Source organism: Mytilus trossulus, chromosome 4 (genome assembly GCF_036588685.1).
Source record: "Mytilus trossulus isolate FHL-02 chromosome 4, PNRI_Mtr1.1.1.hap1, whole genome shotgun sequence".
NCBI classification, from domain to species: Eukaryota; Metazoa; Mollusca; class Bivalvia; order Mytilida; family Mytilidae; genus Mytilus; species Mytilus trossulus.
Window position 1 is genome coordinate 94,380,299 of NC_086376.1, and position 134,455 is coordinate 94,514,753.

Consider the following 134,455-nt stretch of genomic DNA (forward strand, 5'->3'; position numbering starts at 1 on the left):
AATTGACCTTTCTACTAAACTGTTTTGCTTTTGAATGGAAAACTATTATTAGTAGTATTACTATACAGATAACACCAATGGCAGAACCAGAACTAACTTTTTATAAAGGAGGCCGAGGGTACTGACTGACCCAAGGAAGGCTCCCGCTCCAGTCATGTTTCAGTGATTCCCTTAATAATCAACCAATTTTTTCCCACAAAAGAGGGGGCGGTCCCCACAGGCCCCACCTCTGGATATGAACACGAAGCAATATACGTATAGTATAGGAGTGGATTAAAGAACTCGAAGGACAACAACAACATCAATTTTGAAGAAATAAAATCCTTCAATAAAATGTAATGATATGGTTTGTTTTTTTAGTTGATATCAAAGCAGCTCAATTTTTCATTTTACACGTCTTACTGTTTGAAGTCCCACTAGTCCTACAATATAAGACTCCGCAGGTTCATATCATTTACATTCAACGTTTTTTATCGGATATTTTTTTTTACTATCAATGTTGAACCGCAGTCTTATATTATAGGACTAGGGGTCCCACGTGACATCAGGAGATGATACATTAAAGACTGGCGTATACGTTTTTAGGTTTCATGTTGATTTATTTGCGGAGTTTTGGAGGAAGTAAAAAGTCAGAGCAACGAAAATATATACATTCAAACAAAGACAAATGGACGGACGAACAATCGACATTTTAGAAATAAACATTCAGATATACAATATACTATGTAGTTTTTTGCTCTGACTCTTACCAATGCTTATATACTAAATATATATTTATATGTGACTATTATTGTTGTTGTTACCAATTATGTAAATCAATTGTATCTGATTTTATGCCCTTTATGGGCCCTGTAATTTGGGAAATAAAAATATTCTATTCTGTTCTATACCTAACTTCGATAGTGAAATGGCCATTATCATAATTGCCAAATTTTCGAATATTGTAGGGTTTCAGTGCACTGTCATCCTCATCTGACCCTTTATATCGTCTGTATAGGTTTTGTTATTAGATTCGGTAAATATATACTGCTTATAATAACAATATTAACTAAATACAAATTAAACAAGGCTAAAAAAGGATGGCAATTAGTTGATTTTGTATGCCTTCAGACAAAAAAAATAATTATATTTGAAGATCATTTAAAAGATTTATACTTCTATTCAATGTTCGGATTGAAATTTATAAGTTATGTAATAAAAAAAATAAAAAATGCTCATGTGCATTTGTCACTTTATCCAAAATGACTTGATACAGTATTAAATTGACTGAAAAGCTATCTTACTGAAGGGATGCAAATGTGAAAAGATGATGAAAAAGGAATGAAACAAACCAACATAGTTTAAGTAGAATAAAAATATATTTAAAAAAGTAAGTCTATCTATAAACTCTTAAATGTGAAGAAAAATAAGTAAACAGGTCATATATTTCGCTTGAAAAGGTTGTTCGCGCAAAATCTCCCCCCTCAGCTGTCATAGCTGAGAGGGAGATATCCCTCTTTAAAGGTTTCAGAGGTTAGCAGATATGTGCTTTTTACTATGCCAATTTAGCATTGTTAGCTCGAGTGCCTAAATGTTGTTTTGTGTGTGTTTTTCTTATTTCATTTTGCATTTCAATTATTTGTTTTAATGTGTTCATTGATTTTTTTTCTTGTGTTGATTTCTTTTTACTTGGTTCGCTTTGATTTATATTTTTAATTGCATTTTCTTGTGAATGTGTATAATTTAAACTTCCAGATTGCTCAAGTTAACCAAATAATGTCATAGTAATTTCCTAACTCAAATCATCTGTTGTTCATTGGTTGTCGTATGTTGGTGTGGCTTATATATTTTTATATAGATTTATGTTTGAATTGTTAACACTAGTCATCTTATGGCCATTTATAGCTTTCTGTTCGATGTGAGCAAAGTCTTCGTGTTGAAGGCCATATTTTGACCTATAATTGTTAACTTTTGATACGTCATGACTTGGATGGAGATTTGTCTCATTAGCATTCATACCACAACCTTCTTATTCATATGTTCACACATATTTGAATTTGATGGATCTTTCAAGAGACGACCAATTTGGACATCTTTTAATGACCATGCTCACCAGGTATGGGGAGGTTGGGGCGCCCGCTAACATGTTTGACCCGTCACATTCTATATGTGCCTGTCCGAAGTCAGGAGCCTGCAATTAGGTGGTAGTTGTCTGTTACTGTCGATCATATACGTTGTTATTTTCGCCATGCAAAATGCAAATTAAAATATCTTTAATAAATTAAAAAGAATATAATTTTCTTCACATTAGGCGATCTGCGCTTAACCCCGCCACATTCTGTATGTACGTTCCTGACCTAGTAAGAAGCCTGAAATTCAGTGGTTGTCGTTTGTTGCTGTGTTACATATTTGTTTTTTTGTCATTATTTTGAATATAAATTAGGCCGCATGTTTTCTGGTTTTAACTGTTTTAAATTTGTCAATTCGAAGCCTTTTAAAGCTGATTATGTGGTATGGGCTTTGCTCATTAGGGAAGGCAGCACGGTGACCTATATAGTCGTTAATTTCTGTGTCATTTTGTCTCTTGTGAAGAGTTGTCATTGGCAATCATACCACGTATTCTTTTTATATTTCCATTTCTATGTGGCAACATTTCAACAGCGCATGCATACGGAGTATACGGGTATCTTTCAATCGATACGATATTCCCAGGCTTGTATTTACTGTCGTAATTTCTTTGATAGAGGGTTGCAGCTCACAAGGAAGTTAATAATTCAAGAGTTCTAATTGGTGAAGTTGAAATCGTCCCTTCATAAATTTTACGGACGCCATCACGAGTTGGTTGACCGTAATGGAATATCCGTTTCACAGATGTTAGCGGATGTGTTCCTAATGTTGTAACTACATTCCCGTCCCCTTATTCCACGAATGTGACATACCGAATTAAACTTATTACCGGGTGTGTACTAATATAAGCAACATGACGGGTATCACTTATGGAGCAGGATCTTCTTACCGTTCCGGATCACCTACAATCACCCCATTGTTTTTATGCCCCACCTACGATAGTAGAGAGGCATTATGTTTTCTGGTCTGTGGCTCCGTTCGTTCGTTCGTCCGTCTGTGCGTCCGTTCGTCCGTTCGTCCGTTCAGGTTAAAGTTTTTGGTCAAGGTAGTTTTTGATGAAGCTGATGTCCAATCAACTTGAAACTTAGTACACTTGTGGCTTATGATATGATCTTTTATTATTTTAAAACAAAATTAGACTTTTGACCCCAATTTCATGGTCCACTGAACATAGAAAATGAAAGTGGGAATTTCAGGTTAAAGTTTTTGGTCAAGGTAGTTTTTGATGAAGCTGAAGTCCAAACAACTTGAAACTTAATACACTTGTTGCTTATGATATGATCTTTCTAATTTCAAAGCCAAATTAGACTTTTGACCCCAATTTCACGGTCCACTGAACATAGAAAATGAAAGTGGAAATTTCAGGTTAAAGTTTTTGGTTAAGGTAGTTTTTGATAAAATTGAAGTCCAATCAACTTGAAATTTAGTACACATGTTCCCTATAATATAATCTTTCTTATTTTAATGCCAAATTAGATTATTACCCAATTTCACGGTCCACTGAACATAGAAAATGAAAGTGGAAATTTCAGGTTAAAGTTTTTGGTCAAGGTAGTTTTTGATAAAATTGAAGTACAATCAACTTGAAACTTAGTACACATGTTCCCTATAATATAATCTTTCTTATTTTAATGCCAAATTAGATTATTACCCAATTTCACGGTCCATGGAACATGGAAAAGGATAGTGCAAGTGGGGCATCCGTGTACTTTGGACACATTCTTGTTTCTTTCTTTTTTTATAGCAATGGCGTTGTCAGTTTATTTTCGACTGAATGAAATGATGTAGCATGTTTATCTATTGTAATAAAAATCATTCTATCTAATAAAATTTGTAGATTTAGCTAACAAAGTCCTTATATTTGAAAGTAACATTCGTTTATAGTGGATTTTTTTTAACGTTAATTATTATAATTAAAAAATTGTTTGCTAGCACCTCTCTATGAATAATGTTCGATAACTCTGGTTAATTTTCCCAATATTCTTTCATTATGGGGAGATGATATAATTCGGTTATCATTTATAGTTTGGTTTTTTTTAAAGTAAAAAATATTTTATGCAGATTCCAATTATAATTTTTCACTAAAGCATTTGGCATAAGCTTGAATAAAGTGGTGGCTATGATGTTCTGTTTTTGTGTTTGTACATATGTGTGTTTGTGTTAGGGGGTGTTACACTTCTTTCGTGTATATGTCTTTAGGGATCGAGTAATGCAGATAAATTAAGTTTTCAGAACTTCTGACAAAGTTGTATACACGTATTAAAGCAACCAATGCTTCAACAAGTAGCAGTATGAATGCTGGTGCAGGTTCAGGTTAGAGCATATATCATGTCATTTTTCATAACATCTACCCCTTATCAGTCCATGGTCAAAATCATTCCTCGAGCCTGATACAGTTACTGAATTAAAATTATATAAATATCTAAGAATAAAACTTATACATGATAATTGATACATTAAAAAGTTCTATTCGCTTTAAGATAGAAACGTGTAATTTTCGTTAGACAAACTAGCTTCATCAGGCGTGTGCATCTCTCAAGGTGAAATCGGATTCATGCCGCAAAAAAAATATTTTGTAGCTTGAACTACACAAAGTTGGAGTAAAAGTTTAACATATCTAAATATATATGTTAAACTTTTACATATATATTTTAGTAGCTTAAACTTCGCAAAGCCGGATTAAAAGCTTAACATATTTATTAATGTTCTATAAATTGTATGAATTTCAAGATTATTGTTTTGATTTGTTTTTAAATCTTTTCTCGTCTCTCTCGTTGTGTCCATCAGGTTAAAGACTTCGAAATCTCTCTCTCTCTCTTTTGTCTTCCATTTGTGTCCCAATTTTGATTTTTCTCAATGATTTGAAATCTGACGTGTTCAAAATCATGCATTCTCTTAATAGATATCTTGTGATTGGAAAGTTTCTTTCTGTTGTATAAAATAACCGATGGTTATTCAGTCGGGTGTTGAATGGTGTTTCTGTTTCACCAACCTATTGCAACGTGCAAGTTCAATACGTTAGAACATAAATACAATTTTGCGTTATGCAATTGGATGTTATAAATATATTGTATTTATTCTTTGTGACTTTGCAGACGAATTGGGTTTCAATGTTGGCGATTTTGCAGCACTTACAATTGCCCCTTCCGCATGGTTTATAACCTCATATTGTCGATATATCTTGTTTAGATACTTAAGATGAAACAAGAATATCTTTGAGGTTTTTGGGTCTGCAATAAGCTATAACCGTAACGGGAGTTGATGGAAAAATCTCTTTTAAAGAAAGTATTATTTTCAATAAGACGCAAGCAGTGTTTGTTGACAATAGATGAAAGATTTGTCGGGTCTGGATGAAAACTAACAACAGACGCCCTGATAAAACCTACACAGTCGGTCGATTTTACTTGCTCCCAAAACTCATGATGAAGGGATTCTGAGAAGACCGGTAATATCTGCCAATGGACATCCAACCGAGAAAAAAAAAATCTGAATTCGTTAATAACCATCTAGACTATACATGTTAGAACAATGCAATCCTACATTAAAGATACAACAGATTATTTAAAAAAATCCATTACCAAACAACACAATTTTGGTATCGATGAACGTGTGTTCTTTATACACCAATATTCGAGCGTTTCGAGTTAAAAGTACTTAGAATCATATTCAAAACAGTGTGGTTGTGGCCATTGATTGACGACATAAATTATCTTATTGACTGGGACAGATTATGTGAACGTTTGTCTGAACCGACCACTGCTCACTATGTACTTTTTAAAGACACTGAAACTGCAGGGTCACCAAAGGTTCTCAACACCTAAATAAAGTAATTCGAAAAACGAATCAGGAATAATACGATGTTTTGATTTATATCAATAATATAAATCAAAACATAAAGGTTATTCCTGATTATTTTTTCGAATTACTATTAAGTAAGTAGTGAGCAGTGGTTGTTACAGACAAACGTTCACCTAAGGCCACACCAATTTGATTCCTTGTTCGACGGACCCGCCCGCACCTATTTTTTCCAAAACAGATTTTTTTTATTTTTATTATATTCCCGCTTCCCGCATCCGGAAATGAAATCATGTCCATTTCCCGCACCGTTTTTTTGTAAATATTATATAAAGATCTCAACATTTGTTTTTTTAAATCACAGTCTAGCCTTTATATAACGATTTTAAACGTACCAGCACCCCACAACACTGTAAATATCTGCGAGAATATTTGTTTCAGCATGATATTCCAAGCTCCGATATAAATAGAAATACCAGTACAGAACAAAACGTTGGTTTCTTTCCCCTAACTTAATATATTCCCTATAAAAAAAAAATGTTCGTTGGTTATGTTGTTAAAATAAAGTACTAAGAACTTCCGAAGGATTTGCCTTGACAACTGCAATTATAATGTATGGTGACGGTCATACCCGCTGCGGGTTTGTGCACCTGTCCTGGTTGATTCAGAGACCTGTCGATCAGCAGTTATCGTTTGTTGATGTGGTTCATTGGTATTTTCCCGTTTGAAAATATAATTTAGATCGTTGGTTTTCCTGTTCGAATTGTGTACAATACTAAGGTGTGGTCCCTTATAGCTTGCTGGTTAGTCTTGATCAAAGCACTGTGTAAAAGGCCGGACTTTGACCTATGTTTGTTATTATCAGGTTGGGACCAACCCTCCCTCAGACAAGGGCCTTGAAGGGGTCATTTTACCATGTTTACTGTTCAGTCTGTTGTAGAAAAGAAAATAGAAATACTAAGGATTTGTACAGTGCTACTATACAAAACATTTGGCAACTTGGAATTTTTTACTCAAAAAGAGGAGAAATACATTATATTTTAAACAACTTTTCTAAAAGAGGGATGGGTTCACTTATTTTGAATAATATTAAACTGTTAAAGTAAATGTGTTAACATGGTTAAAGTCCAGGAATATTACAAATTCTTGGACATGTTTTGACCATTTTATACCAAATATTATAGATCTTTGGGAAAATATAAGCCCTTTTGTACTTAAAGTGTTTTTACAAAAAAAAATATAATATAACTTTAATATTTTGACCCCTCATAAATGGGATATTCATAACATTAAGGGGTTGTTCTGAACCTGATTATGACTTGGATGGAGAATTGTCTCATTGTCAGTCACACATACATAGACCAGATTTAATTATTCAATTATTTCTTGTTGAGCAGGGAAAAAATACTTCATAAATTTAAGAAATGTCAAGGTACAAGTGATAAATCAAGTTTTAATATGGTCAAAACCTACTTTTTTAGGTTTACAAAAAAAAATTATAATCGCTCGCCTTTACTTTTTAAGCTTCGCCTCAAAAATTTGCAAATTAATTATTTTTTTATTAAAATTTTCAAATCGCTCGCTCGCCCCAATTTTTGGAGTCCAAAAATCCGTAGAACAAGAAATTAAATTGGTGTGGCCTAATCTGTCCCAGTCAATGGTATAATTTAGGTCGTCAATCAATGGCCACAACCACACTGTTTTGAATATGATTCTATATATAAATGAAATGTGTTACTAGTGCAAATGAGACAACTTTTCATCCAAATCAGAATTTATGAAAAGTTAACATTATAGTTCAAAGTACGTCTTCAATACAAAACATTGGCTCACACCGAACAGTAAGTTATAAATGGTTCCAAATTGGCTAGTGTAAAAAAAAACCGGTCTAATCCATATGAAAAAAGCTAGAAACAATAAACACTTAAAAACAACATCAGCAAGCGACAATGACTGAACAATATGTTCCTGACTTGTGACAGGTGTATAAAAATGCAGCGGATTGAAACTTTTTAACAGCCGCCAACTTTCACTCTAACCCGAGACAGTAGTGTAATATTACAAAATAAATAGACACACTATAAAATATCAACTGGAATGGCTTAAATCGATCAACAAGACTTTCAAACAAAAACAAGTAAACATGAATTAGGCCGTTAGTTTTCTCACTTCAATTGTCTTACATTGTCATTTTGGGGCCTTTTATGGCTGACTATGCGGTATGGGCTTTGTTCATTGTTGAAGGCCGTACGGTGACCCATAGTTGTTAATTTCTGTGTCATTTTGGTCTCTTGTGGCGAGTTGTCTCATTGGCAATCATACCACATCTTCTTTTTTATAAGCACTGAACGAATAAGTTTGGTCACTGTCACAATGTAAATACAACATTAACACGAAGGTGCACATAGGGCAGGTATATTATAGCTACTTTTCTTCTAGTCTAACTTTTTCATTCATTCAATCTGTTGATATGTTGTGTGTTTTCCTATTTGTGGTACTGATTTGATGCAATCTTGCATTTTAGTACATTTTCTATGTTCTATTCTTTAAGAATAAAGTTGTGTTAACCAACTACTAAATAAAATAAAGAAACTTAAGAACGATAACCATTTGCAATCTGTTTAATATTATAATAAATAAAAGTAACGGGGGCTTTGGTAGTTGACGACCAGACGTATCACAGCATATTGACAAGTTCCTGTAAAATAAAGTATGTAAAATAAAAATCATGCGACGTTACAAAAAAATCAACAATTATTTAAAACAAGGCTTCCCGAATTTAATATCTCTCGTTTCTTGCCACGTGTTTTTTTTTTGTTATACAGGTTGCATATACTAACAACCAATCTATAGCTGACTATTAGTTATGGGCTTTGCTCATTGTTGAAGGCCGAACGGTGACCTATAGCTGTTAATTTCTGTATCATTTGGTCACTTGTGGAGAGTTGTCTCATTGGCAATCATATCACATCTTATTTTTATATTTTTAAAGATAGATAGTGTCGCCGACACTAGGAAGCACAAGAAATCGATTTCTTTATTCCTGAAATCCTTAAAAAAAGGGAATTTAAATCACTGTGACCCTCTGAAAAGTTATTTAGCCAACAATTGTACTAAGCAATGATATGGAGACGGGCGTTGTTCTTTAGAAAAATGGCCTTCAGTACTTATATACATAATTAAGTTCGCGGCATATTGACATTAGTCCCTCAATAATAAAAGAATCATCTCCAGTTGTTTGATATATGATAAAACTGATTTTTGCAAATATTTAAGAATATGCATATAATTGTTTTATAAATACCTATATACATTGAAGAAAGAACGGAAATTTTGATATTTCAATCGTTCCGGATAGCCAGAGCCAGACCAAGAACTCCTAAACCAACTGAAATAAAAATGGTAGAAAACTTATTGATAAATTATCTCGTGCAGTTTTTTTAGATTACATACAGAAATATAAAGCAGCTCCTAATTTTCTTTTGTAAAGTGTACAAAAGACAAATTCTTGAAGTAACTTGACAAATGATTGTTTCCTTGTCTGACCCGGTAGGTAGATAGGTGCTTGGATGGGTAGGTTAACGGATTTTAATAAATCGCTGAACGATAATGATTTAAAATGTGGTATAACTGAACTATTTGCTCGTTTCACACATACATTTAATTCGAATTCGCGAATCGCGTTCACACACTCTTCTTTTTTTCTTCTTTTTTTTTAAAGATTAGATTTTAATGGGCTTGTTCGCATTAGAAATGCGTTTCCGTTAATATGAATTAGTTAACTCGAATTATCCGTGGTGTGGACAATATTCAAAATGTTATGTTATAGTTATTGACCAAGCAAGTCGGTATATGGGATTTAATCTGCACAGCACGAGATGACACAATAACCCGAACGACGTAGGAGTTCGGGTTATTGGGTCATCTCGTGCTTAGTCCGAGATTACTCTGACGTCCGACGGCTGTTTTGCCAGACAAGCTGGGGCCGTGGGACGTCAGAGTAATCTCGGACTACTCGTGCTGTGCAAATTAAATTCCATATACCGATTTGATTGGCCAATAACTGTTTTAACACATGACGCAATCAATTTACGTGAACGTTTCAGAAATGTTGACGTCATTCCGCAATCCACGGATCCTAGGAAAGTTTCTTGTAGGGTAAAGCAAGGCGAAAATACGACTTTGGTAAGTTTAAAATAAATAATTTTTTTCATATTTCTAAAATTGCGATTTAATGGTATATTTTTTTTTATCGCTTCCTCAGGCTTGGGTAAATGATTAAAAAAAAATGTTTTGTTGATTAAAATATTTCCGTTAAATTTATTCCCCATTTTTATTTAATTGGTGACGATTAAGACTTTCACAAACTGTGTACTTTCAAATCGGTGTATGAATATAAAAAAAAATAACTGCAAGGGTTATTGAGTTTAAATCAGAATAATTGCTTTTGAATTTCTTTCCCTCAATGATATGCTTAGAGAGAAAAAGAAACGAGGAAGGTATTATATTATCTAAATCTAAAATGTTAAATAAACAGAAAATACGTTTCTCTTTCAAAACCTTTACCCCCCCTCCCCCCCCCCCCCCCCAATCTCTTTTTATCTTCTGTATTACTTTTTAAGACACGTCCATCTAAATGAAGTCTGATTGATCTCCAGCTAATCCCCCTGTTTTAAAACAAACTGAAATATGGTCCTCATTAAATTTGGTCCAAAAATAGTTCCTTTATATTCGGATATTCAAAAAGTCGTTATAAATTCCATTGAGTCTGAAACTAATCTAAATCAGATTGATTTCTTTATATTCGGATATTCTTAGATACAATTCTTTTTGGGCAGAAATTAACAAAAATTGTTTTAACTTTCTTTTTTACTTTAAAACACTGATATAGATTTACGTTGTACACAAAATATAATAAAATAGTTTATGTCTGTCCCAGCTTTAATAGATAAAAAAAAATGAAGGAATGAGAAACCTTTCTTTTTCCTATTTTGAAACTGCGATGTTTGTACGAAGTTTATCTTTGTCGTAATTTCAAGGCAGATGGCAGATTCGGGGGTGGGGGGCGAACAGGTCGTTAACCCTTGGATTTGACAAAGTATCGTGTTTTAGCTTCAATTGTCTTTAGTCTCGCTACACTCGTGGATTTTTTTTTAATTTGATAGAATAACGCCCCATTCAAAATCAAAGAACCGCCCCTAAAGGTAAAAATAGATTTGAACTGTGCAGTTATCTGAGGTAGTTAATGCACACCTTAGCTGTGCATTATCCAGATTATACCACAGTAAGAACAAAGAGATTTTACTCTTGCCATGACATTGTGTTAATTGAATTTAAATCATAATAAATTGTTATTAAGATAACATCTGATAGTACAGCCAATTTGCCGCGCATTGCAATTCGTAATAGAATTTGAGTTAACGTGTAAATGCAGCATATATGTCTTTCATGAAACACCCTGAACGCGGAAAACGTGACAGACTTTTTTTTATTATATAGAAGATATAGCAGTAACCGGAATGTCATAGGTTGAAAGACAAAAATTAACAGATTTAAATCAGAGACGCATTGAAGGTACTCCTCAAGTAATTCACCTCTAATAACGATTCTATCAAAACTTATGTGATCATCCATGATATATTTGACTTACCCCACAGCCAGTTATAATTCACAGAATTCGGTTGTTGGAAATTATACTGGATTGGAACTTCCACTGGGGTAGGGATATAAGTTGCTAGATTATTATATCCCATTCCCTTTCCATGACCGCCGTAACCACCATAGCTCTGACCACCATAACCACTATACCCTTGGCCACCGTAGCCGCCATAACTGTAACCGCCATAACCACCATACCCCTTACCACCATAACCACTATAGCCTTTACCGCCATAACCACCGTATCCAGCGTTTCCGCCCCCGTAACCATAGTTACCACCGCCGTAACCATAATTACCACCACCGTTGCTGTATACACCCCCATAGCCACCACTATATCCGCCATAACCTTTTCCATACCCTGCTGCTAATAAACTTCCCGCCATAGAGGCGAGAACCAGAACGACAAGGGCGACCCGCATTCTGTAAAATAAAGGAACGATTATCAAATGATAAATACTATATTTGAAAATATGAATGATAACAGGACGGTTAGGGCGACCCGCATCTTAACGATTATCAAATGATATATTTTATATTTTAAAAATATGAATGAAAACAGAACGGTTAGTGCTACTCGCATATTAAAACGATAACTTTTTTATTTGAAAATATAAAAGAAAACAGAACGGTTAGGGCGATCCGCATATTAACGATTATCAAATGATAAATTTTATATTTCAAAATATGTATGATAACAGAACGGTAAGGGCGACCCGCATATGAACCATTAAATGATAAATTTTATATTTTAAAAATATGAATGGAAATACAACAACAAAAAATGTAGTTTGAATTGATAACCATTATAAAATAAATATGATTTTCTGCAATATTTTGCTCAGAATTTTCATACATTTTTAAAATTTCAATATTATCCTACCTGTTCTTGTGTTGGTGGATGCCGCACTGATTTTCTTGTGGATCTACCTTATATAGGTTTCTCGTTATGTTTCATTGGTGTATTACGTAAAAAGGTATAATTGGAGTTTCCGAATGTCTAAGTTGATCTATCGGGTACAATGTATATTTCTGCGACTCTATACTAAATATAATACATATAGTGTAGTATTGTGGAAGGTCAAGTAGAGGTGAACGCTTCTTCGGTAAATCTAAGTTAGTTTAATATTTACCAATCTTTGGCTGACAGAAATTGAGCTCTGAGTATTGTTCCTTTTATCTAGAATTACTGTTGCTAAGATGTATTGCAAACGCTCGCTCCTGGAATAGCACACTCGAGAAAAATGTTTGGAAAATAAAAATAAAAACTTTCTGAAGTTTATAACGCAACATCTGTTTTCTATATGACGTTTTGTAAATTAAATTATGTTTTCAAAGAGTGTCAACAATATAATTTAAGTTCGATATATGATGGTAAGCGTATCAATAGTTTTTTTTCAACGGTGGCTTTTCCTTCAAATATATCAACCTTAAGATCATAAAAGTCAATATCTTAAATAAGACAAATGCACAAGCTAATTGTTTTTGTCATTTTATTTTACAAGTAAATACCTAATGCCTCTAAGCAGTCATATCGAATACCTTCAACCCCGAATTATTTCTTATACACAAAAATACAGTTGAAAGTTATTATTTTTACAATGAGCGTCGCTTACAGCAGACGAATATATCGACTATTGTTTTCCTTTAATTGCCTCTGTGAAACAATGAATATACAAATCCAGAGATGTGGTATGATTGTCACTGAGACAAATAAACGCCATGTGCAGGTAAGTAAATACAGGCCATCTTATCCACCAAAGTTCAAATGAAGTTGATAGAGGTAGTTATAGACCACCGTACAGCCTGTGTGAATAAAAAAAAACAATATACTATAGTCAGCTATGAAAGGCACCGATTTAAAAATGAGAGGCGAAACATTCGAACTCATAAGTCGAAATAAACGGACAATGCCATGCATGACCAAGAACAAAAAGAAGAAAACAAAGAAAACAAAAACAATAGACAAACAAAAGTATACAAAACACAACATAGAAAATTAAAGACTGAGCAGCACAATCCCCAACTTAAGCCTGGGTGGTCTCAATTGGTCAGGAAGGGTAAGCAGAACTTGTTATATGTTTACAACATTTTGAAGCTGCTACTCAGACTTTTTAAACGTCACCAGTGCTTGAACAGAAAGTTGATGAACCAGGGTTATACATGTGTGTGTTCAAATCAGTTATTTTTTGTTGTTACTATGTTTTTTTTTATGTCACAAGTATCCTTTTACTTATATGACGAATTATTGATATTGTTAACTTGTTGATAAATATTGAGAATCAACTTAACAAATAATACATGATATTTTTGAAGTATAGGTTGTAGGTATTTCATTGTTTATAACCTGGATTACATGATAGTCTTGAAGTATAGGTTGTAGGTATTTCATTGTTTATAATCTGGATTACATGATAGTCTTGAAGTATAGGTTGTAGGTACTAGTATTTCATTTTTTATAATCTTGATTACGTGTTGTAGTGTTCTTTTTATTTTTGTTTGTATATTTTCACCCCCCCCCCCCCCCATTTTGACGAACAAAGCATTTGAATGGGGACATGTAGATGGACACCCCTCTTTGTCCTGGGTTAAGACCCCCCCCCCCCCCCCATTTCAAAATGGCTGGATCCGCTCATGCCATTTTGAGTCGTTCATACTTGCTTATGTGTTTTGTCTATACAGTGTCTACATCTCATTTTGTTTTTTCTTTGCTGGCCTAGTTGTTTGTTTTTATGTTTTTTTCTAAATACGAGAAGAATAAAACCATATTTTATATACTGAATTTGAAGCGACATATCCTTACACGATTTGACCAAGAGATAATCCATCATATAGTCGACTGACCAAAACAGGAAATGCCAATAGAAACAAATCAACTGACCAAATCACGAAATGCCTATAGAAACAAATCAATCATGTCCACTTGTAAGTTAAAATTACATCTTCAACTAGGACATTTCTTAATGTAAATAATGATTCATAAAATGATATATACAGTGTATCTTGTACAAAATATTTCGTAATTTATTTTGTAGTAATGTTCGTGTTTTTGAAATAAAAATGTATTTCTCTTTCGCTAATAAACTTTGACCGTGTGTATGTTTATTTTTAATATGAATGTGCTTTCTATGAAAGAAAGAAAAGAGCAGTATAGAAGACCAAATAAATAGTGTTAACTCCATTTTTTATTACATTCGCTTTAACATATAGCAAAGCATCTATTAGCATATATATATATATTACACTTTGGTAAACAGGAAAAAATATAACAAGTACTTTTCAAAGTATTCATGATATAGTACTAAAAATAATATCAACTCCTACACGGTTAACGAGAGAAACGACCGTAAAAGAATATCTAACGGTGGTCAAGCGTGAAAGCTCTGGTAACGCGGACTGAGAAAGACATTTAAAGTAAATTCTAGTTCAGAATCTGTGAAAAAATCGCTTAATTTTCAAAACTCGGAACAAATCCGAACAAAAAAAATGTCTGTCAAAATGGTTCAACGTCCTCAACATTGCAATAAGATATAGAAAATATGCAGTACTTAATGAAAAACACTCAAAAGGCGCAATGCATGTCTATGCAATAAATTAAAAAGATCACGCAAATTGTACCTATAATGGTCATATTTCAATATATATATCATGATATATTTGAAATTTAATCTTTGGTGTATCTAATAGTAGAGTAAAATAAAAGTATGCTCTTCCCTTAAAAGCGTTAATTTGTTAATGAAAACCGTGAATTTTGTTGAATTTTCATTAAACTTGATCGCGCAAGATCATGCAACGCATTATTTTGATCGTGAAAGATAATGCGTGACCAGGCTTAATACTAGTAATCAAACATCAATATTTCTTTTACCATTTGGTATACCTGCAACGTGTTGAGTCCTGTAACTATTTTTATAAGAATGAACAATAAAGCTTTTTTCTGTTTTTTTTTTTTAGATTTAACACTTTACCTCGAAAGGTAAAAAAAACACAACTAAAAACGTGTCTAAATCAGTGTGAAAAATTCAGCTTTGAGAATCGGTCTAGTACAATTCAGGCAAACCGTCACTGTTTAGCCAATAATATGGGTATGCAACGTTTAAACCAAATGGGACCATGCCATACAGATCTCTACAAACATCACGTACACCAAATATAGGTGTTCCGAACTGGCAAACGTAAAAGTTGTGTTTGGCTTTAAATTCAGCACATTAGGTCGAAAGTATATGAGCCCTGACCGACGTCCATGAAAAAAAAAATTCAAATGTACCAGAACTGCTCTATTTTTTTTCAACGAATATCACATTGACATTGTTGTGGGTGTACTTCAAAACCTCAAAATGTCACAAAACAATAATAAGCAAATATTTGAAAAGTAAAATTTCTTATTTGCCATTAGTTTGAACAACATCAAAAGATACTGTAAGAATTCAAACCTTGCTATTTCTTTAATTACAATTGGTAATAACTTCACAATCTCATTCATTTCCACGTCATCTTCACAATATTCGTGTGTTGTTTCTGCAATGTTATATGCATATCTGCCTGTATCATTGGCTCATCTTCACGAGTACCTGATTTCACTCCCGGTTTTTAGTGGAGTTCGTGTTGTTTCTTATTTATAATAAATAACTGTTGATGTAAATGTATTTTGGTTTTACGAGTCTTTGTTTATTCCTTGGTTTTGATTGTTATTGTCTTCGCTGGATTGCTTTTTCGGCGTTTTGTTGACCATATTCTTTTCTTATTGCCATAGTTGTTATTTCTTTTTATTATGAAAATGCTTAAATTTATTGAGGATCTTGTCCAACCTAGCTTTTCTCAAGACCAATAACAAACATCAATTATCATATAATTGAAGAATAATTTGAACGCCTTCGTAGCATCAGATCTTTCACGATCTTCAAAAAGCGGTACGTGCGAAAAATCAATATTGTGTAAATATTTTTATATACCAAGTTTCAGATTAATTTTACACAAAATAACTGTGAGAAGCATTTGAATCATTCATATAGTATGCCCTTATTCGGATAAAAGTGGTTTATTTTATTCGAATTTGTGAGAGAAAAAAAATGTTGTTGTTTACCTTTTTTTTTGCCATTGAAATGTCAAGAAGCAATCTGTTGTTTTGTAAAAACAATGTACTTTTATATAAAACTGAATTTTCTCACATACTGATCATAATGTTGAACCATTTTGACAGACAGTTTTATTTTGTTAACAATTTGTCTGTGTTATTAAATAAATTACCGGTAGATTATTTACTGATCTTTCATATGTCCTCTCGGTTAAATGTCTTTCACGATCCGGTACCGGAGCTTTCGCGATCGTCTCGCAATACTTGGTCACCGTTAGATATTCTTTCACGATCATTGCTTTCGTTAAACCTAATGACACCCGTGTCCTAGGCAGAGAAATGCAATGTATAGGCAGACATAAGTCATGTACATGTATGTAAAGGCAGGCATAGTAACTGTATTTAAGAAGTCATTATAGTTAATTTTACGTTATATAATACTAGAACACACCCGCGAAATCGCGGGCATTCAGAGCGTATTTGAAAGGATGTAAAGTATTGTAGGAAGAATTTTGTAAAAGATTTAATGCCTTGAGAATTTCAGGAAAAGTATCAAAAGTCATAGGTACTTGGGGACAGGAAAATGTTTTTTTAACCCTCCTCCTTTATTTCCAAAATTCCCATTTCTTGTTTTCTATCAATTTCATTATGAAGATACATTTAGTGTACATGTATTATGAACATTCCAGTCAGGAGCCTGTAATTCAGTGGTTCAGTGATATTTGGTTTTCGTTAATTTTTTTTACATAAATAAGGCTGTTAGTTTCCTCACTTGAATTGTTTTACATTGTCATTTCGTGGCCTTTTATATCAGTATCGGCTTTTGATTATTGTTGAAGGCCGTAAGGTGACCTTTAAATGTTAATTTCGGTGTCATTTTGGTCTCTTGTGGAGAGCTGTCTCATTGGCATTTATACCACATCTTCTTTTTTTTTGTAAAACATTAAGTGACTTGAGAATTTCAGAAAAGGTATCAAAAGTCATAGGTAATTTGGGACAGGATAATTGTTTTTCTAGCCCGGCTCCTCCTTTTTCCACAAGAAAATCCTTCTTTTTTGTTTGTTTGTTCTCTATTAATTTTAATGACACATGAATAATTTTAGCGCTTATCTGTATATTATGAACATTCATTAAAGGGGGGTCGGGGCAGAGGCGGATTTAGGCCCCCCCTTTCGGGAAAATAATTTGTTGCTTATATAGGGAATCACTGAAGCATGACCGGAGCGGGCCCCTCTTAGGCATCCCGAAATTCGAAAAAAGAAATCCCGGATCCCGAAATGGTCAATCCTGAAATTTCGATCTTAAAAAACATCCGTTCCAGACGTCCCGAAAGAGTATTTTCTTTTTACAGTCAATTCTCAGTTTAATAATTGATCCAAAGCGGTCATTGATATATACTCTCTATTAAATAAACCCTGTGACTGCCGGGGATAGTAAATTGAAAATGATATCAGACAGAAAATACACTTTATTCGTAGTATATGTATTTGTTTCAAAGCAAAAAGGAAAACGCAAACCGGAGGTCTAATCTGACTTAAATTTCGTCACATGACGGATATAAGACAGAAAATACACTGTATTCGGAGTATTAATGTATGTTCAAAGTATACAGAAAAACGTCCAATGACGGATATAAGCGGAAATACACTGTATTCGTAGTATTAATGTATGTTCAAAGTATACAGAAAAACGCAAACCGAAAGTCTAATCTGACTTAAAATTTCGCCCAATGACGGAAACATATCCGGACGTCTTTTTTTCTCGTTTTTCACCCAAAATAACTCAATCTGAATAATCATATGAATGGATGACAAATGCGATTATGTACTGTACCAATAGGACACAGAGGCATGACGATTAATTTATTGTGGAAAGAAAGAGAAGCGACACCCAAAATGAGGTCTTCTCGTTTAATAGTATAGATTGTTTCAAAGTAAAAAGAAAAACGCAAACCGGAGGTCTAATCTGACTTAAATTTCGTCCAATGACAGATATGAGACAGAAAATACACTGTATTCGTAGTATTAATGCATGTTCAAAGTATACAGAAAAACGTCCAATGACGGATATAAGACACTGTATTCGTAGTATTAATGTATGTTCAAAGTATACAGAAAAACGCAAACCGGAAGTATAATCTGACTTAAAATTTTGCCCAATGACGGAAACATATCCGGACATCTTTTTTCTCGTTTTTTACCCAAAATAACTCAATCTGAATAATCATATGAATAGATGACAAATGCGATTATGTACTGTACCAATAGGACACAGAGGCATGATGATTAATTTATTGTGGAAAGAAAGAGAAGCGACACCCAAAATGAGGTCTTCTCGTTTAATAGTATAGAAGACTAATGCATAACAAAGGAAAAACGTAGTTTGCACGTGAAATCTAAAAACTGTTTGCATGTGAAGTCATGCTATCTAAGAACTACAATAAACCAGCATAAGTATACACATCAACGGTCACTATTCAAATTCGCAGTAAACTATGTTGAGTACTGGTGTATGGGGCTATGGTTAAAACTGTCGTAGTAGGCTGTATACATTATATCTCATTTCAGTCGTACAATTGAATTGTTTCTTTGTCTTCCAAAATAGGCTGAAATAAAAAGAAACAAATAGTTTCACTTTGTAAACATATTATTTAATGTACAAAAGCTTTATCCATGATAACCGACAGTAAAGTCGGCAAATAATTACTATGGCTAGGGCTAACGCAGGCCAAGGCTCTGTGTTGAAGGATGTACTTTGACCTATAATGGTTTACTTTTACAAATTGGGACTTGGATAAAGAGCTTTTTCATTGGCACTCATACCACATCTTTTCATATCTACTTGCCTGTCGCGTATATATAACCATGTACTTTCTTCGGTTTATTAAAGCGGCTATGTAACACGAAAAGAAATTTAATTAGAAAAATTTAAAAGAGAAAATGTTTTGCACCATTAACGATAATGAATATATCTTTTGATTATGTTGTTGGAATGTCAATATGTAGAAATGGAAGGCTCAATGGAAAATTTGAAAAAAAACCTTTTTGTGGTAAAGTTCAGTTTAAATCAACCCTCCATGTCACCTTGCGACTAAAAAATAAATATGAAGTAGGCCTAACTGTGTATTAGGGTTATAATTTATTTGCATGTTACGAGTTAGGCTAGGAGTATCATTCCGAACGGCTAATCTCTTTTATGTTTACTTTATACAATGTTCATCGATTATCACTAGTAATAAGTATAAAATAATGTTTGACTTTTTTAATCTATTTTTTTAACCGGGCTGAAGTACGTTCATTATTATTTTTTTAGGGGAAAGATGTGTGATTTATTGACTTTACGACAATAGAGATGATTTCAGCTTTCCAATTGTGAACTTTCCATTTCTAAGTAGCAACATTCCAGCAGCACCTGCATACGGGGTATATATCTCCCAATTAATACGATATTCCCGTGCTTGCATTTCCTATCATGATTTTCTTGATAGAGGGTTACTGCTCACAAGGAAGCTGTAAAACCAAGAGTTTCAAATGGTGAAGTTGAAATCATCCCTTCGTAAATTTTACGGACGCCATCACGAGTTGGTTGACCGTTATGGAATAACCGTTTCACAAATGATATCGGATATGTTCCTTACGTCGTAACTACAATCCCCTTCCCTTTCATGAATTTGACCTACCGAATTAGACTACTAGTAATTACCGGATTTGTAATCACATAAGCATCACGACGGGTGCCGCATGTGGAGCAGGATCATCTTACCCTTCCGGAGCACCTGATATCACCCCTAGTTTTTGGTGGGGTTCGTGTTGTTTATTCTTTAGTTTTCTATGTTGTGTCATGTGAACTATTGTTTTTCTGTTTGTCTTTTTCATTTTTAGCCATGGCGTTGTCAGTTTGTTTTAGATTTATGAGTTTGGCTGTCATTCTTTGGTATCTTTCGTCCCTCTTTTATTGGGGAAAAACATATTTTTTTCCATTTTTGAACGTTCTGAATTTTGCGACTTTTTAATACATTGTCAGTCTGCCACTGTACGTTATTGATTTAGATAGTTATTTTACAATTAATGTGCAATAAGTCTTATCATTCTAAACTGCTGCTTCTAATATTCATTCTCCGACGAATTTTGTAATAACGTACCAACTAATAAAGTAAAGTCAAAAATCCATTGTGAAAAAGAATAGTATACATCTTCAGGTTGCACAGTAGCATGGGCCATGATTCGAAGAGTCTTCCTTACACGAACTATGATTTTTCTGTGTTACCATTTGACTGTTTCACTGATAAGTTACCTTATTTTCTTGTTCAACAGGTGGTCTCTTAAGGAAAATACAGATTGGACTAACCAAGATTATTACAAACGCTAGCACCCACATGGACCTAAAAAAGAGTCAGATTATTACAGAAGCTAACACCTACATGGACCTAAAAAAGAGTCAGATTATTACAGAAGCTAACCCTCACATGGACCTAAAAAAAGAGTCAGATTATTACAGACGCTAGCACCCACGTGGACCTAAAAAAAGAGTCAGATTATTACAGAAGCTAGCACCCACATGGACCTAAAAAAAAGAGTCAGATTATTACAGACGCTAGCACCCACATGGATCTAAAAAAAAGAGTCAGATTATTACAGACGCTAGCACCCACATGGACCTAAAAAAAGAGTCAGATTATTACAGACGCAAGCACCCACATGGACCTAAAAAAAGAGTCAGATTATTACAGACGCAAGCACCCACATGGACCTAAAAAAGGGTCAGATCATTACAGAAGCTAGCACCCAAATGGACCTAAACAAAAGGGTCAGATCATTACAGAAGCTAGCACCCACATGGACCTAAAAAAGAGTCAGATTATAACAGAAGCTAGCACCCACATGGACCTAAACTAGAGGCTCTAAAGAGCCTGTGTCGCTCACCTTGGTATATGTAAATATTAAACAAAGGAAGCAGATGGATTCATGACAAAATTGTGTTTTGGTGATGGTGATGTGTTTGTAAATCTTACTTTACTAAACAGTCTTGCTGCTTACAATTATCTCTATCTATAATGAAATGGCCCAGTAGTATCAGTGGAAATGTTAATAAAAATTTATGAAAATTGTTAAAAATTGACTATAAAGGACAATAACTCCTTAGGGGGTCAATTGACCATTTCGGTCATGTTGACTTATTTGTAAATCTTACTTTGCTGAACATTATTGCTGTTTACAGTTTATCTCTATCTATAATAATATTCAAGATAATAACCAAAAACAGCAAAATTTCCTTAAAATTACCAATTCAGGGGCAGCAACCCAACAACGGGTTGTCCGATTCATCTGAAAATTTCAGGGCAGATAGATCTTGACCTGATAAACAATGATACCACTTGTCAGACTTGCTCTAAATGCTTTGGTTTTTGAGTTATAAGCCAAAAACTGCATTTTACCCCTATGTTCTATTTTTAGCCGTGGCGGCCATCTTGGTTAGTTGACAGGGTCACGCTACACATTTTTTTAAACTAGATACCCCAATTATGATTGTGGCCAAGTTTGGTTTAATTTGGCCTAGTGGTTTCAGAGGAGAAGATTTTTGTAAAAGCTTACGACGACGGACGACGACGGACGACGGACGACGACGACGGACGACGGACGCCAAGTGATGGGAAAAGCTCACTTGGCCTTTCGGGCCAGGTGAGCTAAAAAAGAGTAAGATTATTACAGAAGCTAGCACCCACATGGACCTAAAAAAAGAGTCAGTTAATACAGACGCTAGCACCCACATGGACCTAAAAAGAGTCAGATTATTACAGAAGCTAGCACCCACATCGACCTAAAAAAGAGTCAGATTATTACAGAAGCTAGCACCCACATGGATCTAAAAAAAGAGTCAGATTATTACAGACGCTAGCACCCACGTTGACCTAAAAAAAGAGTCAGATTATTACAGACGCTAGCACCCACATGGACCTAAAAAAAGAGTCAGTTAATACAGACGCTAGCACCCACATGGACCTAAAAAAAGTCAGATTATTACAGAAGCTAGCACCCACATCGACCTAAAACAGAGTCAGATTATTACAGAAGCTAGCACCCACATGGATCTAAAAAAAAGAGTCAGATTATTACAGACGCTAGCACCCACGTTGACCTAAAAAAAAAGAGTCAGATTATTACAGACGCTAGCACCCACGTTGACCTAAAAAAACAGTAGCACCCACGTTGACCTAAAAAAAGAGTCAGATTATTACAGACGCTAGCACCCACGTTGACCTAAAAAAAGAGTCAGATTATTACTGAAGCTAGCACCCACATGGACCTAAAAAAGAGTTACCGTCTAACATCATTACACTCGAGATCTGTTTATCCTATGAGTAAAACTTCCTTTACTAAATTGAAATATCCATATAAAAACACAGAGGTTTGTTTCATAATACAAAAATATAAGCCTAAATATTTACAAGATTTTTTCGCCCATTTTATGTAACAAAAAGCAACAAATGTTAAGGGACGACATCAAAAGATCGATGTAGGATAAAAAAAACTTAAATCAAATAGTTTGGGGGTAAGGGGGAGGGGGGTTGGACTGTTGCAAATTTTCGTTATCCTACATTGATTTTTACATATATCCAAATTGAACAATCAATTTTTCCCAAATTAAGTTAAGAGGGGGTTGGGGTCAGTGAAAAAACTATGTGAAATAGGTTTTTTTTTATCCTTCATTGAACTTTTGATGTCGTCCCTAAGCTAGTTTGGAAGAATTCATTCAGTAAATTTGAAGAAAAAAAAGAAAGAAAGAAAAAAAGAGGTACTAGTAAAGAGGTAAATGAACATTTTTTTCGATTTTCAGTTAAATTTCAACATACCAAAATTGTATTCGAAATTGTACCAAAAACTGACAATTTACTAATCCTTGACCTTGAATTGCTTGTAGTTTTTACCTTTGATGACCATTCAGTACTTACCATGAAAAGCCAAGACCCTTTACAATCTGTCCAGCTATTCCGGGACCTGAAGGAAAGACATGTAACGATTTATCTGCTAGACTATTTCAAGGTTAAAAGTGCGGACAATTTCAAAAGGTTAAAAGTGCGATACATTTTTGAAAAAAGAGGGGCGAAAGATACTCAAGGAACATAAGTAACGGCAGTCAAATACTGGGATCGGAATGTGGATAGAATTAAATGCTATCCCATGGCAAATTATTTAGGGAAATTCGTTGTATTGTCAAATAGCTTGGAAAATCCTTAAGCAAAATATGTCCGTCAAAATGATTTAAATATAAGGAGAAAAATATTTTGTATGTAAAAAGGCATTGAGCCATCTTTCTCCAGCATTTGATAATAAAATTTGAAAGTCATACACCGTTCACACTAAGAACAATTAGACAACGAAAATTAAAAGACGATAACTGTGTTCTCGGACCATATTAAATAATCAATATACCATTATTTTTTTTTGTTACAATAATTTGTTTTTCGTATTTTTTCATCATGAACATGCGTTCTACGTTTTTCAAATTAAAGAAACCAATCTCAGTGTTGATTTGACCACACTTCCATTGTAAAATATGTTAAACCAAAAGATCATAACGGGACACTCCCGCACATAGAGGAACACATACTTATCATAGGTACTTGGGGACAGGCCATTCTTTTTTTGCCTTCCTACTTTTTTCCTAAATCCGCTGTATTTTTGTTTTCCATTAATTTCCATTATTTTTACGTTTTATTGTTTTATGTAAACATAAATATAGTAGAAATAATTTGTATTTGCTATTTACTATCAATTCCAAGTTTCCCTATCCACAACAGTCACGGATATCAAGGGGAGGGCTGAAAAAATGGCTTGTCCCCAAGTACCTATGATAATGATACCCTTTACTTTTTACTAATCAAAAAAAGATTCTAAATGCAATTTTACTGTAATTGTCTTTACCTAATCCATACGCTAGGCACACTGCAAGTTGGTTAATGGCATACACACATCCATACATGGCTACATGACGAGTGTCTACTAGCAAGGCTAACAATGGCACTATTGCTGCATCTATTATACCTAAAACATCTTTCAAACCATCATCTTTGTTTAACTCTAATGAGATACGCATTCACTATCGTCGAAGAACTTATGCGGATATGTGTCTCTTAGTTGTTACGTTGCTGTCTTACTAACAGTCATATCATAAATATAATAAACAGCTGCGCCATGAGCAAATGATAAGCCCGTCGTTTTGCGTGTGAATTTTTAAGCAATAATCATAAATAGTTTCTGACATACGGCAAGACATGTGAAACCCCCCCCCCCCTTTTTTTTTTTACAAAAAACTCAAAAACCCAAAAATAAAATTTTGAATCATCACCAAAAAGTATACAGATCTTTAGATTGATATAACTTCCCCCCTTTTTTATTACAAAATACTCAATAACTAAAAAATAAAATTTTGAATCATCACCAAAAGTATGCAGATCTTCAAATTAATATAACTAAGAAGTGTGTAAAGTTTTAAGCAATAATCATAAATCGTTTTTGAGATACGGCTCGACATGTGAAAAAAACACACCCCTGTTTTAGTTACAAAGTCCCGTAACTCAAAAAGTTTTAATACATGTATCATTTTCCACAGGCACTTGTCTCAGAAAAAAATTATTCTTATGTGTTATTTTCACCAAAAAGTATACAGATCGTTTGACCATCATAAGAACAACTATGTTAAGTTTCACGAAATTTAGATAAGTCGTTTATAAGTTACGGTGCGACATATATTTACGCCGGACAGACGATATTTGTATACTATAATACGTTCTGTCAAAATTTAAAAAAATTAATGTACGAAAGAAAAAGTTTTTTAATAACAAATATATGGTACGATAGTGAGAGTGTATCGGATAGTCAAAGGGGGATAACTTAGAACAATTTTCTTGAAAATATATTTCTTCGCACCATTTAATTTTTGGTATAATTAATCCTTCAGGAATACATTTATGTGTAGGTCAAAGTTTATGAAATATAAAACAATTTTCTTATATATATCATAATTGTTGCAAAATATATATGTGTTGTTAGACTTGGAAACAATTTATCTCTTGTATCTCTTGGGAAAGAATTTTACGGTTAATTTTGAAAAATAGACGGTACATACCAAGGGAGTAATTATAAACAAAAGTTAAAAAAAACCACAGCTATCACCATGACGATCAATAAAATTGAGTATGGAAATGGGGAATGTATCAAAGAGACAACAACCCGACCATAGAAGAAACAACAGCAGAAGGTCACCAACAGGTCTTCAATGTAGCTAGAAATTCCGAAGGCGTCCTTCAGCTGGCCCCTTAACAAATATATACTAGTTCAGTGATAATGAACGCCATACTAATTTCCCAATTGTACACAAGAAACTAATATTAAAATAATACAAGACTAACAAAGGCCAGAGGCTCCTGACTTGGGACAGGCGCAAAAATGCGGCGGGTTAAACATGTTTATGCGATCTCAACCCTCCTCCCATACCTCTAGTCAATGTAGAAAAGTAAACGCATAACTATACGCACATTTAAATTTCATTTTAAGAGAGTCTGATGTAAACCTCGAAAAGGATGCGGTTAGGTATATGGAATCTAGATTTTGCAAATATGAAATGCAATAGAACCCACGCTGACTTTGTATGTTAATTAAATGTTTCATAAATGTTTTGTGGAAAAAATAAAAAAATGTTAAATTGAAATCAAAATGACATATAATTATTTACCTAGTCCTAATCCAAATCCAAAATGGGGGACAATTAAATGTGGCAGTGTTGTGGCAAAGGGGATCTGAAAAGAAAAGATAATTATAATTTCATTCGTTTAAACGGGCAGTGCATTAGAGTGAAATTAATTTCTCCTGGGTGTTTCATCATATGTAGCATAGAGGGCGTAATGTTTTCCCGCTTCAAAATTATTTTCGCGGTATTTTATTGCCTATGTTATCATTCAGCACGACATCGTCAATCTGAGCAGTCGAATTTTCTTGGTAAATTTTAATTCTGGTTAAAGTTTATTAAGCTTTTTATTTGGAGAGTTTTTTGTGTCGATACTGATGTTTGAGTTATATATTATATGTGTAGATATATATGTATGTATTGAGATTATTTATCATTAAATATAGAGCATCGGCGTTGTCGTGCGACTATCCACTTTACAAAGTCTTTGGTATTTATTATAGCCTTTTATGGCGTTTATATGCAGAGTGTGTACATATATATATACTTGGATATTTGGTTCAAGTATTGGTTATACTTGGATATTTGGTACAAGTATTGATTATACTTGGATATTTGGTACAAGTATTGATTATACTTGTTTATTTGGTGCAAGTATTGGTTTTATGTCTACATTGATGGGTGGTTTATACCAGGAGAACACGGAAAGTAAAGGCTGTATGTAACTTCTGTACGAGCTTCCGTCTGCAGTATTGTAAAGATGTCGGTGTATAAAATAATTCATTATAATTTGTCATAGCAATTAAGTGGTGCATAAGTTATCTATAATCTTGAGAGAGTGAATTTCCAATTGAACTTTTTTTAACAAATAAAAAAATAATTGAGTGGCAATATGGTATTCAAAGCTTGCAATGTGTTCGTTCGAATTGTTTTACAAACAGATATTAGTAATATACGTTATAAAGACTTGCAGACTGTTAATGTGTACTTACCGATATCAGGCAAATACCGATTAACAACAAACATACTATACTGACTATCCATCTGAAGAAGGAAAATAACAAATTGACACGTTTAGAATTAAGATAGGTATTGTTATTCTACATTCAATTCGGAAACTTTTGTTTTTAGTTTGCAGGTTATTTTGCTCTACAATTCACAGAACTAATATATCCTTCTTCTGACACAACGGTATTATACTAATAAAAGTATATTGTTTAACCTGATAGTACTGATCTAACTGGACAATCTTTATTGGAACTAATCAAGATGACAAATGTCTTCCATGTAAAATATATCTGGAACTAGTGTGTCTATTCAGCTGAATAAAGATTGAAGGTAAACAGTTTCACGATGTGAAATAGTCACGATTGAGAAATGTTGTAGAAATAATAAAGGAACTCATATAAAAAAAGAAGATGTGGTATGATTGCCAATGAGACAACTATCCACAAAAGACCAAAATGACACAAACATTAACAACTATAGGTCACCGTACGGCCTTCAAAAATGAGCAAAGCCAATACCGCAAAGTCGGTTATAAAAGACCCCAATAAGACAATGTAAAACAATTCAAACGAGAAAACTAACGGCCTTATTTATGTAAAAAAAAAATGAACGAAAAACAAATATGTATCACATAAACAAACGACAACCACTGATTTTACAGACTCCTGACTTGGGACAGGCACATACATAAATAATGTGGCGGGGTTAAACATGTTAGCGGGGTCCCAACCCTCCCCCTGGGACAGTGGTATATTAGTACAACATATAAACGAACTATAAAAATCAGTTGAAAAAGGCTTAACTCATCAGATGGACAAAAATACAAGTGGACTTGGCAAGGTACTTATACATCCCGACACAACAATACACAATGAACAGATCTGAGAGTACTCGCAGTTATCTGACAGCTAGTTCAAAGCCACTAACAACTAATAAAAAAATTATGCATCTAAGACTAAACATGTTTGTATTGTTCTGTAGGTGTGATTCTTGGATTTAATTGACAAACAATAAGGATTTCTTATTATTGATCAATTTCAAATATAATAGAATACCTTCCCATTTTTAAAGCAAAGTTCCCGAAGAAATTAGTTCCAATCACATAACCGGCACTGTCCGGGATAAACAACACAGCTAAAAAAAGAATAAAACAATTATTTAAATCTTTTTAAGAATAAAAAAATTATTCAAATCTTTTTAAGAATAAAAAAAAATATTCAAATTTTTTTAAGAATATAACAATATTTCATATATTTTGCACTAAGGATCTTTCCTCCGACTCAACGTTTCGTCTTGGTCGTGCCAGACAAAGCTAATCGGCGAAACACGTGCCCGTCCGCATTGAAATCGGTATCATAAGTTATATATATATATATATATAAAAGTCTATAAAAAGGACCAACCAGCAAATTTACTATGTACCGGATCGTCTAGAATAGGCGATACTATGCAGATAAGGAAAAAATTATATCAGTCTAAAGATTTGCACAACGGTACTGATATAAGGTGTTATTAAACGAAAATGTTGTTATAAAATCGTGTTGACAAATATTTCGGCTCAACAAATGGCCTTCTTCTTGTGTCACAAGTTTTAACAATACTGATACATAATGTATAAGGTGTGAAAATAGATCAGGTGATCACCTGATCACCTGATCTATTTTCACACCTTATACATTATGTATCAGTATTGTTAAAACTTGTGACACAAGAAGAAGGCCATTTGTTGAGCCGAAATATTTGTCAACACGATTTTATAACAACATTTTCGTTTAATAACACCTTATATCAGTACCGTTGTGCAAATCTTTAGACTGATATATATATATATATATATATATATATTACGGCCGAATAGGGGCTTTCAATTCAATAGAGGACTATTTTTCTAGCAAGTCTCTATCTTTTAGTAAATTGGTATGACAAATTTAAACTGTTAATAACTGATGCAAAAACAATAATATGGGTTTATAGGGTTTATCACATTTCTAAGTGCATGCCATAGAGGTTTGCCGCTACACGTCAAATATATAGTCTGTTAATCGTCTACGTGTATTTTAGAGTAGGAGCATACATTTTGTTTAACTATTTGAAAGTAGATGAATAATCGACTATATATCTGACGTGTAGTCGAGTCCTTCTGGAAATTTCAATGGAGATTCTCGGTATCTTTATCACCTTTTCCTAAGTGAGCAGACAGTTTAAAGAGGTCTTATTTTTAAGCCTATCAAGTTAGTGTTAATTTTCATAAACATAGAGTCTATGTTTGACGAAAATGGTCTTCTTAAATAGTTTGAATAGGTCAATAATGGCAGGGTAAGATATTGCAATTTCGTTTATTCATGACGGACAATACTTTTAACCCCGCCGCATGTTTGAGCCTGTTCCAAGTCAGGAGCCTCAGCCCTTTTTAAGTTTGTACGCATTTTTTTTTAAATCATTTATATGTTGAATGTTGCAACTAGTAGACATTCTTTTAGTGGCTAGCTGGCTGGAGCACGCCTCTGGATGCAGTATTTACTCGCTGTGTTGAAGATTCATTGGTGGCCTTCGGTTGTTGTCTGTTCCTTGGTCGGGTTGTTGTTGACACATTCACAATTTCCATTCTCAAATTTATAAAAAAAATAAATATATGTTATCTTACCTAGCTCCCATTTTTCGACATCCATTGTATCAAGAACCCAAATAGGTACTGTTGCTTCTACTGTTGAAATTGACATAGTAGCTAACATAATAATACCTGTAACATTAAAACTGTAAAACATCAGGGATACTAACATATATATTCATACAGGATTAAAAAGTAGTTTTGATACAATTCAAGATTGAAATAATTTAGTTTGGTAAGTGATGTAAGTGACATGACACTTTTGGTGTTTTGGACTGAGGCTTGTTTTTTGGCCTTAAAATCATTGCTTCGTCATTTGATTTTTTATCGCTAACATTGTGCTTTCAAATCTTATATTTACAATAATTATGAAATAATACAACACATCCAAACATTATAATTATGATAACTAATCAATAGATTTAGTAATTTTCGATAGAAAAAAAAACTTGCACAAAAAATGTTTAAAAAAACCCACATTGTTTACCAAGTATTGCAAAAGAGAGATGGTAGATACCAAACTAATAGGTCGAAACGAAATGAAAATGTCATGGAATTGAAAAAAAGGGAGGAACACAAAGGCAAATAACAGTCTTCAATATAGATCATACAAGAATAAAGCCTGAGCAACAAGAATCTCACCAAAAGCCAAGGTGAACTCAGGAGTTCTAAAAAGGTAAAATAAAAAAACTGATCTATATCTGAAATCCTATATTCAGATCAGAAACGTATAACTTACATGCTCCAACTAATATGTATGGGTCTCTTAGAAGCACTGTAATTGTTGAACCATGATAACTTCTCTGCAGGTTAAAGGAAAATATTATTAAAATAAAGTGACTTAATATTCATTTTTAAGTTGTGGAAACAATAAATCAATATCAATCGTTAAAATGCCAAAGATTACTATTTTGATTTATCATAAGCGAAGAGTTGAACGATAATAGTAGCAATATTGAAGATTTCACGCTAAGTTTTATAATAGTTTTTGCTTGATTTCCTGTTGTTTGGCAAATTAGAGTCTTGGTAACAGTCATGCAATTCAATATTAATATATATTAATATTAATTGTCAATACATCTAAGTTTCTGCAACGTTTATTGACCAGGATGAGTGGCGTTAAATTGGTAAAAAGAAGGTATGCTGGAAAGGGGCGTATATTTTGCTCTGCATAATGTCCAGATACGGACCCCTTAAACAGTCAGTACAAAAGGTCATTAATAGGTAGAGAGCAAATTAACTCCATTCACGGGGCAATGGGTTTTACGTCCTCATTCCAACTAGACATGGTTGTGTGTATTAATGTATCTTGGCTTATATTTGCGCACGTAATGGTAAGTAATATTCAAATATTGCATTCAATCGTACCTTTCCTAATATTACTGGTCTACAAACAACGATGATAAAACCTGAAACACATAAAAAGATATACATAGAATCACCAACCAGAAGGAATACAAAGTAGAAGATCATTCATTGATACCTAGGCTAATCGAATTCACAGGGTTCTTAAGTTCGATCAAAGTACACAAGTCCCTTTCAGCTGATGTTAACTGGGATGTTTACTTCTTTTTTTATAATGATGTGTTTGAACAAAAAGTGCGCGAGAGGGTTGAAAAATCATAGACAAGTTTAACCCCGCCACTTTCTGTATGTGTGTCCCAAGCGAGGCTAGTGCTGGTTGCCGTCTTACTTAATTGTGTTTCGTTTAATGGTAATACATAAAAATTCTACCGTTTGTTATCTAAAGTAAAACAATTCAGTTTGTAACATTGGTGCCTTCAATAGCTAACTTTTTTGGGCTTTTGCTTATTGTTGAAGACCGAACAGTAACCTGGTTGGTCGATGTCTTATTTCCACATCTTCTTTCTAGTATGTTAAAGATAGCAAACACAAATACTTCTACCATTTTTACGTAAATATGTAGTCCTGTTTATTTGTTTCATGTCTTCGTGTTTTCTCAAAATATAGGCAATCTTTTTCCTGAACCTTTTCAATCATACTAGGTTCATTTCAGTCCTTTAACAAGCCATAAAGGGAGATAAATATAAAGGGAGATAAATATACTTGCCTATATCAAGGACAACAAATACCATGATCAATAAAAATGGTGCACTGGATCCAACATAGAAGTAAAGCAGACTTCCAAATGGGTAGCCAACTGAAAGGATCAATATGGTATATTAGAGCATGATAATGAAAAAGGTGACAACAATTTTCCACAAACGAGTGGGAGAAACAGTCTTGTAGACAATATGATACAGAATAGACTTTTATAGCTGACTGCGGTATGTGCTTTGCTCATTGTTGAAAGCCGCACGGTGACCTTCAGTTGTTGATGTCAATTTCTGTGTCATTTGGTCTCTTGTGATCATGTGACACATACCAGACTTTTAAACAGTAAGGTTAATAAGGCGTTCTTCTGTAAATCTTTTACAATCATCACATCCTTTTAGACACGATTGTCGCTGTTCTAGCTGCAAATAAATAGTTTTGCTTTGACAGGTGACACGGTGTTTGCATAAAAGCTTTTTGACTAGACTATCAAAAATAACGTTCATCAAGGAACTTAAAACGATTCATCCGGTTTGAGAGTCATACACTTTAAAATGACAAGACAAATGTCTAAAAGGAGAAATTACAACTAGGTATTTGCATGTTTAACGAACATTGCTATATCTTCTATCCTTTATAAAGTAAAGCTATTTATCAGTTACAGCCGATAAACAGGAACAAGTAAATAAAGTTTTTGATTGGTATTATTTTGATGACAAATATCACATTATTATCTTTGCTGTATTTATTTTTAATAGTTATAACTAGTCAGTCAAACTCCATTATACTGGTTAAAATACAGTGACTAAACATAAGATATCAACTAATATAAGAATAACCAGCACACGTGTACAATGATTCGTACATCGTTGAATTTTCGTTTGGTTTTGTTTTAAATTATTTGGAGCGATACTACTATTTTGTAGCTGTAATCACTTACTCAAAACTCCGACTGCTATTCCTCCCATTGCTGTCCCCATTACGCGACTTCTCTCGCCATCTTCGTGATATCGTTCCGCCAGTAAACTCATGCCTGAAGTGAGTTCAATGCGCACGATTAGTTATTAAAAAATACAAGTAAATAAGAGGGACACAGAAGAAATGCCTGTCGATACTATTATTCAGAGGTTTCTTATCCATCTGTATTAAACGCAGATACATTAGCTCAATGCAAACACAGTTGATCAAGACAACAACCAGCTGATTTAAATCAACGTAGAAGATATAAAAAAGACGATGTGGTATGATTGCCAATAATACATCCCTCCACAAGAGACTGAACGAAATAAACAACTACAGTTTACCGTACGGCCTTCAGCAATAAACATAGTCCAAACCGCATAGTCAGCTTTAAAAAGCCCCGAAATGAGTCTTTAGAAGAGTCTTAATTTATTTCAGAAATTTCTTTTGCACAATGAAAAAAAGTACGTGCATGATGTTATAATACTAAATAAATCATTGATGTCCACACAACTTCCTTGAAAGACATAACTTCAACGTGTTTGTTACGTTCGGGGGACGTGTTTTTCGACAGACTGTCGGCGTCCCTATGGGAACAAACTGTGCCCCTCTACTTGCCGACTTGTTTCTTTATTATTATGAGGCTGACTTCATGCAGGAACTTCTTAGGATGAAAGATATATTTTCGCTATATGTTTTAGATTTATGAGTTTGACTGTCCCTTTGGTATCTTTGTCCCTCTTTCATCCTGGTCAAACATATTACTCACATTACTATATGCAACCCCCCCCCCCCCCATTATTATCCAGAAATCCTTACCATTTATTACTTGCATTTTGTGTGATTAAAGACCATATCTGATTTTTTTTAAGTTCTATACCTGAAGCATTAGTTTTTGGCTAACTACCTACAGCGCTTACAGTGCTTTGATTATTAGTACCATACCTGCAACATTAGTAGCTGAGGATCCTAGGCCGTGCATTCCTCTAGCTATCAATAAACCAGGCACCGAAGATGAAATGGAGAATACTGTTTCAACAGAAATAGCAAAGTAAAATAGTAACACTATAATATTGCAGTTGTTATCAGAACTAAAAAAATTTTAACATCAAATATGTTATTCGTGGGCAATAAAGGCGTTATTCAGAAAATAAAAAATGTCCCCAAAAAATAAATATTATCTTTTTGTTCTTTGTTACCCAAACTACGATAACGTAAATGTGTGTCCGTAACTCCGCTATCTCTTTGTTACCCAAACTACGATAACGTAAATGTGTGTCCGTAACTCCGCTATCTCTTTGTTACCCAAACTACAATAACGTAAATGTGTGTCCGTAACTCCGCTATCTCTTTGTTACCCAAACTACGATAACGTAAATGTGTGTCCGTAACTCCGCTATCTCTTTGTTACCCAAACTACAATAACGTAAATGTGTGTCCGTAACTCCGCTATCTCTTTGTTACCCAAACTACGATAACGTAAATGTGTGTCCGTAACTCCGCTATCTCTTTGTTACCCAAACTACGATAACGTAAATGTGTGTCCGTAACTCCGCTATCTCTTTGTTACCCAAACTACGATAACGTAAATGTGTGTCCGTAACTCCGCTATCTCTTTGTTACCCAAACTACGATAAGGTAAATGTGTGTCCGTAACTCCGCTATCTCTTTGTTACCCAAACTACGATAACGTAAATGTGTGTCCGTAACTCCGCTATCTCTTTGTTACCCAAACTACGATAAGGTAAATGTGTGTCCGTAACTCCGCTATCTCTTTGTTACCCAAACTACGATAAGGTAAATGTGTGTCCGTAACTCCGCTATCTCTTTGTTACCCAAACTACGATAACGTAAATGTGTGTCCGTAACTCCGCTATCTCTTTGTTACCCAAACTACGATAACGTAAATGTGTGTCCGTAACTCCGCTATCTCTTTGTTACCCAAACTATGATAACGTAAATGTGTGTCCGTAACTCCGCTATCTCTTTGTTACCCAAACTACGATAACGTAAATGTGTGTCCGTAACTCCGCTATCTCTTTGTTACCCAAACTACGATAACGTAAATGTGTGTCCGTAACTCCGCTATCTCTTTGTTACCCAAACTACGATAACGTAAATGTGTGTCCGTAACTCCGCTATCTCTTTGTTACCCAAACTACGATAACGTAAATGTGTGTCCGTAACTCCGCTATCTCTTTGTTACCCAAACTACGATAACGTAAATGTGTGTCCGTAACTCCGCTATCTCTTTGTTACCCAAACTACGATAACGTAAATGTGTGTCCGTAACTCCGCTATCTCTTTGTTACCCAAACTACGATAACGTAAATGTGTGTCCGTAACTCCGCTATCTCTTTGTTACCCAAACTACGATAACGTAAATGTGTGTCCGTAACTCCGCTATCTCTTAAAGAGATGTATTGATTTAAATGGGAAATGAGCAAAAGGTGGAAATCGGAGTTGTTTTGGTAAATAGAAAAATTGGTATCGGAAGCTTCGGGAAGGTGACAATATGATCGAGTGACACGTTGCAACGCGTGCTACACGTGGGGCAGAATTTGCTCACCCTTCTGGAGCACCCGAGACGACCCTCAGTTTTGTTATGGTTCGTGTTGCTAAGTCTTTAGATTTCTATGTTGTGTTTTGTGTACTGTAGTTAAGCCATTGCGTAGTTGGTTTATTTCGACTTTGGGTGTCTCTTTGGTGTCTTTCGTCTGTCTATTGTAACATGTGTGATATGATACATAATACAAGGACATCCCACTTACATCCTTAACCTCAGATTATCTATAAAAAAATATTACATACCCATGGAAGAAATACCAATTATAATAGTACCTCCGAGCAGCACTATGTTATTTCCAAATCTACAATAAACAAAATAAGCATTGTATTGTGTTAGTTCCTGTAAGCAGAACAATTAACCTGACTTGAGACAGGCACATGAAGTATGGGACCGGGTCAAACATGTTTGTGAACGCTTGCTCCTCCCTAAATGTCGGTTAAAAGTCCATTACAGCTTATAGTATATTATTTCCTTGTTTGTAAACTATGCCGACTCTAAAGCTTATTTATTATCATTTACCCCGATCAGTTGAGAAATAGCACAGGATAAAAACAAAGTGCTTAACCTCTGAGTAGCAAATTGACTAAACTCAGCATGTTAGTACTGTACAAAGTACTAGTATAACAAACAACAAACATACATACCATCGACATTACACACCGATATAAGTGTATACCGAATTGTAGTTCAAAACTTATTACAACTAATAAATAAATCATGTTCAACAAGACTATAATATCATTCAAGTACACTTTAGAATGTCGAACAGCATTAACGGTGAATACTTATATACTTACGAGTTCGCTAAATATCCAGTCAAAGGGTTAAAAACAATCTGAACTAAAGCCTTGGTTGCTAATATCCATCCTATTTTACTGTTTTCTGTCGCTGGATTAAATGACAACGCAAACAGTCTTTTTGCAAAGCTAATGCTTGAAACACTTGTACTTGGTTCATCTGTTGTCATATTGAGGCTAGCGTTTACATATTTCTCGTTCCCTGTCAGACACCTTTCTATCATCTGTTCACTCATACTAATATTTGGAGTGGACTGGTTCTGTACAGTCAAACAGTCCTCCATCATCTGTTCATCCTGGATTACAAGCATCTCGGGTATTATTGGTACTGCAAAACAAAGTCACTTTAGCACTAAAGAATAAAAGCAGGAAAAGATCCGTATCTAATAGACCACTTTCGAGTTCATCCGTCACCGGAAAAAACTCGTCAATTATACGCGCCTTTATCACCGTCATTTGTGCGTTTAGGGGCGTCGTCACTTCCTTCCAATGATGAGCGAGTGGTTGGAAAACTATAAATTCTATATTGAACGAATTATTCGGCAAATTGAATTCTCAAAATTGACAATCAACACTGCTGTCATTAGGGAATTGTCAGTAAGTACATACAGAGCAACCATTATTTCTAGTTTATCCTGCACAAAGACGATCACCAAGACGCTTGATGAACGTAAATAGTGCAGGGATACAGGCGAGCCCCTCTATCTGGTAAATGACGTCATAAAGGCGTGCATAATTGACGAGTTTTTGCCGGTGACGGATGAACTCGAAAGTGGTCTATTCTTAGTTTCCAATATAAGTCGAGGTTCAAATGTTCTACAGTGATATTTATCGATTGGTAACACAGCATGTGGTTTTCTGATTTTTTTTCTATAGTTTGTTGGAACTGAGACAACTATAACACATATATAGTGTTATGATAGTCTCCGGTTGGAAACACAACACATTTATTTATGTCCCATATATACCTAATTAATATAACACAAGTGTTATATTAAGGTATATAGGAAAACAATATTCTGAGTCAAGTGCCTGTGTTTGTTTAGTATGGTTAAAAACTAAGGCTTTACCCGAGAAAGATACTTTAGATTATAGTCTAGGTTTTGCAATTAAAATTTTAACAAACTGGCCTATATTTTTTTCTCTCTCTCTCCAGCCTTTCACTTTTATTGATTTGCCAATGTTTAACAAGCTGATACGGAAATAATTACACTAAATCATGTTAGTCATTTAACGAATTTAGAAGGAAATCCCATATTATTTTCTCTGTGGTAAAAAACCTATTTGACAAGCATATTAAGATATTAATCAGGCGATTTCATGGTAGAACAAACGTCTTAATAGTATTTTCAGGAATATGGAGTGTTGGCGGTTATTTATTACGATTGAAATAAATCAATTCTTCCTAAATATAATTTTCTTTCAGTCTTGGATAACGAATGATAGTCCTTAAGTTAAGATGTCAAGAGGGAATGATGCATGGGTTACTGTGGGTATACCCCTCTAAGAGTTGACAAATCATTTTAATCATATATAATAAAACATACCTCTTATATTGTTGTTATTCATATTATCAGAAGTCCATTACAAGCCTAGCGATGAACTCATGATTTTAACTAGACTCAGTGCTTTATAACTTATGGTACTAGGGTTACTAGTATGCTGTATATAATTGATGAAGACAATGTGCTTGACAATAAATGACTTATGGTACTAGGGTTACTAGTATGCTGTATATAATTGATGAAGACAATGTGCTTGACAATAAATGACTTATGGTACTAGGGTTACTAGTATGCTGTATATAATTGATGAAGACAATGTGCTTGACAATAAATAACTTATGGTACTAGGGTTACTAGTATGCTGTATATAATTGATGAAGACAATGTGCTTGACAATAAATAACTTATGGTACTAGGGTTACTAGTATGCTGTATATAATTGATGAAGACAATGTGCTTGACAATAAATGACTTATGGTACTAGGGTTACTAGTATGCTGTATATAATTGATGAAGACAATGTGCTTGACAATAAATGACTTATGGTACTAGGGTTACTAGTATGCTGTATATAATTGATGAAGACAATGTGCTTGACAATAAATGACTTTTCTATTTCAGTGTGTTATGGGAATGTAGTCTCTTAAACATTGGAACCTTTCTTTCATAATGAAATGAAATTCAATTGCCTTCTTTAGGCTATTGGTACTTTACGGAACGGAACGGAACTGAACGGAATTTCATTTAAGGTATCCAAAGGGGGCATTTATCAAAATTTCGAAAAATCTTTAAAACAAAACAAACTTTAAAATTTCTGTGTTTTACGGTTTTCCATATACAAATTTCGAAATTTTGATAAATGCCCCCTTTGGATACCTTAAATGAAATTCCGTTCCGTTCCGTTCCGTTCCGTAATGTACCAATAGCCCCTTCTTTATGGTGTTGACCATCAACATCTTTAATCGTTAAATCCTTGCCCCCTCTCATGCCCTAGCAATGAGGTTCGAAATTCACTGAGCTCTAACAATGTACCCATTACTTTTTAATGTTTTTTCTCAATAATTGGTGAATGAATAACATCGTAACTATTTATAGATCTTATCTTTTGAGAATCATATTATTACCTCATCCAAAATGAGAAATTTATTTACTAGTGCACTTACCGATACAACTTATTAGTAAATTGTCTATAATATTAGTACAAAACACAATGGCGACAATAAACTTTCGGTCTTCTTTTATGTTAATTAAGTATTTTCCAAGTCTTTCCATTTTGAAACCAGAAGAATCTGCAAAAAAAGTGAGAGAAAAAATAGATATTCTACCATCCTGCCTAGTTAATAGCAGTATTTATTCGCTCTATATTTCGTTTCCATGCGTTAAAAGACCACAAGGTTGACTGAGTACTATTATAGAAATGTGGTAACCTTGATTCTCTTTCGATCGACAGTAAAACCTATTGCCATAGTGGATGTCCTTTTTGCTGTTCGGGATGTATAGATTTGCAGCCATAGTTGGCTCGTGTAGATAGTGTGCAATTGGTATCTGCATCGTGAGGAATCATTGTCCGTGTCCATAGGCGGAATTTACAAAGCAAAAGCAGTCGGTCAAAGAAGGGCACAAATTGAAAGAAAAAATGATAAATTTCGATGAAAAGAGGATGTTAAAAAATATGAGAAAATGTCCATTTATCAAACGGTTTTAAATATTTTGGCATAACCAATTTACCATTGTGACTATTCATTTGTAAAATTCTGAGCAAATTGTTTTTTTGAGGTAACTGTGCGCGTATATAGAAATATTATACTTATAAATCGGGAAAAAATAAATGATGATACACGAGAAGTAGAAATGCACTTTTTTAACTAATTGGTGTCCTTCTTAAAACATACAAACAAAACTAACTTACCAACAATAAGAAGATACGTCCTTGCTAGAAATATTGGAAAGTTGTAAAACCAACAAAAAGAAGATACGTCCTAGCTAAAAATCTGGGAAAGTAATAGTAACAGAATCATTTAAATAGTTTACACCCGATTTAATGTCATAATGGAATCTAAGAGGACAAATATGGTTATAACATATTCAATCAATCGTCAAAATAATCATAAATGGATGTTATAAATGTGTTATATCGAATCGGCAAAATAATGATAAATGGATGTTATAAATGTGTTGAATCTAACTGTACAAGACTTACCATAGCATGAATAATTTGACGAAAAGTTCCTTCATTAAAATCAACGCCATTTTTACAATATGCGAACAAATGATTGACAGTGAGTGTGTTATAAGAAAATGAAAGAACACAATACGAATACTTTAATTTAAATCCAGAAATTAAATACGAAAAGCTGTTTGTGGTGCATAAACTTTTGTTATTGTTCTCATAATTATCTATTCTATTTCAAGATTACATAACCTGTTGGGCTGTTTTGTTCTCAATATACTCCGTGTTTCATTTGGCCTTTTTACACTTTGTTATTTGAGCGTCAGTCTTCAGAAAGCAAAATACGCGCCTGACGCACAATATCATAAGCCTGAGGACAGTTTCACAAAGCTGCTTTGATAAGGTTTTTTTGAAGCTCAATGTTTTTCCTTCACAAAAAAATAATATTCTTACCATAATTATAAACTATATAGTTTAATGGTGCAATTAAAAAGAATAGTAAAAAATAATTATTATGTGCAACAAACAGTTTTCGCTGGGTTTTGGTTTGCTGTTGTTTTTCTTTGCTGCATTGCATGATTTTGGGTTTTCCAATATATTACCTCGAGCATTACTGACTGAGAGACATTGATTATCCAAAATCGTATCTTGGGCAGAAAAAATGGAACCGTTTATGTTATTGCACGCACAAAACATTAACAATAAGTACTAGCACCGTAAAAATACAAAAGTACTTGCTGTTATAAACTAATGACTCGTTTTTTGTTTGAAAGTAAAATCTGAACCCATGTATTTCATCCAGTGGTTGCTTTTCCCTGAGGAGTATGCATCTTTGATTTTTTTATGAATGATTATCGTCGTCGTCAGTTTATATTGTTTACGTATAAAAACTTTTTTTTTTTCAACAAATGTACTGCGAGATTCACTTTCACATATCTTCTGTGTTATATGATCATACATCAGTCTTGAGACGTGTGAAACATCACTGATAAAAGTCGTATGAATAAAATAAAAAAATAAATCGATTGGAGAGCAACTAATCAAAATTACCAGAGCAAGTAAGATAATTTCTACTGCAATTAAACGCGACAGATACCAAAGCAATATCCAAACCCCAACTTGCACTATCAAAATAATAATAACACATACAAACACAGTTGAATGGTTGCAACTAACCATTATATTCAATCTAGTATTTGTAATCTAACTTGGAATTGCTTAAAAGAGGGGCAAAAGATACCAGAAGGACAGTCAAACTCATAGATCGGAAATAAACTGACAACCATGCCATGGCTAAATACAAAAGACAAATATTGGTACACGAGAACCAAAAGAAAACTAAAGACTAAGCTACTAAAGTGCTAGACATAGGCCAAGTTTTATATATATATATATGTAAAGGGGTTTTCAATAAAAACACAAACACAGAATGCTTTTGTATATAATTATTATAAAGAAATGTATGCACTATTATTACATAGCAATGAATTGTATATAAATATCTATAACGTAACAGTCTATATTTAACAATTTTTTAACAATTAAATCAATCGAACAAACGGACAGACTTCTTTGGTTTACTCTTCTGACCAACAGACCATGACTTGGACTTTACACGGAAGTGACGTAGATCGGAGGCATGGCCCTTATCAAGCATTGGCAGGTAACCTTCTGGAGTACAGAGTTCCTGAAAAAAAAGAACAAAACATAATGCATATTGCAAAAATAATTAAATGTATCGAATTATTGTCTAGATTAAGTACACAAGACTTTCAAGACGGAGCCTATTAAATATATACTCCGTACAAAATTTAAACTTAAAGACAATTGTTTCAACTTTGTTTTTGTTTTTATGAAAGCCATCTTTATTGTTCAAATATCTACACATATTTTCATTAAAAAGAGCTTCCATATGTTTTTGGTAGAAGTAAAAAATTTACGTTGCTTAAAGCTTTAGCTTTCAGTTTAATTCATTTCTATGTGTAGTATCCATTCATGCGTATAAAGGGTTTTGTTTAAATAAAAAACAAAAAGGTGTTAGCATTGCTCGTTTAATGACTACTGCACTTAACTTGGGAACCAGTTTGGCATTATATTAATCATAATTCAGTTTTGAGAATAGCCAGTCCAAAACATGTCTAGTATCAAGACTGACGGACGGATGGACGGACGGACGGACGGGGAGAAAAAAATCACATTGCACTTAGAATATATATTTAAAGTATACATTAAAAAAAAATAATAGTGTATATAAACTTACTGGGTATGTCTGATAGAATGATTTGTACCCGTCTTGTAGAAGGTATATCTCAGGGTAAAACAGATGAGGGTAGTTATCAGCATTGGTCTCTCGGTCTTTCTGTCGAAGATTGCGGCACCTATCAAGAAAGATAAAGAACAATTATATAAGAGCATTACAATTTAAAAAAAAAATGTTACATATGATATTAACTTCTAGTAATCTAAACATAGCATAATTTATGCAAAAATAAATGTTTACATTAAACCAACGGATATACCGAAGAAAAGTGATGACTATTGATAGATTTACAAATGTATTGCTATTTTTTTTTTAAACCGTTGGCTATTGATAGATTTACAAATGTATTGCTATTTATTTTTTTAAACCGTTGGCTATTGATAGATTTACAAATGTATTGCAATTTATTTTTTTAAACCGTTGACTATTTATAGATTTACAAATGTATTGCTATTTATTTTTTTGGTTTGATTTTAATGTTTAATTCGTGATCATGATTTTAATTTGATTCATATATCCAGTAAGGTACGTCAATACGTTTAATAAAAAAAAAAATCAGAAATAAGGGGACGTTTATGGTGTTAATTTCTATTATTATTTTTTTTAAATCGAAAAAGAAGGGGAGATCTGTTTTATAATATTGTGTTAGCTAATAGAAAGAATGAAGCATTATTCAATGGATCAGTGAAGCAAGGCTTTGAATCGGCAATATATATGTTTTGTTTTTGTTCGAAGGCTTTGAAGAAATACTTGTGTTTACCGAATAGAAATTTAACTAGCTATAAGAGGTGAAGTTAACTTGTTTTTAAAGTTTTTAAATGAATAAGAAAGTAAAAGATTTAGAGCATGCAGGGATTTGAGTAGTTCTGATAAATGCAAAGCATCACAATTAAGTAGCAAAAACATTCATAAATACTAAATAGATAACTTTGAAAGTATACGTGTTTACATAGTAAATAGTACTTACATAGCTGGACCTCTTTCTATGGAAAACTCACAATGAAAGATCAACACTGAAGGCGACTTGCTGGTAAACAAACGGCTGAGGTCTTCTGGCTTAAACATGTTGTCTGCATTCTAAAATGTTAATTGGTCATTTTACGACAGAACACAACAAGAGGAACAACTCATACATACAAATACAGCAGGCTTTTATTTATATCATTTGAAGAATGGCGTTAATGGGGAGTTTTGTTAGGTGTTAATAGTCAATGTTAAAATTCATTAAAAAAACTAGTGTCGCAGTATTTTAAAATTTGACATATTCAATAGAGATTTGTTTGTTTATTGTAGGAGACAGTATGTTGATCTCTAGCTGTCCTATAAGTTGTGGTCTTGTTTATTGTAGGAGACAGTATGTTGATAGCTGTCCTATAAGTTGTGGTCTTGTTTATTGTAGGAGACAGTATGTTGATAGCTGTCCTATAAGTTTTGGTCTTGTTTATTGTAGGAGACAGTATGTTGATAGCTGTCCTATAAGTTTTGGTCTTGTTTATTGTAGGAGACAGTATGTTGATAGCTGTCCTATAAGTTGTGGTCTTGTTTATTGTAGGAGACAGTATGTTGATAGCTGTCCTATAAGTTTTGGTCTTGTTTATTGTAGGAGACAGTATGTTGATCTCTAGCTGTCCTATAAGTTTTGGTCTTCTTTATTGTAGGAGACAGTATGTTGATCTTGTTTATTGTAGGAGACAGTATGTTGATAGCTGTCCTATAAGTTTTGGTCTTGTTTATTGTAGGAGACAGTATGTTGATAGCTGTCCTATAAGTTTTGGTCTTGTTTTGACTTGATGTCTCATTGAGTAATATCCACATCTTTCTTTTTTATACGTGGCGGATCCAAAGAGGGGGTGGGGTTGGATTATGAATTCATATCATGTAATTTTATTCTTTTATTCACAATATATTAACAGTTTTTTGCTCTGATCCTGACCAATGCCACTATATACAAAATACATATTTACATGAACACTGTGATTTATTGCTGTATATTACCAATTATGTCAGATTGTATGCCATTTAAGGGCCTTGTATTTTGGAAATTAAATATTCGTTTCTATTCTTTTCTATATGCATGTTCACTTTTTGTAAGAACTTCTAACGATATTTCTACCTGAACAAGGCTAGTTCAAACTCTATTGATAAATATATAAATATAAGATCTTACTGTTATATGTCCACCTTGAAACTCGTATGGATATCTGCAGTCAATGATGGAGTAGCTACCAATGTTGTGTGAACCTCTAATGACGTCAGCTAGCTGTTACAAAAATACAGTATATTATTATTTAGGTTATATGTGCCAGATCATTAAAACTCTGACAATACATTAAATGCATCTTTAGATATGTAACTGTTCTTTTTATTATAATAGAAAATGACTCGTAGTGTATAATCGACATATTAAATAATTGCTAGTTGATCAATTTCCAGTGGCAAATATGTAAAAAAAACTGATTCCCAAATTATGAATTAATTATTAATATAAAAAAGAAGATGTGGTATGATTGCCAATGAGACAACTATCCACAAAAAACCAAAAGGACACAGACATTAACAACAATAGGTAACCGTACGGCATTCAACAATGAGCAAAGCCCATACCGCATAGTCAGCTATAAAAGGCCCCGATAAGACAATGTAAAACAATTCAAACGAAAAAACTAACGGCCTCAGTTATGTGAATAAATGAACGAAAAACATGTAACACATAAACAAAAATATTTCAAATAATTTATTTATAGTTACCGTATCTGCTGAAATACATTTGAGGTCATGGCGGGAATCAAACACTGTAGGCAGACGACAGTTTCTGGAACCGTCACCAATCATGTCACCATCTGCTATAGGTTCAATAGCTAGGACCTACAATGAAAAAAAATGCATATACTATCATGTCTTAATAGCTCTTAAAAAAAACCAAGAATGTGTCCTCAGTACACGGATGCCCCATCTGCACTATCATGTTCTATGTTCAGTGGACCTTGAAAATGGGGGAAAATCTCTAATTTGGCATTGAAATTTGAAAGATCATATCATAGGAAACATGTGTACTAAGTTTCAAGTTGATTGGACTTCAACTTCTTTAAAAACTACCTCGACCAAAAACTTATTCTTGAAGCGGCACGAACGGTACGACGGACGAACCCACAGTCCAGAAAACATAATTCCCCGCTACTATCGTAGGTGGGGAATAAAATAATGCAACCCAAAAACAATTCGGTTTTAACTTGAAATATATGCTGCTATATTCATTCTACAAATGGTGTAAATTAAACGTGAAGTAATTAAGTAACGATACCTACCTCCGATCTAGCAGCTTTAAGATCATGGCTCTGTTTGCTGTAGGTACCACTTTTTGGAGAGAACCTCCTCTGACGCTTCTGTAATTTGTCTGTTGGCTTGGCTGGTGAAATGGTGCCATCCTAATAGAAAATAAAAAGATATTATCATATAAAGTATTATAGTGTAAACTTCAAGCATATGTAAATAGGTTATTGTTGTAATTTCAAATCTGGCAAAAACTCGGCATTATCTTCTCGTAAGAGGGTTTTTCAACTGAAGAACCGTATATTTCATTCAGTCAGGGCGCTGAAATGTCTCTGTCCTCTAAATCTCCAAGGTCTTCAAGTACTAGTATATATTATTTTCATTTTTATTAGATGGTATTATTTAAGTTAGTTGTTTCATTGACTCTTTCTTTCATTTTGTGTAATATTTGCTTTTTTTATTCACTATATCAAAAAATAATTAAGCAAGCACGTTGAGTTTAACGTACTGGTATGTTGTGATATTATTTTCAATGTTACGAAGTAAAGTCATATGACTTTAAATGAAAACATAGATTTTCCTAGTAAATCTAAAGACAAAACAATTCTCATTTTATCTTTTTATGGTAATATAAACTTGATTCTACATTACGAATTGCAATTTTTTAGTGTTTAATTCGGCCGTTAGTTTTCTCGTTTGAATTGTTTTACATTTGTCATTTTGGGGACTTTTATAGCTGACTATATATATATATGCGTTATGGGCTTTGCTCATTGTTGACGATGACCTATAATTGTTACTTTCAGTGTCGTTTGATTTCTTTTGGAGAGTTGTGTCATTGGCAAACATACCATATCGTTTTTTTTCTATATTTGTTTAGTTTTCCTATAAAAAAAAAATATTTCAGACTACGTTTAAGTCTATGTTTTACTATCCTGAGAACATCCAATATAAGTATGATAATCACTTACATTTCTGAAATCAAAGTCCATCCCAAGACCAGAGTCATCATCATCAAATAAGGCTGCCATCATGTCGTCACACTTTTGGAAGAAACTGTCGCATGGAAGATCCATAATGGCTGGATATAAAGAACCTATTGAAAAATACAAAATATATGTTGAGAGAATATATGTAAATTACAAATACTATAAGACTTTGAAAAGTGTAGCAAGTTCTATTAAGTTAAATCAAGGAGGTATCATATATAACCTCCTTGATTTTATCTATCTTTTTTTGCAATTCTTTTTTTTAGGAATCTTTAATCCTTCTTTGTTTACGTTTTTTTTTTAATATCGTCTAAATTCGAGTTGCATCTTGACTTATATATAAAAAAAAAAGAAGGTAAGAACACAAATGTATGTACCGCTATGTTTATCAGGCTCTTGGAATAAAATACTTCTCTGCTGGGTCAAGGATGTCAACGGTATAATGTATACAAATCCTTGGCTGGGTCAATAAAATGAAAGAGTGTTATTTATCAAAATTATTTGATAAATGTATCATGTTGTTTTTGAATCACTAATTTACTTTATGAATAAATTTATTAAACCTTATTACGGCAACTTAAAATGTATAGGGAACGAAGGAAAAAAACCGAAGCTGTTTCTATGGTTTATCACAGTTGGACAATATCTCTGAACCTTACTCTTTTATGATAATTTCGGCAGTTTATAATTATGATGCTTTTATTTATATAAGATTAAAACGGTAACAAGACATATCGGCACCCGATTAAAACTTAACATATTTACGACAAGATTATAAAATACAGTTTATTGCTTCGTATTGCCGCTTTGAATAATGGAACCAGATTTTGTAACATTACAACCTCAAAATCTGAAATGGAAATTCGGCTACCTATATATACATATCAAATTGAAATTGTACCAATGAGGATTATGTTTTAAAGTTATTGATTTTCCAACAATCATTTTAGATTCAAACATTATTTTGATTTAAGAGCGTGCGAAAAAGGCAGTTCTCAAATTTCAATGACAAGGTTTAAAAGAAGACTTATATATAAATATTCATATATCTTTACTGTTAGAGAACAAACCGGTATCCTTTAAGTAAAAAAAATAGACTTTTTCATGTCAATAATAACTTCATGCAAATCAATTAATTTCCACATTATGATTATATTATTTTTAATTTATATAATTTAGATTTCAATGTGTGTACCAAAAATTCAATTTCATTAAAAAAAAATATATATAACAGATTGATACACAAATAAAATATATATTTTTTACAAAAACAACAACTTCTGCTTCTGTCTATATATAGAGGACAAGTTAAAATCTTAAAGAAAAAGACAACAGAAATTGATCAAAATGGAAAAAAAACTCACCTGAAAGAATTAACTAGGATGTTGATGGTCGAATACCTGAAACACGTATGTAAATTAAACAAAGGTGAAATCGGTTTTAAATACTGGACAGGAAATAACAACATCCGACCAATAAAAATTGTTTACATGACAATCAACAGAACCTGGGACCTCCGTCTGAATACCCCAAGCTAACATACACCTGGCAGATACCCCAAGCTAACATACACCTGGCAGATACCCCAAGCTAATACCCCAAGCGCGGCACTTTGTCATCTTTTCACAATATTTATTTCGAAATACAAAAATAAAAATAAAAACCATATGTTGATTTTTCCTTTCAAAAACCAATAAAATATAAATTAATAATGATGAGAGTAATTAATATTGTAACTAAATTATTTTTCAAGCAAAAAAAATTTTTTTTTTAATAATTTATTTAGATAAAAACAAATATTTAAACATCTGCATTTTGGATCTATGATATTAAGTCTGTAGCAAAGATTCTTTTTTTTTTAACCAATTCTATAATTTTTAGTGAGGAAACATTGTATACAGGGAAATCGCAGCGTGGAGGCCTTATGCGACTTCTGGCGCAGAGAGAATTAAGATTGTAGATACATGTAGTATAAAGTTTTGAAAATTGATTTGAATCAAGTTTATTAAATCTGAGACAAAATTATCATTTAACAATTTTTTGTTTACATCGACAGTATTTTATATGAATTTCATTTTGTAAAACATTAAAAAGTATTTGTTTTCGTTCATTTTTCTAAATTTTTTTTACATAAATAAGGCCGTTAGTTTTTTTCGTTTGAATTGTTTTACATGGTCTTATCGGGGCCTTATATAGCTGACTATGCGGTATGGGCTTTGCTGGTTGTTGAAGGCCGTACGGTGACCTATAGTTGTTGATGTATGTGTTTGGTCTTTTGTGGATAGTTGTCTCATTGGCAATCATACTACATCTTCTGTTTTATAAATATGTTAATGTTAAGCTTTTTTAGATAGATACTCCATTCTCTAAAACCAATTCACGAAGGCACTGAGAGGGAGGTATGATGATTTCATTAAAATACGATGATTAAAGGGATACTTATACATGAAAGGAGCTCATCTTATAAATGTCCATGCTGGAGTATAATGACACAAAATACAAAAATAGGAGTCTAGAGATCAAAAGAATACCCCTCCCCCCCAATAAAAAAATCCCCAAAACACAAACAATTTCACTTATAAAAACAGAGATATGAGAATATAGAAAGAGATATTTAATAAAATGTTCATAAGATCCCTATGTTGATTTTTTTTAAATATGTGAAAAAGATTACAACTTCACTATAACAACACTATATGAACCCATAGATGAACCCATAACACATTTATGAATGTGCTTAATTGTAATGAGTAACTATCTATCAAGACGTGTCGCCATTTTATTATAAAGAAAACAGAAAGTGTGCCAAAGTGTTGACACAAGAATTATGTCCAACCTAAATTAGGCGTGTGCCTTTTAAAGGTATTTAATGGTTAAAACAACAATATCTTAATGGTTCCGGAAACGCTGTAATATTCGCTAACAACTTTTGGCACCATTTCTTATACTATACCGGCATTTTATCAATACAATGTATTTATATACATAGTTCAAGAAAAAAAAATTAGAAAACATTTTTTTTAATGTTTTTATGATTAAAAAAAAAAATCTTAAAACTAATTGTGACTTTTTGTCCTGTGACATTTTGTCCTGTGACTTTAGGTCCTATATTCTAAATAGGATACACACAATAAATATATTGTAATCTCGTGTACAGATATAAAATAAATGATTGTTTGAAAATTTATTCGTTATTTATTATTTGAAGTGAAACTAAAAAATAGGAAGATATCTTTTTCTTTTTATTATTTAACTCTTACATAAGATTTTGTATTAATCTTTTAATTTCGCAAGAGGTATGTAATAAATGTCTCTGATATCACCCAATTCTATTGTTTTCACCAATTTGACATGTGATAGTTAACGTCTAAAGTGTCGACACCTTCTGTATATTCAGTAGTCAAATTAGTTTGAATATTTTAATTGATTAATGGCTACCGTAAGATTTTTGTTTAATGGGAATACATGACACGAATACCCGACGCTCATGGGAATTGAAAATTAAATGTTCTGCCAGAGACCTATAATACCCGACGCTCATGGGAAAATTAAAAATGTTCTGCCAGAGACCTATAATACCCGACGCTCATGGGAAAATTAAATGTTCTGCCAGAGACCTATAATACCCGACGCTCATGGGAAAATTAAATGTTCTGCCAGAGACCTATAATACCCGACGCTCATGGGAAAATTAAATGTTCTGCCAGAGACCTATAATACCCGACGCTCATGGGAAAATTAAATGTTCTGCCAGAGACCTATAATACCCGACGCTCATGGGAATTGAAAATTAAATGTTCTGCCAGAGACCTATAATACCCGACGCTCATGGGAATTGAAAATTAAATGTTCTGCCAGAGACCTATAATACCCGACGCTCATGGGAATTGAAAATTAAATGTTCTGCCAGAGACCTATAATAATAGTATTACAGATTCAATATTTTATTAGAGTCTCACCACTTGCAATACATATAATACAATCATCATAATATATACATTGAATAAAACAGTAATTTTATAAATTAAAATATTACATGTCTCTGGTTCTGCCAAGTAAACTTGTTTTTTAAATAATATTTTAAAGCCTTTTTTTGTTTTAAAACTAAGATAATTTTTTGTGACTTAATATGGGAAATTTGATTTTTTTTTGCTAAATTAGAAAGGAATACAAAATTTACAAAATATAAGACTTTCTAAATGACATCTAGCCTCAAACTTGGACTATAGGATTAATGTATAAATCCCAACTCAAATCCATATTAATGAAAATTGATCTGTTCATAAATCTCTGTTCAAATAGTCCTAGTCCTTATTTAACAAAATTGTCCAAAAGCTGTGAATTATCGTATTTGTACGACAGATCCAGAACAAATAATCAAGAAGATGATCCGCCGTAAATTGTTTCAATATATATTATTAGACACTTGTGTTGAACTTCATAATTCTTAACCGTTCCCTTTGATATAATATATTATATGTCTCTGCCTTTGAGAATGAAATACGTTTGGTAAAAATGTAAAGGCTATATGAACCCTGTACTGTGGTCAAAGCTATATAGACTGAATGTTGCAGTAAAATGATTAAGATAAGATATAGAATTATAGAATATACTACGTTAAATACTATTGAACAGTCATTTTTCAGAATGTTTTAATGTTGACATTGGTGTTTAACAAGGATGTTCATCTTCGCCTCTGCTATATAATTTCTATATAACTGACATTGTTTCGTTCTTTTATTTTGATATAAATAATAAATACTTGCAGTTCACCTTATGCTGATGATATGTTTATTCTAGCTACCGTATGTATAAAGAAAACTATGCATTTGAATATTATTTAAAAAATTTAGATGATAGAAGTATTATTACATTATGTAGATTGAGAACAGGAAGTCATAGATTTCCTATTGAGACTGGTAGATGGCAAAACGTTGCAAGAGAAAATAGAAAATGCTTACTTTGTAATTCTGGGGACATCGGAGATGAATTTCATTATATTTTTATGTGTTCTGTATTCAATGATGATCGTAAACAGTTTTTGAGAAAAAAATATAGAAATCAACCAAATGCATTGAAATTTAATGAACTGATGAATAGTAAAAATCTTTCTGATCTTAATAACTTGTGCAAATATATAAGACTTGTAAATATTCATTTAGGCTCTCCTGTGTAATTCATGTACTTGATATCATTTGGTTTAATATGTATATCGTAATATATGATATGTACCTCCTCTTGCTTTCGTATAATTTTGTATGTTTGTACATATGAACTATGTAATTTTTGTGTGTATCTCTATACCATTGTAATTTGGTTTGTTGAGAAATAAAGATATATAGCTAATGTTGAATAGAATATTATAAACTTTGTTAAAACCAATTTATAAATGTTGCATACTATATTTTGCATTTTTAAACACCTTATTTTTTTTTTTATTTTTGTTAAAAAGTTTTATGAAGTGATAAAATAAAATAAAAAAAAAAAAAATAATTAGTTTATTATAGTGTCACATATTTGATCAGACAATATATATATACAACAATTCATAATACAAACAAAGATCAAATATCCAGCCTTAGAATAGACTTACGAGACACTTTAAAACACAACAGACAACTGTACATTTATATAAAAAATAAAATGAGCATTTCTTTATAAAATTCAAAAATAATTAAAATAAGCACAGGCTATAGCTGTTTTGTAATTAGGTTCACCGGTAATTGACTCTTACCTTACCTCATAAGACAGTCATCACAAAATATCCTGAACCATAGGTCATTTCAAATTTCAAAGCCTTCAGCTTGACCGAATGAGAAATATTGAGTTTAAACCAAGTTTGGCGGGTCAAGACATGACAGTTTTTGGTATAGACATAGGCCTGCCAATTGATATTTTATCGTGTGTTTTTCTATGTTGTGAAGTTATGCTATTGTTTCAGAAAAAGGGAGAAGGTTTGGATCCGTTAAAATTTTAATCCCGTTGCAAATGTTTGCACCAGTCCTAAGTCAGGAATCTGATGTACAGTAGTTGTCGTTTGTTTTTGTAATTAATATATGTTTCTCGTTTCTCGTTTCTCGTTTCGTTTTTTTATATAGATTAGACCGTTGGTTTTGCCATTGGAATGGTTACACGTCTAGTAATTTTGGGGCCCTTTATAGCTTGTTGTTCGGTGTGAGCCAATGCTCCGTGTTGAAGGCCGTATAATAACCTATAATGGTTTACTTTTTTAAAATTGTTATTTGGATGGAGAGTTGTCTCATTGGCACTCACACCACATCTTCCTATATCTATATAACACGGACATGGAAAAAGAAAAGAAAAGAAAAGAAAATTGAAAACTAAAGCATGAGAAAAACAAATTCCCTTTAGTTTAAACAATATTTATTCAGATAAATCACGTTAAACGATATTATACAAATGAAATAATATTAAGGATTCAGAAACAAGCAATTTGCTTTAACAAATATGAAAAGGTCGTAGTACTGTTGACCATTTAAGTACATTGTCTTCTATTATAGAAACAAGAAAACTTTGTAAACAATCAACATATTTGGCATTCATTGACTTCAAAAAAGCTTACGATTGGATAAAAAGGTGTACTCGATTTTGGCCATATTTATATTTGTTTTAACCAATATCTACATTTATAAACTTGTTTTAAGTAAATCAATGCTAGCACTGCATGCAATAATCCTATATCTATCAGTCATCAAATTGCCAAATATGAGAGTACAAGGATAAAGGCTGTGGATTTTCTATAAAAATCGTGATTTATTGGCCACAAAGTCCTCTTTTTCAATTAAATGCAATGGAACAGTAAAAAAATAATGCTTTGCATCAAGTTTCCTCTTGGAATATGTACAAATATAATATCTCTATTATTCATTATATCTGTTGTTTTAATACAATTGAGGTTTGAAAAATTCGTACAAAAATGGCTACAGAAGGGTACTTAAACCTTAAAATCACTTTATTCTCTTTATAACAATGCACAGACTTGTGTTAAAAATGATAAAGTTAGCATGTTGATATACGCAGATGATCTTGATTTTATCACTGAGAATGAGGGTGATTTACAAAAAATATTAGATGTTTTGAATATATGGTGTTGTACTAATGACCTTACTGTTAACTTAGAAAAATCTAAAATAGTACATTTTAGAACACGTACAGTCTGTATCTAGATCAAATTTTTCATTTTTGTTTAATGGTAACAATTTAGATATTGTTTCCCAATACACATATTTAGGTTTAGAGTTTACTTAGCATTAAGCTATGATAATATGGCAAAAGCAGTTGCTAAAGCCGCCAGTAGATCGTTGGGTCTGTTAATATCTAAATGTAAAGCTTATGGTGGATTTCAATATTGTACATTTACAAAATTATTTGATACACTTGTATGGTCTGTAATAGATTATGGTGTCTCTATATGCTGATATGGGGAACACGTGATTTTTCATGTATAAATAGTATTAAAAATAGAGCCATGCGTTTCAGTTTCATGGGTGTAGGAAAATACACGCCTAATATGTCTTTGTATGCTGACATGGGCTGGATGCCATGTAAAATCAAACAGTGGACTAGTGTTTTTAGAAACTGGACACGTTTTAATAAAATGAATGATGATAGAGTAAATAAAAAAGTGTTTATATGGGGTAACACATGTAAAAAAGTAAAAAAAAATGGCATTTTAGAGTAAAAAATAAGTTTAAAGAACTTGATATGGAATATTCTTCTACTTCTACTATGTAATGACCGCCTTCAACACGTTGAAGTTTACGTCACTTGTACTGCGCATTGCTTTGTGAAGACATATATACAGTGAAATATACAAATTTGTGATAATAAACAAAACAAAAATTTTTACATAGTGGTAGTGCATATTTTTAATTTATTATTTTTAAAATATTAAGATAAAACTATTTACACATGATGAATTTATGGGCTGTAGGTGTAGTTTGAGACGGCTACTTTGAACGACTCTATAGAGTCGCTCATAACAATACTCAGGGGAAGGCTGTTCCAGATTTTAATTGTGCGTGGGAAAAATGATTGTTGTCTTATTTGTGTTCTGCAGGATGGAATTTGGTATGAGAGTGTGTGCATGTTCCTGGACTGTCTGAGCGGTTGAATTAATCTGTCTGTTTTTGTGATTGCAATGAGATGATATGTGATTTTATAGAACATGACCAGTCGTGCATCTGTTCTCCTGTTAGCAAGGTCTCTCCATTTCAAATGATCTAGCATGTCACTAACGCTTGAGGTGTTTCTGTGTCGGTTAGTGACATATCTAGCAGCCCTTCTTTGTACCTTTTCTATTTTGTTAATATCCTCAGTAAAGTAAGGGTCCCAAACTGAACAGGCATATTCTAGTGATGGTCTGACTAAGGATTTATATGCCTGTTCCTTTACTGAGGTGGAACTGATGTTAAGATTCCTTCGAAGAAAACCTAGTGTGCTGTTGGCTTTATTGCAGATGTTGTTTATGTGACTGTGCCATTTGAGGTCTGATTGAATTGTCACACCTAGGTATTTCGCCTTATCGACATGTTCAAGAATGTGGCCATGTAAAGTGTAATTATAAATGAATGGATTTTTATTTCGGCTGATGGACATGACATTACACTTGTCAGGATGAAAAGCCATTTTCCATGTATTTTCCCAAATGCCTAGTGTGTTGAGGTCTTTTTGAAGGGTTTCGCAATCACTGTTTGATTTTATTACCAGATATGCAATGGTGTCATCTGCAAATAGGCGTATGGTGGAATTTAGCCCAACTGGTATGTCGTTAATATAAAATAAAAACAGACTTGGGCCCAGAACAGATCCTTGAGGCACTCCGGACTTTACAGGGACATAGCCTGAAGTCTCACCCTCTAGAATGACTGCTTGGGTACGACATGATAAGAAGCCCTGTATCCATGCATTTGTTTTCCCCTGTATCCCATAATAGTTTAATTTGTGTGTTAACAAGTTATGACTGACTTTATCAAAAGCTTTGGAGAAATCCATTATAAGTACATCTGTTTATTTTGAGTTTTCCAGATTTTTAGTGACATCATCTACAAATTCCAAAAGTTGAGTTTCACAAGATCTGTTTTTTCGAAAGCCGTGTTGTAGGGGATACAGGATGTTATGTTTGTCTGCGTGTGTCATGATTGCGCTAACTACAACATGTTCCATAAGTTTACAACATATACATGTCAAAGAAATAGGTCTATAATTCTCTGGATTATATTTGGAACCTTTCTTATAGATGGGTGAAACATGTGCAGTACGCCAGTCAGTAGGGACTTCGCCAGTGTCTAATGATTTTTGGTATATAAGGCATAGTATTGGTGAGATTGCATGTGCTAACTCCCTACGGAGACGTGGCTTAAGTTCGTCTGGTCCACTTGCCTTGGATGGATTTAAATTTAGAAGTAATTTTGAGATACCTTGGATGGTGATATTTATGTCAGGCATGGTAGGGTACGCTGTTTTCTGTTGCATGTATTGATTGTTTTCAAATTCAGTAGCAGTGATTTTGTTTGGTTCTGAGAAAACTGATTGAAACTGCCTGTTGAGTGCATCAGATTTTTGTTTGGTGTCAGTAATAAGTTTCCCGTTCTGCTTAAGTGATGTTATGCCACTGTAGTCAGTTTTTTTGCTTTTAATATATGACCAAAATTTTTTTCATGTTGGAAAATTTGTTTTCATCTGGTTTTGGTGTTACAATATTTTCAATGTATTGCCAGTATGATTGTCTGAGTTGTTTTTGTACCTGATGTTTAATTTGCTTATACTTATTTCTCATGTTGTCATTTCCAGACTTTTTCATCTTTTTATAGAGTCTGTCTCTCTTTTTCATTAATTTTCTTGTTTCAAACGTTACCCATGGGGTTTTATTTTTTGTAGTTAGCTTTTTGTGTGGAATATGCTCACTGACTAGTTCATTGAGTTTTGTTTTGAATTCTAGCCACAGTTCATCAACAGTGTGTGTATTAACCTTTTCCTGTATAGTATGTTGTAAGTTAATTACTTCTTTTTTCATTGTTTCCCAATTTGCCTTGTTGTAAATTGGCACATTTCTTGGTGTTTGTTTTAGTTTAGATGGTGTTAGTTTGAATTCTAAAAAGACAATGTCATGGTCTGAGATTCCCGGCATGATTTCAATTCGTGGGACCTGGTTTGGTAAGTTTGTTATCATGAGATCTAATATATTGTCCTTTCTTGTTGGATTTTCAATTAATTGTACCAAGCCTGTGTCATCCAAAGTATTTCCAAAATCATAATGTATATTTTGGTGGGTTGATTTTGGTTTAAGTATTTTGTTTTTCCAATCCCACCCTGGAAGATTAAAATCTCCTCCAATTAATATAGCTGCATTTTTTATTTGAGTAGCTCTCCTAACTGATGTGTAATGGTGCTATTATTTTGAACAAGGATTTAGTTAAGAATATTTAAAATGTAGGTTTTGAAAAATTTAAGGAAGAATGTTATGACAAGATTATGTCAGATGATAAAAATAAATTACGTACATATAGAATGTTTAAAAATGTATATGGCGTAAAAAATTATTTAATTTTTAATATACCAGGTATAGATACAGGAGTGCTTTAAATAGCAAAAGGAGAAGGTCCGGTAAGGACCGATTTTGGCCTCAAATTTCAGGTTCATTTGACGAAAGATTTTGACCACTTTTTAAACACTTAAGTGTCTATTTCATTTGATTCAATTAGTTTTGTAATATAATTTCATAGCAATTAAAGAGGGTCTGGATTTGGGGGGGGGGGGGGGGGGGGGTGTCTGTTATTCTGTAAATATTTAATTTCCACACCTTTTTTTTCTCTAATCTTCATTTTTTTGCCCGTTATTCTCTAATCTTCATTTATTAAGGGCATTATTCTTTAATCATTTTAGCCCATCCAAACCCACATTAAAACATGACAAAATTGATGAAAACTCGGAATTTAGTTTTTGCTAAGCCGGTTTACATTTTTCTTTTTACTTTCTAGTGATAGTCTTCACTGTGTTTATAAAATACATCAATTGAAAGGTAAATTAAAAGATTCGAAAGTACACCGACACTTTTTTTGGTCGAAGAAAAACGTGAGTTTTGTAATATTAAATATGAGTATGCAATGTTTCAAAGACAGCACAGTCCCCCCAAAAATGAACATATCACGACCTATCCTCCTCAATGGAATAAAATCTAGAACAAATATTTATCGTAAAAGTGTTTTTTTTTTTTTCATGAATTGTTTTCTCGTTAAAGATTGTGTAAATTGTTTTTTTCGGGGCACTTTTTAGCTGACTATGCGGTATGGGCTTTGCTCATTGTTGAAGGCCGTACGATGACTTGTAGCTGTTAATTTCTGTGTCATTTGGTCTCTTGTGGAGAGTAATCTCATTATCAATCATACCTCATTTTTTTTATATTCAACACTGTTTGGTGATGAGAAGCTTGCTGAAGTTGCTGTTTAAAACAATTTTACCCTGTTTTTCATTTAACATGTGTGCTACAATTAGTCCAGTCAAACTAAGATTTAACCTCAAACTAATTGCAACAGAAAATGTTTTAGTTCTAATCTATAGCATTATGCCCTTTATAAACACAGAAAAAAGTCCCATAAAATCTAACTTGAGGAAAACTCAAAATCAGCATTTTTAATTTCCTATGGAAATTAACATTGGAAGGGGAGATAACTCTTGCAATAATGAGTCTTTTTTGGTCAGTTTTTGTTCGTTCTTCTTGAAATTTATGTAAAGTATAATACTTTGATGGGGTTATAAGTTTTTATTTGACTAAATTATATAATCTTCTGCTCATGAAATGTACAAAACCAAAGTGTTATGGATAGTTTTATTTTTTTCGTGCATTTTTCATTAAAGAAATTGCAAATTTGAAGCTATGAGACCATTTCAAAAAAATAATGCTAAAATTTGGTATTGTTCATATATGTATATTATATTTTTTCAGCAACTTACTTATCTAAATGAACTTTAAACCATAAAAAGAAGAATACATGCTTATTTATTTTTATTAAAATTGAGATTCTTTACCTTGACATGTTGAAAAATTCAATAAATGGTCAACTAATGAATTACGAAATCTAGATTATAATTTGATAAAAGATATGAAAACACCTTTAGAGTTGTTTGTTATACTCTAAAGAACGCTAAAAAATCAAGAATCAATACATTCTGATGAATAGAAGAGGTAAAGTTAAAATTTTGTATCAATTTTTATTGATATTTCTGCCTTTTTTGCAAGAGTTATCTCCCTTTTCAATGCAAATCTCCATAGGAATTTTAAATGGTGATGTTTTTGGTCTTCCTCAAGTTATATTTTATGGGACTTTTTTCTGTGTATATTTGGGGTATCATGCTAAAGATTAAAACTTAAAAATCTTCTGTTGCAATTACTTTCGGGTTAGGGTCAAATTTATGCTAGATTGACTGGACTAAATATTGTACATCTGGTCCTAAGGTTAAAGTTGATACAATTTGTCTCTTATGCTTGCTTGTCTTATTACATGTATTGTACATAAAATACCGCTGGATTGACAACAAAGCTTTAGTGAACTGCAAGTTTATTATGCCGACTAACTTGCAGTTCACTAAAGCGATGTTGTCAATCCAGCGGTATTTTTTTAATTTTTTTATTGACAACCCTGCATACCATTGGGTATCCTCTTTAGTGACTCTACCTTCACTTCACCACTAAGGCGTTGGTTCAGCAGCTTTTTATTTTTTATTATGTATTGTACATGTACATTGTATGTTCTGTCTTTTACATAAAGATCCCATTTCAAAAGTTGGAAAGAGCTGAAATTGAGATAGCGGACAGTCAGCATGTTTGTAACTTCAACAGAGATCTTCAATTAACGGGGATAGGAAATAAAGTGATCCACAGCAATAGACATCCAAGTTTGTCTGTCACATGTTCACCGGAAAAAACTTGTCAATTATGCTCACCTTTATGACGTCATTTACCAGATTGAGGGGATTGCCTGTATCCCTGCACTATAAATGTTCATCAAGCTTCTAAGTGATTATCATTGTACAGGATAAACTAGAAATAATGTTTGTTCTGTAGGTACTTAATCACAATTCCCTAATGACAACAGTGCTGAAAGACAATTACAGAATTCAATTTGCCGAATTATTCGTGCAATATAGCTTTATAGTTTTCCAACCACTTGCACAATATTGGAACGGAAGTGGTGACAGCCCTAAATGCATGAATGATGTTATTAACTAAAAAAAAGGTTATTGACAGAAATGCATCGAACTCGAAAGTTGTCTAAATATCGTAATTAATTTATTTTTTAATTTTATCTTATTTTTTTCAGAGTAAATAAAATTAGTTCTTAATCAGTTGTCGTCATTAATGCAGGACATATGTTGAGGAAGGTTTTACAAAGGATAACACAAGTGATAAAATCTGTTAAAATGACTGATATTTCACCCAGTAGTGCAGCTGTTCAGCAGGTAATTCATATATATTATGTAATTTGGAAATTATGATTTTATGGCATAAAAACTGTTACAATTATGACAATTATTGTTTGCAATCATGATTTATACATAACTGTATTGCATTTGAAGCTTTAAGGACGTCCATTGGTAGCTTTACTGTCGCAAATTTATTTTACCTGGCGTAGCGGGGACAGGTAAACAGGTATTTGCAAACAGTAAAATTACCGATGGACGTCAGCAAAGCTTCTAATACAATACAGTTACCTTAATTTTAATGCAAATCAAATTCACAATTAAATTTCAATCATTATTTCAGTGTAAAATCTTTATTAAAGAAAATTCTGTGAAAAGCTGTTATCTTCTTTGGTCCCTACACTAGGTGATGTCATAGGTATGCTTGCGGCGTCAAACATCTGGCTTCTGTGCCGCTTCTAAATGTAATAAAATTTGATAAAAAGAAGATTTTTAGGTGCAAAATGTGAGTTTTTTGGCTTATTATTGTAGAAAATACATTCTGCAATTCAAAATGTCGGCTTCCTTAGTTACAGACAAGAAGATAGAGAATTTTACGCTTACTGTCATCTAATCAGAACCATTGATACAAAATAATTGCATTAGAATTTCAATTATATCAATACACATGCACAGGAAATACAAGCATGAACAGAGAAGAGATTGCATGATTGAATGTGAACATTTGAAATGCTGGTGTACTGGTAAAACCGTATTTGAAAATGACCAAAAACATGATCAATTTGTTTTTTTATTCAAACTTTTTTAATGCAAAAGAGGATCAACATATGTGAACAGTTTTATTGCATTGAATGAATTATAAATAGTTTATACATTTTTGTTCCAAAGTCTGAATTCATAGGACTCAAGAAGGGTTGTTTACATGCTATATTAAGCAGGTCACCTGGTCACTTTTGAATTAATTTTATGGTAGATTTTTTAGTATGGTAAAACATTTTTAAAGGTCACAGGTCACAGGTTGTTTTAAATGAGATGTCTGGTCTCAACGTCCTCCTCCAATACCCAAAGGTTTCTGGTTGGATTTAACCATGTTGGAGCCATATTCATACTACATGTAGTTGTTTCTATGTACAACATGTACAAATAATACTGCATACTTGTATATTTCTCACAAGCAAATATATGTAATAACTTTATATGTTTATCTGATTGTTTTTATTTCCTATAGGATGACAAAGGAAACAAGAGGCCCTTAAATGAGGAACTTTCTGAGCAGCAGAAAAAACAGAAGGTAAATAGTTTGTATATTTCAATGTGAGAAAAAAGATACCAAAGAGATATATGTCAACTCATATGATGAAAAACAAAAGATATCAAAGAGATATGTCAACTCATATGATGAAAAAAACCTCATGTGCCACATGGACAAATGCCATCGCAAAAAAACCCCACCCAAAAAACAATAAAAAGACTAACAACAGCACACAAATCACAACAACGAAAACTAATAAACTGAGAAACATTAACCCCACGAAAACAGGGGTTATCTCAGGTGCCCTTGAAGGGCAAACAGATCCTGCTCCACGTGTGTTCATGTATTTAGAAGACAATAACAATCAAAACCAAGGAGTAAACAAAGAATCATAATGTGGTGATGAAAGAATCATTATGTGGTGATGAAAGAATCATTATGTGGTGATGAAAGAATCATTATGTGGTGATGAAAGAATCATTATGTGGTGATGAAAGAATCATTATGTGGTGATGAAAGAATCATTATGTGGTGTTGAAAGAATCATTATGTGGTGATGAAAGAATCATTATGTGGTGATGAAAGAATCATTATGTGGTGATGAAAGAATCATTATGTGGTGATGAAAGAATCATTATGTGGTGATGAAAGAATCATTATGTGGTGATGAAAGAATCATAATGTGGTGATGAAAGAATCATAATGTGGTGATGAAAGAATCATAATGTGGTGATGAAAGAATCATTATGTGGTGATGAAAGTATCATTATCAGCTTATGTATATAACAATGAGAAATGATAAAACTATCAGTTACTTTAGATTACACTAGCTTTATATTTAAATTGGAAAATACAAACTTTGATGTACTTGGTGGTAAATGGAATGTTAGAATACCAGAAACTGTTGTGTCTCTCTATGATAAAGGTTTGACATATTTCCTTCCCCTCAGGTTTCCAATAGATAATAACATTTTTTCTTTGACTATTTGTTACAATGTATCTGGCCCAATATCTACCATTGCTGTTTAAATATTCAGTAGCATTAAAATCTTGAAGCAGCATACCTGTAGTTTTGGTGCTTTGAATAAATCAATTTTTGTATGTCTAAATTACACTGATCATATTCATTTTGCTTTTTTTGCACAGTCTGACTAAGACTTGTGCTATTTTTAATTAACTAAAAATATATAATTTGCGACTGGAGATAAAAGAAATAGACTTTATACTATTCGAATTATTTCGGTTCTTTACATACAGCTAATGATACAACTTGTTATGAATGTTATAACATAACAATGCATTTTGATTGGTTCTTTTATAAACTTGTGATTTAAAGAATTTTAAGTTTTTCATTCTGCCCTCGATAGCCGAAAACTTATGTTGTGTTTTCCGTTAAATAAATACTATTATTCCACTGCATGTTGATTTTGATGGTGAAATCAACATTTGATTGGTTGAAACTATCACACGTGACAACACAAAACTTCATATTCCCCTCTGAACATCATATTCCCCTCTGTAGATCGGGACCTCGAGAAAACAAACGTATACAAATTAATATAGTATACTCAGTAAGTAAACGAAGCATAGGCAGTGGAATAAAACATTCATTTCCCTAAGCTTCGAGAGATATGAAGATTTGTTCACCCTCGAAAAAATCACATTTCCCTCGGGCAAAGCCCTCGTGAAAGATGAATATTCTTGGGTGAACAAATCGTCATATCTCCCTCAGGAACGGGAAATAAATGTATAATATTGATACAAAGTATAAACTTTGAGTTAGTCTATCACTTATTGCTGTATATTTATAATGATCTTATATTTAGACTGAATCCGGTGAACAGCCCAAAAAACTCCAGAAAAGAAAGATTGCTATGTTAATAGGATATAATGGTAAAGGCTATCATGGAATTCAAATGTAAGTGAAGTTAATTACATTCATGACAGTGATGATGACACTGAGGGTTTGTAAATATGACAAGGTAGTTTTTTTTATTGAAGTTGAAGTCAAATCAACTTGAAACTTAGTACACATGTTCCTTACGATATGATCTTTCTAATTGTAGAGCCAAATTAGATCTTTGAACCCAAATTTTACGGTCCACTGAACATAGAAAACGAAAGTGTGAGTTTCAGGTTAAAGTTTTTAGTCAAGGTAGTTTTTGATGAAAATGAAGTATAATCAACTTGAAACTTAGTACACATTTTACTGATGGTATGATCTTTGTAATTTTAATGCCAAATTAGATTTTTTACCCAATTTCACGGTCCATTGAACATGGAAAATGATAGTGCCAGTGGGGCATCCATGTACTTCGGACACATTCTTGTTTCATCATATTTAAAGATATTGACTGATATTTTTATGTAGATTACACCATGACAAGTTATAGATCAAGTTAGAATTTTTTAACCAGTAAATTGCAATACTCACAGAATGCTTGTTATGATAAATTTATAAACCTATTGTAGAACAATATTACCGGTAATATAAAACATAAAAATGCATGTTATCATTATTATGATGTTCTGACACCCTGTCTTAATTTTGTACATTAATTTATTTTTTCCCCACAATTTTCAAATATCTGTACTTGGCAAATTAGTGTCCATTTTGTTTTACAAAACTAACAGTCAGGACATTTGTTTGCCATCCCTGTCTAGTTGTGTTGTCCATACCAGGGTTACTATATGTGTCCTTTGAAGGATGAAAACTAGATGCTTTATTTGGATTAGAATAACAAATGTATGAAGTACATGTAATAAAAATTTATGGTCTTTATATTAAAGATCTGGCTGTTTCATATTAGATTAGCATATCCTTGCAGCCATAAATAAACATAAGAATTAGATATGCATTACAGAGGAATATGTAAAGACTTTTGAGGGTGGTTTTGAAAGTGGCTAATAGAGTACTTTTGAAATATAAAACCATATAACTTGGTGTAATATTTTTCAGCAACAAAGAAGTAAACACAATAGAAAATGAGATACTAAAAGCATTGGTAAAAACTCAGTGTATACCACAAGAGCATGCAGATGTTCCACAGAAGGTAATGTTTAGGCAAAACACTTAACATATATGGGGGTAGGAGGGGTCCTGATCTCAAAATCCCACGCTTAAAAATATGAAATCCTGAGGTCCTGAATTTAAAACAAATTAAATCCTGACATCCCATATTTGAAAAAAGAAATCCCTTATCCCAAATCTCGAAAACACCTGATAACAACTCCATGAAAAAGGTCCTGCCCCCCTAATATATGTATTGCTGGTTTCAGATATTATTTTCTATAATTGTATGTTAATTGAGTTTCTGATGTTTCATGTACATGATGTATAACTTTATCAATGGTTTCAGCAATCTTGAGTTAAGATCATTATGTAGAGAAAAAGCTATAAACATTAAAATCAATAAAACTATTCATGACCATCTCAGTGGTATAGAATAGGGACAGTCAAACTCATAAAATAAACTGACAACGGCATGGCTAAAAATAGAAAAGACAAACAGACAAACAATAGTTCACATAACAAAACATAGAATTTTAGAATGTATAATTTAATTTAAATGGTTAAAAGTATTACAAATAAGTTGTGGCATAGGTTTCACTAATTTAACAAATAAAGTCCATTTGAGTTAACTCCCTTTGAACAGAGAACCAAGGCACAAATAAACAACCAATTACTCAAAAGATGAACAATAAAAAATCAATTCCTCGAAACATAGAAAACATATAAAACTCTATATACAGATATTTTTAGGTTCAAGCTGATCAGGATTAATACAATTTTGTACATGTACTAAAAAAACAGTGGTATTTGAAAAATAAATAAATTGTTCTTTCTTTAAATTTTTTAGAATTTAGACAAGACCATGAAGACCATATCAATACTTTTATTTATCGCTATTTTGTGCATTTTTCCTTTGATTTTTTTGGGTGATAATTTTCATATCATGCTACTCGCTTGAGATGGAAAATTATCGCTAGAAACTAAGCATACACATGGTGATTTTAACGAAATTGACATGATATTGACAATGTCGTCATAGGTAAAATAGCCATAAAAAGATTATCATTGTTCATCTCAACCTGATTGCCTTTCTTGCTTTAGCTGTCCTGGCTCAAGTGAGAATTTCAATCTCGTTGAGATGATCACCGATAATCTATAAATAATCCAAATTAAATTGAATTGATATGACACAAAAAAAGTTAATATGTAGATACGGTAGTCCAGAAATAAAAAAGAAGACATTTATGATATCTGAATAATATGATGTTGTATACCAGTAACATGTATAATTGCTATTGAGACAACTATAGATTTAAGATATACAATTTACACTTTGCTACATATAACCTTGTGTTGACCTTTTGCTCAGATCGGAGTGAAGAGGATAAGTAAAAGTAAGTACATATAACCAGGAGATGACAAAATTTGAAACATCCCATGATACGAAATAAATTTAAAAGGCTGATTTAGGCAATAACAATACATGAAACACAGTTATAATATACAGTATCCAACTACAAACAATATGACCACTGGACCACAGACTCTTAGATTGGGACAGGCAAGTACAGAATGTAGCAGAGTTGAACATGATAGCAAGTGCTTACAGCTTCCCCTTAATGTGACAGTGGTGTAACAGAAAAGCACTAGAACAAACTGTAAAAAATCATTCTATCTTTTCATTTCAGCACTAAGCATATGAAAAAAATAGCAAAAAGAACCAATTGTAATAGTAATGCAGTTCTGGTTCAATCTCATTTCAACTAATTAATAAACCTGTATGTTTTAGATGAGTTTCCAACGTGCATGTAGAACAGACAAAGGTGTTTCTGCGGCTCAGAATCTATTGTCACTGAAGATAAGTATTAATCACATACTATATATATATACTAATGGTGCAGAGAGAGGTGGCCTAATATCTGTGAGTAGCTATACACCTTCTCTTATAAACATGAGCCAGCCAGACTACTTCGTTGATTAGTCTATATATGGGCAATTGAGGATTTTTCAAAATTTATGTAATTATTTATTTCAATAATCTACAACCAGTTATAATACAGAATTACAGCAGGTTGCATTGAGTGTGTAAGATAAGGTAATATTTTTGGTTAGCTTTCTTGTAATCTGAACTGTGAAGTCATTATGAGAATAGGTAAACTACCCTCCTTTAGGAGTAGACTAGGCTGACAAAAAACAGTCTATCTGTCTGTTGGACTAGACTTACCAAAGATATCAACTTTACTTTCACACTCAAATGCAATGAGCTGTTATGAATACATGTGCTTTCATTACATATTGAATCAGAACTTTATTATAAAAGTTTGACTTTATACGTCAGTAAATTAAATGCTGTTTAATTGGATGTTATTGTTTTATTACGTGATAATAGATATAGAGAACTTATTGGAGAAGATCAACAGTTATTTACCTGAGCAGATTCGAGTATTTGGTAGGTATGATAATATAAATAATAACCTACCTTAAAACTTTGTCATTTGTTTGGTATAAGTTTAATGAATCTGATCATTTCTAATAAGCAAAACTCTTTTCGAACTGTCTAAAGTTGTCTTATCTGCTTATACCTATACTTCACCAACATTTCTTGGTTCCTTGATCTTTAAATTTGAAAAGTGGGTCACTGACTTATTTTTGCTTCCATAGATAATTATGTATAAAAAAGAAGATGTGGTATGATTACCAATGAGAAAACTTTTCACAAGAGACCAAATGACACAGAAGTTAAAACAACGATAGGTCATCATACTTCCTTCAACAATGACCAAAGCCCATACCATATAGTCAGCTATTAAAGGCCACAAAATACAATGTAAATCAATTCAAACAAAAACACTAACAGCCTAATTTATTAACAAGAAATGACTGAAAACAAATATGATATAACATGTATAAGATTAAGTTATGAATGAACATGTAGGTATAAATGTTTAAACATTATGATTGCAGGATATAGAAGAACTACTGGTGGATTTGACTGTAAGAATTACTGTGATAACCGTACATACATGTATATCTGTCCGACATATGCATTTGCTCCACTAGAAAATGTAAGTTTTTATACAGCCGCAAAAATTGAAAATGTTTTGGTCGTATATTGGTACATGTATGACGTCGCACTCTAACTTTAATGAGTAAAAAGAAATCTATGAAATTTAAACACAAGGTTTATGACCATAAAAGGAAGATTGGGATTGATTTTGGAAGTTAAGGTCCCAACAGTTTAGGAATTAGGGGTAAAAAAGGGCCCATAAAAGCATTTTTCTTGGTTTTCACACAAGTATAAGTAAACAGAAATCTATGAAATTTACATAAGGTTTATGACCACAAATGAAAGGTTGGGATCGATTTTGGGAGTTTTGGTCCCAACATTTTATGAATTAGGGGCCAAAAAGGTCCAAAATTAAACATTGTTTGATTTCATCAAAAATGAATTATTGGGGTTCTTTGATATGCCGAATCTAACCATGTATTTAGATTCTTAATATTTGGTCCTGTTTTCAAATTGGTCTTCATTAAGGCCCAAAGTGTCCAAAATTAAACTAAGTTTGATTTTAACAAAAATTGAATTCTTGGGGTTCTTTGATATGCTGAATCTAAACATGTACTTAGATTTTTGTTTATGGGCCCAGTTTTCAAGTTGGTCCAAATCGGGGTCCAAAATTATACTTTGTTTTGATTTCAACAAAAATTGAATATATGGGGTTCTTTGATATGCTGAATCTAACCATGTATTTATATTTTTAATATTTGGGCCAGGTTATCAAATTGGTCCACATTGAGGTCTAAAGGGTGTAAAATTGAACATTATTTGATTTCATAAAAAATTGAATTCTTTGGGTTCTATGACATGCTGAATCTAACTCTAAAGTCAAAATGTGGAGGAAAATTTGAACCCGAGTATGACAGAACATGCCAATAATTTTAAGACATACTCAAGCCTTTTACCAATGATACTGTTTAGGAATGCATTGATTACCTTACTAAAATATAAATATAAGTGAAAAATACAACTGAAAAAATACTACTTCTGTTATAGATTGTTACTGATGAATACAGAATGACTGGTAAGTAACTATAGCTTATACTGAAACAATTATGAAATAGAAAGAAAAACAAATTCTTTTAAAATGACTTCAAACCAGCAAAAACTAGTTTCCAAAAATCAAAAACAATGAATATATAGAGTGAAGAAAATGTCAATTTAAAAATATACATGCCCTTAATCAATTTGATTTGTTGTGTGTTTGCTTTTTCACTTTTAGTTTATATCTGAAAAGTCTTTATTCAAATTAGAAAAAAATCGTATCATGAAAGATAAATGTGCTTCAAGGATAGTTCGACTACGAGTAGAAAAAAGTACAATTTATCACATCTTGTGACAGAAAGAGTTAATATTATAAAACAGATTCTCCTTTTAATTTAAAAGTACTAAACTATTTCAAGCCCCCACAGTAGCATAAGTAGCCAAGTTTGACTCTTTTCTATACGTCCATCCATTCTTCCGTCCATACTTCTGTCTGTACTTATTATGTAGACTATTTACTTTATTTACAGATGATGTTGTAGAACATGTTAACAAAATGTTAGCAAGATTTATAGGAACACACAGATTTCACAACTATACTTCAAAAATGTAAGATATGAAATGTTACTTTAACAATTGAATGAATAGATGAATAAATGCGATAACATAAGTATTTTAGCATGATGTCTTTCAAAGGCTTTAAGTACACATCCGTGGTAAAATATAAATATATTGCCAGGGCTCTTCCAATCCTACTCCCACGTCATATTCTATTTCATGAATGATGTATCCGACATCAAAGAACAATGACGTAAGAATTTAAGCATTTTACTGTAACATACACGCTTGTGAAACCAAAAATTATCACAACAAGGAAACGTAAACAAATGAAATTAAAATGTGGTATAAGCCAATTTTTTTTATACATATAAAACATGATTTAAATTCATCCAAAACTATCTATAGTAAATACGTTATTGTTAATAGTTTAAGCATGTCACTAATTCAGTTTGCTCTGTTCTTTTACGCCAATTTAATAGTGCGTTTATTTATGTGAATGGCAATTGTATGCCTCCACTTAAAGCACTTCGATCCAAAAGAATTGCCCTGTTTGTCTTAATAGAATCAAAATAATTCATTGGGGCTTGAATATATCCTGATTTTACCATGGCTTGTCACTTTATGCCGATATTTTACCCCTTGCTATCGCTCAGGGTAAAATATTTGCCATAAAGGGCCAACCCGTGGTAAAATCACGATATATTGAAGCACCCATGAATTATTTTTTTATTCAATTTCTTTGAAATATTACACAATTTGAAAGCTTTTTTAATGAAAAAGGTTGTCATAATTAAATCCAGAACATGTAAATGAACTAAAATTAAAAAAACATGCAAGACTCCTGACATGGAACAGGCACAAAAATGTGGTGGGGTTAATAATGTTTTGTGCGATATCAACCCTACCCTATACTTCTAGCTAATATAGAAAAAAGAAACAATAGCAATAGAATCATTAAAATTCAGTTTAAAAGAACATTTCTATTCTGTGTTTTTGTTAGATATATTTCTTTTTGTATCCTTCTGATGAATTAAGCCTTTTTCAACGGAATTTTATAGTTCATTCTTCTGTTGTACTGTTACATGTCAGTTCTAGGTTAGGGGGAATGTTGGGGTCCCCCTAACATGTTTAACCCCGCCACATTTTGTATGTATGTGCCTGTCCTAAGTCAGGAGCCTGTTATTCAGTGGTTGCCATTTGTTGATGTGTTACATATTTGTTTTTCTTTCATTTTTTAGCTCACCTGGCCCGAAGGGCCAAATGAGCTTTTCCCATCACTTTGCATCCGTTGTTCCGTCATCTGTCGTCATCCATCATCGTCCATCGTCGTTAACTTTTACAAAAATCTTCTCCTCTGAAACCACTGGGCCAAATTAAACCAAACTTGGCCACAACTTTGGGTATCTAGTTTAAAAAATGTGTGGTGTGACCTGGCCAACCATCCAAGATGGCCGCCATGGCTAAAAATAGAACATAGGGGTAAAATGCAGATTTTTTGGCTTATAACTTAAAAACCAAAGCATTTAGAGCAAATTTGACATGGAGTAAAATTGTTAAACAGATCATTTTCCATCTGGCCTGAAATTTCAGATGAATCGGAAAACCTCGTTGTTGGGTTGCTGCCCCCTGAATAAGTAATTTTAAGGAAATTTTGCTGTTTTTGGTTATTATCTTGAATATTATTATAGATAGAGATAAACTGTAAATAGCAATAATGTTCAGCAAAGTATGATTTACAAATAAGTCAACATGACTGAAATGATCAGTTGACCCTTTTAGGAGTTATTGCCCTTTATAGGCAATTTTTAACCATTTTATGTAAATCTTTGTAATCTTTTACAAAAATCTTCTTCTCTGAAACTACTGGGCCAAATGAATCTAAACTTGGCCACAATCATCTTTGGGGTATGCAGTTTGAAAAATGTAAAATTGTTTATCAGGTGAAGATCTATCTGCCCTGAAATTTTCAGATGAATCGGACAACCTGTTGTTGGGTTGCTGCCACTAAATTAGTAATTTTAAGGAAATTTTGCTGTTTTTGGTTATTATCTTGAATATTTTTATAGATAGAGATAAAATGTAAACAGCAATAATGTTCTGCAAAGTAAGATTTACAAATAAGTCAGCATGACTGAAATGGTCAATAGATCCCCTAAGGAGTTATTGCCCTTTATAGTGAATTTTTAACAATTTTTCGTAAATTTTTACTAACATTTTCCATTAAAACTACTGGGCCAAGTTCATTATAGATAGAGATTATTGTAAGCAGCAAGAATGTTCAGTAAAGTAAGATGTTCAAACACATTACTATCACCAAAACACAATTTTGTCATGAATCCAACTGTGTCCTTTGTTTAATATTCACATAGACTAAGGTGAGCGACAGGAGCCTCTAGTTGTACAAAATAAGACCTAGTTTTTTGGTTTGTATTGTTTCAAATTTGTCATTTCGAAGCCTTTCATAAATAACTTTGCCGTATGTTGAAGGCCATATAGTGACCTATACGTACGGTGACGTATAGTTGTTAATGTCTGTGTCATTTTGGTCTATTGTGGATATTTGTCTCATTGGCAATCATACCACATCTTTTTTATATAGCTTTTAATTTCTTTGTCATTTGGTCTCTTGTATACTGTTAATAAAGGACTGTATGAATAACTTAAAACCTTTATTATGTCCATGAATGATTTAATTTTTTGTATTATAACTTTTAACTTTCCAGAGATGCCAAAGAAGCACGTGCTAAAAGATATATTATATCATTCACTGTAAGTTATTATACATTAAACTACAATACTTGATTTGCAGTTCTTTTCCTCAATGCCTTATACACTATGATAAATGATTAAATTTATTTATATAGATGTAAAAAATATATACATGGTTTATATCTCTTGTTTAAACAATTTGTTATAACTAAAAACTTTGGTTCCATTTATTTTCCTGAGATTTAATTTTCGTTGATTGAGATGAACTCTTCATACAAGCCTGCATCTCTGTTTCATTTATAATACATGAACAATATCTACCAAAGAATAGAATATAGTCTTTATTGGAAATTATGTTAAATAAGAGGCAAGAAATGTTATATTTATTTTTCAGTGTGGCAAACCCTTCATCAGAGATGGCTGTGAGTTTTGTGTAATCACCGTCAGAGGTCAAAGTTTCATGTTACATCATATACGTAAAATGATAGGTAAGTTACAAAAGGTCGTAAACATGCATGATACCCAAGGTTAACCTTTATCACAAATTTATAAATGAATATCAAAAGACAATTTTTCTGAACTAAAAGACATGAAAAGTATTAGAATTGCATATGGGGATGGCTAATGTCAGAGATGTCATCGATATATATATTCCACCACTACAACAAGTGTGCATCGATGCTTCTCCACCTGAGACAGTTAAATTTGATATTCATTGCATGAGGCTTGCCGAATCATACACTTTAAAACACATATCAAGTTTGAATTAGGTAGGCCTCATTTTTACTGTAGATGAGTTATGCCCCTTTACAAACAGAAAAATTGCTGACATTTTTGTTTCCATTCTATCACTTTGGTAAGCCACAACAAAATGTTATTTATCACGTTTACTGTTCTTGAGTTATGTCCCTTTATAACATTGTATGCAAGCAGGAGCATCATCTCATGGACACATTTCCCATTAAAGCATTTATTTCACAATCCGTTATAAAGTATGGAAAATAGTGAAAAAATTAGAGAAAGTATTAATATGTTTTTGTAAGTGAATTGCTTGGTAGGTTCTCTATGGTCTAGGTAAATACAGATTCTACCACATCAACTTGATTTACCTATAGAGGAAGACAATTGTAAGTGAATTGCTTGGTAGGTTCTCTATGGTCTAGGTAAATACAGATTCTACCACATCAACTTGATTTACCTATAGAGGAAGACAATTGTAAGTGAATTGCTTGGTAGGTTCTCTATGGTCTAGGTAAATACAGATTCTACCACATCAACTTGATTTACCTATAGAGGAAGACAATTGTAAGTGAATTGCTTGGTAGGTTCTCTATGGTCTAGGTAAATACAGATTCTACCACATCAACTTGATTTACCTATAGAGGAAGACAATTGTAAGTGAATTGCTTGGTAGGTTCTCTATGGTCTAGGTAAATACAGATTCTACCACATCAACTTGATTTACCTATAGAGGAAGACAATTGTAAGTGAATTGCTTGGTAGGTTCTCTATGGTCTAGGTAAATACAGATTCTACCACATCAACTTGATTTACCTATAGAGGAAGACAATTTTCTATTTCCATATCCAACAGAATTAGATATTTGGTCTGTATAAAGAAAGTTTACCAAGAGATTTATTTATATGGACTATTTTTTTCTCTCTGTCATTTATTTTTTCTTTAATTGACCATATTTGATTACAGGTATAACAATAGCTATAGTGCGAGGTAACTGTGGAGAAGATGTTATAGATAAGTCATGGAAACCAGAACGGGTTAGTATTTCTATTTTTTTTTAATGAATATGTAATATGAAATTAGATAGAGAAATATATCTGTTCATTGTACAATTCTGTTATGTTATAAGAGGGGCGTGAAGAGGGTATCTGCACGGAAAAAACACAAAATAAAATTGCCAATTGAACAATTTTTTTTTTTACCAATTTCATGAAACAGGGTGAAAACAAACCTTTTTCATGGCCGCAAGTGAAATAAAAATGGCAAAACATGTATGAAAATAACCCTTTACCACCCTCTTATAATTAGATTTGGAGACTTGTTTTCAACAAAGTAGAAATATGTCTGTTAATTGTATTTGTATGAATATACAATGTTCAACCAAGATAGAGCTGTAGTAGAAAGTCATGACATGAGAAATAGCGATCCTATGTTGTTACTGTGATTTTTAGAAATGTTTAACCTTGTCAAACCTTCATTGAATCTACTTAAACTTAGGCAGGATTTTCATGATCTAAAGACGTATCTAGAGCAAAAATTTTAAAATGTTTTTTAATTTTTCAGTGTAATAATGATAAAAGGACTTACTTTTTGCAGTTTACATTGAGATAAGTCTACGGTTAAGTTTTGGCATGTGTCGAAAAGAATGACATTTATTTTTATGCAATTAACATAACACTTTCCCTTTAGAAGTTAAACAACCAACCATCATCGTCACACTGACAGCAGTTACAAATTTTCAATACGAAGGCTCTTTAAAATTTGATATATATGGAATAAACAATTTTGGACCATATAAAAAAGAAGATGTGGTATGATTGCCAATGAGACAACTATCCACAAAAGACCAAAATGACACAAAAATTAACAATTATAGGTAACCGTACGGTCTTCAACAATGAGCAAAGCCCATACCTCATATAGTCAGCTATAAAAGGCCCAGATAAGACAATGTAAAACAATTCACGCGAGAAAACTAACGGCCTTATTTAAGTAAAAAAATGAACTAAAACCAATTTGTAACATATAAACAAACAACAACCACTGAATTACAGGCTACTGACTTGGGACAGGCACATACATAAATAATGTGGCGGGGTTAAACATGTTAGCGGGATCCCAACCCTCCCCTAACCTGGGATATTTGCTTTTGCAACTGGTGATTTATAAAACAAATTTCAAAAATCATTATTGATTTAATGTGTCATTTTTTCACTGAAGTATAACTACAGAATTTGCCATCATGTATATACATTTATTTTACAGGTAGATATTCCAAAGGCTCCAGGACAGGGTCTCTGTCTAGAACAGGTAATTATTAAAACAAAACCACTAATCTACATATTACATTTAAACTTGAGTACATGGAATGAAAGCTATATCAATCAATTTACAACTTTGTTGTACAAATATAAGACTGATTTAACATCAATCTAATTAAAAACCGATCTCTCATCGCTTCTGTTTTCTGATATGTTGCGTGGGAGATCTAAGGAAACCCGCTTTGAGGTCACATGTGAGTGAACTAGAAGTTATGAATTTATAATGACATGCTAATGAGTTGACGACCTATTCATAAGCCAATCAAAAAAGATTATGAATTATTTTGACTGATGATTTTGTCGTTTATAACATGAGTTACATACATCCCTTTACCTTACGATAAACTTTCAAGATCGTGGAAGACTTAATTTCATTGGTCGAAAAAGACACACCTACGAGGTCACTCACATGTGAATTCAAAGCGGGGTTTCGTTAGATCTCCTACACGACATATCAGAAAACAGGAGCGATGAGAGATCGGTTTTTAATTAGATTGATTTAACATCATAATGGATACTCACTGTAATATTTTCTTTAGAATATATGTAGTAATTTTATGCCCTCGTCTTAGTGGAGGGGGCATTAAGTTTTACCATTCCCTGCTGTACGTTCACAGGTACGTTCATACGTCTGTATGTCCCAAAATTGGTTTCCATTCTCTAACTTGAGTTTGACTTTACCAAATGTTATGAAACTTATACACAATGATTATGATGCATACATGATTCATTATTATTCCTTAGATACCAATTTTTTCGTTGGTTTCATAGATAAGGTGAATCAGAAATTAAATTTTCTAAAGGTTTATATGAACAGATAGGCAAAAAGTTTTCCTCAAACAACGAAAGTAAATGAATTGGCAGTAATTAAGTTTTTTAACCAAATGAAATGAATTTGTTGATAAATAACCAGTAATGTAAATAATTGTCTTCACTTTTCAGCCTCATTATGACAATTACAACAAGAAGTATGGTACTGATGGCATACATGCATCATTGGACTGGGTAGAGGAGCAGGTAAGTTTTTATTTATATCTTTACATCCTTACTGAATGGGCATTTCAAATATTGTTTTATTTACACAATATCTATAATGGATAATATTCCAAGAAGGTTTTTGTTGCAATCTACCACCAGGCATTGGATACAAGCTTCTTCACTAAGGTTCTCTTCAAAACGTTGACATGAATGTTACAAAATATTGTATGCATAAGTATTGTGTGTTATTTAAATGACATATTCTTTTATTTGACAGGATGAAATTAACAAGTTTAAGGAAGAGTATATCTATTCTGATATCATGAAGACAGAAAAAGATGAAAAGATGTATCCTTATTTATGATGTTGTACTCGCACAGGTTCATGACAATCAACTAGTTACTTGTGGATAGATGTGTAATTTGCTTATTTTTTAATGGAAAGATTTAAAAGAATTAATCAAACTCACAAAAAAGCATGTTATATACACTACAAATAATATTTCTGTAAAACAATATATTTGACCTTGACTCGCTAAGTATGATGGAATGGCTTGGTACATTACAACACCATGCATTTGATTTTGTCAATGATAAAGATGATAGAGACAGTAGATTTGACAAAAAACGCTTCTTGGATCAATGCAAGCGAGATGTGAGTAGATTAACCATTAATTTTATAGAATCTTTACAACAAGAATCTGTCTAAGGTATGATATTTGACCTAGAATTTGTAAAGCATACATCTGTTGTATTTGACCTAGACTTTGTAAAGCATACATCTGTTGTATTTGACCTAGACTTTGTAAAGCATGCATTTGTTGTATTTGACCTAGACTTTGTAAAGCATACATTATATTCAACCGTCACTTTTCATTTTATTTGACCTTGACTAAACAAGTATGATGGAATGGCTTGGTAACCTTCAGCATCATGTGTTTGATGTTGTTGATGACAAAGAAGAAAGAGCCAGTAGATATGCAAAACAAAATTACTTGAAAAAATGCAAGGAAGATGTAAGTAAATAGTAGTCAATGACCACAGGTAGATAGTAAATCTAATGCAACATTGTTTGTAACGTTCATTTTGATTGGATAATGTTGACAATTTTCATAGCTTCAATTCACAATTGATGCAATTAAAATGTACACGCAAGTGCAGACAACATTTCACAGATTTGTATGATTTGTCTTTTTTCATATAATGTTATCATGTAGTCATCGTTGTCTGCATTGACACATTTAGTTCTCTGGATCCGACTCCCAATAGTTTAGGAATTAGGGGCCAAAATGGGGCCAAAAATAAGCATTTTTGTAGTTTTTAAACAATAACTTGTGTTTAAGTGTATGAATCTCTCTGATATTATACCACAAGTTTTCATACCATGAAGGGATTGTTAGTTATGACTTTGGAGAGTTATGGCTCAAAATGCTTTGGAATTGGGGGCAATAAAAAGGGAAAAAATAGGTTTTCGGTATTTAGTGAATGGATCACTATAAATTTTTACCAGAAAGTCTTCAACTTCATACTTTATTTGGCCTTTTTAACCTTTTTGGATTTGAGCGTCACTAATGAGTCTTTTGTAGACTAAACTGACATCTGACATATATACAAAATTTAGTCCTGATATCTATGATGAGTTTATTTACAACCACTTGGTCAATGCCACTGCTGGTGGAGATTTATTTCCCGAGGGTATCACCAGCCCAGTAATCAGCACTTTTTGTGCTGAAATGAATTATCATTGATATGGTTATAATTATAAATTAACTGTTTACAAAATTTTGAATTTTTGAAACACGAAGGCTATTCTTCCTCAGGCATAGCTTATCTTAGCTGTATTTGGCAACACTTTAAGGAATTATTTGGCCTTTTTAACCGTTTTGGATTCGAGCATCACTGATTTGGAATAAGGGGCAAAAAAAGAGGGGGAAACAAGGTTTTTCTGGTCAATGGACAATTCAGACAATTTAAAAGCAGTGTAAGGGAGGTAATTAAATCAAAGAGAAGATTGCTCTGAGGGATTCAATTGCCGTTGTTTCATTGACACATGTATGCCTGTAGCTGGATACATTATTTTCAAAACTAATTCAACTGCACATGTAAATAGTTACAAAATAGCCAAACCCTGATAAAAGTGTATGAACAATGTAATTAGCCTATTGTGTTTTAGTTTTGTATTATCAATTCCAAGTTTACTTTCCACAGTAGTCACTGAGACTCAGAGTGAGAGTGAGAGAAGGTATTTCATTTCGTATCTTATCACCTATTTTCCTACGCTAATTCTAGGAGGAACCCCATTCCTAACTCTTTAAATATTGAATTTCATTTGAGTCAGTGATCATGACTCCTTTCCGTACACATTTATCAGTTTAAAAGTTTAATATAATACGACGTTTATTGACAAAACGAGCTTATACTCAACGTCTTGTTTAGGTTCAGAATTCACGGAAGTTACTTCCTGAAGGGAGACAACTCGAAACGATAATATGGAGGACTCCATTTTGCCTGAAGGGGTGTTCTACGATATGGAATACATTTATTTTAATTTAAATGATGCATATGATTTAAATTTATGCAACAACAATAACCCTCAATAGCAGAGATTCATAGAAAAGATCCCATGAGTTATAAATTAATTAATTGAGTGGGGAATCCAGAGCAACCATTCAATCTAAAACCCCTTGAAGTCAAGAAAACTATACGCATGCGCATAATTTCCAAAACAAACCCTGAGGCAAGATATATTGGATCCCGATATATTAAATGTTTATTAAACGACCTAGATGGTTCTCTATTTCTTTATGGTAGTACAATCTCAAAAATCAGTTTCATAACGGTAACATATAAGAAAAACTCCACTTCAGTTCTTATATGACAGAAATAGATTAATTGGTATTCAGAGAACTCTCGCATTTTTTCAAAACTGGGAATTCCCTCCGACGTGTTTTTATAAATTTATAAAAAACACTAAGTATAAATACTGCTTAATTCTGATTTTCCATGTTGTTAAAAACACGCATATAAGTCAAGGGAATTATTAAACATGAAGATTATAAGAAAGTTGATTAAGTTCAATCCCTTTGTTTATTTTTACCTTTTAAAGCAAGACAATCATAAGAATCTGAGATGTTTCTTAATGTTTAGAATAAAACGATTGATGTGAGGGCAATGCTCTGAGCCACTGGTATAAGTCTACAGATTGCTTGAAAGCAATCGTATCCCAAAAACAGTTTACATACAATGTTTAGTATGTTCGGATTTACCTCCCTTACAAAACTTGTAAATAATGTATAAAGAAATGTCAGGTGTTGGACTTATTGCAAAAAAAAAAGGGGGGAGGGGTAAGTAGTATTCAGTTTCCCCCCAAGTTTCTCAAATTCCAAATTTGTAAAAAATTTGAAGAAGAAATCTTTAATTGCATAATAGGTTTGTAAGATCTTGACATTTGTTTTGTGTCAGAAACTCATATTGTGTCAAGAATTTTATCACAATCCAAATTCAGAGCTGTATCAAGCTTGAATGTTGTGTCCATACTTGCCCCAACTGTTCATGGTTAAACCTTTGCAGTCGTATAAAGCTGTGCCCTGCAGAGCACCTGGTTGATTTATAGAATGACTTTTATTAACAATACCTGTTACTTAAAATGATTTTTATGTTTATTTCAGACTGATATTGTTATAACACCAGACACAGGCTTTAATTTTAAAAGCAAAAGGTCAAATTTTGACAATTCTGAAAATACTACAACCAAGGAAGATAACTCTGATGGACATTCAGAATCTGAAGTTAAAATAAAATCAGAAACCATTGAAGATAACTCAGATAAACATTTAGACTCTGGAGTTGAAATGAAATCAGAATCTGAAGTCAAAATAAATTCAGAAAACATAGAAGATAAAGACTTGACCAATGAAGTAGAAGTAGGCCAAGATATTAAATCTGTCAAAGTTCAATCATAGCATTAAATTTACATCAAAATTATGTTTCTTAATTTTCAAGCCATGTGATTTATTTCAAGTATATTCACAAAGTATGTTTCTTAATATTCAAGCCATGTGATTTATATCAAGTATATTCACAAAGTATGTTTCTTAATATTCACGCCATGTGATTTATATCAAGTATATTCACAAAGTATGTTTCTTAATATTCAAGCCATGTGATTTATATCAAGTATATTCACAAATTAGGTTTGTTCACGCCATGTGATTTATATCAAGTATATTCACAAATTATGTTTCTTAATGTCCAAGCCATGTGATTTATATCAAGTATATTCACAAATTATGTTTCTTAATGTCCAAGCCATGTGATTTATATCAAGTATATTCACAAATTATGTTTCTTAATGTCCAAGCCATGTGATTTATATCAAGTATATTCACAAATTATGTTTCTTAATGTCCAAGCCATGTGATTTATATCAAGTATATTCACAAATTATGTTTCTTAATGTCCAAGCCATGTGATTTATATCAAGTATATTCACAAATTATACAAGAGAAATGTTTCATAATTTGGAAATAATAGAATCTTTTAATGACTGAAACACAGAATGTTCTTTAATAGTCTATGTATACAAATGCCTGGAGATATGAGGTATGCATTAATGAGGCAGCAATCAAATAATTTAAAGACAACAAGACAAGTGGTTAAAACTGTAAAAACTGACCAAGCACATTAAAAGGATAACATGTTAAGAGGTTTTCAGGGGAGACTACAAATTTGTAAATTTTCATGGGGGCCTTCGTGGCCGAGTGGTCTAAATAGTTACTAATGTAATCCCTATCCAGTCAACACTGAGGTGAGTTTGAAACCCTGCTTGTACAGGTGCACTGGACACCAATCTTAATAGACTAGGATTGCCAGATATTGAAGGTTGGGCACTCTGTCTTCCTCTACCAATGAAAAATTGCTGCCATGAAATAGCTCAAAATGAGGTGCTTAAAAAGTGGCGTTAAAACAAAGAAAATCAAATCAAATTAATTTCTCATGGAAGGTCAGTTGCCATTGCTAGGCACTATGGTTCTTCCCTATCCAATATCTCCAACTAGTAAGTAAGTTCTTAAGGAAATTCCTTCATGGTAACAGTAACAGCGGTGAACTTTGAAATATTTTCCTGAAGATCAAAGATTCATCCTCTTTCCTATACATTCCATTTTTTTCTTGTTTGTGGTATAAACTATTTGTATATATTTATATTTCAGAAGGTATGATACTTCGATGCTTCAAACCTTGTATGCAGATACCTTATGTTACAAAGTTTCTGTCTGTAATATGATTATTGTGCTTGACCACATTTTCATGGTTGAAAATATTTTATAGTTTTCTATCGTGTGAATTTCTCACTTATTACGAGTAATAGGATATTTATAATTGGTATATAGGTCCCTTGCAACATCTACACATCACTCCTGACCTCAACTTCATTTCATGGAACAGTGATCAAGGTTAGCGTAACATTTTAAGGTCTGTTTGATCAGATACTACATGTATTATTGATAGATCAACTATATGTGGTGTATGGAATGATTGTTAGGAGTAGGTGCATGTCAGTCTGGCAGGTTTCATCTGACTTTGACCTCATTTTCATGTTGTATTGGTCGTTGTTGTGTTTTTGTGTTTTTTTCTTTCTTTAAAGTAATATGAGCAATAGGTAAAATATATTTTTTGGTGTATGAAATGATTGTCTGGCAGGTAACATCTAACCTTGACTCATTTGTCAATATTAAGTTTCTGTATTTATAAAATTGAGAATGGAAATGGGGAATGTATAAAAGAGACAACCTGACCAAAGAGCAGATAACAGCCAAAGGCCACCAATGGATCTTCAATGCAGCAAGAAAGTCCTGCACCCAAAGTTGTGCTTCTAAACAAAAATATACACTGGTTCAGTGATAATGGTCATCATACTAAACTCCATCATATATAAAAGAAACTAAAATAAAATCATACAAGACTACAAAAGGCCACAGGCTCCAGACTAGGGACAAATGCTTAAATGCAGAGGAGTTAAACTTGTTTTTTGAGATCTCAACCCTCCCCTATACCTCTAGCTAAAAAACAACCCAAAACCAACACACAACAATACACACAGTAAATCTCAATTTAAAAGAAGCCCGAGTTGGATGTCAGAATAGGTAACAAAATACTATAAGTAGTTGGTCAACTATATTTGGTGTTTGGAATGATTGTAAGATGTACATGATTGTCTGTCAGGTTAATTTATCTGAAATACTTGAACAAAACACCAAAACCCAACATGAACCAATTCACCATTAAATTGAGATTAAGGTCAGATGAACCCTGTCACACCATTTACAATCATGCAACACACCACATATAGTTGACATACATTTCATGGTTCATTGTTCAATACTGAGTTTTTGAGTTTTTTTTTATTACAATAAACAGGAGGTCAGCTATACTTTAGTGTATGGAACAATGGTAAGGTGCACATGTCTGTTTGACAGGATTTATATGACCTTGACCTCATTATTGTGGATATTTAAAAAAAATCAGCATGTTCACTCTTTGTGTAAGTCTAACTCCAAATGAGCAAAAGAAACTCAAAATTTCTTCTGGGATTTGTTAAAAAAGTATTTCAACCTTGAACTTTGGCCTATTGTCATTACAACCAATAGAATATTTCTCTTCACTAACATCTTCAATTGGTATAGGATAAATGATATAATTTAGGGAATTTCACGAATGTGACCTACCAAATTAGACTATTCACCGGATTTATAATAACATAAGAAACACAATGGGTGCCACATGTAGAGAAGGATCTGCTTACCCTTCCAGAGCTCATGAGATTACCCCAAGTTTTTGGTGAAGTTAGTGTTGCTTAGTCTTTAGTTTTCTATATTGTGTCTTTTGTACGCTTGTTTTTTTTTTTTTTTAATTTTTGGTCATGGCGTTGTTAGTTTACTTTCTATCTATGAGTTTGACTGTCCTTCTGGAATCTTTTACGTCACTCTTTTCAAGCGTTTGTTTCAATACTAAGACAGACAAAGAAGATATTGACTATATGCTCCCTATTTTTTGTGTAATGAGTATATTGTGTATTTTGTTTATATAGATTAGACCGTTGGTTTTCCCGTTTGAATGGTTTTACACTAGTAATTTTGGGGCCCTTTATAGCTTGTTGTTCGGTGTGAGCCAAGGCTCCGTGTTGAAGGCCGTACTTTAACCTATAATGGTTTAATTTTTAAATTGTTATTTGGATGGAGAGTTGTCTCATTGGCACTCACACCACATCTTCCTATATCTATAAACAAAACACGACACAGAAAACAGAAGATTGATGAACATAAACCCCACCATAAACAAAGTGGTTATCTTAGGTCCTTCAGAAGGGTAATTGGTAAACCCCGACAGAAACAAGTTGGGGATCTTAGGTCCTTCAGAAGGGTAATTAGGAAAACCCCCGACAGAAACAAGTTGGGGATCTTAGGTCCTTCAGAAGGGTAATTAGGAAAACCCCCGACAGAAACAAGTTGGGGATCTTAGGTCCTTCAGAAGGGTAATTAGGAAAACCCCTGACAGAAACAAGATGGGGATCTTAGGTCCTTCAGAAGGGTAATTAGGAAAACCCCCGACAGAAACAAGTTGGGGATCTTAGGTCCTTCAGAAGGGTAATTAGGAAAACCCCCGACAGAAACAAGTTGGGGATCTTAGGTCCTTCAGAAGGGTAATTAGGAAAACCCCCGACAGAAACAAGTTGGGGGTCTTAGGTCCTTCAGAAGGGTAATTAGGTTCTGATCTTTCATCGTTAAATTTTCTAATTTTTCAGCAGCAGTCTTCTTGTCCGGCCTTTTAAACCTGGGTGGGTTCATTGACAAGCCTACCTTCTGTATTAATTGTTATTTAGTTCATGTCCAGGAAGTTAAAACAAGCAACAATCAACCAAACTATCCTTAAGTTTTCCTTTTTGCAAACATAAATTTAGTTTTCTACTAAATTTGGAACAACCTTTAGGTAGAGGAAAAATAAATCGTATTTATAATTTTGGAAACAGCATAATATAAAGCTTTTTTTACGAAAGTTAAAAACAAAAACTATCAATATGTTCAATCCTGGCGTAAGAAGTGTGTGAATAGAACTATTGTACAGCAACTGAGGAATAATGATGAACACAGAAGTATCAGATTTCTATTTAAATTACAGTAACTATCACAGGTATAATATATAAATAGCATGAAAATAATTCAATGAATTATAACATTTATAACCGATTTCACATCAAATGCGTCACAGGAAAAAAATAAAACAGCTTTTCAAGACCTCATAATTATTTGAACTAACAGTTAGAACCAAGTCAATGATAGACAAACTACTGTATGTATAGTACTGTGTATTTCAGTCAAATTACAAAATTTCTTTTAAATCTGAAAGGAATTTAAAGAGAGCAACTCGGAAGAAAAACCTATCAACAAACATTAAATAAAAAAATGCTGAAATTGTACCTTCAATCCAAATCCTGGGTATAAAAAAAGAATTCTGTTGATGTTACAAAATATTTCAAAATTTTCTTATTATTTTTAAATTTCTGATAAATACAATCAAAATAGTTTGGACGTCCATACCATTATTAGAATTTATTAAGCATTTTTACAACAAAGAAAAATACCCAACATTACCAACCACTGATTTAATACGTTGATAAATAATGTTATCAACTAGTTATAAGTTACAAACATGATAAAATAACAAAATACAGAATAAAATTCACAATCACAATATTTTTTTCATGTATTACCTATAATTTTGTAATTTTCTGTCATGTAATATCCTAAGAAACTAAGGAAAGCCACAAGGGAATTGTTACTTAAGATATCTAATTATTTTAAGTACCTCTGAAATCACTGATGCTTGGGTACAAAGGTCAGTCAAAAAAGAAAATGAAAACTAATGTCTCATTTCTACCATCAGATGTAAATTCAGAAATTATTGCAAGGTTTTTATTAGTGTCAATAATGCGACTGAATAGGTATTGCAATGATAAAGAACTCGAATTCTAAGATCTGAAAAATATATCAAAATTAATGTAGATTTTCCTGAAATGGCCGATAATCAATTTGGCATTTTTGTCAATTTTTAAAAAAAACACAATAATAAATGTGTGCAATAATTTCTATATTAACAGTAGTGATCAGTAGTATATGAATTATATGTATTTATTTTTATGAAAACAAATCCCTCAGAGACTTATATTTAAAACAGACATGATATGCAGGATATGCTTGACTATCATGAAATATAACTAATTCTGTTGGATTAGAAAGATCATTAGCTGCTGAGTCATAGTTCACATGACCTTTGCCTGGTATAGGGGGCAGCACTTTCAATCCTTGATGTCCTTGACACATTTTCCCAGTCAAAACTTGTACAGAAAAGATATGCTTGTTCCCATTACTGTCTTGTGAGCAATAACAAGAGGAATGTTTGGCATCAGGGGCAAAGTATACTCCTTCTCCAAATGACGTTCCTGTGGGCAAGAAAATGGGACATGTACAATGATGAATAAAACCAAGGTTGTACTTTTTATAAAGACTTAAACAAAATTTCATATTAATTTTTGGCAATTAACGGCAGAATGAAAAACTGATTTCTTTAAATCACGATCTATAAAGGAACCAATCAAAATTAAGTTCTGATAATGTTAAATCATAACAAATGTATCAGTAGGGAAATGTAAAATAAACAAAATAGTTCAAACAGTATAAAGGCTTTTTCTTAAATTTCCAGTCGCCAAATATATATTTTCAATGAACTTAAAATAACACTATTACATCAAGCATTTATAGTAAACTTGCACAATAAAATCAACTAGGAAGTAACATGCTTGTCTAAGAAGAAGAAGCAAAATATTTAAATTAAGGGCCCAAATGGGTAAAGACATTTGACATGACAGTAACATTATTAATATTAGATATTAAAACAAATAACATTCAATGAAAGCACGAGATACACAACTTTCTTAAGTAAACATCTAAGCAGCTTAAAAGTTTTTACAATACACAATGCAAGTGTGGCTGATTGTATATTGAGAAAACATAAAAATAAATAAATAATACATATAAAAAATATACATAAAGTTGTCTAACCCAGAAGATTAGGTATGTTTACATTTCCCCCCATGTCAGGAGCAAGTAAGATAACAGTGTGATATCCTAGATGAGCTGACAACTGGGGATAATACAATATGCACTGCCTTGTATGCTAAATATATATATATATATGGAAAATGTCTGTATCCTTCCTGTTTTAAAAACATAAAAGATAGCATCATATGTTATACTTGAATGCAGTTGACACAAAGGAACAGCTTTCATTGATAGAAAAAAAGGTAATATAACAACATAACATGTGTTTATTTATAAATTACATATAAAATATACATTAAAATTGTTTATTTATTTAAAGAAAACATGATATGTCGGGTAAGCCTGGCTATCATGAAATATAATAAACATAACAGGATTTGATGGATTGTCAGATGCTGAATCGTATGTCAGTGATTTCCCTGGTTTTGGTGGCAAGACGGTCATCCCTCCATTACCAGGACATGCATCACCTGTTAACACCTGCGTGGAGAACATGTGCTTCAGGCCATGGGTGTCAGATGTACAATATCCTATAGAGTAGGACGAATTCACAGCAAAATATACTCCTGCTCCATAGGCAGTACCTGTTAGGGAAAATATATTAAGGTCAAGGAACAGTAAATGGGCTATGTCACAGATTTTGCTAAAAAATTGCATACAACCTTGACTCGTTGAACTACAACTGGAAATCGAAAAAATAATACATTTATCTCTTTTATTATCTGAAAAATTGCAGATTGTATTTTTTTAATATTGGTGAATATTTGTATAGAAAGCACATAAAATCGGCGAAAAACCTTTTAAAATTTGTCTTAAAATCGCCAAATCTCCAATTCCACTCCATAGATTTTTCTTAAAAAACTATATATTGTTGACACATAAATTTCTGTTTTCATGATATAAAAAAATCATAGGGTCACCGACTTCGTTTTTTGTCTAATAATTAATTTGTTACCTTGATGGTAGTGAAAAAACGTCATAAATCAACGTTTTACGGCCTGTAACGCGATAACGTTACGATAATTTCGACGTTTTGTTGGTTTTTTTCACGAAGAACACAACTTTAAATGAAGTATACGGTACAAACATAGTCGGTGACCCTTTCTTTATTTTGCATCATTATAACGAAAAATTTATGTATCAACAACATATAGTTTTTTAAGAAAAATCTATGGAGTAGAATTAGATATTTGGCGATTTTAAGACAAATTTTAGAAGGGTTTTCGCCGATTTTATGTGCTTTCTATACAAATATTCACCCATTTTGTAAGAATTCAATCAATAATATTTCAAATAATAATTGAGATAAATGCAATATTTTTTCGATTTTCAGTTGAAGTTCATCGAGCCAGAGTTGTATGCCAAATTTTACTGAAATCTGTGACATAGCCCATTTACAGGAACTTGACCTTAAGTTGTAGTCTTAAAAATGCAAGCAGTAAATTTTCCCAACATGCTAAGCAAGATACAGCCAATTAAAGTTCTGATGTTAATTGTTAATAAGAGTTCTGATTTAATTGTTAATAAGTTGGTACATAACACTACAGGGAGATAACTCTGTAAAAATTAGCTGATTTTTTTTTATCACATTCTTTATATCCTATAGTTTTTCCCCTTCATCAAAGTTCTTTGCGGAAATGCAATGCACAAATTAAGAATGTGATCTTGCATGTCTGATTGTACTTGGAATGATTCCTAGATGTTGTATAAGAGACAGTGTGAGGGACAGGTTATATTAAAGTTAGATTGATCAATAAAGATTTAGGGTGGTACATAACACTATACAGGGAGATAAACTCTATAAAAGTCAGCTGAACATTTTTATTGCTTTCTATTTTTAAGGAAATGTTAAGCTTCCCAATGATCAAAATTAGTGTTTGTCAAACAGCTATATATCCAATGAAATTTTTTTGATAAAATGTGAGGTGGTTCACGGTTTTTTATTTTTATTTTTTTTGTCAAAGAGTCAAAGTTTATATTTGTCAACATTTTATGAAAATTAAACAAGCCAACTATATTAATTTTAGTTAATGTGTTTGGTTCCTTCTAAAAACTGATTGTACTGGTCTATAGGTAAAATATCATTAAACTGGATTGTACTGGTCTATAGGTAAAATATCATAAAACTGGATTGTGTCCTTTTGAGTTGAAAATTACAGAGTTGTGTCCCTTATTTGTTTGGCCAAGGCACAAATTATCTCCCATTATATGTACCGTGAATTGTTATTTACTCTTCAAACTTTTTACATTTTTTATGCAGGTTAATGCTAAGTATGTTTCATATGTGTGATGCAATTTATCATAACCAAGAATATTAAAATAAAAGTTGTGTAGAACAATTATCAAATCGTGCATTATTGAAAATTTTCCAAATTTCAAATAACTACCTGTATACTTAGTTGAATTTCTACTTAAACTTGATACAGTGCTGTGTTTGAACTTACAGAAGTGATGGTTATGATGCTCTTAATGATGTGTATGCTAATGTATATTTTTTTTGTACAATGGAATAATGAAACTATGTATTATATTCCTTAAATATTGAACTTCTTTTAAGATATGCAAAAATTGTTCATGATTGTCTCAGCCACGGTGTTTTGTTAAATTTATCATTAAAAGACACTTTAATAAGTGTTATAAAGATAAAACTATAAAGAGAATAATTGACCAGAATAAATAGTAGATTTTGCTAAAAGAAAAATGATTGGATAACGACATTTGATTGTGTAAGATAAAAGTTGTTAGTTTGATGTTAGTTTGCTTAGCAGTTACCATTATAACAACAGAAATCTTTCATAATAAGCATGGTAAAAGACAAGTAAGTATACCTACCATTTTTTCCACAATAACTTCTGTTAAAGCCAAGAGTAATAATCTTATCCACTGTATCAGCTGAGGTACCATGCCACAACCATCGCTCAGGGTTTTTACCATTCTTATTATATAATTCCTTCTTTTTAGCTGCATACTGAAGATAAAGAGTGGGGTTTTGTACCCTGGATATCTGCAATTAAAATATCATTAATAATGTATAATGTATACATAAGTTTTATCACTGCATTTGGTAGCTTTTAAAATCACATAATAATATTTTGAAAATATAAGATTTGAGTTAGATTTATTAAGCATGAAACATCACATTGTCTACAATACAAACAATGTAAATATATTATGTTCTTCCAATTATCACTATTTATCAAATTGATATTTGTTAAAGTTATATACAAAATATGGCTTGAATTGTTAAAACTTTATGAATATTGATGGTAAATATAGATTCTACCACACAACCTCTTTGGCTACAATATTTATCCACCCAAGAGTTTTTCAAAATTTGAAATGTAAGGTTCACCATAAAAAATTAAACATGCAGGGTGGATATAATGTATGAAACTGGGCATACCTCTCAACTGACTTGTATTTTGCAGTTTACCATCAAACCCAAATGTTGTAAGAAACCCCCACAGTGGTTGATCCAGAAATTTTCATAAGTAGGGGCCCACTGAAAGCCTAAGAGGCATGCTTCAGTGGTTCCCTAAATAATCAGCCAAAAACTGGCCCCCTCCCCTGCCCAAATCAAGAAAAAAAAGAAGATTTGATACCTTGACAATGGTCCCGCTTCCTCCAGTTTTCTGGAACTCAGATTTGACTCGATCATACTCAGGGTTTCCTGGCTGTAACTGTTGTTCATGACATAGTTGTCCAACAGCTAACTTTACATGTGTCCAGTTGGGAGGAAGATTGACACCAGAACCTACATATCAACATACAAATATTAGGGTCAGGATGTCCTAATCAGCATCAAAAATATGTTTAAAATATATTCTCTTATATTTTTCAGTTCACCACCATTCTGTAATCTTTCTGTCTTTTCATTTTGTCCAAAAATAATTATAGTCAACTTTCTACATTTGTGAACTTCAAAAATAGAATCTTTTTTTCTGCATTCAGAATATTTGTAAGAGAATTAAAACACTGATACAAGCAGCAACTAAACACAACATAATAAAAAAGACATGTTTAGCTCCGCATTCAACACCAAATTTGGTAATGGTAAAAAACAAGTTTGAGATATGACTTAAGAAATCAGTGACTTGAAATAGGCATGTGAATATTATGGCATGGATAAACAAGATTCATTATTGTTTTAATAGAAGCAGTTCATTGCATATTACAATTTCATTCAAGTTAGCTAACTGCCCTTTTTTTTAGCAAAATTTCAAAAATCAATACCGACAACAATATGCATATTAGAAATTTTTAGCTATATGTTCATAACAGTAATGGAGTCAATTTACAGGCTTGTGATTATAATATATTTTATCAACTTGCAACTTGATGACTATGGTTTTCTACAGCAGCTGTTTAAAATTTCTGACCAGTTGAATAGTTTGATTTGATGAAAAAAATTGCAATACAGACGGCAATTTAAATGAAATGCAATAGATGGAAAGCAAAACTTACAAGTTACAGTAAATGGTTTCATGGAATGTAGTGGTCAAATGACTTCACATGACTTAAATATTGTTGTGTCAAATGAATTGTCATAAAATAATATTTACTCAGGGAAAACCCTGATCTCCTTAAAATGTTATATTTAAGAAATAATTCATAGGTGCTTGAATATATCGTGATTTTACCACGGGTTGGCCCTTTATGACAAATATTTTACCCTGAGCAATAGCGAGGTAAAATCTAGATATATTCAAGCCCCCATGAATTATTTCGATTCTAATAGGACAAATACGGCATTTCTTTTGGATCGAAGCGCTCTAGATAGGAGGCAATATTTGCCGTTCCCATTAATAAACATACTTTTAAAATGGCGTAAAAGAACGGAGCAAACGAATTAGTGACATGCTAAAACTATTTACAATAGCGTATTTAGATAGTTTTGGATGAATTTAAATTATAAATTTACTTATATGTTTTATTTATCTAAAAAAAATGGCGTATGCAACAATTTAGCATCGTTTGTTTACGTTTCAATGTTGTGATGATTTTTGGTTTCACAAGCATGCTTATATTCTGACGTCATCGTATTATGACGTTGAGTATCTCATTTATAAACAAACATATAACGTGGGAGTGCGATCGGAACAGCCTAATCAATATATTCATATTTTACCACGGGTGTGTACTCAAAGCGTTTGAAGGACGTCATGTTAGAATAGCTGCTCTACTTCCTAGTAGATTTTACACAGCACAGTACATAATTAAGAATTCATTACCTTTTTGTTGTTCCTTTGATTTTCTCTGTACAGGAATCTTTGTATTTGGACTACTAGCAGGAATTTCCTCCATTTTGTTAAAGTCAATTTTGTATTTCTCTCCTTTATTATCTGTTATTCTAACTTGTGTTGATTTATTTTTAAATTCAGTTTCTATAAGATAATTCAGTTCTAATGTGAAAGGTTTGAATCTATCTGACGATTGGTCCTTATAATACCATTGGATATAGTTAGCCACTTCTTTTGCTTTGTCGTAATCAATCATTCGAGCTTCTTCTTTTCTAAGCTGAGTCTGAAGGGCGTCTGAAGCCTTGTTCACTTGAGCTAGTGCCCCCAGGATTTTTACAACACCTTTGCTTTCTGTTATTTTTACCTTAAGCTGCTTTTCAATATCTCTGAAAATCTATTAAAATATAAAAATTGTCAATACCAAAAGTATGTTCCTAATAGCTAAATAAATGTCTTATATAAATGTTTCTAAAAAAACTGTTTCAAAAAGAATGAAAAAGTGCCACACAAATAGCAGATGAAGTTTGGTGTCATATTTAAGTATCAGACATTATTGTTTACAAAGTTTGGTGCCATATAAGAAGCATGACTTGTGGTTTCTGAACAAAAAATTGCTAGAAATGTACATACAAATTGATGTGCAGAGGGACAGAGGTTAACCAGTATTCTCTTCTCCTTTGAATCAAAGTTATAAAATGTACTATTTTTTAGTGCAAGGTGGGTTTGTTGTTGGTATTCATAGTTTAATTATAATAAAAACAGTTCAGTGGTTTAATTTACATCAATTTAATTTTACATCCAAACCCCTGAGCCCCCTGGCTACGGGTATGTATCCTGTGATATCATGTAAAAGTCTCACCAGGATCTTTAATTAACCTACACTATTTACCTGTAATTAACCTACAGTATTTACCTGTAATTAACCTACAGTATTTACCTGTAATTAACCTACATAACCTACAGTATTTACCTGTAATTAACCTACAGTATTTACCTGTAATTAACCTACAGTATTTACCTGTAATTAACCTACAGTATTTACCTGTAATTAACCTACAGTATTTACCTGTAATTAACCTACAAATTTACCTTTTCATCCTTTAAATTATGGACAACTTTTGAATATTCATGAATAGATTTATGGTAACACTGATCATCAGCCACTTTGTCTAAATCTCTCTTTACAGCTTTAATGCTATCCCAGGAATCAGACCATATATAGAATTTAACTGTATCTGGTTTACTTTCTTCCTTTGATGTGTCTCGATGGGGTGGTCTGTCTTTGTCTGTGACAAAAAAAACCCATTTCAAATAGAAGGACTTATATTTAAATGCTATATAAAAAGAAATCTGTTTTTCATTCAGAAATTGATTTTGGGGTTTATTCTACAGGAAGTTTTTATATTCATTTTTAAATGCATTTCTAACAACAACAAAAAATAATTATATCAATAGTTTGTATATTTCTTTCTTATACATGTAATTGGACTTTTGTTTAAATTTTATCATGATTACTTTCAAATTAAACAAGAATGTGTCCAAAGTACACGGATGCCCCACTCGCACTATCATTTTCCATGATCAATGGACCATGAAATTGGATAAAAAATATATTTAGGCATTAAAATAAATTAGAAAGATAATATCATAGGGAACATGTGTACTAAGTTTCCAGTTGATTGGACTTCAACTTCATCAATAACTGCCTTGACCAAAAACTTTAACCTGAAACATGCACTTTCATTTTCCATGTTCAGTGGACCGTAAAATTGGGGTCAAAAGTTTAATTTGACTTTAAAATTAGAAAGATCATATCATAAGGAACATGTGTACTAAGTTTCAAGTTGATTGGACTTCAACTTCATCAAAAACTACCTTGACCAAAAACTTTAACCTGAAGCAGGACAGACGGACGAACAAACAGACAGACGAACGAACGGACAGACAGACGGACGAACAGACGCACAGACCAGAAAACATAATGCCCCTCTACTATCGTAGGTGGGGCATAAAAATCATAATTCTAATGCTGATTACAGCCTAAAATAGCCATTAATTCAAAAAAGACATGTTATGATATTTGCTCATCCTCTGATAAAAAATGTTTCCCTATATCTTTATGAAGAAAACTAATTGTTTAGCTAAGAAACAGTAGTCAATCAAACTATAGGGCTCCCATAAGAAGGAAAAAAGAGGTTTAAGGATTTCTGCAAATGAGACAACAACCCAACAACAGCAAAAGTCTACAGAAAACAAAACTGACCCAATTTAAAATTTTCCAATGTAAGTAAGCATTTTCTATACCTACCATCATGTCCATACTTAAAGCCTCTATGTTCATTCTCTCTGGGTGTTGTGTCTCTATGTGCACCTCTGTGACCACCTCTCTGCTCATTCTCTCTTGGTGTTGAACCTCTATGACCACCTCTATGACCACATCTGTGACCGGCTCTATGCTCAGTATTTCTACCTTGCTTGTCTCTGTGGTCATCTTTATGGTCACTTCCATGCTCAGTATTTCTCCCTGTGGCGCCTCTATGTCCATAGCCCCTGTTGTCCCTACGACCATAGTCCCTTGTATCAGTATGGCCCCTTTTCCCTCCAACACCATCTGTTTTCTTCAGCTCTGTTATAAAATCAGCAGCCATTTCTTTTTGGAACACAACTAGTGTTACTTGTTTAATATGCTGGGTTGAGAAGTCCTTAATGGCTGAAAATATTGCTGATGCAACATCTTCAGATTTACATGCTTTTATTCCTGGAATAAAGAATAAGAATTGTAAAATTCACATATATAATATTATAGGGTTATTGCATGAATATTGGGGAAAATTGTCCCAAGTAGAATTTTATATTGCACCAGCTTGCGAGTGCAATATATATTCTAGGAGGAACAATATTTCCCAATATTCATGCAATAACCCTTTTATTGTATACCAATATGATATTTGAAAGTAAAAATTGGTTTAAACTAGAATCTTGTCGTTGATGATGCATGAATTTTGCAGATTTATTGTACTAGTGCAATATTAGAATTTATTGCACGCCAACTTTTAATAACTTTCTGTCGGAAATATTATATTGCTATGCAATAATATCTTTTATGACTTTAGAAAGTTTTCAAAGGACACTGCTTACATAAACTTACAAAGTTTTGCAAAGATTTTTTTCTGGTTTCAGAATAGATGAGTATTTGATGCTTGCTTAAAATCCAGTGGCAAATATATCATGCATGTTCAGGATAAGAACAAATTAACAATATTATACAATATGTAGGTCCTTTATTAGTAAGCCATGGAACCCAAGTATATCGGCGTTTTGCATTTGCGCCGATCTGCATTTCATTTGCGCCGATTTTTTTTTCATTTGCGCTGATTTTTATACAAGTAAATAACAGGTTTAGTTTAAACATATTTATTTATAGTGGATTGGGAAACAAGTTTTTGCAACTTATATTAATCCCTTTCCACTTTGCGGGTGAAATAACAGGTAAATACAGGTGAAATGATAAAAGAAGATGTGGTATGAGTGCCAATGGGACAACTCTCCATCCCAGTAATGTTATTTTCATTTATCATTAAAGACCTCCTCTGTTAGCCAGTTGTACATGTTATGAATTGTCAATCATAACATGTATATAACTGTTGTATCCTGCTTAAAATCAAGAAAGAAGTAAAAACCTAAGATAAAAGCACTTTGTTTATACTTAAATGATGAATTAAAAATATATGTACAGCATTCAAATCTATAAAAACGGAATACATTCAAATCATAAATCTGTTCTTGCCGAGTATGTATAGGCAACACATCTAATATATTCCTTTCTTATGATTTCGTCTTTTCTATATTTTGGCGTTATTGTCAATAACGAAGGTCATCTTTTCTTTGTCTGGCATACGTTCTTGTGGGGGCTCGCATTTTCTCACAAGTAAGCTCGCATTTTCTCACAAGTAAGCTATTAAACCAAGATTTTAAAATGGTGAAGTTGAATTCATCCCTTCGTTTATTTTATGGACGCCATCACAAATTGGTTGACTGTTATGGAATGTGTACTTGTATGTTGTTTAAGAATGTATGACATTTATCATCATAAGGAGCGGAGCGTCAGACAATGTCTAGGTTGGTCCCCTCCGTAAAACATTCAGTATGCCTTCGGAATATACAAATTGGTATTGTCAAGAATTTCAATAACGGCCGGGAAACAGACTAGACAATGTCAAACATGAAGCAGTCATCGATTTCATTTAGGGTAACCAGAAACATTGGGATAGCCATTTACCAATTGCAATGTCACTTGATTTGTCTGTATACTCTGTGCTCAGCCGATGTAAAAGTATGAACTTACCTGTAACTTACCTGTAAATCCAATTAGGAAAAAAATTTAAATCGGCAAAATGAAAAAATGAAATCGGCGCAAATGAAAGAATGAAAAATTTCAAAATAGGCGCAAATGTCATACGCCCAAGTATATGATTTGAAAGAACACCAGTGAATCTGGGTAATTTAGATTGTTATATCAGAACAAGTCATTGGTTCCTGTAAAATTAAAAAAGGAAAATTGTATAACTTTTTCAATAGGTTGTTTTTTTCGTACCTGTTCCTAATGCAGGTAAAGCCATTGTTGATAATTTTCTGTTCTCAGCTGCTGTGAGACATTTATTCACTGCAGCCTCCCAGCCTGGCAAGGTAGACTGAGCAATGATGTGGAAAATATGTTTACAGTTCATTTTGCCACCAGAGGTCACTACCAACCCTTTGGATGTAGAACGTTCAGCTGCAAAAAACAAAATGTTCTTTAAGCCATTGCTAACTGATACCAGCATATGTTGAAAATAATAAGCAATGTGTATAGGTTTCATAACATTTAGTTGAGGCAAACTTGTGTTAGAGAACGGTAAAAGGGGTATAACTCTATGATGATTAAAGTGAAGCCACCAAAAATCAAACTCTGTCTGTGTTTTGTGTTAAATAGCATTTGTAGAAGTTTCATAAGATTTGGTAGAGACAAACTAAAGTTAGAGAATTGAAACCAATTTTGGGACGTATGGAGGTACATACAGATCGACAAGGGTAAAAATTAGTGCCCCCTTCGCTATGGTGGGGACAAAGCGGGGACATGAAAATTATGATGTGTCGTGATAAAGAGTATAAATGTGTCATTTTGTCTCTTGTGGTGAGTTGTCTTATTGGCAATTATACCACATCTTATTTTTATATTTTCTCACAGTATTACCTTCCTGAACTAATTCTTTCTGTATATCTGAACCAGCAGCTGTTAGAATGGCTTTGGATACTGCACCTATGAAAAACATTGATATAATATTTGAAAAAAAAGTTAACATACAATATATGATATATTTACAAATTATATATTAATCACAATTACACAATAACTTTCTCTTAGAAGACAAAGCTATAAAATATACACCTACACAACAATATTTTGAACTATTCATTTATAATATTTATTTATGATAGAAGTTTCCATGTCACAATTAGACCTTTTTATTCAGTGACTCAAACTATAGTAAGATATTATTTGTGTTAGAAAGGACAGACAAAGGTATCAACTAAATGGTTCTAGATGGTAAGTATAACTTTTTAATTCATAGCACTCACTTCATACTAACAACATTTCACTTGAGCAATCTTCTAAAATATTTTACCAGTTGATCAGTTAGTTGGAGTAGAAATCTAACTGCAATTTGGTAAACTGTTTTAGTCATTGCTAATGTGATACCCCAAAGGTCACTGGATAAGCACTGTAAAACTACAATAAAAAAAGGCTGTCACCTAATAACTTCAGTGCTACTCAAACTATCTCCATAGATGATTAGTTCATTTTATTTTTCAATTTTTGACCTGGGTTTCCTGTTGGTTTCCTTAATTGCCCAGCTAAAAAGGGTTTAAAAATAGATCTATTACATGTATTAATGTTGTGGGGGCAGAAAAATTTACCATCATGATTATTTTTTACTACCTTTAGATAAATCATAGGAGTGTGATGTAGTGTTGACTATAGCATCAGACTTTTCTTTGGTTATATCTCCACACTTAATTAGTACATCAATACTTCCAAGCTTGGTGGTACTTCCTTTACTGGGTACTGCTCTATCTTCATCTACAGATACTTTTGCATTGAGATCTAAAATAAAATTAACTTTATTCAAGAATTGAATGCTTCTTTTTGTAAATTCATTGGGGTGTAAAAGTGTTGACCAAAGTACATTTTATATGAAGTGTGATAATAATATAATCAAAGAGCAGATTGATCTGGGGAATATGATTGCCATTGTTTTCATTGATACATGTATTAGTATTATTTTCAAAAATAATTCAACTGTACATGTAAAATGATCGTAAAATGTAATTTACGTAATCTGAATATTCATTCAACTTTAAAAATAGCCAATCCACTATACAAGGGTATGAACAATGTACTTATTGCGTTTTATTTTTGTACTATCAATTCCAACTTTACTTACAACAGCAGTCACCGAGAGGGAGCGAAGGAGGTATGTGAAATCTAGGTGGAACCCCATTCCTAACTTTTTAAATATTTAATTTCCTTTGGGTCAGTGTGCATGACTCCTTTCTGTACACATTTCTCTGTTTAAATTGCGATCGGTTTTAATATGATACAATGACAACTTGAATCGTTAATATGGAAACTCCATTTTGGCTGAAGGGGTGTTCTACTTACACCTTTACGTTGTGGACTATATTTATTTTAATTTAAATGAGGCATATGATTTAAAATTATGCAACAACAATAACCCTCAATAGCAGACAGACATAGAAAGGATCTAGTGAGTTTTAAATTAATCAATGGAGTGGGGAATTCAGAGCAACCATTCAATCTGATACCCCTTCAAGTCAAGAAAACTATACGCATGCACATAATTACCTAAACAAACCCTAGATTTGTGATTTGTAGCAAGGACGTATATTAAATGTAAATTAAACGACCTCCATTTCTTTCTGGAAGTACAATATCAAATATCAGTTTCATAACGGTGACATATATTAAGTAAACTCCACTTCCGTTCTCATATGACAGAAAAAGATTTATCAATCGGAATTTAGAGAACTCTCGCATGTTAATTGTAATCAAACCTGGGGAATTCCCTCTGATGTGTTTTTAAATTTATAAAAACAGTAAATATAAATACTGCTTAATTCTGATTTTCCGTGTTGTTAAAAACATGCATGCAAGTAGGGGAAATATTGAAGCATGAAGATTATGAGAAGAACATTATAGGACAGTTGTTTAAATTCAATCATTTTGTTTTTTACACCATTTAAAGCAAGACAATTTCAAGAATCTGAGATGTTCCTTGGTGTTCAGAATAAAACTGTTGACGTGAGAGAATGATCCTGAGTCAATGGTATAAGTCTACACATTGCTTAAAAGCAATCGTATCCCAAAAATCTTAAAACTAATACACATTCTTGTACAGCTATAACCAAAAATTGTTTCAATCTGTATGCAAAATTGTATTTCAGGATTTACTTTGTAAAAATAACAATAATGACTTAATTTAAATTCAGGAATGCTGCATTTTCATTTATTTTCCACGTCAGAAAACATTGCAACACTAAATAAACTAGAGGCTCTAAAGAGCCTGTGTCGCTCACCTTGGTCTATGTGAATATTAAACAAAGGAAGCAGATGGATTCATGACAAAATTGTGTTTTGGTGATGGTGATGTGTTTGTTCATCTTACTTTACTGAACATTCTTGCTGCTTACAACTATCTCTATCTATAACGAACTTGGCCCAGTAGTTTCAGTGGACAATGTTAGTAAAAATTTACAAATTTTATGAAAATTGTTAAAAATTGACTTAAAAGGACAATAACTCCTTAGGGGTCAGGTCAATTGACAATTTCGGTCATGTTGATTCATTTGTAGATCTTACTTTGCTGAACATTATTGCCGTTTACAGTTTATCTGTATCTATAATAATATCCAAGATAATAACCAAAAACAAAAAAGTTTCCTTAAAATTACCAATTCAGGGGCAGCAACCCAACAACGGGTTGTCCGATTCATCTGAAAATTTCAGGGCAGATAGATCTTGACCTGATAAACAATTTTATCCCATGTCAGATTTGCTTTAAATGCTTTGGTTTTTGAGTTATAAGCCAAAAACTGTGTTTTACCCCTATGTTCTATTTTTAGCCATGGCGGCCATCTTAGTTGGTTTGGCAGATCACACCACACATTTTTTATACAAGATACCCCAAAGATGATTGTGGCCAAGTTTGGATTAATTTGGCCAAGCAGTTTCAGAGGAAAAGATTTTTGTAAAAGATATATAAAATTTACGAAAAATGGTTAAAAATTGACGTTAAAGGGCAATAACTCCTAAAGGGGTCAACTGACCATTTTGGTCATGTTGACTTATTTGTAAATCTTACTTTTCTGGACATTATTGCTGTTTACAGTTCATCTCTATCTATAATAATATTCAAAGTAATAACCAAAAACAGCAAAATTTCCTTAAAATTACCAATTCAGGAACAGCAACCCTACAACAGGTTGTAAGATTCATCTGAAAATTTCAGGGCAGATAGATTTTGATCTGATAAACAATTTGACCCCATGTCAGATTTGCTCTAAATGCTTTGGTTTTTGAGTTTTAAGCCAAAAACTGCCTTTTGCCCCATTGTTTTATTTTTAGCCATGGCGGCCATCTTGGTTGGTTTTGCGGGTCACGCCACACATTTTTTAAACTAGATACCCCAATGATGATTGTGGCCAAGTTTGATTTAATTTGGCCAAGTAGTTTCAGAGGAGAAGATTTTTGTAAAAGTTAACGACGACGGACGCCAAGTGATGAGAAAAGCTCACTTGGCCCATTGGGCCAGGTGAGCTAAAAGGGCCAAGTAAGCTAAAAAGCATGAAGATTTTGCAAGAACACCAAAATTATATATATTTATACCTGTATAGGTTTGGCTGCTTGTTTTACGCCTCATTTTTCTTTGTTCATCCTCAAAAGCCTACAAAATACAAATATGCAAATTATGTAATATGTCAATCCACACATCATATCTTTGTCCTTCCAGATTGGTATGAATAATCAAGTATTTTTTTTTAACATTTAAATACGGTTCAAAATATGAATAAAACCATTTGTCGATTTTTTTTGAAAAAATACCCCTCTTTCCTCATGATTCTTAGCACCAACTCTGTAATGTTTTTTTTTTGTGTTTATTGTTAGCTACTAAATGCGTCTTTGATTGATTGATTATTTGAACTCTAAACCTCATGAGTTTAGTTTTAGTTTGAACATATTTATTTATAGTGGATTTGGAAACAAGTTTTGCAACTTATATTAATCCCTTTCCACTTTGTGGGTGTGAGTGCTACTCTTTTTGGAAATCTACAATGGTGTCTTTAATGTGCAAGAGATATTGCTCTCTCTTATTATGTGTCAACCATTTATCGTCCCCTTCCGACAGACTATCATCGTTTCTCAAGACCATACTTGCAAATAGTGTCAAGGGAGAGCCGAAAATTCAGTCCCTGAAATTTTCATCCCAGACAGGAATGGAACCAGGAACCTTTGTGTTAGTAGTCCTGATGTACTAACCACTACACCATGGCTCATGAGTTTGGACCTTTGTCTCAGTAACTATATATTTTTTTATTTAAAAAAATACATACCCTAACGGCAGCAGTATCTTCAGGATAGATAACAAATTCAACACTCTTAATACTGGAATCAGGGACCGTTTGTTTGTACAACAGTACTATCTCAAACATCGTCTTGGCAACTATGTCAACAGGAAAGTTGAGTACTCCTGTACCGACAGCAGGAAAAGCTATGGATGTCATCTTATGGTCAGATGCTGAATTCATACACATGAGTATAAACATCTGAAGTATCTACAATGAAAATCAATTAACAAGGTTAATTCTTTTCTGACATATTTGTGAACATAAAGTGCATCCAGAGAGTCAAACAAAGTGTGTTTCAAAATATTGACACTGAAGAATGACAAAACAGGCATCCTGATTGGTTCATCAATAAAAAAATTATGAGGATTTTTTTTTAATAAACATGTATCAAATAAATAAGGAAAATCTAAATAAAAGTTATTGCTTACCAAATGAAACAGAGCAATCTCTTATGGGTCAATCTATTTATTTTTTTGTCAGATCTATTGTCCCATTGAATAAATACAATAGCTATTGTGCTCTGTGTACAACAATGGTGTAGTTTAGTCACTGGGACCTTTAAATTTTTTCTAAGAGAAATCAATCACTCATTCATTGATTGATATAGCCGTAGTAAAATAAATATCTTCTAAAAGATAAAAATTATGTGCCTGTCCCAATCAGGAGCCTGTAATTCAGTGATTGTCATTTGTTCATGTGTTACATATTTGTTTTTCGTTCGTTTGTTTACATAGGCCGTTAGTTTTCTGGTTTGAATTGTTTTACATTGTCTTATCAGGGCCTTCTATAGCTGACTATGCGGGATGGGCTTTGCTCATTGTTGAAGGCCGTACAGTGACCTATAGTTGTTAATTTCTGTGTCATTTTGGTCTTTTGTGGATAGTTGTCTCATTGGCAACCATACCACATCTTCTTTATGTTTTGATTCTAAAGACTGCATGTGATGTTGTATTTATTCAAACGCTATAATATATTTTAGTGTCCACACAAACAAAGGGAGCTAACACACCATGAACTTTATTCTTAACTTGACACTTATGCTGTCTAAACCATTTAAGGGAGATAATACACCATGGACAACATTCTTACCTCAACACAGACACTGATGCTGTCCAAACTATCAAAGGGAGCTAACACACCATGGACTATATTGCTCACCTTGACACTGATGCTGTCCAAACTATCAAAGGGGCTTACACACCATAGACTTTATTGCTTTCCTTGACACTTTTGGTTTCCAAATAATCAAAGGGAGCTAACACACCATGGACTATATTGCTCACCTTGACACTGATGCTGTTCAAACTATCAAAGGGGCTTACACACCATTGACTTTATTGCTTACCTTGACACTTTTGGTTTCCAAATAATCAAAGGGAGCTAACACACCATGGACTATATTGCTCACCTTGACACTGATGCTGTTCAAACTATCAAAGGGGCTTACACACCATTGACTTTATTGCTTACCTTGACACTTTTGGTTTCCAAATAATCAAAGGGAGCTAACACACCATGGACTATATTGCTCTCCTTGACACTGATGCTGTTCAAACTATCAAAGGGGCTTACACACCATAGACTTTATTGCTTACCTTGACACTTTTGGTTTCCAAACCATCAAAGGGAGCTAACAAACCATGGACTATATTGCTCACCTTGACACTGATGCTGTTCAAACTATCAAAGGGGCTTACACACCATAGACTTTATTGCTTACCTTGACACTTTTGGTTTCCAAAAAATCAAAGGGAGCTAACACACCATGGACTATATTGCTCACCTTGACACTGATGCTGTTCAAACTATCAAAGGGGCTTACACACCATTGACTTTATTGCTTACCTTGACACTTTTGGTTTCCAAACCATCAAAGGGAGCTAACACACCATGGACTATATTGCTCACCTTGACACTGATGCTGTTCAAACTATCAAAGGGAGCTTACACATCATAGACTTTATTGCTTACCTTGACACTTTTGGTTTCCAAACCATCAAAGGGAGCTAACGCACCATGGACTATATTCTTACAGGGCATATTTCCACCTGATGTTACAGCGACATTGTGGAAAGGTTGGAATGTACCTATGTACTGGTAAATCTCTGTTTGTATTATGTCTCCAGCAGCTCCCAGTATAGATTTTGACAATCTGCCACGTGACAGATCTAGACTAAGACTCACTGAGTTAACAATCACATCAACCTGAAAACAAAAAAGATCAATACATATTATTCAAAATCGATTTCCATTTTTGAGTTCATGTGTATAGAAAACTTTGTCTAACATATGTTCAAAACTTTTACCTTATTACAGACCTTCATCTAATATCTCAGTTCAGTCATACCAGCAGATTAACGTAGATAAGAAACAAAGAAACAAATTTAAATGTATAAAAAAAGTAAAAACATCAAGACAACCAGAGGTTTTATTCAATTTGCAAAAATAACCTGCATCAAACTTTCATCTATACAGTATCTATACTACTAAAAGGAATAGACCAGTTTCATTGAGCCACAACCTCTCTGAAACTATACAATAATTTTTGTGAAATGACATATAAATTTAGTGTTTTGTACTTCCTGAATTTGTCTTTGAAATAATCTTTTTTCCACATTAAACACCAATTTCTGAGAAAATGTCAAAATTTCAGAGCCCGTTATCACTCGGTGTTATACACTTTTGCACATTCTCAGTCGATGTATAGCCCACAAATTAAGGGTATTTGATATTTTTATTTTACAACAGAGATGAATGGTGTCTTTTGAATTATGTTCCTTATTTTCATCTCATATAAGAACAAAAATAAAATGGAGTCCTAAATTGATATTTAATTAACAATGTACTGGATAATTAAGTTTGGCTACTGTGGCATTCCAATTTTTTTTGTATAGCTATTGTATGAACTGTAGATAAATTTGCAATACACATTTTTTTCATGCCCATAATACTATCTGTTCTAACACACATACAAATCACATGATGATGCCTTGATCTGCCTTGCAGTGACCCAGAAACCCAAGTTTAATAAATGAACTAACCTTTCTCTGTGTGAGCAGACCTTTGACAACCTTTATAAAATCCCCATCAGATCCTGAGGAAGTATCACTGGATGCTGTATGATGGTTTGACCGATCTGAAGGGTAATCAGAAGTTGTCTCCCCTGAATGTGGATAACGAATCGGATTGCTTGGTGCATCATTAGGTTGAGTGTCTGGATATCTGATTGGCTTAAAATCTGACTCAGAATCATGACCAGGATATTTTAGGGGTCGTTGTTCATCTGGATAACGATGCTTGCCTGGAAAATTAGAATGCATGTTATATCTTAATTTTAATACATGCAATTCATATTCTATATGCCAGTTGCTTCATGATAACTAATTAAAGTATACTATTTTCAAACATGATTACTATTGGTAATAATTTAACAAAATCCACTAATAGAAAAAAAAATGTCTTTTTCTCATTAATATCATGCTTTAAAATGGAAATTCATTTCATAATTCTATTATACTATGGTAAAGAAATTCCAGCACACATGTGTATGAAAGTTTAAATTCTGAATTTACAGCTATCATTTATATTTGATATCTTATTTTAAGACTTTATCTGGATCGAAAAAATCTGCATAAAAATAATAATTTTCATAAGTATTTCAGGTAATTTTATTAATACCTGTCTAGCTGTACTGAAGTACATCTACTGTCTTAGTAAAGTCAGTTTGAAATGTGTAAATGCTTTACTTTATAAGAATTATGGTTAAAACTTGTGAACAATTATATCAAGATAAGCCCATGATACTGTGATAGCATCGATTATTCTTTCATCTTTCATTATGTCTTATGACTTAAAGATATGAAATTACTGTTAAAATCAAATTCTAGAAATGCCGGAATATTAGTAAAAATTTTCAAAGATTATCTGAAACTTCTGCTATTTTTTTAGGGCTATTGTAGTCAAATGCTGAACTTTCAGTACCTTTTTCTGTACTTTTTTCAATACTATAAGCATCTTGTAATGCATCCTGGAATAGTTTAATTGTTTCCCCACTGATATCACATAGATATACCCCAGTAACAGTGGTCGTGCTACCATTCTGATCAAAATATTCCTTTATAGTCTCAACAATAGTGATGGTACAATCATCCAGGGGGTAACCAAATATTCCTCCACTCAGAGCAGGAATGGCCACCGTTTTGTACTCTCTCTGTTCAGTCAACGCCAAACATTGTAATACAGCAGCCTTGAGTAAGTTTCTTTCCCCTTGCTTTCCTCCCTTCCAGACAGGACCTACGGCATGGATTATCATCTTACACGGTAATTTACCAGGTTTGGAGTAGATTGCATCACCATCACGTACTTGACCATGTTGTTTTACGTATTCATGGCATTCATCCTGCACTGTTTTTCCAGCTGTAAATACAGAAATATAAAAAAATACATTTTAAGGCAAGAAATAAGATTAGCTTAGATTTTTTTTAGATGTAACTAGAAGATCTTGTAGAACATCCAAATCTGAAACCTATCCTTTGAATACAAAAATTCATAACAGCTCAAGCAAATGCTTGTTATACTGTAAATTCATGAACATCAATGTTTAGTGAGACAATTATATCCAATAACGGGTATTACAAAACTGTAAACCAAAAATTCTTTGAACATTGACAGAAATATCTTTCGACTAGGCAATCACTTACTGAACAAAACCTTTGGTTACCCAGCATTAGACTAAGATATCTATGATAGCCATTAATGGACAAAGTGCTTGAAAAATTATTGACTAAGAATTCTTTGACTAGCTAATTATTCACTGAAATACCTGACTCATAATCACTAATGACTTCAACAACAGTTACATTATTTGATTAATTGTTCAACCACAAGGTGAAAATTCTAATGATTCATAAAAAGATGTTGTTACCTGCATCTGCAATAGCTTTAGCCAAGCCTCCACAATGGTCCATATCATTGTTAGCAGCATTAACTATAGCATCTACGTCTAGCTGTGTAATATCCCCTTCCACCAGGTAAATCTTATGGACCCCATCATGTATAAACACTCTCTTAACTCCTGGTGCTGACAACCTCAATTCCCCACCTTTCTCAGCTCGTCTGGCTTTCTCTTCAGAATAATCAGTTTCTTGGAGTACCACAGAAGAATGTTTTTTACCTATGTCTACCGTTTCTTTTTTACCTGGTGGCGATAAAAAGTAGTCTCTTATTCCATAGGAATGGAGTTTGTGTTTGTCTGTATGAATAGTTTTCATCAAGGCATCCAGTTTACTGCTTGCCAGGGTAATACCTGTTTTATTTCCCTTTATTTCATAAGAATAATTTTGATTGTCTGAAGTAATTTTGACATCCATGCTTTTCAAAGTTTTTTCAATTTTCTGTATTTCTTTCTGATGGTTATGTCGAATATAAAGATGTATACCTTTATCACAATTTATTGTTTTTGTATGCCTGCAATGAAGTTTGGAAAAATCATCTATTTCTTTCTGTATATCTAACTTAATTTCTAGGAAGATATACTTTGTGGCAGCTAATTGAATCCTTCCACGATCTGTTCTTACACAAAAGCAATTCTCATCTCGTTCTGCTAGTCTACCTTGAAGCTCCTTCCATTGAGAAGATTGAATAAAATCTTCATAATTTTCATCCACCACGAATTCATCTTCTAAAAATAGATCTTGAATGCATATTATGGCCTTTTCAGCCTCTTTTTTTGAGTTAGCGTACATTTCACACACATGACCACGTTCTATATTCCATGTAGCTATTATCTGCTTAGTTTTAGCTTCCTGGTACCAAACTTCTCTTGCCCCCTTTTTGAATAGCAGATCCTTTTTTTGTTTGCTCATCTTGAAAGTCTTTACTGCAAAGGAGTTTGCGGTTTCACGCAGAAATAATTCAGCAGCTTGCATAGATTCCACCTTCCCAGATAGAGTTACCTCTCGTGCATCCAGATTACACTTTGCCTCTAACCCTGGATATTTTTTTAGAACTACATCAAAATATTTCAATAGCCACAGTAACTGTAACTTGTATTTTTTAAATGAAAGAACTTTAGTTGGTGTTGTTTCTGTGTGTGAACTTCTCCCCTCTGAACGGGACACAATTTTTTGTATATCCAGATACAGTTCTTTAATAATATTTCTTTCACCAACCATCAAGATATCATTATTTTCTTTTTCCAAAATAACACAAGCTTTTTCCGGATCAGCTATGATCAAAGTTCGTAATCCTTTCACCACCTCGCCCCAAGCCTCTGGTAAGGTTGTTATTCTCATTGTTGTCAATGTTGATATAAATTCCTCCGTACAATTGTTGATGTCCGTCTGCCATGATTCTACGGCTTTCTGTCCTTCAGATGTTGACAAATCTAGGTCACACACGATCTTCACTTCGTCATTCTCCAAATCTTCTGGCCATTCAATGTGTCCATATAATCCAACTAATTTCTTTTCAAAATCTTCCTTCATGCTTGGTAAATTTTTAATGAACTTCAAAATGTTAAAATCTGCTGAGATAATTTCTGGTTCTGGAATTTCTAGTGCTTTTCCTGGCTTTCCAAGAAATTCATAAAATAGGCAAACCTCCAAAGTTCTATCCCCAATCTTCTGAGTTTTGTCACATACCCTTCTAGCCACTAAAACATTTAAAAAAAAAAGGAAATTATGATGAAGTTATTAAATAGTATCATCATTATTTTAAGTTAAAACAAAATTAAAAAACATTTTGTACTAGATATATAATTTAAAATGTTGAGAATCAATCTGAATCAAATTAAGTGTTATCCTTACAACAACATGAAAATGAAATCCAACCTTTGGGATCAGTAAAAAGGTAATTATAACAAGTTGTAAGAAATTGGTTTTATTTTAACACTTCACAAAATGCAAGTATGCAGGTGCAGAATAGGTATCCCAATTGAATGGATCTGAATCCCTAGCAGGAATTAAGGAAATGAAGGTAATGGTGGGTATGTAAAATCTTTATTGAATTCCTTAGGAGTATAATTCCTTTATTTGAAAACAAGAATAAAGAGAACTGATTTGTAGTACCTTATATCACAATCAAAAAAGATAAGGTTTACATACTTGTTGATATTTTGCACAGGTTTTAAATAAGATGTAATTAAATGCTAAAAAGAAATCAGGGTTGAACTAATTATCAAAACTTAGAATTTTCAAGGGTAAATTTGGTGTTGAAGTTAGCGGTCCTACTAAAAAGCGCCCGGGAGCGCCCGGGAAAAGAAAAAGCGCCCGTGGGGAATAAAATAATAATATTTTATAACAATATTTTTTTTCCTTAAAAAAAATCATTGCTTGTTTTGTCCTTAATATAAATTGGGATATGTACGATGCTACATCGAAAGTGTTGTTTATATCTTTTTATGATTTAAAACTAAAACTTTGACTGTTTTAATGTCTATATATATGCTTATCAGGAATTTAATGCATAGTTTTGAATTAAACCAAACTCCTGCTTTTTACCCCCTTCATTTAACTACTGTATATGTATAGTACTGCTTTATTTGCTGATTTATTATTTGTAACTCTTTTAATTTTGATTAGATAAATATTTATCTGTGAAATTTAAGTTGTTTTTTTACATTTTTCATTTTAATATTGTTTTTGAAAAACATGTCTTTTAAAGTTTCACCTTTTATAAATCTTCCGCATAAACTGTGATCTATTATTATCTGTCTTTCGAAATAGTATTCATATATTATTGTAAACTTTGAAAAATTCATACTTGTTTTAATAGTGCTTTATTATAAATGTCTATTATCTGAATTTGCAAATTAATTGTCTAAAATTAAAAAAAAAAATGAATGTACATAACTTATTTCATCGACACAAAGTTGTTTCTGGCCAATAAAATATCTATACATTTTTCCCAGGGCGCATTTTCTTTCTCCCCGGGCGCTATTTGTTCTTCCCCGGGCGCTTTTTCTTTTCCCAGGGCGCTTTTTCTTCACCCGTGCACATTTTAGTAGGACCCGAAGTTAGAGCAAATTTTTTACAAGTCAAAACCATAACACTTTGGGTTCCAATTCTAATGGGAAGATGGCCCTCTTTAACTCACAAACAAGAATGACTTCAAGATCATCAAAAACTATTTCGACCAAAAACTTAAACCTGAACCAGGACAGACAGACAGACAGACAGACAGACGAAGGGACAGACAAATGGACAGACACACACAACGAAAAACACAATGCCCCTAAGTGGGGGATAAAAACAAAAGGCTACAACATAAATTGTATAAAAGATATCAAACCTTCTGGAGATGGAAATCTTATTACACAAGTATCACTATCATATTCCAATATCTCAGCATCCTCATGTCCACTGCTACGTCTCTCATTCTCAAAATAATATTTCACTGTATCATTAGTTATCCCAGAGTCATGACCAATACCAGATACCAGTACAGTTCTTGTAACTGGTACCCTTGAAACTATTAAAGTACTGCCTTCTAGTGGTTTCATGAGACAGCCTGTTTTCAGCTTGGTAAAATCTTTATATAAAATATTGAAAAGATTGTTGATATACAATATAGAAATAACACAATATTGAAAAAAAAACCCAACACAAATCATTTTAGAATACATTTAATGTAAAATTTTTGCTTCTATTTATATTTAAAGCTTTTTCATTGACTAATTTTTCCTGCTGAAGGCCTGAAATATAGCCAATATAGCTGAAAGTGGCATTTAACGCCCCAAATACCAATCAATTAAACATTTAAATGTTTTGTATCATATAGTAAAGGCTTTTATAATAATCACATCTTTCTAAAACCTACGTTCATTTGATCAAACTTAAAGTATCTGGCATAACTTGTGTGATTTCTTAATAGTGCAATATATTTGTGCTACCTCTGATCATGTAAATTCTAAATCTGAAGAATAGAGTGAAAATGAGACAGCTATGAAACAACACAAATAACCAGAGTACATCTAGAGGTCAACACACAGTCTTGACTGTTAAACATGTGTATATGCAATTTGTCAAACTTTAAAAGGTTTTGTCAACTTTCTTTAATTCTTGTCATACTTTTGTAATCCAGCAGATTTTGTTGGTTTCTGTCTGCCATAAAATTAGCCTTCAAGATATGAACAACTCTGAAACATTGTTCTAGTTTCAGTAAGATGATAGAAGAGGATATTTATGTGTATTTATTTTAATTTATATACAGGTGAAAATGATAATAAAAACCTACCAACTTTGTCTTCAAATGTAATGAGAGCAGAAGTTTTCTCCCTTCCATAACTAATGTAAGTTGGTTCAGCACCTGACTTTACTTCTATGTAGTCATTCAAACAGTCCTCCGTTGTAGTATTCATCACACCAGTAACAAAAACCTTCTCTTCCTCTATCAATCTACTCATGTCAGCCTCTTGTGCAACCACATGTATTTCTAGTTTTACATCAGATACTTTGTGAACATCTTGCTTTTTCAAAACATTGGCTGCACCTTTGATTAAAATTGTCAATATTTTCATTATTTAAAATCGTCAAATTATATTAGTAACTGCTTTCATACTAAAATATTTAAGTTTTGAAAAAAAACACAACTAAAACTTTTCTTCGTATGTTTTTGAAGTCATTTCTTTACTCTATTTTCCTTCCTTACATAATACTTTTCCATGTGGATGACTCATTAAGAGTATTCAGAATGTGCCTAACTCAATGCTTGTAAGAAACTCTTGAATTACCCCTTTAAAGGTGCTATATGTGATCTTTGTAAAGTAATATTCTGCTCAATCAGTGCCATCTTTCCCACAGATGATCCCACTACACAAAACCAACTTTACAAATATTGTTTAATTAGTTAACACCTTAAAAGACACATCAAATATTTGTCACTGGGTATTGATTTAAGCAAATGAGAATCAATCAATATACATGTATATTTTAACAGTGGTTTGTGTTTCTCTAATGACTAAAATAGCTGAATGTATCAGCAGAAAACAGTTCTGGCATTCTTCTGTATTTGAAAGTACTGTGAATAACAAGAGGTGGGTCCCATCTTCCTTTTTACATCTTTTATATCATTTTAATACATTATAATTCATTAACAGTTATAACTATGTCCAATATGACATACCTTATAAAAGAAGTAACTTACTTTCATTTTCTTTGAATTCTACAACTGCTACTCCAGTATCAGGACTGAAATCCATATCTTCTATTTCTCCACCACCAGACTTTCGGGTATTTTCAAAATAGTACCTCAGTGTATATTCTGAGATGTCCCCTGTGAATGTAATTACAATCTTGCTCCCTTGGGTGCTTGCTTTATTAGGTACCATTTTATTGTCAGCCAGTTCTTTGTCAGGAAGTAACCCTGGATAAGGTTTATTGTGATTTGTGGCTGCTGACCTGGAAGCTTTATCTGGAGCAGCTATGTCAGAATTTCCTACAATCTTATAAGTAGGTGAGACAGGCAACTCTGAAGTGTCTGATCTTAAATCTGCTATCAAGTTATCTCCCTTTCTTCCATTTATAACTGGCTGCTGGTAACCAGTTTGTGGAGGAGGGGACATAGGAGACACATGGAAACCAGTATACGGTGGGGATACAGGATAGGGAGGATAATGCTGAGGCAATCCAGGTTGATGAAGAGCACCCATATTATAATACGGATAATTGTGCGGCATGTATTGAAATTGACCCCACTGACCCACTCTTCCTGGATTATAATTAACTGCATTGACTGGTTTGATTGGTACTGATGGATGTTCTCCACTTTCAATCTTTTTTTGTACAGTTTCATCTTCAACCTGATCAACAGCTTTAACATTCTGTTTTTCTCCCCTTTCTAAATTTAATTCATTGTCAACAATCAGAGACTTATCCACATCTCTAACCCTATCATGAGTGTTGTTTTCAGATTTCTTAGTAACATTGTATTTATTTGTTTGTAACTGTACTTCTCCTTCACCAGATACTTGATAGTCATCACTTTTATCCACTGATTTATCTTCCTGTGAAGTATCCTCTACCATGGCCTTAGTTACTTCACTCATGTCTGACTCACACATATCAGGTTTTCCATGACATGTTCCATCTAGTCCTAACTTTGTAGTAAATGTACTTGGACATTCATCATCATCCATCTTTTTCCATTTACTGTTTTCTTTCTCTTTTGAGATTTCCATTTGTTTCACTTCCCTATTTTGATCTTTATCCTTTATTTCTGTTTCCTCTGCCATGTGAGAATATATTTCTGTCTGCTTTATAATATTTCCCCTTCCCTGTTTATCTGCTTCAAATCTAAAATTATCAATTTTTGTTTCTGTTTCCTTATCTTGACTTAAACCACAAATAGACACTGGTGATTCACGACTGATCTCATCAGCCATGTGTTCGCCATTGCTTCTATCGTCATTAAATCCATCTATTGAAATATCATCTATAACTTCTTCCTTCACACCATCCTCAATGTTCTCTTGATGACCTTGATCTTCATGGTGACCTTCATTAAGATCACTATGGTCTATCTGCTCACCCTCAGATTCTATGCTAAAAGATTTTCCTACATTAGAGATACTCATTGATGGTATGTTATAGGGTGGCACATAAACATCAGGTCCATCCTCATCAGAACTAGGTAATGAATCTTCATTTAATGTATATGGAATAGCAGATATCACTGAGATTGGTAGAGAATAATGTAAATGTCCATCATTTGTTTTTTCTGTAGTGTTGTCCATCTTCTCTGTTTGCCCACTCATTTTTTTATCTTCAGTTGTATATCAGGTTGTAAAAGGCTTCAAGATTGGAACACACTATTTTCTCTGTTATCATTGACTGCAATCTGTTGAAATATAATTCATCAAATTATATTTGAAAACATTAGCTAAATTTACAACCAAGATTTAAAAATAACAATTTAGGGGGAAACATTCAACTATGATTAACAATATAGCTTAATATAAACCTATACATTTGCTATATGGCATCATTTTTAATTTGTATGCAACCAATTAAATTAGTACAAAATAAGGTATTTAAAGGATGTTTGATATGCCATATCATCATCACATGAATATGAATACATGGAGTCCATTGGATATTTAAGGTATTATAAAATAAAAATGATACAGATACCTAGAAATAACCTCATCAAGTCTGATAACCTTAAGGTCAAGTTACAGTCATTGGGCTATGTTACACTTATTTGTTTTAGTTGTTCACTTACCATGCAAAAAATATTCAATAAAGATGACCATTTCACCCCGTTTCCCAAAAGTAAAATGAACAGTTGATTCACCTGGTGGATTTACTAAGTTCTGGATAAACTACATCTATTAAATTTAGTCCATTTACATATATGAGAAGGAGATGCGGTATTATTGCCAAATGAGACCACTATCCACTAGAATCTATATCAGTGGATGTTATCATTTATTAAAAAAACCCATATAACATTTACTTGTAAAAATTATATATATAAGGAAATACAGAACTAAATTTTAAAAGTATGTCTTAAGGAGGAAATAATTATGACAATCTCATATTTATGTTAAAATCTTAATTCTCAAGTGCTGATTCATTTCATGGGATAAGATATTGAAAAATCATAATAAATTTTTGGTTACTGCTGTAGGGAAACAACCTTAGCCAAATATATGTTAATTATAAATTCAGCAACATAACCATTTTAAAAAAGTTTATAATATTCTGTACCATTATTTAAAGTGTTTGCCCATTGGTTTTTGACGAGGGAAAAGTTTTAGAAATATAAAAAAAATACAAAAGTGTTATGATTCATCCATAAAATTGAAAACTGAAATGGGGAATGGGCACATAGAGGCATCCTTCAGCTGGCCCCTTAAAAAAGCTCACAGGTACAAAAATTTCAGCCAAAAATTAAATATATTTGTTTTTTCATTATAAATTTTATTTATTATACTTTTAGTCATTATTCTATGATATGGTACAAAAATCAACCAAAAAAACTGACTCGGCCTAAATTATCCCATTGACTGGGACAGATTCGGTGAACGTTTGTCTGTAACAACCATTGATCACGTCTTACTTATTATAGAATTTAAACTGTGAGGTCACCAAAGGTTCTTAACGCCTTTAATAATAAAATAATTCGAAAAATTATTCAGGAATAACCTTTATGTTTTGATTTATATTATCAATACTAGTTCAGTGATAATGGATGTCATACTAAACTCTAAATTATACACAAGAAACTAAAATTAAAAATCATACAAGACTAACAAAGGTCAGAGGCTCCTGACTTGGGACAGGCGCAAAAACGTGGCGGGGTAAAACATGCTTTTTGAGATCTCAACCCTCCCCTATACCTCTAGCCAATGTAGAAAATCCAAATGCACAACACTATGCACAGTAAAACTCAGTTTAAGAGAAGTCAGAGTCCAATATTAGAATAGGTAACAAAAGAAATTAAACAAAATGACAATAATAATAAATAACAACCGGCTATTAGCCGTTTCTGGCATGCCAGCTCCAGATCTCAATTAAACTGATTGAAAGATTATGTTTTCATCATACATGTATGTCAATATCAGGCACAATGAATCCCTCCCATTAGAGGTTAAGTATAATACCATCATGACTATTTACTATACTCTAATCTCTTATTTATCAGGAAAAGGTTCCAACCCTACACTTGAGATGCATAGTTCTCAAAATCTTTTTTTCCTTGTTGATCCATGAAGAAAATCTGCTGATCTCCCTATTATTTCTAAATTTTGCAAAATAACAAAATTGTGTTAGTCATTGCCAAAATTGTGACAGTCAAAACCTTGGGACTATCATTCTATGACAACTCTGCACCTGAGACTTTTGCTTAATTTTAAACACACCAAATAATCTTCAAGTAATTTGTAAACAAGAATTTGCCCCTTGTAATGATCAATGAATCTGAAAACACATCACACTACATTATAGAGGGGGGCTAGAGGGGGTCTCATCCCTATTTCCCGGTTTTAATATCTGAAAATCCCGAAATCCCGGACATATTTTGGTAAAAATCCTGATCCCGATAAATTTTTTCCCCAATTTTAAAGTTTAAAGTTTCAATGCTTACGATTTAAACGTCTCGGGTATAATTATTGTTCAAAGTCTTTCAGCGTAACCAATCCAAATATGTATTATCAATATTACCTTTACATCAAGCTGCATTTAAGCATTTTTGTTCACATAAATCTTCAGTAGCCAGTGAATACTTATTAGTACAATAACAGAAAGAGATAATTTTTTGTATGAACCTATCAAATTTGATCTTTCAGTTTGAAGGAATGTTTTCTCGTGATCCCATTGAAGCTGTGTATAAATGGAAAAGTCATCTTTGTATTGCTGTCCTATCTTTGTATTAACATTTCTCCCCATCCTTTTTTCACAGGCTGATACTTTAATTCCCCAAAAATTGATAACATATTTTTTTAAATTTGTTTAAGTCAGTGAAGCTTTCACTGACTTTTAGCACAATGTTTGTTCTTTCCTTCAGGAAAGGCAAAGAATGTTCGTCTTTGTGGAACAACAAAAGAGTTCTAATTGATATAATTTAAGAATCTTCTGTCCTGATGACTTTCAAAAATGCATCGTCTGCTACAGGAAGTATATATATGGAATTAAATCAAAATCGTTTAATTAACAGTATAATTGAAGACCTGATCCGAGCTCAAACTTATCTCTAAACTAACTGTTACATGTACTCTTATTGATTTGATTGATTTCTGGTTGCTTTACGTCTAATGGCAAATACTTCATTCATATTCAGGACGAGAACAAGTTCACAATCAATACAATAGGTTGGGATGATGGTCGGAGAAATTTGGACTGCCACTGGAAAATGAGGGTAGATTGGATAGGGACAGAAATTTTGCCTTGCAACAGGCCTCAACATCTCAAAGAGTTGTTGCAAGGGTTCTTTACGTGCAAAGAGCGTGGCACTCTCTTTACACTAGGCATCCGATTTAACGTCCTCATTCTGATCGAACGTGACTACGAACTTGATACATCCCGCACAGCCAAAGGGACGCATAACTTCAGCAAGCGTTTTACTGCCGGTTGGGAGAAGACCAACTATTCTGGATCTACTCTAGATGCAATTCTCATTGAAGTATAATGAAAATGGCACTTTTATCTGTCCAAGGTACAGTTTTTTGTCAATCCCGTTATATTTAAACATAACACTCCCGATTTCCTGTGGCTAAAAACATGGCTTTCCCGTATCCCAATGTTTTCCTATCCTGAATTCCCAATCTTTATCAAGACAATCCAGATTTCCTGTTGCTAAAATTGGCCAATCCTGGCGTCCCGAAAATGGTCTTGCCCCCCCCCCCTCATTATAGCATGTTCATATGAAAAAATTATTGCAAATGTCATGAAGTTCTGACTTGTAGTTCCTGAGAAAAATGCATTTGAAAGTCATGGGATGGAAGGACTCCTGACATGCATCAGGCATACAGTCAGAGGTAAAACAGTATATCATGAACCCCTAAGCAGGAATATAACTATTCATGTAAAAAAGAAATTGACAGCTGTTTCCAATTTCAGATACCCCAATTCAATAAAAGGATTCATTCCAAATATTTCTCTTTAAATGAAAGAATACCTCCCCTGCATCACATTCAATAGATGTTAGATGATCTATGCCTCCAACCCTGATTTTGACAGACAAGCTTGGGCATTATTTACTCTGATTCAAAATGTCAGATAAGTAGTTAATGTCTATCATTTCTACCTTTAAAATCATCATACCTAACTATAAAATATGTCTATCATTTCTACCTATTAAATCATCATACCTAACTATAAAACCAGGTTTAATTCACCATGTTCTACATAAGGAAATATCTTTCACAAGTCAACAATATGACAGTTGTTTTCTTGGGTACCACGATTTCCTGAGAAATACGAGAAAAACGTAATATCCCGAAAACAAGATGATATATCCCGAGAAAAAGATATTTAATGGTGTTTTAGGTGATTTTTTGCTTCAATTAGTAGGTTTATGGCGTTCATAATTAATAAAAGTACACGGAATCGATCAGTGAAACAGCAATTCTCACATAGAAAAGCATACAGATTAGCATCAGACCATTTCTATAACAATAAATCACTCATGGGTACACATTTGATATGGACCCATTTCTCACAGCCAGTGCACTGAATTGCGTCAATGACATTCAGTACATTTTATACACATTTATTTCATTTCCTCTGACATTTTTGAAGATGATAAGCACCAAAATCGTAAATTACTTTTTATATGCAAATGTTACTAAAATAAAAACGAGTAATATCTCTAAGTAGCATTCTTTCATATTGTCAAAAGTAGTAAACCACTATAAAAAGTAACATAACAGCATAAAAAATCTTTTTCTCGGGAGATATCATCTTGTTTTCGGGTAGCTGTGGTATCGTAGCTCTTTAGGTCCTTTTGTTATTTTTTTGACTATTTGCGGACCGTCCGCAAATAGTCAAAAAATAACAAAAGGACCTAAAGAGCTACGATACCGCAGCTAGTTTTCGGGATATTACGTTTTTCTCGTATTTCTCGGGAAATCGTGGTACCGTTGTTTTCTTTCACTTGGATTTTGATTTTGTTATGAATGAAATAATTAACAAACTTATCAGGTCGAGAATCGAATTGAGTTGTGTAATAATCAGATATTGTTTCCTGCATATATAAACAATATCAAACTGACAGGAAAACATAAATAAAAGTAACATCATTTTCATCATTTAAATAAATACGTCTTTTTCTTGGTCATAGATTAACAGCTCTACCTACCATAGAAATAGTGTGACAAAACGTAGTTTTCGTTCAGTCTGTTTTTGGTATCATGACACACAGGGTTGAACAGATCAATCTCAGAAAACTAAATTCTACTTTCGGTTTCACTTTGTAGGTTTACCTAAAATTTATTACGTCTGAGTATTTTGCAAGGTCGTTTCGTAACCTGGTAATTTCGTACCCTAGTCGTTTCGTAACTAGCTATAGGTTCTTCTTCTTCTTCCGAATACGGGAGTAGACTCCTAGGTAGGAGTGTAAAACTTCCCGGAACTTGTGTGCTATGTACATATGGATTTAATTTAAAAATAATATGACAAAGAAAAATCGTTATCAATAACATATATACATTATGTACAGTGGCTTTAAAGTTTAATAAGTTGCTGTGGATCCTTCACTGAATGTTAGAGTGGATATGCCACTTTTGAAGGATTCCAGGGTGTCAGACATACCTATTGCTTCAGGTAGTGAATTCCAGTCCGAAATAGTGCGAGGATAAAATGAAAATTTATAGAAATCTTTATTTGTTGATATTTGCCTAAATTTATGTTTCCCCCTAGTGCGTCTATCAGATATTGTTAAGTTGTCCTTAGGAACTTCAACTAACCCCCAATTTATTTTATACAGCATAGTTAATCTAGCCTTTTTCCTTCTTATTTCTAAATTTTCCCATTCCAATGATTTTATTAAATTTGAAACTGCTCCAGGTGATCTGTCTTTAAAATCATTGAAGACAAACCTGGCTGCCTTACGCTGTACCTGCTCAACCTGAGTGATGTGTTGTTTTTTATACGGATCCCAGACAGGGGAAGAGTATTCGACGACCGGACGGACAAGTGATGTGTACGTAAGGTTTTTAACCTTACGTGTGCAGTTTTTTAAGTTCCTACAAAGAAACCCTAAGGTTTTATTTGCCTTATAAGTAATATTGTTTATATGTGTTCCCCAATCAAGATCATGGCTTATAGTTACACCTAATATTTACTGTCTTTTACTGCTTCTAAAATATGATTGTGCAATATATAATCAAAAGTGGAAGGTTTACTTTTTTTAGAAATATGAATTACATAACACTTCTCAGGATTAAAATTCATTTGCCAATCCTCTTCCAATTTTACTAAACTAGACAAATCTTTTTGAAGTAATTGTGCATCAGAACTATTATTTACATTTCTATACAATAAACAGTCATCTGCAAAAAGTCTTGCATTGCAAGTTACATGTTCGGGTAGGTCATTTATAAAGAGGAAAAATAATGTTGGGCCTAAAACTGTTCCCTGAGGGACACCAGAATCAACTGCTAATTTGGAAGATTTTACACCGTTTAGTAGTACTTGCTGTTGCCTGTCAGCTAAAAAGTCATTTATCCAATTTAAAATTTGATTTCTAATACCATAAAATTCTAATTTCTGGGCTAATCTTTTATGGGGGACTTTATCGAAAGCTTTGGAAAAATCTAAAAGGTTGTCTCCTAAATAAGAAGCGTCGACTCGTTACCTTATGTTGTTATGAACTATTATAGGTATTGAAAGATTTTTTTTATAATTATACAAGTGTGGACACAGATGAGTGTGGATAGTATGTTTGGATGTTTAACAGTGTCTTATGACAATAAAGTTCAATGTTTTTCCTATATGGTGTTAATAACTGTGTTGCACGGTGACAACCGATCTGAGCATTAGGAGTGTTATTTATTTTATATTTTTTTATGTTCAATACAGACATGGGGAGACAGTAATTACATTAGTTACCAAATGATTATGATAGAACATGTTCTACATCTTTGGTTTTGGATACATTTTGTAGCTGGGAGAGCAATTGTTAATTTCTGAGTCGATTTGGTCTCTTGTGGAGAATTGTCTCATTGGCAATCATACCTCATCTTTTTTATATGTATTTGCTTACTATTGGTATGGTTCTATTTACATTACTTTGTGGTGGATCGTCAGTATCATTAGTAATTTTTTGTTAAAATGTCGAATTTCTTCCTCAGATTAGAATAAATTTATTGGTTTTAAGTAATGACAATGGCTCATGTCTGACATGATTATTGGGGCTAAATAAGAAAAGACATCTGTGCTGATTTATATCAATTCTTTATATCTCCTCCAAAGCTGGTCGAAGCAAAGACAAATTTTGACCAATATAACAATGATTTCACTCAAAGAACGTTTGTGAGCATGCTTCAAAGTATCATAACTGCTCCAAAAGTAAACTGATCGAATTTGAAGCATGTCAAGCAGATATCATCAACATCTACTTAAAAAGTCTTAATATGTCTAAATACCTAAAAAGCTATTTAGTACTCAAAAGGTATTGCAAAATTATTCTTTTTCATTTTTTGTTTTGTTATATGGATCCAAATATAAGTGCTACATGTACCAATACAGTATTTGTTGTGGTATGCAAGTGTAGTAATTAACATTTACTGTAACAATGTTAATTCACACAAATTACGAAATAACAAATGAAAGGAACAGATACTCCGCAGGGTGCTGCTTTATACAACTGCAGAGGTGGAAACCTGAACGGTTTGGGCTAGTATATACACAACATTCAAGCTGGATACAGCTCTGAATTTGGATTGTGGTTAAATAGTTGACACAACATAGGTTTCTGACACAGATTGAATGTGGTCTATTAAGAACTTCAACTTAAAAAATTTAAATTGGACGTTTACCTATTTTGGTTCAATATCCAAAATCTAAATACATGGTTAAATTCAGAATATCATAGAACCCGAAGAATTCATTTTTGATGAAATCAAAAAATGTTTAATTTTAGATCCTTTAGACCTCCATGTGGACCAATTTGATAACGGGGCCCAAATATTAAATATCTAAATACACAGTTAGATTCGGCATATTGAAGAACCCCATATATTCAATTTTTGTTGAAATGAAACAAAGTTTAATTTTTGACCCTTTGGATCTTAATGTAGACCAATTTGAAAACGGGACAATACTGTGCAATTGAATATTCCAGGAGTCGATTTCACAAAAACACTTACGACTAAGATTTATAGTAAGTATACTGATTTGTTCATGACTTAAGACCAATCTTAGTCCTAATTTTTTTTGTGAAATCGACCCCTGGCTATTGGCAATACTGTGCAATTGAAAATTTCTTGCTATTGCGCAATATTGTGCAATAAGATATTTCTTGCTATTGTGCAATACAGTGCAATTAAAAATTTCTTGCTATTGCACAATACTGTGCAATTGGAGATTTCATGCTATTGCACAATACTTAGTATATTAATTTTTGACCCCGATTGGGACTAACTTGAAAACTGGGCCCATAATCAAAAATCTAAGTACATGTTAAGACTTGCCATATCAAAGAACCCCAAAAATTAAACTTTTGTTAAAATCAAGCTAATTTTAATTTTGAACCCTTTGGACCTTAATGTAGATCAATTTAAAAACAGGACCGAAAATTAAGAATCTTAACACGGTTAGATTTGGCATATCAAAGAAGCACAAATCTTCATTTTTTTGATGAAAGCAAACAAAGTTTAATTTTGGCCCCTTATTCCTTGGGACCAAAACTCCCAAAAATAATCCAAACCTTCCTTTTGTGGTCATAAACCTTTATAGATTTCTATTAACTTATACTAAAGGTATTGTTCAAAAAACCAAGAAAAATGCTTATTTGGGACCTGTTTTTGGATCCTAAATCCTACACTGTTGGGACTAAAACTACCAAAATCTATTCCAACCCTCCTTGTGTGGCCATAGACCTTATGTTAAAATATCATAGATTTCTGTTTACTAATACTCGAGTTATAGAGCAAAAACCAAGAACAATGCTAATTTGGGCCCTTATTCCTAAACTGTTGAGACCAAAATACCCAAAATGAATCCCAGCCTTCCTTTCATGGTCATAAACCTTGTGTCTAAATTTCATATATTTCTATTGACTTTTACTTAAGTTAGAGTGGGAAAACCAAATGTCTTTGCATGAAGACGGTGAAGCCAACGTGATACCAATGTACAACCAAAAAGTTTTCAATTTTTGCGGTCGTATAAAAATAATCTCAAATCAAATTTCTAATGGAGTTTGCAACAATAATTATTCGACTACTCATTTTAATAAAACATAAAGTATTAAAATATAAATGTCATACAGTCATGGTGATGATGCCCCCGCTAGCATATAACGTTAAAAAGGTACATAAAGTGAAGCTGCCAAAAATTGAACTTAAACTGAGTTTAGAGGTAATAAGCATTATACACATTTCACTTAATTTAGTTGAGACAAACTTGAGAAATTTTTCCATTTATGAAAGGGCATAACCCTAGAATGATAATCAAAGTGCTTGTAATCACTGAATGGCTATTAAAGACTGCTTAAATTTATCAGTTGGTAGTAAAGTGAATTTTGCATTGTATATTGTATATACATGTATAGCATTATTTTAAGTTGATTCAACTACTATTCTGGACAGAGAAAGATAACTCCAATTTTTAAAGAAGATTTCATAAAGCATTGGTTTTAGGTAATTCAACAACCATTCTGGACAAAGAAATAACTCCAATTTATTGTCTGGAATCTACAAAAATATTTGTTTTTGGCCCTTAATTCCTAGACTGTTTGCCCCATAACCCACAAAATAGACCTAAACCTTCTTCTTATGGTATTCATTATTATGGTACAATTTCAGAACAATTGAAATACTTATACACAACTTTTTGTACGGACACTAGATTAATGCTTGTTTTGGTCACCTTTGGAACCCTTATTCCTAAACCTTAGGGACTATATATATATAACCCCCCCCCCCCCCCCCCCCCACCCCCAAAAACAATCCCAAGCTTCCTTTTATGATTATAAATATTACTGCGGATTCATTATTATTTGTTGGATACCAATTTTCATGGCTTTGGTGGGTAGAGTCTAACCACGAAATTAAATGTTCAACGATTAACAAATATTCTATAGGCTTGTATGCAGACTTCGGCAAAACCGCGAAATTAAATATCAACGAAAATGCAAATTTTCTTTAATCCACGAAAATTGGTACCCACGAAAATAAATGAATCCACAGTATGTTATAATTTTAAGGCTTCCTTTTTACTTATACTGAAGTTATTATCTGGAAACCATCCGTCTTGGGAGACGACGACAGGATACCTACATGTATTTCAACTGCAAAATTTCCTTTGGTTGTATAAAAATTTCAAACATGTACAATGAAATATTGTTTTAGAAATTGATAAGCCTAGATATGCCTTATAATTTTTCACCGCATAGTTTTAGGACCATTTACACTCAGAACCGAGTCATCAGTAGGCAGTACAGATGTATTAAAACAACCTAGCATCATATTGCTAGTAGTGGTAGTAGCATTCTCAGGTAAATTTGTTCTTTTTTTTATAATATGTTTGGTTCAAATCAAAATAGAATGCTTTTATCTCCCTAATACTTACATTGTAAATAGAGGTGATACTACTTTGACAAATCCTTGTACATGAGAGTTTTCTGTCAAATCTTTATTTCACAAAGAATGATTTGCATAACAATGAACTGAGCTCAAAGCAAAGTATTCAATAATACACTTAGACAAAGAGCTAAATTCAGTGATATACTTTGTACTACAGGTCCTTCATTAACATCCATCGACCAAAACCACATCTCAAAAACATTCCATACTACATGGTTGGATTCAGATTTCCTGAAAAAGACATGATTTTTTTTTATCATATTTTAAGTATATATACACAGGTTAAAACTTTCTTGTGGTACAATCATTCCGTATCTAGCAACTATCAATTTGCTTCATGCACATATTGATATGTGTTGGGTTTACCTCTGTTGGAAATAAGAACACACAAACCTCCACCTAATTTTAGTCAACGGACAAAACATTCAAAACTATAAAATATTATCCAAGACTTATCAGTGTCTATTTACCATTGCCACTGAATCAGTGATATGTGTACACATAATTATGTACATGTACATGCAAGACTAAAATTATAAAGTACATATATAAGACTAAAACTGACATTCAGTCTTTATGATATCTTCATTCCCAAAGTCATTTTCAAATCTGACTTCATGGTAAAATAAGATTCCATATCTACAACCAAATTGGCAATGAAAAGGAAATATACCTCTAATAGACTAGCATTTAAACAGTTTTCGAAAATGGAAGCTAGGTCACCGTGGAACCTAGAACTAAAAAAATCGAAACAATATATCTTCAACATTTCAAATGTACTTGAAATAATATTAATCTCTAAAATTCACCATATTGTTCCCTTTTTTATCTTCTGTTCGATACTGTATATCCAGTGGCGGATCCAGAAATTTTCTAAAGTGGGGGCCCACTGACTGACCTAAGAGGGGGCTAGCTCCAGTCACGATTCAGTGATTCCCTATATATGCAACCAAATTTTTTCTCAAAAAGCGGGGGCTCGCCCCCCCCCCCTAAATCGGCCTCTGATATCAACCTCTAGATGTCTTTCAATGACATTCAGTATAGTGTGGGTTGATGTTTGATTGTTGTACATGTTACAATGAGCAAAGCCCATACAGCAGTCAGCTATAAAAGGCCCTGATAATTAAGACAATGTAAAACAATTCAAACGAGAAAACTAACATGTCTGTTTAAGGTTACATCATCAAAATATGTAGGGTAGGTAGGTAGGTCGGTATTTTCTTTTTATTATTTTGTCCATTTTATTTTTGAGCCATGATTTTGAATTTTGTGGTCCGTCTTGCATGGTCCGAGTTGTCCATGGGGCGAGAGTTCCCCTATTTATGATTGGATTATTTCTTACGACGGCAATAAAATGGCTTAGGGTGGGTGCTCAAAATAGGATTGGTCAGGTACCCGTAAACAAACATATTTTTTTGGCCTTACCGAGAGCACCATTGAATATATACAAATCACGGATCAGATACGCATCACCTATGTAAGACCTTATTTCAACACCCCTAAACAGAGAATATTTTTATCGCAAACAGTAGAATTTTATTACATAAACTGAAAGATGAAACCTTGAACTTCAAAATACTCCCATTGCTGGGAAAAATCATTTAAAAAAGTATTAGTTCAATATGTAAAGCCATTATTATAGCATTTTTTCAACTAAAATAGAATTTTCAGCTAAATGATAGCATCAAAGGCAAAAAAACTGATGTCATGTTTCTGTATACCAAATTATCATGAAATTGAGCTGTTTCCTTCAACATATACAAATATGTAGAAATAATGTACATCGTTTTCATTAAGATACCAGATACGACTAAACATGTAAACATCCCCTGAACTACAATGTTATATGGAACCGTCCATAATGTAAACCCCTGATATCGGTCCTACTAAAATGCGCCCGGGAGCGCCCGGGTGAAGAAAAAGCGCCCGGGGAAAAGAAAAAGCGCCCGGAGAAGAAAATATAGCGCCCGGGGAACAAAAAAAGCGCCCGGGAGTAGAAAATAATAATATTTCATAACAATATTTTTTTTCCTTCAAAAATAACTAATCATTGCTTGTTTTGTCCTAAGTAATAAAAATGGGGATATGTACGATGCTACATCTAAAGTGTTGTTGTACTTTTACATTTTACATTTCAAAATTGTATATAAGTTAGTAAATATAAATAAGAGTATATAGAAGAATCATGATTGCCGGTTATTAAAAATAATCGGTGCTTGAGGTCTATTATTTTCGAAACTGCACGTTGAAACATGTCTTTTGATGTCTTACATGTTATAAATCTGCCGCATAAACTGTGATCCATTAATATTATTATCAGTCTTTCGAAATAGTATTCATATAATATTGTTAAAATTGAAATATTCATACTTGTTTTTGTGCTTTATTACAAATGTCTATTATCTGAATTTGCAAATTACTTGTCTAAAATTTGAAAAAAAATCAATGTTCATAATTTAACAAAGTTGTCTCATGCCAATAAAATATCTAAATATTTTCCACGGGCGCTTTTTCTGTTCCCCGGGCGCTATATGTTCTTCTCTGAGCGCTTTTTATTTTCCCCGGGCGCTTTTTCTTCACCCGGGCGCATTTTAGTAGGACCCCCTGATATACAATACACCTAATCGCTATTTATTCCATTCCGGATAAGTTCTAAAATTACACAACTCTTTTATCCAGTTGAAGCTATCTGGGTCCCTGTTTAAACAATTCACCATGCATGATACTTTTTAATGATACCTGTTTAAACTACCGTAAATACTTCAATCAAAATATTTTTTTACTTCAATTTTAATTTCGAAAAAAGTGGATCATACTATATCAAAGTTTCTTTTTGATCACTTTCTAAAGTTTTTCCTCCCTCAGCTCAGGTACGCACTGAAACCCGGACCGGACCGGACTCCGGACCCGGACTCAAGTATGAAACCCGGACCCGGACCCGGACTAGACGCCGGACCCGGACTGGATACCGGACCCGGACTGAATCATTTTGACCTATTATTTAATGATCTTTAAATTATAATTTAATGCAATTAACAGTTATTGAAGGTCAGGTCAGAGACATATTTACATATATACATGTAAATATATATGTCTGTGATCGGTTGAAACAATATAAATAAAGAAGAATAAACTTTCACACAGACTGGTTAAAACATTTTAAAGGGAAAGTTCCCTAGAATTGTTTTTACTCTTTTTGAAAATAATTATTTGAAAAGGATGTTCATAACATATGGAAATATAGATATCAATAATGATCACACAATATTGTTATATAAACAAATGTTAAGGTACTTAAATTGATTCATAGTGCCAAGAAATAAGTCCTTTGCCGGATTAAAATTAAATCACTTTTCATTTTCAAGGCTTATGAAAATTTTTTTTACTTAAAAATGAAAATAAATGCAGTAAAAAGAAATATTTCGAGCACTTTCTCTTATATATATATATATATATATATACCAATAATCGTCAACTATTATTTGTGACTTTTTGTCCTATCAAATTTGTGGGTTTTTCTGTAATGTGATTTTTGTCCTGTGACTGTCTATCGCAGTTAGCCGATATTTTTAAACCTATAATCGTACTCTAGATTCATTTCAGGTCCCGAGTGTAATTCGAGAGCATTCTTATCATCAGTTATATGATGACCCTTTTTATAGTTTACTGTTATTAAACTCCAGCGATTAAAGACCAAGCTATGTACGAAGTATACTACTTGTTTTCAAAAAGTCAAAGTGCTTGATATATCCATTGCATGATTGAAATTTAATAAATTCTGTTCACGGATTGAAACTTTAATTTTCTCCCTTTGAAATTACTGACATTCCCATCCATTTGTTACGTTTTCGTTAGAGCAAATTAAGAATCGCTTTTATTTTTGAGCAGAATAAAATATTTGATAAATCAAAGAATTAAAATTAATGAAATACTGATCGAAAAATTCAAATTATTATATTTTCCTTCCTTAAGAATTATTGCAATAATTATTAAGTTATCAATCTAAGTTCGATTTCAAATTCGACCGAAATTTAACTCTAAAATAACCAGCGTGTATAAACGAATATATAAATCAATCTTGGATATAAATATGTTGACTATAAAGGGTTCTAAGTGCATTTTGTATTTCCTTAGTGCACGCAGGAGGCACTGGGTGGTGTTTAGACGTACCCATTCCAAAAAAAACTGCTTTGGTTCTTAAGTTGTACATACACGTACATTTTATTGAGTTCTTTCAAATGAGACATAAGTTTTATCAACAGAATATTGGATTCCGTAAAAAATGAATCCCCCCAGCCTAAAAAAACTATCTCAGAGGTCGCAGATGTGGACTCAGATGGATACATAACTGTTAGTCTTTCCACATCTCTTCTTCGTTAACAGTGACGCCGAACTCTCATATGCAAAAAGAGCGTAATAGACGAAAACGAGAGAAAGATACTAAAAAGCATCTTGACGAAGGTATCTCATGGTTCCTTTGGATTAGAATAAAAAACAAATGTAACAAGAGCTAGGAGTCAATTGAATTAGGATTACCACCAAAGCCTCTGTTACATCGTTTAAACATGGTGGCTTATTATCACACGTCATACATAGTCCTTCTCGTGGAGCAGATATATGCTTTAATTTAGATTATGAATTATAGTCAATATGTTAAAAAAATATAAAAAATGAAGATGTGGTATGGTTGCAAATTAGACAACTCTCAACAAAAAACCAAAATGACACAGAAATTTACATTTAAAGGTAACCGTGCGGCCTTCAACCATGAGTAAAGCCCATACCACATAGGCAGCTGTAAAAGGCCCCGAAATGACAATGTAAACCAATTCAAACGCAACCTAACGACCTCATTTATATAAAAAAAAAATTATAAGTGTCATTACCATTTACACCAAAAGTTATGTCATGCATATACAACAAAAATACGACTTTGTTTATTTGTGTTCACTTGTAAATGATCACATTTTCTTATTCAAATTAAAGAAACTACCACGAGCAAAGTGCTTTTATATAAAAAAAAAAATCAATTGAGAGACACAAACCATAATGACGATCTTATCAAAATAGGAATATAAGTATCAGCATGATTCCATTATCTTACCCATAGAAAGACCAGGTCATGTGCCAAAAAAAACAGTTATAGAAGATTTAAAAAAGCAGGAATAAAAAGAGGTTATATAATATATTTTAGAATTTATGCAAATAGTGTTATTGATGCACATATATTATATTGATAGCTAAAACATTCATTAATATAAGTTTTAATATTTTGTAATATATCTAAACTACAATTTACTATGTATTCGCATGTCAGCATTAAACTGCATTATTGTGACCAACTCCTTCTCATTACACAAAATAATTTGAAACTCATTAAAATACTCTAAAATTTCAACCCAGCAATTAAATGAGTTTATTTCTGTATTGCTGTTTATATAAGTCCGGGGTTATTTCAGGTCAAGGGCAGGACTCACCTTGGATTTATCTATCTTTCTCTCTTATAACCGGCTTTTGTAATTTTTCCCCGAATTAACAAAGGGTAAATGAATAAACTTGAAAAGATCTCTTTGTCAAATATTGTCTGCAGATTTGTATCATTGTTCTAGATGCTATATTTTGCATTTACACTTAGTCCGGGGTCATGTAAGGTCACCACCCGGACCCGTCTAGTTAGCCAACTTCAAATTATTTCCTTAAATCTCGGCCTGATATATGTTATAAAGTGAGATTATAGTCCTAACTTTTCCTTTAATAAAATTTTCCGTCCACAATCTTTACGACAATAAACCGTTTGTATACAGTTTAATAGCCAAATCTCGTACCGCAATACACACAGGTATCCCTGGTATAGTAACCTGAAGCTAGTCCGGGGTCATGTCAGGTCAAGGGCCGGACTCACCTGTCCAATGTTGTTTATTGCATGATGACCATCGTTATAATCGCTGATTTATTGTCTTTTATTGATTTTCCCGAGAACAATAGCCTCAACATATATAAAAAGAAATAAATGAAGAAGAAAAAAAACCTCTAAAATTTCAACCCAGCAATTAAATTAGTTTATTTCTGTATTGCTGTTTATATAAGTCCGGGGTTATTTCAGGTCAAGGGCCGGACTCACCTTGGGTTTATTAATCTTTCTCTCTTATAACCGGCTTTTGTAATTTTCCCCCGAATTAACAAAAGGTAAATGAATAAACATGAAAAAGATTTATTTGTCAAATAATGTCTGCAGTTTTGTATCATTGTTCTAGATGCTATATTTTACATTTACACTTAGTCCGGGGTCATGTAAGGTCACCATCCGGACCCGTCTAATTTGGCCAACTTCAACAAATTATTTCGGTAAATCTCGGCTTAATATATCTTATAAAGTGAGATTAAAGTCCTAACTTTTCCTTTAATAGTATTTTCCGTCAACAATCTTTACGACAATAAACCGTTTGTAATCAGTTTAATAACTAAATCTCGTACCGCAATACACACAGGTATCCATAGTATAGTAATCTGAAGCTAGTCCGGGTTCACCTCAGGTCAAGGGCCGGACTCACCTGTCCAATATTGTTTATTACATTATAGTCGCTTATTAAGTGTCTTTTATTGATTTTTTCCGAGGACAATCGCCGCAACATATATATAAAGGAGTAAATGATGAAGAAAAAAAAATCAAAAATTTCAACCAAGCAATTAAATGAGTTTATTTCTGTATTGCTGTTTAAATAAGTCCGGGGTTATTTCAGGTCAAGGGCCGGACTCACCTTGGATTTATCTATCTTTCTCTCTTATAACCGGCTTTTGTAATTTTTCCCCGAATTAACAAAAGGTAAATGAATAAACATGAAAAAGATTTATTTGTCAAATAATGTCTGCAGTTTTGTATCATTGTTCTAGATGCTATATTTTACATTTACACTTAGTCCGGGGTCATGTAAGGTCACCATCCGGACCCGTCTAATTTGGCCAACTTCAAATTATTTCGGTAAATCTCGGCTTAATATATCTTATAAAGTGAGATTAAAGTCCTAACTTTTCCTTTAATAAAATTTTCCGTCAACAATCTTTACGACAATAAACCGTTTGTAATCAGTTTAATAACTAAATCTCGTACCGCAATACACACAGGTATCCATAGTATAGTAATCTGAAGCTAGTCCGGGGTCACCTCAGGTCAAGGGCCGGACTCACCTGTCCAATATTGTTTATTACATTATAGTCGCTTATTAAGTGTCTTTTATTGATTTTTTCCGAGGACAATCGCCGCAACATATATATAAAGGAGTAAATGATGAAGAAAAAAAAATCAAAAATTTCAACCCAGCAATTAAATGAGTTTATTTCTGTATTGCTGTTTATATAAGTCCGGGGTTATTTCAGGTCAAGGGCCGGACTCACCTTGGATTTATCTATCTTTCTCTTATAACCGGCTTTTGTAGTTTTTCCCCGAATTAGCAAAGGGTAAATGAATAAACTTGAAAAAGATTTCTTTGTCAAATATTGTCTGCAGATTTGTATCATCGTTCTAGATGCTATATTTTGCATTTACACTTAGTCCGGGGTCAAGTAAGGTCACCACCCGGACCCGTCTAATTTGGCCAACTTCAAATTATTTCGTTAAATCTCGGCTTAATATATTTTATAAAGTGAGATTATAGATCTAACTTTTCCTTTGATCAAATTTTCCGTCAACAATCTTTACGACAATAAACCGTTTGTATACAGTTTAATAACCAAATCTCGTACCGCAATACACACAGGTATCCCTGGTATAATAACCTGAAGCTAGTCCGGGGTCATGTCGGGTCAAGGGCCGGACTCACCTGTCCAATGTTGTTTATTGCATGATGACCATCGTTATAATCGCTGATTTATTGTCTTTTATTGATTTTTCTGAGAACAATACTCCTTTGGCTTCAGATCTTAAACGAAAACTGACCTGTGACGACTGTACGTGTTTCTATGTCTTTAGAATGTTTACTTTTAGCTCAGTGTATATAGACTTGAATGTTCTATGAAATGTGCTTTTAAATGATTTTTTAAACTTTAAAAAATATGACTTAAACTCTGCCAGGTCACACATGCCAGTCCCAAGCCCGGATTAAAGAGGAGGATAGTCATAAAAATCAAACATTGCAAAAGCGCAAATGTCCTATGTGAAAAGCGCAAATGTCCTTGTTTTAAAGCGCAAATGTCCTTTTTTTTAAAGCGCAAATGTTCTTTTTTTTTAAAGCGCAAATGTCCTTTTTTTAAAGCGCAAATGTTCTATGATTTGAAGCGCAAGTGTCCATAAAAGTAAGCGCAAATGTCCTATGAAAAAGCGCAAACGTCCCACGCCGAAAGAAATTGGATGAAATTGACAATGTCGTCATTGTTAAATTAGCGATAAACAGATCATTATTCATTGGTCATCTCAACTCGTTGATTTTTTCGTATCCGGCTCAAGCTCGAAAACCAATCTCATTGAGATAATCAACGATAATCTATAAATATTTGGAAAAGCAAACAAAATAAATACATAGAAGATGGTTGCCTCATTGGTATTTATATCCTATCTTATATTAAGGTTGAATGGTTTGTTTTATCCTAAATCAAACATTATCATTATGTTGTCCTTAATACTTTACAGCACCTTTTTCTAATAAAATATAAGTGAGAAGTTAGTGTTTATTGATGACAGTAACCAAAAAAAGCAAAACAAGTTAATTTCATATCTTTATTTCATTTTCATTATCTATTTATAACGTGCACATACTAGTAAACAATCAGATGACACATATAGAAAAGAGTGTTTTTTGTCAGTTGTGGCTAGAATAAAATACACAAATTTATATATAGTCTCTATAAAACACTGTGCAAAGCATGGCGGATACTAAAGAAGAATACTTCATTTCCTTTGTCTGTCAGGTGGACTCCGTCTCTAAAATGGCATTGATGAAAGTTCTTGTGATCCCACACTTTAATTTTCGCACTTTCCTGTGACTTTAATAGCTTGTTCACCTTCTTTCTTTTATTTTTGTACTGACTGGTTGTCATGCCTCTGGGTGCCATGCGACCAATTACGGAACCAATAATAACCCTTTTTGTACCGATCCGTAATATTTCGCGGGCTAACTTAATTTGATTGTCTACAATTTCCTTTGCTGTTTTTCCTATCGAAATGTCATTCCCACCAACCTGCAGAAACACGATGGAAGGTTGGATCCTACGCACTATGCAAATGTCATGTTTACTGATAAGGGCTGTGGTCCTGCCACCAATGCCATAGACATGTGTTTCACAGTTAGAAAGAAAGTCGGAAGATGTCTCTCTTGTCTTGTCTCTGAAGAGCTTCAACAAAGATAAAATCATTTCCTTTCGTTAAAGCCAACAAAATGATAATGGTAGAAAATTCTTTATTCCCAAAAGTAACTGACGAATATTTTATTTTTTATCCTGAACATTTGATTTTGAAACAGAGGAGGGAACATCCTTTTGTAAATATGTCTCTGACCTGACCTTCAATAACTGTTAATTGCATTAATTTATAATTTAAAGATCATTAAATAATAGGTCAAAATGATTCAGTCCGGGTCCGGTATCCAGTCCGGGTCCGGCGTCTAGTCCGGGTCCGGGTCCGGGTTTCATACTTGAGTCCGGGTCCGGAGTCCGGTCCGGTCCGGGTTTCAGTACGTACCCTCAGCTCACTGCTGATGACCTCCATTTTCAGCCCGCGTGACCTAAACAGGAAGTTGTATAAATGACTGTTTTTCCAGGAATGGACTAGTCTCGATTACCCAGACGCTTGAATTTTACAAATCAAACGTCTGGGTTTTCGTAATGGTAAAAAATCTTATGACAGATTTCTGTCAGAGACTCGGAACATTTTGGATTATTCGTAGACCCTATGAAAAGTAAGGATAGTATCCGAAATGATATTTTGTCCCACAACATCCAAAATGGCAGCCTCCATGAGTGTGCTTGTTTTTATCAACTTCAACCAAAGAACATCAACATGCAGCTAGCATATACGTGTTAAAGGGTTATGGTGTAATTAATGTGTTGTCAAAAGCAGTAGGTAAATAGTAGGTTATCATTTCAAGTTGATAGGTTTAAACAAAAACAGTAAATATAAAAAAGAAGATGTGGTATGATTGCCAATGAGACAACTATCCACAAAAGACCAAAATGACACAAACATTAACAATTATAGGTCACCATACAGCCTTCAACAATGAGCAAAGCCCATACCGCATATAGTCAGCTATAAAAGGCCCCAATAAGACAATGTGAAACAATTCAAGCGAGAAAACTAACGGCCTTATTTATGCAAGGTTCTTCCCATTATGCAGTACAATAGTCCAAATAGTTTTGACACTTTGAAAGACTATTTATTTTTTTAACATTGATGCTAAAATTACAGTACTAGGCTAGTCCAAATAATAATGACGTCTTGAAAGGCTATTTTATTTTTTTCTGTGATGCCTTCTTTCTCTCAACATTCTTTTTATTTAAATTTGTATGGAGTTTGTGTACCATATTTGGTCTTCTGTCAGATCATTCCCCTTTGAATTGAAGTCTTTAATATTGTATTTCTTTGTTATCCTGGTAATTGTTTATAATATGAATAAAAAACTGCAAGTATATAACAGCTGTATAAGGTCTTATTTGATTGTGTCAGACCTCAGACTATTAATAAAGACAATTTTTTACACAGGTGATTCAGTGTTTAATGTATAATGAATTTGTTTTATTTTGTAGAGCAAAGCAGTGTTGTATTGATCTATTGCTGTCAATATTCTTCTATGGATTTTTGCAAGATTAAGTAACTCATGATTTTATGTACTGTGCATATGTGTGAATTGTAGTCGTATGCCTTTATATAATATACTGAGTTGCACATCAATCAACAGAATTGCACCATACATTTTAGGCTGTGAATCTGATTATTTTATTTAGGCAGCAACCATTTGATTTTCTGGGGGGGCTATGGTTTTTTTTCTGTGCAAACTTTTTTTTTCGCCTTCCGCAAAGAACAATCTATTTTTTTAGCGACGAACCGAAAACAACTTTTTTATTTCAATTTTAGCATTACATATAGTGGCAGCTGAAGGTGAAACAAACATTTTTTTTTTCTCAGGGTCCCAAACAAATTTTTTTTTCTCACCAAAACCTGGAAACAAACTTTTTTTTCCAAAAAAAACCATAGCCCCCCCCAGAAAATCAAATGGTTGCTGCCTTACATGCCCTTCAGTTTAACATATACATGATATATCTACATACATATATAGCCACATCGAGATAGTATTTGTTGACCTACTTTCTACTGAATTGTTATTCATTGCAATTTTATTTTCACTTAACTAAGTCTTAATATACCGGTACTCCAACAACAAGGATTAGAGGCTTGATAGACTTACTTATTCAGTTTACTAGGTTATTTCTTTTTCCTAGTATTTTTAAATATAGTCATGAAGAAGGACACAACACAACAACAAAATGTAAAGAAAGCAACACAAATCCTACCAAAAACCAGGGTTCATCTCAGGGGCTCATTAATTGTGTATTTTTTTAGGAGTCAGTTGTTTGTTTGGTCAAGTGTTTTCACATATATTTTCAGTGTCATACTTCCTTTT

At 32.9% G+C, this 134,455-nt stretch overlaps 5 protein-coding genes across 10 annotated transcripts; 1 reads left to right on the forward strand and 4 right to left on the reverse strand.

Moving 5' to 3' along the window:
• Window positions 1-8,506: 8,506 nt before the first annotated feature.
• LOC134716379 (keratin-associated protein 19-2-like) lies at window positions 8,507-12,696 on the reverse strand. 2 transcript variants are annotated; one of them, XM_063579349.1, is made up of 4 exons: window positions 12,443-12,696; window positions 11,552-11,982; window positions 9,206-9,289; window positions 8,507-8,599 (listed from the first exon to the last, which is right to left on the reverse strand). In XM_063579349.1, the coding sequence occupies exons 2-3, from the start codon at window positions 11,979-11,981 to the stop codon at window positions 9,243-9,245; spliced, it is 477 nt and encodes a 158-aa protein (XP_063435419.1). In that variant the 5' UTR covers window position 11,982; window positions 12,443-12,696; the 3' UTR covers window positions 8,507-8,599; window positions 9,206-9,242. The 2 variants fall into 2 exon arrangements, with proteins under 2 accessions (XP_063435419.1, XP_063435420.1); XM_063579350.1 differs by lacking the exon at window positions 12,443-12,696 and adding an exon at window positions 12,416-12,440.
• Window positions 12,697-23,578: 10,882 nt separating this feature from the next.
• LOC134716920 (synaptic vesicular amine transporter-like) lies at window positions 23,579-39,091 on the reverse strand. Its single transcript, XM_063579938.1, has 14 exons — window positions 38,983-39,091; window positions 36,315-36,642; window positions 35,760-35,818; window positions 33,894-33,977; window positions 32,929-33,021; window positions 32,005-32,094; window positions 31,302-31,342; window positions 30,673-30,736; window positions 29,970-30,065; window positions 28,381-28,459; window positions 27,310-27,361; window positions 26,366-26,429; window positions 24,556-24,675; window positions 23,579-23,628 (listed from the first exon to the last, which is right to left on the reverse strand). Exons 1-14 carry the CDS (start codon window positions 39,089-39,091, stop codon window positions 23,579-23,581), a joined length of 1,329 nt encoding a protein of 442 aa, XP_063436008.1.
• Window positions 39,092-41,455: 2,364 nt separating this feature from the next.
• On the reverse strand, window positions 41,456-47,991 carry LOC134716382 (M-phase inducer phosphatase-like). Its single transcript, XM_063579355.1, has 8 exons — window positions 47,873-47,991; window positions 46,491-46,615; window positions 45,555-45,674; window positions 44,998-45,114; window positions 44,417-44,509; window positions 43,217-43,326; window positions 42,250-42,367; window positions 41,456-41,676 (listed from the first exon to the last, which is right to left on the reverse strand). The coding sequence occupies exons 2-8, from the start codon at window positions 46,593-46,595 to the stop codon at window positions 41,536-41,538; spliced, it is 804 nt and encodes a 267-aa protein (XP_063435425.1). The 5' UTR covers window positions 46,596-46,615; window positions 47,873-47,991; the 3' UTR covers window positions 41,456-41,535.
• LOC134716380 (pseudouridylate synthase 1 homolog) lies at window positions 41,614-79,545 on the forward strand. 4 transcript variants are annotated; one of them, XM_063579353.1, is made up of 18 exons: window positions 41,614-41,652; window positions 59,849-59,987; window positions 61,177-61,239; window positions 63,027-63,118; window positions 64,160-64,253; window positions 66,003-66,071; window positions 66,593-66,662; window positions 67,178-67,278; window positions 68,268-68,295; window positions 68,786-68,864; window positions 71,540-71,585; window positions 71,920-72,013; window positions 73,230-73,300; window positions 74,529-74,573; window positions 75,527-75,601; window positions 75,840-75,910; window positions 76,102-76,216; window positions 79,230-79,545. In XM_063579353.1, the coding sequence occupies exons 2-18, from the start codon at window positions 59,898-59,900 to the stop codon at window positions 79,521-79,523; spliced, it is 1,497 nt and encodes a 498-aa protein (XP_063435423.1). In that variant the 5' UTR covers window positions 41,614-41,652; window positions 59,849-59,897; the 3' UTR covers window positions 79,524-79,545. The 4 variants fall into 4 exon arrangements, with proteins under 4 accessions (XP_063435423.1, XP_063435424.1, XP_063435421.1 ...); XM_063579354.1 differs by lacking the exon at window positions 41,614-41,652 and adding an exon at window positions 57,499-57,549; XM_063579351.1 differs by lacking the exon at window positions 41,614-41,652 and adding an exon at window positions 57,516-57,602.
• Window positions 79,546-83,711: 4,166 nt separating this feature from the next.
• On the reverse strand, window positions 83,712-117,607 carry LOC134716383 (protein mono-ADP-ribosyltransferase PARP14-like). Of its 2 annotated transcripts, none has more exons than XM_063579356.1 (19): window positions 117,401-117,607; window positions 110,747-112,438; window positions 109,838-110,092; window positions 108,893-109,132; window positions 105,528-107,255; window positions 104,585-105,019; window positions 103,645-103,904; window positions 102,575-102,808; window positions 100,589-100,810; window positions 99,864-99,921; window positions 96,897-97,061; window positions 96,150-96,215; window positions 95,511-95,690; window positions 93,225-93,674; window positions 92,006-92,202; window positions 90,908-91,310; window positions 89,279-89,430; window positions 88,509-88,680; window positions 83,712-85,057 (listed from the first exon to the last, which is right to left on the reverse strand). In XM_063579356.1, the coding sequence occupies exons 2-19, from the start codon at window positions 112,353-112,355 to the stop codon at window positions 84,753-84,755; spliced, it is 7,131 nt and encodes a 2,376-aa protein (XP_063435426.1). In that variant the 5' UTR covers window positions 112,356-112,438; window positions 117,401-117,607; the 3' UTR covers window positions 83,712-84,752. The 2 variants fall into 2 exon arrangements, with proteins under 2 accessions (XP_063435426.1, XP_063435427.1); XM_063579357.1 differs by having other exon boundaries at window positions 84,775-86,260.
• Between the last annotated feature and the right edge of the window lie 16,848 nt (window positions 117,608-134,455).

Excerpts from the sequence above, each read along its gene's own strand:
- LOC134716383 (XM_063579356.1), bottom strand. The coding sequence starts at position 112,355 with ATGAGTGGGCAAACAGAGAAGATGGACAACACTACAGAAAAAACAAAT. Across the intron at positions 110,093-110,746 it reads AGAATTCAAAGAAAATGAAA|GTGCAGCCAATGTTTTGAAA; the intron begins GTAAGTTACTTC and ends TTTTAATCAAAG. Across the intron at positions 107,256-108,892 it reads AAGATTTCCATCTCCAGAAG|TGGCTAGAAGGGTATGTGAC; the intron begins GTTTGATATCTT and ends TAAATGTTTTAG.
- LOC134716380 (XM_063579353.1), top strand. The coding sequence starts at position 59,898 with ATGTTGAGGAAGGTTTTACAAAGGATAACACAAGTGATAAAATCTGTT. Across the intron at positions 61,240-63,026 it reads AGCAGCAGAAAAAACAGAAG|ACTGAATCCGGTGAACAGCC; the intron begins GTAAATAGTTTG and ends TCTTATATTTAG. Across the intron at positions 72,014-73,229 it reads TCATATACGTAAAATGATAG|GTATAACAATAGCTATAGTG; the intron begins GTAAGTTACAAA and ends ATTTGATTACAG.
- LOC134716382 (XM_063579355.1), bottom strand. The coding sequence starts at position 46,595 with ATGGATCTTCCATGCGACAGTTTCTTCCAAAAGTGTGACGACATGATG. Across the intron at positions 45,675-46,490 it reads TGGACTTTGATTTCAGAAAT|GATGGCACCATTTCACCAGC; the intron begins GTAAGTGATTAT and ends ATTTTCTATTAG. Across the intron at positions 41,677-42,249 it reads CATTCTATCAGACATACCCA|GAACTCTGTACTCCAGAAGG; the intron begins GTAAGTTTATAT and ends CTTTTTTTTCAG.
- LOC134716920 (XM_063579938.1), bottom strand. The coding sequence starts at position 39,091 with ATGGAAAGACTTGGAAAATACTTAATTAACATAAAAGAAGACCGAAAG. Across the intron at positions 30,066-30,672 it reads ATACATATTAGTTGGAGCAT|GTATTATTATGTTAGCTACT; the intron begins GTAAGTTATACG and ends TTAATGTTACAG. Across the intron at positions 26,430-27,309 it reads TCGGTATTTGCCTGATATCG|ATCCCCTTTGCCACAACACT; the intron begins GTAAGTACACAT and ends TTTTCTTTTCAG.
- LOC134716379 (XM_063579349.1), bottom strand. The coding sequence starts at position 11,981 with ATGCGGGTCGCCCTTGTCGTTCTGGTTCTCGCCTCTATGGCGGGAAGT. Across the intron at positions 9,290-11,551 it reads GAATTATAACTGGCTGTGGG|TTGGTTTAGGAGTTCTTGGT; the intron begins GTAAGTCAAATA and ends TTTTTATTTCAG.